Source organism: Neopsephotus bourkii, unplaced genomic scaffold (genome assembly GCF_033783945.1).
Source record: "Neopsephotus bourkii isolate Nb327-2 ecotype Australia unplaced genomic scaffold, CSIRO-AGI_Nbou_v1 NB_1624, whole genome shotgun sequence".
NCBI classification, from domain to species: domain Eukaryota; kingdom Metazoa; phylum Chordata; class Aves; order Psittaciformes; family Psittacidae; genus Neopsephotus; species Neopsephotus bourkii.
The window spans coordinates 9,751,140-9,895,318 of record NW_026902099.1 but is presented as its reverse complement, the minus strand read 5'-3'; the positions used below and the strand labels follow the sequence as shown (position 1 = coordinate 9,895,318).

The following is a 144,179-nucleotide window of genomic DNA, read 5'->3' as shown; positions in this document are numbered from 1 at the left end:
TATGTCAAATGCAATTTTAAAATTGCTCCCCAAAACTAAGCTGGGTTACCAAACACTGCTACTGATGGAAGGCTGTTAAGAAATGTCATTTCCATCTTAAGAAATAACAGTTTATCTGTCAACCAAGGATTTGTGGATAGCTGCAGTCCAGATGAGCAGCCATGCTGATCCCTTTTCATGGCACATGCTATCAGATTTCAGTCTGTATAAACACCAACTGATTTTTCTGAGGCAGAACGTAAGTCCCTTAGGAGCTTTACAGTCAATGACTTAATTTTGCATAAAGAATGTAACAGGTGCAAATAGCTGGCATAAGGAATATCTGAATATTTGTAAAGACAGTTCAATAGTCTTGGAATAGGGCATGAAATGAAATAGTTCATACAAAACAAGTTGTCTGTATCCAAAATAAATATTGGTACACAAAAGAGAAATAAAAGCACTTTCATATTGCCCTCCAGAAATGTCTACCCCATGTCTCTTCAAAGGGCTGGTTCTCATGGTAAAGAAATAAACTGAAGGATTCTTTAGTTCTTACTTCTTCCTACACTGACACCATTTTTCTGATAAATTCTGTGTTGTGTGGGCCTAGGACTGAAACTGGATCCATTCCTGCCATGCAAACCTTGCCATCGTCAGAGAGTACCAGTGCAATCATGGTGAAAGATGCTTCTAGTTCAAGGCTGCTAATCCATGTAGGCACCACAGCTATTGTATAAAAAACCTTGGGCTTGCATTCTAACAGAAATATTAGACCAAGCCATAAAGTCATGCACAAGTTGTACAGGGCAAAAGCAAATTATCAGCTATAAAATATCTCCCAATCAAAATGGTAATCCAGCCTGACCGTAAGTTTGTCTAAGTCAAGTATGGTCTCACATAAATTATTGGGAGAACTTATGCATTTGACACTACGTAAAAGCCTCTCTGAAAATGGTCCTGATTCATAGAAATCTTTGGTCACAGTGCCTTTACCATTCTGTAATGAATTCTGCATGGAGGTTGAAGGTGGAAACTGAGACCACAGCACGTGTCAGCTGTCCACTGGAGGATGCCTCGAAGTTTGTGCCTCCAGGCAGCATGGCATAGCTTTTAGACAAATGGAAAACACAGAGCTCTTTAAGAAGTCATATCCAGGCTCAAAGGATAAGATCAGTCCCCTTGCTACTCCCACACAGCTCTGCAAAGTGCCTGAGGGGGGATGAGGGCTCCCCAGGAGGGCAGATGGAAAGCAAGCCAGAGCCTTGCTCAGAGCTGTGTCGCTGTGTCAGGGCCGTGCCTACTTGACAGACCCCAGTAATTCCTGTTCACCACTGCTCTTCCAGAGCCACATCTGTTGACCAGTCCTGAGCAGGGGTTGAACACCTTCTTGATTGAAAATGCTGCTGCTGCACTGATTAACCTCCATGGTGAAATGCAGTATAATTTAGGATGCAATTTTCTGGCTCCCATGACATCAGAACCCTTCTGCTGCTGTATATAATTATAAAAATGTCCCTCTGACTTCTTGTTGCTGAAAATACACAGGCTATTTTGCTTTTAAAAAAACAACATGTTCTCTCCCTCTTGTTTTTCTATTTTTGGCAGGTTCTACCATGAAAACTGGCAATTACTACAGATGAAAACTGGAGTAAGACTTAAGATTACACCTTTTATCATGGAGCTTTATTAAAGTATCTAGGCTTTAGTTTCCCTCCCAGAATTAATACTGGGTCTCTTTTATTTATATACTTCTCCTAAGCAGAAGATGAAGCACACTAGTTGTTTGTAACTGGTGCTGTCTAAGATCTTACTAGCCTTAACCACAGAGTAAACTATTGCTGCAGAGGGAGATGCACAGCAGCAGAGAGGGAGTAGGCACTGAAATACACCATGCAGGAGCTTGAGTAATGGGCAAAAAATGGGAGTGTAACCCTATGACCATATTTAGTTTCCACATGTGAATCTTGGCGGGCTGAAGCCTACCCCGAATGCCAGTGAAGCCTGAGAAGCTGGAAATCTTTTGCTCTGTGCATACAAGCAGAGTCATGACTCACACAGAAGAGAAACAGTTTTCTTTTGCGAGAGGAACATTTTTCCTTATTGACCAGGGAGACACCCGAAAATAGCTTTGCTTTCTGAGTGATTCTGTCAATTCACAGCAACGCTGTGGAGGTATGAAAACCAAGGAAGCATTTACAACTCCAGGAATTTGCTCATACAAAGTAGCAATCTCTATTTAAAGACAGCCAGCCAAATTCACTATATATATGTCAACTCCTTGAAGACAATGAATTAAACTGAGGGTAACTCAGACTGTCCAATAAATTTCAAATGTCAGACAAAGGAATTAAATGGAGGACCAAATAATATTAATGTAAGATATATAAAATGTCTTGAAATTTAATCTTTTCGAGTTGGAAGCTCAGTGTATAATCTCATTTGCACTGGGCTTAATTTCTGATGCAGTACATTTTCAGCATGAAAAGTGAAGAAGCACTAAACTTCTGTGAAAGATAGAGCTCTCTCGATTGCAGAAGAATGATTTATCTTGGAAAGGAAGAACACTTCCGAGAATCCCAGATTATTAGAGTTTTTTTCCACCAAAGCTGTTGGAATTTTCCAAGTTACTTCAATGGAAACTGAAGTAAGCCAAGGAAAATCCCACCCCATAACGAAGGAGAACATTGTTAGAAGGTATCAGTAATCTGAAAAAGGCAAACTGGACTTATTTTGATGCTTGTTCTATTTTCTTTCCTGATTTGCTCCAGTGACCCTCTTCGTCTAACATTTTTGGCTGACACTGACCTAAACCACCTGAAAATTAGAGCCTTGTCAATCAAAATGAGCTCACTAAGTCACCCATGGGTGTTCACCTTGCTGCCATCTCTCTTTCTCTCTGGTGCAACATTCACACATGACAGCAGCAGCCGGAGCAGCAGTTCAGAGGCAAGGCAAAACCTTCCCCTGAGAATACCCCTTTGTTTTTTCTTTAAATCCATGACAACACACGATACGCAATACTTTATTTTTATGCTGAAGGAGGGGGAATTTCCACTTGGAAAACGCCCTAAGAAAAGAGAGCCGCATTGCAATGCCGAGGCTGCCACCTCCTGGCTGCACCTCCTGCTCATACTACTGCTAAATTGGAGCTCAAAGAGGAAAGTGATCCTGCTTAGACTCGTCGTTTATCAAAACAAGCCGATGTACATCTAGCAGCAGGGCTCTACTGTACTCCCTCGGACTTACAGGGAGGGTTAACAATGCATTTAAAATTAGGCATCAGCCTACGAGATGTCTGCAATAAAAATGCGTCAGTGATTAGAGGCAAGATTCTAAGACCAGAACTCAATTCTAAATATGAGAAATCAAAATAAACAGGCAGTAACATACCAGTTCCAGGAACCAACTTTGTAAAGACATGTCAGTGAAGTTACCTCCACTCACGTCACCTTGTAAAACTGTCGACCAGTGGAAATGTGCCCCTTGTGTTCATACTCATACAACAGTTTCAAAAAGTCACCTGTGTGGAAGGGAAGTGATTGAATTAAAAAAATCCTTGAGGATACCAAAAATGGGTCCAGCCATGCAACCTATTGTTTGACTGAAATCAGTACCAGGCTTTTCACACCAGGAAAGTGCAGTCAGAAAGAGAACAGGGAAGGCAGAAGATCAGACAAGCAGACCTCCCACCTGCTAATCACTGACAGGAGAGGGATCGAGCCAGAGCAAGCTTGAAAAGAGATTATTTTTCTTTTTCTTTTCCTGCATGTCTTCCCTGGAAATTTTGTCTGGATTGAGCTGAGCCAGAGGCTCCAGAGATGACAGGTAGTGCTGTAGTAATGGCAATGCACCAGGTGAACTTGCTTTATTCCTGTGCTGTGCTTACCAACGCAGCACAAAGCAGCCACCCTCATGAATCCCATGGGGTAGATAAAATTCATGCCCCAAGGGAGACGATAGTTTTACCTATAACTGCTATTTTCTTTTTCTTTTGTAAGAATGTGTGACTCTGTAAGGGAATAGGAGTGTTCAGTGAAGCCCAGTCCAGTGCAGCAGAAGCAGCAGCACTGCCAGCCAGCAAGCTTAGGCACTCCAATGTTTGCTTGAGTTTTAGAGGAGTAACAGGAAGGATAATAGTGAGCTTGAGTTGTTGCTGGCTAACATCTGGCTGTTTCATGCTTCTTCCAATATCACAAGGCAGCCCTAGGTCTCAACTCGCCGTCTGGGTCAAAGCAAGCCAGCAGATCCTCTGTTTTCAGAGCCTCACTAGGCATCAGGAGCAGATTGGTGACTCTGGCACAATATCTATTAATAAATAAAAGCATCAGGCTTTGCATTGGAATAGGCCCTTTTCTTTGGCAGATCTCAAAGTAATTTCTAAAGAAGGGCAAACATTATCTCCATTATGGGGGTAGGTTATATGACAAGCTCACAGTTGGGGACTGGGTGAGATCTTGGCTCTACAATAAGCAACAGCTGCTCTCCTTGGTTAAATGCCACACACCAGCAGTCCCAAAAGTTGTCAGGTCCTGGCCAAGCACACAAAGCCCCTTGGCCAGATGGGCAAGAACAAGCACTGGAAAGCTGGTCCCATTACTCAGTCAGTTCTTGAGGTAACTAAAACTTCACAGAAAACTTGGCCAGAATGGCAAGCAAGCAGTGATAGTTTTTAACACAATCTGCCTTTTATTTAGTTTCTCTTGCTTCCCCATACTCAGCTTTGAAGTAGCCCTCACTTTTCCTCAGGCAGGGATCTGCATGGACCTGCTACACGGGATAAATACTTTTTTATTTGAAAATGTCCTGTTAGAGAAAGTTCTGAACATGTTCCCATTTTATAGGTTTCCTACGGGCTTCCAGATACTTCTACAGCTCTTGAAAACATGATGTCCTTGCAGAAAGACTACCTTCAGGGAGCCTGCATCACATGCATGTTTCCTATCTAAGCACCATATATAAACATCATAGCTGATCTTTTAGGTATTGGGTCACATTATATGTTAAATGAAGGACTTGTTGCAGTCATTTCTGACTCTTAGTCAAGATATCAACCCAGCATCTCTCCCAGCTCCCTTTTCAAAACATAAATAAAATGTATTTCTAGTTAATAGTTAATTAAATTACTTTAACACATACACATTAACTTGGCCTTTCAGCTAGTGAGCCAGAGCAATGCAAACTATGGTTTGCAAACCACGGCACAGGGTAATATTCACCCTTACATGAGCCGTCCTGCACATTCGTTGGCAAAACCAAGAAAACCGCTTCCCAGCTCAGGGGTGGTTCAGAAGTTGCACATGCACAACACAATATGTACACACAACGAAAACAGGCTCCTGCGGTTGGATACTGGCATTCACTGCCATCTGACAGCTGCTCGGAACCAGATGGGAAACAGCCATTCCAGTTCTGCTTTAAGCCACATCCCAACACCAGCATCACTCCAGACTCTCAGGCTGGCATCTCAACTGACAGGCAAGTGGCCAAAGGAGCCAAATCCCCCCTCCTGCCACCCCGCCACTGATGCCATCCCTCCAGGAGAGGACTGAGGCATATTTGGTGTGGAGAGAAGCAGGGAGCAATGGGCTTTTAAATGGTGCTCTTGGACAGCTATGACCACATCCACTCTGTATACAGGGAACTTCTGGGACCAGTGTTGACAATCTGGCAGGGACTGAAAGTTGTCGAGTTAGCTCAGACGTGATAAACAGAAAGGGAAAAGAAAAGTAACAAGTCAACACCAAAAGCAGTACTTCCCAACCCGTGAGTCAAGCCTTCTTAGTGAGCCATGACAACATTGAAGATAAGATATAGAAGAAAGAGCAGAGGTACTCCTGAGACTGAAGAACAGAAGAGAGAGAACTCTTAAGTTTATTATGTTTCTTCACTCTTTTTTTCACTCCCAAGTTCAAATCTCAGAGAAAAAAAACATGCTGCTTGGTGGTGAGGAAAACAGTGCTATAGATCTCGAAGGCAGGGACATTGAGGTGTCATGGATCATGGGATGATGGAGGAGTGGAGGAAAACAGTGCATAATGAAAAACAACAGCTATGAGGCATGCCTAAAACAGAGTGGGCGCTACTGCCCTGAAGGTAAAAAAAAAAAAAAAAAAAAGCATTATTTTGAATAATTTCCAAATTTAGAATAGTAGGATCAGCCAAATGCAAAATATTCTAACCAAAGAATAAGAATGGATTCTGTTCCACCCAAAGCCCAGGGAAATCCTCAGAGGAAAAAAAAAAAAAAGAAGAAGAAAAAGAAAAACTATTCTCAGCCCTTAAAAGTAAGCATTGTCACTTTTTTCCATATTTCTCTCAAATTTTGCCATTCTGGTACCCTGAACAGAGACAAACTGTAAGTTAATCATGTATAAAAACTCCCACTGAAGCACAGAGGTTTAAGAGAGAGAAATGTGGGAAAAGTTCACTTTTATGTTTTTTTAATGCGCATCAGCAACTTGGTATTCATCAAAACCCTTGATGTTCTATAAATAAGTGCACTTCTCCTGATCCATCAAGTTACTGAGTGTCTCAAGCATAACAAAGACAAAAAAGTAAAAGCTCACCTCTTTCTCTTTTGTTCAAATTTGAGTGGCCTATTGACCCTTTTGGTGTTCCAGTTCCACTAGATAATAAACACCTTCTAGCTTTGCTTAGTCAAAATCTGTCTGGTTTATGTCTTAATAGCTACAAAAAGTAGCTGCAGCACTGTTGTCCTGCTTGCCCAGTAGTTCCATCACAGTACAAATATTAGCCATTAGACTTGCCCTGTACTAAAAATCAGATGATTTTATCATTTTCAGCATAATCATCATTCACCTGTAGGACCAGATGTAAGCCCATAAATTTAAGGGGGTTGTATTTCATTGGCTTTAGGGTTAGTCTTGTGTCCACAGTTTCTCTGTTGAAGTTTCCCTCCAGGATCTATGCTATTAAATGCCTGTGCTGTTTACAGTTCACATATTCTAGTCCACTCCCTTTAATGCTTTTCATCCAGTGTGGGCCATGTCCAGACTTGAAAAACCTGCTTGCAAGGAAAACTGTGGTCATGAAACATAGAAAAGCTGCTAGGTTCAGTTCAGTTATTTTTGCTTCTCTGAAGTCCCAGGACTCACCTCATCGGATAAAGATGCGAGTAAAGCTCTCCTCCTATGTTAGCAAAGCAAAAGTCAGCAAGCTTCAATGCCTGACTACAAACACCTTTCCCTACATAGCTGTCCTCCCAACTGCTTTAAGCATCTATCATAGGATAGAATGTCTACAGAAGGAGTCTTTAGACCTGTTTTGACTACAAAAAAATGTCAAGATAATGAGCTTGGACTAGTTCAACTTTACAATGGCCAGCAATAGGTGAGATGGATCCCAACCACTGCATCCAGAGATGTTCTTCAGTGGTGCTCTTCAGTGCATTGGGAGCATATCACCCAGTCTGAGTAAACAGTCAGGTGAAGCACCCTTTTTTTCTTTCTTTCATGATTGTGGACAATCATCTCACATTCATTTCTGAAAATGGAAACCTAAAACAAATGTTCTCCACTGGGAAGCAGTGCTGCCTTCCTTACTTAACCTATGATTAAAACATCAGGCTGCTGGGAAGTATTAACATGCACATAAAGACATACTGCATGCAGAAGAACAAACCACAGCATTAGTTCATTTTTGTGCAACATAGACAAGAACATGCTGTACATATATGAACAGATGAATATGTTAACTTGCATGAATGCACACAGACACACACAACTTGTTTTTACAAAGATGAATGACATTTCCCTCAACATGCAACAAATGCAAATTTAACATGCAGCACAAACAGAAACAAGCAATTAATACAAATATCCTGAAGGCATACTCATATCTGAAGAAGACACAAAGATAAATAATAATCTAATCCTTTCAAATGCTAATAAGTTAAAAAACTGTACTCAAACACAGAAAATAGCCAGTGAAATTGTCTGTGCCCCACTGACTGATGTGGCTACAGTTCCGGTCCCAGCAGCTGGAATTAGAAAGTAGAAATCGACAAATGGCACAGGAAAATGCACTCGCTGAAGGTATCACTTTGATGTGTATTAGGCAAAATGAGACATGACAGCCATGCACTGACCGAAAACCTTGGGAGGCTTCTTCTGCCTCAGAAATTGCAAGAACAAGAAGGGCGCTGGAATTGCAGCCCTGGCAGGGTGGAGGCACCAAGCAAGCTTCCTTGGGCCACCACCAGGTCACAGGAGGAGCGGCAGGTATGGAAAAGACTGCTTGGAGCACTCGAACTGTCAGATCCAGGACTAGAGAAATCGGGTACCAGGCACAGAAACAAAACTGAAAAATCATTAGCTGTGATACTGGACCCACAACTTCTGGAGCAGGTGCAGGTTCTGGGCTCCCTGCTGCTGGGGGGAGCTCAGCTCTCACAGCCCTGGCAGAGCAGGGGCAGGCGTGATAAAGTCAGGGATGATTCAATCAGAAAGCAAAGCTGTACACAACACACTCTGCTGCCAATACTTTTCTCTGGAAAATGTGTGCATACTGGGAAGGGCAGGCAGTGGAGCTGCTGCACTCTCTTGAGTAATGCTGTTTACTGTAGTGATAGGACAAGGGGAAATGGGTTAAAACTTAAACAGGGGTAGTTTAGATTGGATATAAGGAGGAAACTCTTTACTGTGAGGATGGTGAGGCACTGGAATAGGTTGCCCAGGGAGGTTGTGAATGCTTCATCCCTGGCAGTGTTCAAGGCCAGGTTGGACGAGGCCTTGGGTGATACGGTTTAGAGCGAGGTGTTCCTGCCCATGGCAGGGGGGTTGGAACTTGATGATCTTAAGGTCCTTTCCAACCCTAACTATTCTATGATTCTATGATTCTATGTTTGCCTTGGAGCAGTACTGCTGCAGGGAACCCAAAGTTGCAGGAAAAGACCATGCTACTCTGAGGAGTGACCACAGGATTTGTGCAAAGTGATTGTATTCAAAAATTAGATGTGGACAAAATGCTGCTAACCAGTGTTACTTCAAGTATTTGAGGGCAGTGAAACACTGGCACAGGTTTCTCAGGGAGATGGTAGATGCCCCATCCCTGGAAATGTTCAAGGTCAGGTTGAACTGGACTCTGAGCAACCTGGTCTGGTTGAAGATGTCCCTGCTTATTGCAGTAGGGACCAGATGACCTTTAAAGGTCCCTTCCAACCCAAACTATTCTACAATTCTATATGGAACACCACCTGGATCCCACAAAATAACCGCGGATGGGATCTCTAAGCACAGAACAAGGAAGACTTAAGGGGATTTATCCAGGAAAAGTGACGGATGCCTGTGGACTGAAAAGCAATGGAGAAGTAATATTTTCCACATCAATAATAAAGAACTTTTACTCCATGCTTTTACCTGACTGGATCAATAAAGGTTACAAATGTTCAGGATAAAGCAATATATTCTAGCCTAAGTTCACTGTTCAAAATGCCAAGAGTTTAGGCAGAGAGCCAGGTTTAATAAAAATGAAATAGAAGCAATGGTTTCACTAAATCATTCTTTTGGATTTCTAGACAACATTATAGAGTGTTAGTGGCTACAGTAAAGAGCACTTCAAGGGCATGATTCATGGCTGTTTTACTCTAGTTGTACACTGACTGAACATTCCTGGACTAAATAAACACCACAGTGAATCAGACATGAAAGCTGTCAAGAGAAAGGAAATACGAAATGCAATGATCTTCATCATTGATCTGATTATTATCGTAGTACACAGATCCAGAAGTTGCGACGAAGGATCTTTGTGTCAGGCACATTGCTACCAGTCATGAGCTTTGATTGCTATTTTTGTTTTCCTTGTCATTGTTCCTTAAGCTCCGAAGTCCTCATGTCATAAGTTTAAATAAAAACTGGTGGCTTGTGTTGATTTTAATTTTTAAAAGGGCTCTCTGTCCCTTATAGGGTTGCTGGAAAAACCTGAATAATAAAGTCTAAAACTTTAAGAAACAAATAAAAAGAAACCATAGTTTTACTGTCACAGTTTTCAAATGCTTCTGATTTTAAGCTACTGTAGTCCTGGAAAGCCTTGATGCATCATTTTGGGAGCCTGGAGCACCCAGTGATCTGGCATGTGTGTGATCAAGATTTAGTATTTTGGAGCTAGGTATCACTTGTTAGACTCCAAAACAGTTAAAGTTAAGGGAGCATGACCCAAATAAAGGTAACAGAGGTCAACGTGGAAAATAACAAGACAAACCAGTAGTGCAGATCTACCTTGATGATTTCAAATCTCACTTTGCTGGATTTATTGCTGAGGCCAATAAGGGCTATGCCCAACTAAAAAAAACAATGAGACCATTAAGGGGAAAACTAAGACAGGGACAACTTTACTTATTTTGTAACTTACTGCTTGTAAATAGATTGTTAAATTGTTAGCACTGCCATTTAGTACATATTTATTGGATTTAGGTAACCCCGATGCCTGGACTTTGGAGCTATTAGTACGAGATAATGGATGGATCTCCTGGCTAACACAGCAGAGAGCTCAGACTGCTAGGGAGAAGACCCCTGTTCTCTTGATAAGAATCACACCAAAGACCATGATGCCCATGTAGAAAGAAATTAAAGAAAACATTTTTCTAATTAAATTGATATCTGTGAGGTACAAAGAGACAGTTTTGAAAGTTGCTTATTGTTAAGTGTAAAACATTTGACAGTTGTCATCAACATTGATTTGTGCTGCAGTCTGCAGCTTGTAACCAGCCCTTCTGCTCATATCATCCTTACCTTCCCAAGGTATAAGTTGTTCTGCAATATTCTGAAGCACTTCAGTGCCAGTTGCAATTTTCAGGATGTGTTCATGCTTAAAGACTTTCCATTGCTGTTGTCTGTAAGAGGTCTGCTTGGGGCACCAGCATCACAGGGCCCTGAAGACTGGATGGAGGCTCTGCAGGCACTTTAAGAACCTTAAAAGACTTGAGCCTAAAAAGATTTGCAAAATGGGTGCCACAAATGGTAAACCTTTTTTATGTTATTCATTTAATCCAGTTACAGAAACAGAGATCTGTTCAGTGCAAAAACTGTACACTCAGCTAACACATTTCTAGATGCATGTAAATCAGCATCAGTATTTGCACCTGAGGCTAGATATCAGTTTTAATGTCTTCTCATGTGTTTTTCATATGAATTTTAAAACCAGTTTTCAGTCCAAAGCTATGCATGTTCAATTCAAGTGAGATCTATTTTGGACTTGCTGGCAGCAAAAAACAACAGTAAGTAGCTCTGCACTGGGTCTTCTCTTGTTAACAAAAGTTAACAAGTTAGTAGTGAGGTTTGAAAGTGTATAGCTTCCAAATCATCAGGTGTGCAAGTACTCTTTTGAACTAAGCAAAAATGGGGGCTTGTGCTACAAAGGTATAATCATCACAGAGGAACTTAAAACAAAACCACAGATGCTGAAGAAGGGAGGAGCAAGCCTGGTAAGCCTTCTCCAGCACATCCAGGTGCACATGCTTGTCCAGAACATGCAGTTTAGATGGCTGCTCACCAGTGCAGCCAACAGCGCATGATACCAGTGGGTGATGCTGGAAGCTGCACAGTTCTGTGTTCTTCCACACAGAAAAATCCATCAGTGTTATTGCTGTTAAGAAGGTGTCTAATAAAAACAAAATTTTGCCTGTAGAAGGTGTCTAATAAAATCTTGCCTGTAGAATTTTAACCCCATACAGAACAGGCCTGTTCCCTTGGCAGTGTGGCTCTGATGTTGGTGGCAGGACTAGCCAGCAAAACTTCCTCCATAAGCTCATGGACTGTCAACACGAAAGCTATTAAAACATAAATAATATCATTTGGTGGCTTCCCGTTTTTGAGAACAAAGAACCCTGCCCTTCTCGAGTATATCAGTAAGAAAGATGTAGCATCTCCTAGCAGTGAGTGCATCAATCAGGTACATTCACAATATGGCTACAATTTTTTGAAGGAGTCCCAAATTCTTGTCTTAATGGCATAAAGGCATTGTTTATGTCCTCTACGGCATGCAGGGAGAATAGCAATGTAAAGACCAGGCTCTGTCAGACACTGGATTTTCTCTACAGTGAGCTTTTTACTTTTGGTCCTTGATCTGCAGAGAAGATAGAAGGTGACAGGAGCAGCTGTCACTTTTGGCTGACAGTGCTTTGCCAGGTCAGTGGCTTCCAGCTCGCAGGGGAGCTCTCAGAGTCTACAAGCGCCGTGGGCAAAGTTGAGGCCCTTCACTGTCTCATTCCATCTCTTCAGTAGGGCAGGGTTCAGCTGCTCTGGTGGAGGTTTTGCTGCATCTGGATCACCATTCGCATAGTTTTAAGGGTACTTCCACCTCCAGGCGTCAGTGGGAACTGTAGACCTCCTGTAGCCAAACGGAGTATGTTTCATCGCAATTGTGCCACAGCTGTGTTACAAGGGTCAACAATGTGATCATAGTTTCTGGGACATGCACACCACATTTTTAACTTCTGCTGAACACAGTTCAGTGTTGTTTTGCTCTTGATACAGTTGGCAGACCTTCAAGAAGTGTTGTGCAAAATGGAAAGCTTGAAAGCAAGAAAAGTTTCTTTCCATGGTCAGGAGGTTTGCAAAGGAGCAACTTGTGTCTGTGTTCTATTAAAAGTCAAAAGTCCAGAATGCCATGCAGATATCTGTGAAAAGCATTATGTACTTTAGAAACAAGAATAAGAGTTTAGAAAGGAAGGACCACTCTGCAAGTTGCTTGACAGCTGTATCGGCAATAGCTCACTAGGGAGAAATGGGTCATTTGATCTTTAATGCTCCACAGTTAGAATCATAGAATCATAGGTTAGGGTTGGAAAGGAACTTAAGGTCATTAAGTTCCAACTTCCTGCCATGGGCAGGGGCACTTCACACTAAACCACGTCACCCAAGGCTCTGTCCAACCCGGCCTTGAACACTGCCAGGGATGGAGCATTCACAACTTCCCTGGGCAACCCATTCCAGTGCCTCAGCATCCTCACAGTAAAGAACTTCTTCCTTATATCCAATCTAAGCTTCCCCTGTTTAAGTCTGAATCCATTACCCTTTGTTCTATCACTACAGTCCCTAACGAATAGTCCCTCCCCAGCATCCTTACATGCCCCCTTCAGATACTGGAAAGCTGCTATGAGGTCTCCATGCAGCCTTCTCTTCTCCAGGCTGAACAGCCCCAACCTTCACAGCCTATCTTCACATGGGAGGTGCTCCAGACCCTTGATCATCCTCATGGCCCTCCTCTGGACTTGTTCCAACAGTTCCATGTTCTTATGTTGAGGACACCAGAACTGCACATAATACTCCAAGTGAGGTCTCACAAGAGCAGATTAGAGGGTAGGATCACCTCCTTCGACCTGCTGCTCACGCTCCTTTTGATGCAGCCCAGGATATGTTTCGGTTTCTGGGCTGCTATTGCACACTGAAGCCGGCTCATGCTCATTTTCTCATCGACCAACACCCCCAAGTCCTTCTCTGCAGGGCTGCTCTGAATCCCTCCTGTGCCCAACCTGTAGCTGTGCATGGGATTGCTTTGACCCAGGCGTAGGACCTTGCACTTGGCATGGTTAAACTTCATGAGGTTGGCATCAGCCCACCTCACAAGCATGTCAAGGTCCCTCTGGATGGCATTCCTTCCCTCCACCGTATCAACCGAACCACACAGCTTGGTGTCATCGGCAAACTTGCTGAGGGTGCACTCAATCCCACTGTCCATGTCAGCGACAAAGATGTTGAACAAGACCGGTCCCAACACCGATCCCTGAGGGACACCACTCATTACTGGTCTCCAGATGCACATTGAGCCATTGACCACAACTCTTTGCGTGCAACCATCCATCCAGTTCTTTATCCACCGAGTGGTCCACCTACCAAATTGATGTCTCTCCAATTTAGAGACAAGGATATCGTGTGGGACAGTGTCGAACGCTTTACACAAGTCCAGGTAGATGACATCAGCTGCTCTACCCCTTTCCACCAGTTCCATAGTCCCATCATAGAAGGCCATCAGATTGGTCAGGCAGGATTTCCCCTTAGTGAAGCTATGCTGGCTGTCACCAAGCACTTTGTTGATTTCCATGTGCCTTAGCATGCCTTCCAGGGGAATCTGCTCCAAGATTTTGCCAGGCACAGAGGTGGGACTGACTGGTCTGTAATTCCCCAGGTCATCCATTTTCCCCTTCTTGAAAATGGGGGTTATATTTCCCATTTTCCAGTCATCGGGAACTTCACCTGACTGCCATGATTTTTCAAATATGATGGGCAATGCCTTAGCAACTTCATTTGCCGTCTCCTTCAGGACTAGCGGATGGATTTCATCAGGTCCCATGACCTTGTGAATGTTCAGGTTCTTAAGATGGTCTTGAACCAGATCATCCCATACAGTGGGCCCGAGGTCTTCATTCTCACATTCAAGTAGAAAGACAGTTAGTAAGATTGTAGATGTCCCTTATGGTCAGTTACCTTCTTCTGGTCATTGTAGTAGAAATTCACAGCCTTCAATCTCTCCAGACAAGAAAAGAAAAAAAGTACATCTAGGCCAGCTGTAGGCACATTTTTAAATTTCCTAGCATTCTGTAGGTCAGTAACAAAGCAAGTGGCCTCTTTAGTACCTCAGTACTTTTCATAAAGCAGCAACATCGGTGTTACCTTCTACCTTCAGAATTCTTGAAAGCTGTTTCAGATCAACAGGTAACTTGTACATTAAGTTAGACTTAATGACTTGTACATTAAGTTAGAAAAACTACAGTGTTTCAGCAGCTCTTCCCATAGGGACACCTGACAAATGTAGTCTTCATTCTGGAGAGTGTAACCTTTTATCAGCTTATTTCCAGTGGATATTAAGTACCTATGTTTTAAACTTCTTTTTGTCTTTCAAGCATGTATACCTTGTGGCTTTATGGTAACGCTGTAAATCTGGGCCTGCTTGATTTCTTAAAGAGACAAGATATGTTTTCCCAAGCAATTAATGAAGGAAACTTCACTGGGCAGTCACAATGTTCTTTCTGCCACATAATATCCTCTGCTTCCTTCGTAATATCATCTCCTTCCTACTGCAAAAACTGATTATGTGGAGCTGAGGAAAATCCACAGTGAAGTGTTTTATATACATACATACAGTAGTCTTGGAGTTATTAAATTAGATGCCTGCATTTGCAGGCTCTTTCCTGGGCACCCTGCCTGGGGGAGAAAGGCTCCTGCTGGAGGACAGTGCAATGCACCGAAGCTGAATTTCCTTCTGAACTGCTAGGTGCATTGCCTGCACCCAACAAAGCCTCCTACAAAAGGTATTTTTAAGAAAGGTGATTTGAGGTCAAATATCCTCACGAATCACCAGTAGGATTCAGTATTGCAATTGCTATTGTATTTTTCCATTGGAAGCAGAGTTTCAGATAAATCAAAATATTCTGCAGCAACTTTTTAATTTCATTGGAAATGTAAATTAAAAAGCTAGCTGCAAATTGATTTCTGCAGTGTGGAAACAATTCACTGTTATCATTTCAGCTTTTCCGTTTCGTGTCACATGCATTCTCAAATGTTTCACTATGATCCATTTACTAAAAATATAGGAATTCATTCCCTTTTCCATCCTGCTTTAGATCTGTCTTTAAAAATGTGTAGGATAGAGAGGAAATCTTTGCATAGATACCTCTCTCCACAGGACACTTCTTCCAGGAAGATTGTGTAAGCAAAGCTAATATCTATTAGGCAGTCCCAGGACACAAAACAGAGAAAAAAGACCCAGATGACAGTATATAATTATATGGTTTATGTATTTCTGAAATCCTGGTTACCATAAATCCACCAACTATGGCTGGACCAGGTTCAAACCTTATCTGAGCATATGCAGTCTGTATGTCATGCCCAGCTCTGGAGAACTGATCATCTTCTTGAAGGCACTAAGCATTACCATCAGTGATCCTTTTAAAGAAAAGTTAAGGATATCCTGGGAAAAAAAACACTTGGAAATGTCTGTCTGTAAGAAGCTTCACCTTTGAAAATGCAGATAGTTCTTTGGAAAACTAATGTAATGTAGCAAATGTTTTAAATCTCCATGCTCCAGACAAAGATAAGCTCTAGCTCCTGTCTGTGTCTGTGCATTATTAGGTAAGCTGGCTTTTCATTGCACTGTGAGGATGTTATTGTGTGTCTCAGCACATCTGCCATGATGCACCCTGACCTCGTAACTTCACTAGAGGCACACTGCTCTCTGGTGTCCCACACTCCCCTGATCCCAGCAGAGCCACCCAGAGATGTTACAGGAGGCCAACGTGGCTTATACAGATGCCTCTGGCCCATTGCAGGAAACACTGGAAATAGGCAATAAGCTTCCAAATTGAGGCTGAAGAGAGGAGAAAATCCAGGCTCTGTTGTTAGGAAAGGTTTATATTGTTGAGGGTGGGGAGGGTGGCTTATAAATGAATGGCTGCTCTCTCAGGAATCATTAAATTATTGTGGAAAGCTGCTGGCAGAGTTGTGTACTGAGACGGATAAAAATCAGAGTCAGAGCTGGGATGTGTTATAAAGAATTTAATTACAAAATCTCTATCAGTGTCAGAAGTTTGATTGGCTTGTCAATGGAAAAATTAATATTATTGCTGTAGAATTAATGCTGTTTTAATTAGATATAACTTTTTACTTACAAATAGTGATGAATTTCTCATTGTAAAGTTGCAACAATTGTTATACTCCACCAAAATATTGTGTTTGAAAGTGAATAATATTATAATAATACCTGGGTTTTACCTTTTATTAGTAGATCTCATTAGTGTGACCCACTGTGAGTAGGGTGATCTTACAAAAGCATTTGAAAGTGTTTATGAAACATCAGTGAGTTCTGTCCACAAACCTTAGGGGAACAAATGGGCTTTTATAACAATTTAACAGTTGCATAAACTAAGGCAGGTGGTTTATGCAAATTATTACAGGTCAACACAGAAAAATAGTAAATCTTGCATCCCAAATGCTCTTGTTCTCAATGACCAGATTCCACACTCTTTCTGTGTATATTTGTTTCATTTAATTACAGTTTAAAAGACTCTTCTAAAAGTCTGCTGCCATAGCTGCAGGCAAGGTAGGATCTGGAAAATAAGCAATAATACCCTGATTAAATATTAATTCATTCAAACAGGGAAAATATGAGGCAGGCATCAAGATGCTGTAAAAAGTCCATCTTCAGAGCCACTGGAGATGGTACATGGGTTTTAAAGCAGAAAGGTGAATTAGCTGTCGAAAAAATGAAACTCCAGTTCCACATCCACCTCCTTATTTCATCCCATATACCTCCTTTTGTTGTTTGTGAAAAAAAACACATCAACATATTAATGGAAAAGAATAGTCTGTCACCCGAGCTTAAATGGGAGTGGGTTAGGGATAATCTGCTGCCCAGTCTATTGCATCTGGAATCTGATAACACATCTGAGCCACAGGCAGTTATCCCATTTCGCTGCTGTGCAGCAATATGGGTAGAAAGACTTTTCAGATTATATTTTTTTTCACTGAATAGGAAGAGGCAGAGTGTGCAGATGCCGATGTATTTATCTAGCTGGAAAAAACCCTCTCCTAGGAGCAGCTCTTCACAGCGCTGTCACTCATGGCAGGGACACCCAGGGGCTGGGGTGGGGGAATTGCACAGGGTCCTCTTCTGAGAGGCATTGATGCTCCTCCTAGTTTTCCTGAGAGTAACCCTGTGCCCAGTGGCTTGTTTAATGGTTTGTAAAACCATCTTGACTGAAGTCTAAAGTCTCTTCTGATCTGTAAATGAAGTTACAGCTTTGAAGCCACTATTTAAGCTGATCTAACAAGCCACATTGCTGTTGGCCGGTTTGTAAATGTGTTGAAGAGCCATGTGTCAAGCAGGAGTGATGACATTTCTGAAAGACCATCACAACATTAGTTATTTAATACCGTACTGAAGTCAAAGACACTTGCCTGTGAGGGGACGTGTTTCTGTGACAGATCCAGAATACCAAATACTGAGTATTGGCTGGGTTATTGACAGTCAAAAGTAAGAATCATTTATGATTTGAGCACGAAAGTAGGCGTCTAGAAAGAAACGATGATATTTTGTGACTATTCACTCATAGATGCTAAGCAAGTGATTAAAAAGATAAATACTGTTCAATTATAGTCTCAGTGGTCATGTTTTCTGGTTATTTTTAAATCTACCTTAGGAGTAAAGATACACACTGTGATTTTAAAACACAGTTCAATTACAACCAAACTGATTAATTTTAATCTCCAAGAAGCTTTAGGCAACTTTTTTGAAAAGATGAAAGAAACATGTAAAATGCCTAGAGGTTTGCAATCACTGCAGTCCTCTGGGAAGCAAGAATCAACATTCACATCCGTGCTGGACAAAACAGACTAATAAATGAAAACCACTGAAAAGGTTCATTTGCTCTTCAAACTGTGTCTGCACTGCAACAAATTGTTTTATTCAGAAGGCATCATGGTCCACTTAGTAGATGGATACCTGCTTAGTTTCTGATCACACTATTAATTTTCTACTCTTTACTGTAGTTCTGCAGAACCATTACAGGCTCCTACAGGGACAGCCAGCTGCATCTGCTTCTGGGGATGCAGGAGCTGCAGCACTGTCTATTACACAGGTTACACAGGCAGATTCCTTACAGCTGACAGGAGTCAGGAAGAAGCAAACCTGACTTGCCCATGCAGACAGATCACCTTTAAGTCTTTAATAAAAGTATCACCTTTGAATCTGAGATTTGGTCACGTGCCAAAGAATTAGCAAACTTGGGAGCTAATGCTGCCATGCAGATGCTTACATTTCACAGTAGGACTGCCAGTTCAGTTATCTGTCCTCATCCAGTTCAAGCTCTTTGAATCAGAGGTAGATCTTGCATGATACAGTCATGTATAACAAAGGAAGCCAGACTGACTGCGTGATAGGTAAACATTTTTTCCTATCAGATGAGCAATCAAAATGAATATTGTAGGAGAGCAGCTTCTAGAAATATCCTGAAGGCATTCTTTTTTTCCTGGGTACATTATAATTACATAATACCTCTGTAAGAAAGACAGTTGTTGTATTAAAATTATCCTGGCAGCTGTAGATTTGCTACAGAGACTTAACTAAGGCAATCAGAAAATAATAGAGCAAGTCACTTTGAAAGCCCACAGACCAATTCAGCTGTGACTTTCATCCCATTGACATCAAAGGAGTCAGTCAGTGAATCGTGTCTGCTCCATCAGTTTCACAGGAGAAGGAGAAGGGAGAGACAAAAGACATAAGGTATCTTGGAAGACATAAAAGTTTGTTTTCAGGATAAAATCAACTAACATGCCTAAATCCCATCAATTTTATGTGAATTCACTCTTCCTCAGCTCTTGTTACTTTTTAAGTAGTACAGCAGTCCCTAATAGGCCTGAAACTCTGAAAATTTTATGCTTGACTTCCACTAACCAAAGAATGCCTTTTGTGCTGCTATGTGGTTAAAAGGTGTGAGGGAAAAGGGCATAGAACGAAATTAACACAGGGAAGCTAGGAAATTAGATACCTCACCAAGCAGTTCAGCTGACACAAGTTTAATAGAGATCATACATGCATAAAGCATATTAGACAAAGCCATAAGGCCCAACAGATCAGTTTATTATAGGTGGAAAATCTTTGATTCTCACGAAGAAAGCAAAGTTGGCACTGATCATACCATAAACCAATGGATTTTAAATCCAAGGTTTGGAGAGAAGGAAGCTTCTCCCCTTCTTGCTCTTTTTAGCATTGAAAAGCCTGGCTGAGGTAGTCCACTGCAATAAAAAGAGGAGGAAAATCCTCAGAGAGAAACTCAGGCAACTCAGAGACCTGTGGCAAAGTGCACAAAAGCATGAGAAAGCCCCACTTGAAACAACCACCCAGGTTCTGACTTAAAAAGAAAGTACATTTATTCTTTTAAAAAATCTAATAGTAAGAAAGAATGAGAAGAGAGACATGAAAACAGATGACATTCAAGAGGCAGTCATGCCAAGTCTCAACAAACTACTATCCAAGCAAGTTAAAAAAGCCTCCCATGCAAGACCTTCTAGTCCAGGTACCTTGAAAATCAGCTTGAAATTGTTTGAAAGCAGTTGTGGCTAAGATAAAAGGCTCAGTATTTTCAGGAGGCAAAGTGCTTATGCTACAGGTTTGTTAAGCAGCAGCAGAATCTCATCACCCAAGTGCAGGTGGGCAGTTCACGTTTCCCACTTTCCACAGTGTTCATCGTTTTGTGTATGTACATCTCAAGTGCAGCCATTTATGATTTCATTAAGTATGTATCTTATAAACCTTCCTCTGGTGTGGCCCAGCTCAGCTCTCTGACACAATTAGCATTATTCCTTAAAAAAAGGAAACCAGCTAATGGTATGCAAGCTCTTTTTATCACAGTTTTCCTACGAGTTTTCGGCTAAATTAATTTATTGGTTAGAACTAGCCTTTTAGTGGACACAATTTCATGTTTTTTCAAAAAGAAGATATATTGTGTTTGATGGCAAAGTTTTGGTAGCAAGGAGGGGTACAAGGATGTTTTCTGTGAGAAGCTGCTGGAAGCTTCCACTGTGTCCAATGGAGCCAAAGCAGCTGGCCACAAGATGGTCCCAGTGCTGGACAAGACTAAGGCGACTAATGATGGTGGTAGCACCTCTGGGATAATGTAGTTAAGAAAGGAGAAAGAATGCTGCACGGCAGCAGTGAAGAGAGGAAGAGAGGATATGTGAGAGAAACAGCTCTGCAGACACCCAGGTCAGTGCAGGTGAAGGTGGAGGACGTGTTCCAAGCACCAGAGCAGAGATTCTCCTGCAGCCAGTGGTGCAGCCCATGGTGAAGCAACTGTGCCCCTGCAGCACATGGAGGTCCATGGTGGAGCAGATCTCCACCTGCAGACCATGGAGGACCCCACACGAGAGCAGGGGGTTGCCTGATGGAGGCTGTGACCCCATGGGAAACCCGCATTGGAGCAGGGTCCTGGCAGGGCCTGTGGCCCTGTGGAGAGAGGAGCCCACACTGGAGCAGGTTTCCTGCAGGACTGGTGACTCCATGGGGAACCCACACTGGAGCAGCCTGTACCTGAAGGGCTGTGACCATGGAAGGGACCCACACTGGAGCAGTTCATAAAAAACTGCAGCCCGTGGGAAGGAGTCATGTTGGAGAAGTCCATGGAGGACTGTCGACTGTGGGAGGGACCCATGTTGGAGCAAGTCGAGTCTGTTTTACCCATGACAGAAACTGGTGAGTGATCTGTCCCCAGACCAGCTGATCAGGGGGAAGATAGTATGGCCTTGATGGGCACCTGGCATCCAGCCAGGGTCAACCCACTGCAGCAGATTACCAGAAATCTATATTAGCTCATTTTTTCTTTTGTATTAAAGCTGATTACCAGAAATCTAAACATCTTTTTTTCCTTTTTCTTTTTTTTTTTTTTTTCTTAAAAACCCAAAGCATTTTAGGATTGTCCCTGTGGTGGTACATGAAAGCTGTAGCTGTCTCCAGTCCCTTCTGTTGCCCAGGTTTCCTTGCTGGACTAGGTATCATATAACGAGTCCTACAGCTGGGAACTCATAGAGCAGGTCAAGGGAGGAGCAGTTTGTTTAAGAAGCCCACACATCTGAAGGCTTTGGAATACAAAGCATGCAGACTACTGCTCCCATGAGACGCTTGAGGTATCAAAACAAAACCATTTTCAATTGAAAACATGAGCTTCATTTTTCATCATAAAGCATAATTTTCATTATGAAAAATAATTTCTGAGCAGCTCCAAAAACAACAGTCCAGTGGCACACACAGTTCAATGGCTTATTAAAACTGAAGTGGGGAATTTGCATGTTATGAAATTGAGGCATGGCCAGGATATTCTCGGAATAAAGAACCAGGGGACTTTCATTAATCATTAAGGGTCATGGATGCCAGTGGTAACACCTTGTCCAAAACCTGTTGCCTTCAAAGTCCTGCCCTCCCTAAGACCCTGAAGGAGGTGATCAGGAAGGATTCAGGGGAAACTTAGCAACTAATAAATGCTTATTTTTGGCATAACTGAGTAAAACCCCTTTCTCTTGCCAACAAACGAATGATTCAACATGTGTGCTGCTTTGTCCATTAAGATAGAACAGTCTTTCCTATATTCGATTGCTGTTATTATTAGACATACTAAACCAACAGACAAGATGCATATTAGCAAGAAAAGCATCTAAGGTTTTCAGCACAAACTGAAACAATTTCCACAAGTGCATGTTTGAAAATGTGAGTGCAGCACAGAAGGCAAAGTACTTTAAGATTACTAAAAAGCTCTTGTTCCATCAACATCAGGCACTGGTGTTGTTTACCACTATGGGATTTCTTGGCAGCTGTGAACTTGTAAAGGCTCTAAGAAAGTAGGCACAACCTTAGGGTCATATTGCAGCATCTTAATGGAGTTTTTCCGGAAAAATATTTGCTGCCCAATGGTTGTGACAGTCAGGACCTTTCTTTCCTCTCGGTGATTTTTCAGCACTCTCACCAACCATGTAAGAGGCAGGATAAAAATGAGTAGCATGGCCCTGAAGAACATCACCAGAAGATGGGTGACAGCGAGCTCCAGCCCCACAGGCTGGCACCTGGAGGGGTGCAAAGGACAGGCGACCAGGTAGGACAGACAGCCACGAAGCAGCCAGAGTGTCTGACTGTAATTGCTACAACAGTCCTGATGTTTCAGCAGCCCTGGGATGCAGAAAGGCTGACAGAGGTACATTAAGGAAGGGTTAAGTAATAAAGACGGTGGCTTGCCAAGAGTAAAAGCCAAATCCAAAAAGGAAAGCCTATAATAGCTAGTCAAATCTATATCATAAATCAAGAAACTGCAGGCAAAATCCCCCATTAAAGGATTATATTTGAAGAGCTGCCTAAAAGAGGAGAATATCTGAGCCTTCCTACATTGCTGTTGACTACAAAATTCCTATTACTTTTTCTAGGCCATTCGAACTTTCAAGACAGACTTTTTACAGGAGTTCTATACTTACAAAAAAAAAAAGAACCAGAATAAATCAAATGAAAAAAGGTGCAATAAGGAAGGTTAGAATGATGAATGGGTCGTTTCTAAGCTGTCTAGTGTTTGCTGCCTAAAATTTTTTAAAGCAGAATTTATAGATAAATATAGCTTTTATAGCTCATAGTACTTAGCTCTGTCTTTGTATATTCGTTCTGCCTTAGACTCTAAAAGATCTGTTGGAATCAGACTCCTTTCCTAAAAACCTTATACCTTCACTGATTTACATTTCCAGTCTTCTTTCAGATAAAATATAGTCCTAAAATACAACACTTTCTTCCCCAGAAGCTACATTTGAAAGAATTATCTGCATACTATTCCCTAAATCCCACTTGTAAATGTTCATCCTTTAGTTTGTCTGCTGATAGATGAGAAAAACATGAAACCCCACACTGTTTATGAATTCATAAACTAGTGTTAGGCTTCTGCTTATGCTGTGAGATCAAGACAGGCTTGCAGACAAGCATGAGGACATGGAACCTCATGTCATGCTCTCCATCTACACAGAGGTGCTTTCCATGCATATCCCTGCTTATTTTCTCATTCAAAGCAACTGTGTTTAGGGCAACACACAAACAAGCTCTGGCCATAGACTAGCCCGAAGAGCCTGACCTCCTCATGCGCGCCTGTTCAGGTCACCCAAGAAGGCACAGGTACCAAGGTGGTGACCAGACCCAAGCTTTCCTCCCAGGTATACACCGGTATACATTCAGGTATTCATCTGAGTCCACAGCAAAACTCTTACCGGCTCATAAACAGCATGGAGGCTGGGCTTGAGCAAGAGTTTGAAACTAAAATAGCAAGTTAGATACGTCAGTGGTGTTTCTTCTACACACAGCTGCAGAAGTTTATTGCACATCACTCATCCATGTCCACAATTATTTCCCCAGGAAAGAGCAGGTCTCTATAAAATTCATTTTATTCGCAAATGTATGCAATCAGTCAGGCACAGTAGAGAAAACTATTACTTGGAAGCAAACCGTGCAGCTTGTATCTGCCTATGACAACAATAAAAATACAACACTTAGGTGAAATTGCTGACTCTCTGGTCTTTTGGTTTTAAAATATGTTATTGATATTGACTTTAGATCTTGCCTGTTCTACTTTAATTTGAGCCGGGCCTCTACAGAAACCTGTTGCCTAGGTAACAAATGCTGTGCACCATAATAAGGCAAATTGCTGTTGAAATAAATAGTAATTATGCCCTGGTTTCAAAAGTATTATCTTTCTCTTTATTTTAAACTATCCTTGGGAAAGCTGTAAGCAAAGGCTTTGTTCACTGGCATCGTCTCATTGCACAGCAGCTGGGGGAAGGGGGAAGCCTCCGCACCCTCCCTCTGCTCCCATGGCAGCACTAAGCCTGTATGTATAGATATTTTCAAATGGTATTTAATACCTCAAGGGTGCATCAATACAAAGTGCAAAATTCCCATCAGGAAAGAGCAGGGGCTGACTTTACTCCTGTTCAGCATCTCTTACAAATGAGCACCATCTCGGAGTGTTTTCCACTCACCCTGCGGAATCCTGCCCTGACCTGGGGCCTTGCATACCTGTTCATATCCATCGGGTGCTGGATTTGTTCAACGTATATGGCTCTTCTAATAGTTTGGTGATTCACAGACAAGTAGGAGCCTGAAGGAGTGAATAACAATGTCATGCCTAACATTCACCCATTTGTACTCATGAAAGTATTTCCACTGGAGAAACAAATGTGAAAGAGAATGTGGATGGCTGCTTTCACTTTTTCCCCTATTCATCAGTTTTTAGCAGAGTATGGTGGTCTCAGTTTTCATAACAGCCACAGTGCAGCTGCCAATGGGTGCCCCAAATCAGCCTTGAGGGAGCACTTGTTCACGTGTGTCCTGGGACTCCAGTCACAGCCCAGCACAGCATGCAGCTGAGCCAAAGTCCCCCACCTTTCTCCATAGTAATCAGGCCCTAGAGCAAGACAAACTATTGCCAAGCAGATATGTGAGGAGTGAACTGCAGTGAGACCACATGAGAAACTGTAACCCCATCACAAGTGGGAGCCATCAGCCAGCACATCTGTGGGAAAGGAGTACACAAACTCCCTGCTTGGTCCTATTGCCCACACTGTGAAAGAAGGATGCTCAAGCTATCATTCCACACAACAGCTCCTCTGCAATCTGCAGACAGGAACTGATGCTACCCATGTTTCTCTCTGCACACAGTAGGGTGCAAGAAGAAACACTCAGCTGTAGGAGATCCCAGTCTGGAAAGAGTGACAGCAAGTCCATCCCTAGATATGCTTTCTATTGACACCAGATTTACTGGGTTGTAATGAGCTAAAACAGCTAAGCTGCAGAGCTCCCAGGCTGGTAAACCTCTGGAGTGGTGGCACTGTCTTTAAAACTTTCTTCATCTTAATGATTTTCTTGTGATTTCCCCAGTGTTTCTACCTCTGTCATGTGTTTTGCTTACTAGAGCTTTCAGTCACTCTGCCTGATAAACTATTATAGATCCCAATTTAATAACATTGATGTGACAGCAGCCAGGGAAGACAATATGAATAAATGTTCAAAATGCCACTTTGCTCAGGAAGATGTCTTCTTTCCTTAAGGAGAAACTAAGTCCTAGGGTGAGGGTGGACTTTGCTTCAGGCAGAAAGCATAAGGCCAGTCCTCCTCTTGGCTTCTCTTCCAGTCTCAGAAGGAGCTGCAGCCCATAGGGACACCCCTGGATAATTACAACCTTGCATTAGGTTTTTCAGGTCAAAGCTCCTTTAAAATGAGACCAGAAGAACATTGTGGGTATCCTTATACACCTATTCTTGGTAAGGTTACACACCGCTTTGGAAATTCAATAGGACTTTTGAAAATAAATGGAGTTGAAGTGGTGGCAGTCATTGTGGTGTAAACTCTGGGATACTGGCCAGGCAATGGCTGCTCAGTCAGGCTTTAAGAACTCCATGCTCGAATAAAAACCCAGCCATGGAAAGTGAATTTTCACCTACTTTGGCTACTTTCTGAGGCTTCCAAAAAATGTGCAGAGCATGTATTCATTGCCCTGTTGAGAAATAATGATATTTTCCAGAGCTATCAGCCCAGCTTATTTAATGAGCCCTGAAAGCATTTAAAAAGTGCGTGTGTGTGCATACATGCATGTATGTACTGGAAGGCAGGAAGGCACTGGGAATCAGAGACACTTTATCAGAAAACATGATCTGTTCTTTACGGAGTTTGACACACACAATCTTATCTAATTATTCAGAACATTTAACATCACCTAACCCCAGATAAAAATCTCTTACCTCCTCCCCTGCCCTCCTTGCTGAAACTTAATACACAGAGACTAATATGGCACAAAACCATCTCATTGAGCTTTAAGATGCAAGACGACAACTCGTGACCTTTGCCATTGACTGCTAGCCAAGTTACATATGTCTCAGAGTCTCAGTGGGCCACCATTTGTTACCGTGCTGACAGTGAAATACAGCTCAGCCCATTGTTCTGCAGCAGTAACCCAGCCCAGGCCACTGGTGACGGGGGGCAGTTTGTAGGGCATTGTGCTGTGGTCCCCCATGGTGTTCCCCCCAGGAGACCCTGTTCTGCTATGCACCCTGGACAATCCATGGAGTTTGGGAGAGGCCACAGATATCCTGGCAACTATGAGAGCTATTTATTGGAACAGCTTTGGAAACCAGGAGTGCCAGCATTGCCAGACCAGAAAAGGTGAATAACCATCATGCTTTCAGAATGATCATTATATCTTGGATGAAAAAATGAAAAAGAAAAAAGCCTTCCTCACCAGTACAGTGTATTTCTGCATTAAGCTGCTATTTGTGATTCCTGTGATCTCCAGACTGGGGGTTGCCAAGTCCTTCCTGTGCACATTTCATTTAGGCAAAGGAAAGAAATTCTGAATCAGACTGTTTACTTGGGTGTAGCTGCTCTCCCACTGTGCTGGCCAAATTTGCCTTGTAGGCTTAGAAGAAAAGCTAAAGGCCAAGAAGCCTGTCAGACAGCTATTCTTTATCATTTGGTGCCCACAGCTGAGCGGGTACAATTATGAGGACACTTTGCATTATGTAAACCAGGCATGCATGCAGTCCAAGCAATCTGACTTACACTGTGTGAGAAAGCTTTTTGACTCCAATCACTGTCTTCACAACGGGGACTGAGCCTCCTACCTGACTCCTGAAGTGCCAAACTAGCTTCCTTCAAACCTCCATTTAACACTAGAAATACCCACAAAGAAAACCCTCCTACCTTTCTACATTTCTGTAGATGGGTATATCAGAAACACCTACTTTTTGGTAACACTGAACTGCTTGAGCACACACGCATCTTTCATTTAAATCCCAGTAGCACTGCTCTATACCTATCACCACAACATTGTGGTCTTTGGCCACCCTTTAAGAACTGACTTTATAACTGGGATTGCATTCAATCCCATCAAAACCATGATGTGATGATAGCCTAATTAATGTTCTGATGAAGTACCTATTTGCACCTATTTAGGATGGCAGAGGTGCTTTCCTGTCAGCAGAAATAAAACTGCAAGAAAGCCATATGCAGCTGGATCAGTGGTCCAGTGACACCCGTATTCTCCCCATAAGTGGCTGCGTCTGACCTTCCAGTGTTATCAACTGGACTGCTGGGACCTAAATAGAGGTACCCTTAGTTCTTCCCATGTGAGGATGCTTCTGATCACATGCATAAAACATTCAGAGGAGGCAAAGACTGGCTTTTTTACAGCCTATGTGAAAGCTCTAACTGCCATTCTTACAATGCTAAATATTTATGCAGAAGCAAATGCACAAGAGAAAATGGACAAACACCTTCGAAATGTGAGATCTGGAATACCATCCCACCAGGAGTGGAAGGATCTGAGTTCTGATCCCCTTCACCTCAGGTGAGTCTGCGGACTGCCAGGCTACCAGACAAAAAAAATAGAAGGAAATCTCTAGATGAGAAATGAGATGGGGGAATGACAGCTCCTAACTTAGCCAATGCTGCCAAGCTTCCAGCCCACAGGGTTGTACCTGGATATGATACCTTGCTGTCTTCTAGCATCCATGGCTGCCAGGTTTATCTCACATGTGATTCTATATTTAAAAATGTACAAGCGCATACGCTATGATAAAAGAATAAAAGCCTTAATTCTAAGTGCAAATATTTGTACTTCTGCTTCTAAGCACTATGGTATTTGAGACTGCTCAAATTAAAGCCCCAAATGTTAATCCGAGGATCTAGTAGCAGCAGTATGAATACAAGCTTTCTTCTTTGTTTTCCCAGTGACCTTAACCATTCTCCCTAGAAACAAAAATTCTTCCCTAGGATGCCTCCATGATTTCTGGCTCATCAAAGGAGCTGTGATAAATCCAGTAGGAACTCTTCTGTCGCATATGAAAAGACTGACTATTTCTCTTTCTTGTGTTTAGCCATATATCATTGCAGAGTAAGGAGGAATGGAGTTTGGTGGGTTTTTTCTATTTTGGGTATTGGTCTTTTATTAGAAAAAAATGCTAATTATTAATTACGCTGGGGTTTGTAATTCATGTTAGTATTTTCAAACTCTAAAAACCAGATTAATTAGATTAGCCTCCCTAAGACAGAATTCAAATAATTTAACAGTAGAGCAGCCATCAGAAGAATATAATAAAAGCTGTGCCATGTCAGATGGGTAAGGCCACCCAGCCCATTACTGTACCTGACAACAAGCTAGCTCAGAGGCCTATGAAAGGGTGCTGAAACAGGGTCAGCACCCAGTAATACCTCCTCAGCCTCCAGCAGTTTGCAGATGCTGAGGTTCAGTTTGTGTATAATAAACCTCGGTGGTTTTTTCTTCCTTGGGTATTTCTGGAGAGAAAAATCATACGTAAGGCTGGAAAATACACTGAGGAAATGAGATAAATATCAGAACTCTGCTAAAGTCAATAGATTTGCATTTGAATAAAGCTGGTAGTAGAGAAAAAGTAAAGGTACATGTTAAAATAGACTAGGCAGAAGAAATTGTCTTGACTGGAATCACCAAGAATATGTCATGTACTGTTTTATTCATCTTCAGGCTGGCTCCCAGCTTCAGAATGCAAACTCCAGACAGTTTTCCTCCATACTGTTGAACATCTGCATTCTTTCATTTTATTTTATTTCAGCACAATTGGGGTGGTTTTATCACATAAACAGCAAGGTCTATAGCAGTACAATTTGTGATTTTATTTCTGTTTGAAATCCAGCTAATACCTCTTAGACATAACGCACATCCTACGTAAAAATAAATAATACTGCTATTCATGTGCATTATAGGTAAAGACTATGGTAGAAAAGTCAAACCATCTCAAAGAATGTAGTCAACTAACTTCTGCCTTCCCTATGCACAGAGCTGCATCAGTGGTGTTAACACTCCTAATCAGGTGTGCTGACCACTTCTGAAGAGTGGGTTTGTTGGTCCCACCATCTCCCAGGACACAGGGAAGCAGTGAGTGTGCATAGTTTGTAACTAAGCCTTGGGTGCATTGCATAAGTTCAGAGGAGCAGACAAGAAACCTGGCAGCCAGGGACAGGATAATCTGGAAGGTGGCCATACAGTGCTGGCTAGGTCTCTGCCAACTCCTGTGCCAGGAGTCTCTGGAGGATTAGCTACAATCCATCTCCTGATGATGATACAATTGATTATTGTCTTTCTTACCTTTTCTCTTGAGAATTATCCAAAGCAGAGTTACGCCAGCAAGAGCAGAGGCTCATGTTATGATGGATATAACACATAAATATGCATTTTTACTGTCACAAGCAAACTGTGCTGTCCTCCTAAAATCCCTTGCATATGCATGTGGTCAAGTTAAAAATCATCCTGAGAAATGAGAATGTTCGAAATCTGAATATCTCGGGGATGCTATAACCCTAGGATACATCTCTACTATACTTACTGTGAATTCTTCCAGTTCTGAAAGATGTTTCCAAGATAGTTTTAGCTTAGTTATGTTGAGTACAGACAACAGCAGAGCTAAGGAAACATGGACTATAACAGGTCAAAATACTTAACGTTCCTGGCAATTTTACAGTTCATAATGAAGCTCATTACAAGAAGGGCAGTTCCTTATTCCTGAGAACACTGATCATTAACTTGTGTTGTGTAAAACATGAGGAAGAGGTTCAGTCCTGGGTATAACCATCCATCAACTGCTGTCTTCTGAAACCATTTCAACAGTCTAAGCCCATTTTCAAGTAAACATGTTCAGACCACAGAAACACTGTCACACCTCGTACCTTCTCACATCTCCCTTGAGCAGTGCCAGAGGGACTATCCTTTTGCTCTGAGAAATAGCTCCTCTTTCTCCCGGTGCAGTTCATTGGTTCAACGGTGTTAGGGAGAATGTGATTAACTTCTTCAGAAAGAAAACTTCATACTTGCCGTGGCATTGCTTCAGGGAGTAAAATTTTAAGCAACCGCTCCCTATTTCAAGGCTATAAACAACTCAAGTCTCTAAACTTCTTAATCTACAACTGCCTGAAATAATACATTTTCACCTCCCGTATTTCTGAAAGTAACAAGAACAGTGTTTCTGTGAAAAGCAAGACAGGATAGCCAGTAGCAGACAAAGTCTTATTCATGAACTCAATTGCATCTTTGCAGCTGAAATGTAATCAGGGTTAGATTATGTACCCATATAAGTGTTTCTCTGGTCTTTACAGTCAAATAAAGCCAGATTAATTAAGTAGCCATCTGGTGAAATCCATTCCCTTCATCAGGGAAAGAAAGTGTATGTATTTATATATCTGTATATGTATATATGTATGTGTGTGTGTATATTTGGAGAACTAAGTATAAGGGTAATTTCAAATAAAGCAACACTGGCATGTTAACATGCTGATGACAATCCCTCTAGTCCCAAGCTGTGTTTTACAGCACACTCTGTGAACCTTTTTATGGAATACCTACCTACAAGTTTCTTGGTGCTATTTCAGAGGAGCTGAAAAAAAAAAAAAAAAAAAAAAACAAAACTGCAAAGAAGAAAGAAAAAAAAGAAAAAAAAAAAAGAGAGAGGTGTTCTTTTACAGGATGTCTTTCCTGTGCTAAAGAGAAGATTGGATTCACTGTCAAGTACAATGGTGGCTCTTTATGCAGGAGCCTTGGAAGAGAAGTCCTGAAGTAGCTCTCTCTGATTGTATAGACCAGCTACAACACATACTGCATAATGTTATTCTGTGTATTTTTCCCTGTGCTTTCTAGAGCACAGGTTAGATAGTATCATGGAAGGTGGCATTTATAAAGGCATAATTATTACCTGGAACTCCTTCCTAAAACAGAACATCAAAATGGTAATATCAGATTTGAGGTGACAGTAATCACTCCTGTTCTCACACTTTAGTATTTATTGCAAGTAATAAAAAATCAACTAATATTTAGGCTAATTTAAAAAATTAGCAGTAATAAGCTCCTGGTATCCATTTTAATAATATTTGCATCATCCTTGAAGAAAACAATACTCTCATGTGGAAAACGGGAAAGTTTACTTGGTAGGCAGTATATTTGCCTCCAGAAAAACAGTTGTTTCTCTATGAAAAGGTAAGTTACAAAAATTGCCAATTCATTCCTCAAAACTTATTTTTTTAAAAGATTCTATTTATCCGAATTTACAAAATTTTGTTTTAAAATTAAATATTACAAGGTATATCAAAGCTGACTTCATAAAACAAATGATGAAATCTTTTTTCTAATGCACTTCCTAAATGATTTCCAACTCTCAGATTTCTCCAAAATACTGTTTAAAGTGCAGTTATCAGGAAAATTTTGTTATCAAAGTCTGTAATAAACTAGTTTTATGGTTGCCTAATCATGTAAGTCCTCCCTGCCTTCATAAAAACCATTGTGCCTCTTCAAATAGTTAATTACAGTTGTAAGATTCAAAATATTATCACAGTTATTACAGCTGGGTTTGCCTTTCACTTTTACCTGCAGTGGTTTATTTATTGTCTCAGTTTTTTTCTTTATTTTTGTTTTTAGGTTATTTTTTTTCATAGGTTCTTTCTGGAATTTATGGTGGTGTCTTGCCTCCAAACACTCTTTTATAGCATCTTTCCACTCTCAAAAGTATTATGGTAGTTTCTTCAGTTTATGTGAAGCGTTGCATTAAGAAGTGCATTTCTATTTTGCAGTGCTGGGAGTTATCCTTGAGACAAGAGCCTATGGAGAACTCAGCCTCATATAGACTCATATAGACTAATTCATCCATTGTCTTGCAGCACAGCCACACAGCCCCAAGCATCCTGCACCAAACCTACTCCTTGACAGGTAAGGTGTGCCCCTAGGGGAAGAGAATGAAGGCAAGGAATTTGAGCCTTCTGAGGATGCTGCTCACTTCATCCAGTCCCTGAACTCAACCAGAGTATGCATCCACATGTCCACCCAGTGAGCTGCTGGGAAGAAAATACCAGTCTGAAAAATGCCAAGAGAAAGCTGAAGTTGCAAGAAAATAGAGCTATATAGAATGTTTAATATCTGCTGTCTGAGAATCATTGCTGACTTATCTTTTAGTTTACATCTTTCTGGGTTATACCTTTTATAAGAGTTTGAGTAATGACCATCTTTCTACTCCTATACTTTGCGCTTCAAGTGAGGAGTGTAGTTACAAGGTGGCTCCAGCTGCCTTAACAATAATGGGACTGGCTAGGTTATATGTCAGGCTTCCCCTTAGGTTTCTCATTTTCTGAAGTAAGCTTGTCCCCTTTAGAAGTGAGTTTGTTTTCCAGTTGAGTATCAGTCACAATGGCTCTCAGGATGGGATTCATCTGGTGTTAATGCTAACTTTCTAAGGAGTCAGCTCTACATTTGTTGTCTGGGCTGCTGAAAAAACTAAAAGTGAAGGCAGAAGTAGGCAGAATGGTCACTCTTCAGATGGCTCCATCTCTCTTTGTAGACTACAGATAGGATTTCACTAGTTTACATTACAAACCAGACTTTTTACACTATCAAAATTAGGTGAGGTGAATCTTAGTTTTCAGCAATTACAAGAGCTTGAGCTTTACGTTTGGAATTCTGAGGTGATGAGCTCTGTGAAAAGAAGCTCATCAATGAAATCTGGGGGCTTATGTCATCTTAACAGCCTTAGTGAGTATCAACAGGAGGCAGATCCAAGCACATGGTTTCTTCTGAGCCCCTGCTCTGTTCAAAGGTGAGGTGTTGACCAGCACCTTTTTTCTTTACTTCAGGTTTTAACCTAAGTGTGCTCTGGGCAATCTTCTCACTATAACTATTTCAGTGGTAATAACAGCAGCATTTTCAGAGGTTAGTAAATGTCTTCACAATAGCCTGTGAAGACACAGCAGTATAAACCAAAGCACTTCTTCAAATTTTCACTCTGAAGTCCACCTACACACACAGACAAAAACTGTTACCCTCCTGTGGAAGTACCTTGAGAGCAAGTAAATTATCCCACTGCAGACTACAGTTAGAATCATTTATTTTTTTTCAACCTGGCATTTTGCAGCAAGGATGCTGACTAACTCTGTTGAAAGCTGATAGTCTGCTAGCACTTTGCCATAATTTCCCTTGAGGGGTAAACAAATTCTCCCCAAACTCACTGATAAAGCACAAGGGCTGGGAATTATGCAGCCAGATAAATGAAATAAACTGTAAAAACTGGGAAGAAAGTTGTGCACATGTGGGTGTGCAGTTTACACCCGGCTTGTATTAATTTGGCTTCTGAGACCTGGGTGATGAACTCTTAGGCTAACTTTGAATGAAAACATACTCCAGAAGAAATATGTATATTCTCAAAATCTGAAACATTACATTATTATGAAGGAAAGTTTATTGGTTTGGAAGAGGTTTTTTCTCATGGGCTTCTGGGACTGACATAAAAGCATGGTGGAAAATAAAAAGGCTTCAAATGCAATGACAAAGATGATATCCAAAAAACCTAAATTGGCTAAGATGTGCCTACCATAGTACTTTTGAGAGTGGAAAGATACTATGAAAGAGTGTTTGGAGGCAAGACGCCACCATAAATTCCAGAAAGAACTAAGAAAAAAATATAACCTAAGAACAAAAATAAAGAATGAAACTGATAAAATAAATAAAACACTGTAGGTAAGAGTGAAAGCTTGGAAAAGTGGCAATAAGAGGAAAATGTAAGAGGCACAAAGAAATTGAAGCATCACAGACAAAAAATATGTAAGGAAAAATATTAATTATTTCTAAAACTATAGGAGAAAAGATCAAACAAAATGACAAGGCAGAGGGGTTAAAACATACAGGAGGAAGTGTTGGAGGTTTTTTTCCCGTGCAGATTTTAGCTTAACAGTAGAACTCACTGGCAGAGGACACTGAAGGCAAGAAGTATACACAAGTACAAAACATGACAGGAAAAATGGATTGAAGAAATGTCCACCAAGAGTAAAGAAACAGAATCTTGAGGAATCAACAGTGAGCTCAGAACGTTCTCCAGACACAGACTGTTGGAAACTGGGCAGGAAAACATATTCCTCTATGTTTTCCTTGTTCATGTGCTTCTTCCCCAGACATATGCTGTGGTGACTGTCAGAAGTGTGATGGGTATTTTGGACTTCTGTCCTAATCCAGTGTAGCAATTTTTATACACTTACGTATTCGGTGTCTCTTTCTGGATCTCTCTTTCATTGCCATGGCTATAAATACTTTCTGAAGTTTGCCAGTGTAGTCACACTTTCAAAGTGTGTTTTGTCAAAGTTGGTGAATTTTCTAGTATTTCCCAGGTCCATTCTTCTCAAGTTATCTATCAGGCCTTTGTCTCCACAAATTCACTAACTTGGTTGTATTGAGTCACTCTGATCTATATTTCTTGATACAAGCTTTTGGATATAATGAGACTTCCTCCTCACATGTGTTCTTTCTTAAACCCTATCAAAACAAAATGAATATTTTTTTGTGAGGGAAACAGGAAAAATATATTTACTGGTATTCTTGCCAATATTAAACAATCAAACTGCAGTAATGAGTAAGCACGTTATGAATAACAAACAAGGCAAAAGTAATGATTAAAATACATAAACAGAAAACTCCTTTCAGCAATTTGAGGACCATATTTGATGCAATGCATTTTTTTAACTAGCCAGCAGAAGTGTGATCATGAGTAAGATGCAAGAGCTAAAACCAAAACAATAAGCCAGTGTTCAGACTTTCAGAAAAAGGAAGTATGAGCAACTTTAAAAGCAAGCGAGAACCGGTAAATAGAGAAAATAATAAATGCAAATAAATCACAGCTGCAGAGGGAATTACAGAAAGTTAAATGTTTGATGATGTGAAATCTAAGTAGTTTAATTCTAAGTGTTAATTATTTCAAGTGCCTTTTGCAGCATGCTGAGTCTAGTGAAACAGTATGAATCACTGTCTAGCCTTAAATATAAACCATAATGGAGTTTATCTTAGTTCCGGTGCCTGTTTTCCCATTTTTCTACTAAAGCAGTCTTCAGGCATTGTTTCTTTAAGAGTTTAAGGTCCTTCCCCTAGCTTCTGCTTTGTCTTTGTACAGCTAAACATCTCTTCTTTCACGAATGTCTTCATAGCTGATTTTAAATACTCAGAAGTACTCTTTTTCATTCCGCTAAAGCAAAGAGCTATCTTGATACAAATATTGATATCACTGTTTTATTACAGCTGCCAATACCTCAGTCTCAGAACAGATTCATGCTGCACATCAAGCTGCAGCAGTGCTTTACAAGAAGCTCTGCTTCAGATACTGGCTGCCACATGTATGGGATTTGGCCATCCTGGTGCTGTTCTCAGTAAACTCAAAAAGCAAGGATAGCACTGAAGTTGCTGTAATATGTGTTTTTTAACTTGTGCCTCCATTCATCAGGCAGTCACTGGTGAGGTCCTGAAGGAATAGCTCAGGAATAAAGAGATTCTGTTGGGTTCTTTTACTTTTTCTTGATTCATCGGTTCCAACAGACTAGAGAACTTGTCAGCCCATGTTGTTTAAATACCAGAAGACCGCAGGGGAAAGTATTCCTCAGATGCACGTACCCCAGACTTTTTCAGAGGTGAACTATGAAATTCAGTTTATATTACAATGAACAATTACTCATGGAGAAGTCTTTTATTAGCAGCCTTCAACAATTTTAGAAGAATTAAATCCCAGGCACAATTTGCGAGAATCATAGAATCATGGAATAGTTAGGGTTGGAAAGGACCTTAAGATCATCAAGTTTCAACCCCCCTGCCATGGGCAGGGACACTTCACACTAAACCATCTCACCCAAGGCTTCGTCCAACCTGGTCTTGAACACTGCCAGGGATGGAGCATTCACAACCTCCCTGGGCAACCTATTCCAGTGCCTCACCGCTACAATCACTCCATCTCAATGCAATATTAGTTTTTATGGATGCTGTAGAGGAAGTAATTGGCAAGTTTAGACCACTACTGCTTTTTAAAACACTGTCTATGTGAGAATATGCCTTCTAACTTTCAAATAGAAAGAAAAGAGTTAGGAACTGAATGTATGGAGTTGCATACATAAAACATAGTAAGATGCTCATTTGTACCATTAAAAGTTTAAATATTTACAAAAATATGGATTTTAGATTCCAAAATTCGGAGGGTAAGAAAAATGCTATTACTTGGCCATGAAGTGTGACATATTTATGCCATTATGTAAATAATGATTGTAAAATATGATCTAGATGTTATCTCAGAATCCACGAGGTGGCAGTGTCACAGTTTTCTTAGTATTGCACCCTGAAACATGAATTTTCTTTTTAAATATCTACATGTCATTGTTACAGTTATCACCTCAGTTTTGACAAATTTTGAAGTATTTGAGACATTTCCCTCATTTCCAAAACCTCACAATTATATTCCTAAGAAAAAGCAGAAACTACTGTGTAAAGGTGAGGAGCTGGCTTCCTGTGAGGCATCTGTCCTGTTCCTGGGTGTTCAGTGCTGGGGTGCCTATGGAGTCTTGTGAAGAATGCTGAATTCAAATGTGATCATATCCTGCACAAAAATCCGAACATCACAACCTGAAATCCACCCGTCCTAAAACCATACTTTCATTTACAGTAGTAAAAATAAAATAAAAATTAATGGCAATTTCTCCCTATTTCATTCTTATTTAGAAAGCCTTGACTTTGTTATTTAGCCAAACTAGTGAATGTTAGGCCCATGTTTGCTTATATCAGATATCTTTATAAAAGGCTCCTTATTTTAAAAGTGGAATATAAAATACGCACCTATATCCCTGAAAATGTAGCTGCATCATATTTCGAAAAACACTGAGAATGCAGAACTACTAAGAATGTCTAAAGGGAGAGATACCCTTGTCCTATTCTAGTCTTCCCCTGGAAACACAACATCCCTATTGCAAATGAAGGAAAAGGTCACACAGCATTCAGCAAGTGGTTTCATTTGAATTCCCTGGCTGCCATTGCCTTTGCACCCACTGTAAGGCAGCTCACAGGCTGTTTTGCTCTGTCCTAAGGGCTGGGGTTGTGGCCATCACCCTGGCTGCTGGCTCTGCGCCACGGTGGAGCAGGGTGGCCCATGCAGAGTTGCTATCACATTGAGAAGATTAATGTGATTGGATAGATTGCATCCATCAGGATCTGTCGGATTCCCAGGAGAATGATTAATTAGTGTAATCTTATTTAAACACAGTATATCAATTCCAATCTTTCCTACATCCAGTGTGAGCTTTCCAGCCTTATTCTAGCAAGCCCTTCACGAAACGCCAGGGATGTGGGGCCAGGAATATACAAACATGCTCAGGTAGCGGGATTTCCTAGTCACCTTTTGGAGCAAGAGCTGCACAGTTGGCTAGCTTAACCTGCCACCTCCTTCCAAAACAACCAGTTAGGCTCCGTGACAGTTACAGTCACCTTGAAAACTCACATCTGTGATTGTACCTCTTCCTTCTCTCCTGACCACTCCTCAGTGTGATCTGCTCCTTCTCTAGCTCTCCACATGGCTCTGCCTCTTAATCCCCTTCTCTGGTCTCTCTCCTGGGGTAATCTTGCCAATATGCAACATCCCAGCTGTGGTCCCAGCTCTTTTGCTATTCTGGACTAAGTTCAGTGAAGGCACCCATGTGGAGGTGATCACTTGCAGCTGTCTGCACGTGAGCTGGGTATGGAAGTGTAATTGATACAGTCAATCAGTTCAGGAAACATCCAGACATCTAAAATGAGTCTCAGCATCCACAAGACACGCTTCACCCTCTAAGTCAGCTTTTCACCTTCTCCAGCAGCTCAAGTCAAACCTGGTTAAGACACAGCTTTCAGCCTTCCTCAAAGCTTTGTCACCCATGTCCTGCCACAAGCCCAGAGCACGCCAGCACCTCAAACCTAACTCCAGATGCTCAGACCTCACCTGTCCCTAAACTGAGGGTTCTGCCTGAGGGACACCTCTGTAGCCTTTCAAACCCATCTGTAGGTATTCAGAGCAGTGGCGCTCAGCTCTATGACTGCGCAAAGTGAATGAGGACAGCAGAACCATCTCCAAATCCCAGCAAAAGGCATGGAGGCTGCTTCCCATCCAGGAAAGAGGCATGCGAGGCTTACACTCAGGCTGATGAAAAAACATCAAGAATTGATTAGGAAATTCTTTACTGGAAACTTGCAAATTTGAAACTGGCAACCTGATCCACATAAAGTAAATGTTGAACAGGCTATCAGAAATGCCAGGATATGAACAGCAGAAGAGAAACAAAGCGGTTCATAAGCAAAAATCTCTGTCATCTCTTCATGTCTATTTAAGAGCTGTCTCCAAAACTATTGTGTCAGAAATATATCAGTCCAAAGGTTTCTCATTAATCATACCCTTAATGAAACTTTCATGAAATTGCTAATTATCACAACTAGTGAAATTATCCCTGTATATTTGCTGCATCTTTAATCTTAAAAAAAAAAAACAAACCAAAACAAAAAAAAAAAACCAAAAACCAAATGACAAAAAAAAAAAGAGACAGAACTCTACAACGAGGTCTAAAGTTACCTTTCATAGTGAGAAAATACATCACCGCTCATTTAGGAGAAATTTAGGAGCTGTGTAAGTGTTGGGGTTTTATGTTTTTATCTTTCTCCCTTGGAACCAAAATGACCTGCTTCAAAATGCCTTGGACAACATTAGAAATAGCAAACTTGGCGAGAATATTTCCATTGAGACTTGATCTAAATTAAATGGTTTTGAAACTTCCATCTCTTACATTTGCCTGAGTGCTTCCTTCATAGCACCCCGGGCAAAAAAGCTGGGCTCTCCTTGTATGACTACCCATTTTTTAACTGAGACCCAGATAGGAAGCATTAGATGTCCTGCATCTTGAATGTAGTGTTTATGAAGAAAAACAGTGATTTGTATCTTAGATGTGCTGAATTACATTTTTCAGGGGTTTTTCTCTGTGCTGCTCTTTAGTATAAAAGGAGACTAGCATGACAAGATTCCTACCTTGAGCATCTCAAAAGGCACACAAAGTGAGCTGAGTCTTGCCCAGGTGCGAGGAGAGGCTGGTGGCAGAGGCAAACCCACTCCAAACACAGAGGCCACCCTACAGTGAGCTGGGTGATGGGGCTGGAGACCTTCCTTTCCGTTCTAGAAAGGAGCAGTGTTTCCTTTCTATCTCCAGCCACACCTCCACCCTAACTGCTCCCCTGACATGTTTGGGTTGAGATTAGGCCTCTTTCCTGATTAATGCCAATAGGATGTGTGCAATGAGACACATTGCAGCCTTTTAGGATAATGTTTACAGTTATTACATCATTATTGTCATTAAAGAACACTAACACATACCAGCAAAATGTTTGCAATACATTTTAGCTCTGAGAAAAGCATTAAAAACTACTTTAAGATGTAAAAGATCTGTCTAAGCTTGCACATTCAGAGGAAATTGAAAGCCCCCAACAAATTGCCACTCTTCCCACATTGCCTTCAGTGTAACTTGTGAGAAATCTGCAGAACTGAACTTTAATTCCTCAGGGGACTGAGAGGATAGGCTGAAGTGACCAGGATGCTTCAAAGTGGCCAGCTGACTTCACAAGCTGACTTGACCACGGCAGCCAAGGTGACCTTCTTCATCTGGTGATCAGGATGCTCAAGGCACATGTTCCAAGTAATTCTGATTTCTTCCCCATTTCTCTAGAAACAGCTGCAGACAAAAATCCATGGTTTTCACAAAAAAACAGATATGTCAGCAGCCGGCTAAGAAAATAAGTTACTAATCCACAGATTAACAACACAACATTGGCAAACTGAATATTTGCAGGATCAGCTTGACAATGCAAGGTCCCAATTTCAAAGTTGTCTTTAATTTTATTTTCACATGAGTCTTACCACCCTGATCTATTCAGGCATCTCAAAAAATATTTCCCTTAGGATTTTTGGACCTTCGGAAAGATATTCTACATTAGACCTACTTTCCTCCCTCTGCTTCTCTAGATATTTCCTTCCTGTTTTACCTTTGAGAAGAAAGTGGTTTTCTCTGTTCCTCAGTTCTTTGTTAGTAAAATGAACCTAATAGGACTTCTCAGTGGTTCAGGGGCAGGATTAAGACAGCATGAGTTTGAGATGTTCTTCAGCATGTTAGCATGGGAGACAGCTATAAGGGAGAAGAGGGTATATGAGAAAGAAGGAAAAAAAAGGTAAAACCTTTCTTGTCTCTTACTTGGGAGTCAAACTTTGGGAGCTAACGTGGGAGTCAATCAGAACTGGATTTGTCCTGATGGTAATTGCAGCTTTTATAGGATCATTTAAATTGTCTGTCAAATGAAAATATTTCTGTATAATGAGCATGCTATTAAAAACACCCCTGCCAAACTGAGGGCAGACACAGTCACCATACCTATGAGGGGACTGGCACAGATGCACAGCTACCACTGAGCCAGGTGAAGAGCAGCACACAATGCCCAAGTATTACCTGGCCCTCTGCAGCAGGCTGGGCAGGTAGGCAGGGCCAGTACTGTGATTTAACTTTAAACAAAGCAGCAGCTTCCAGTTCCTCATATCTGATGTACTCATTATAAGGCTATATCTCCTGAGCTGGATGGGTTTTGTCCTACCAGTCCCCTCTTTCCTGCTGCCCAGTTCTTGGTGGGGTGCTTTTGTTCCTTCTTAGAGATAAAATTAAATCTATGAAAGTGACCGAAACCAGGAGGGTGTTCTTACAAAACCCACATTTTAACTTTGAATTTTGCCTTTGTTAAAAACTCACAGCAGATAGACGAAAGTGAAACATAAAAATACAGTGCTGAAGTAATCACTTTTGGTTTGGCTCAGTATCACCTAGAAACTCCTAGTTTCATTTGATTTGAAAATGTTCCCAAACTCAAAGTTAAACTTTAAACTCGTCTAAGCCTGTGCTGGTATGTTAAATGTGCCTTCTCTCTGGATGTTATGCAGCAGTGTTACTAGGTCCCAAAGGAATACAAAAGGTAAAATCTTAATAATCATACAAGGACATTCTGATTTTTAGGTTTATTTTCTTTAAAAAACATATTGCTAGCAGTATAGATGGATTTTGAAGGGCACAAATATTTCCTGGCTGCACATTATGGGTGTGGTCCTGCCTAATTTAAAATAATGGGATTTTAACATTGACTTTATCCTCCATAGTATTAGACTTATAATCAACACATGTGTCTAATTAAATTATGAAAGTTATTGAAAGGAATAATGGCCTATCAAGATTCTTATGAGCTGGGCCATATCCTAAACCAGCTTTATGAAATACAGCTTTTGGCAAATACCATATACTTACATCACTACAGAATCAACAATGTTATTCTAAAGTGAACTTAAAAATGCAGATTCTTTAATGATAATGAACCAAATCCAGGCCGAACTTACAATAAATTGGCTTGGCCACAGAATACATTTCTTTATCTTTAAAAATGTATCAGAATATATATTGTACATAAAATGCAATACATTCTAAACCACATCTGTGAAATAGCTCATATTTAATGACATTAATTAAAAAGTCACTATGAGTTGTTAGAACTGTGTTCTTCTTCCTGGCCATGTAGAAGACAAATTTGGTACACTGATATGTGCGTAAAGGACCAGGTTTTCCAAATCAACTAATAATTCTGTGTATAAGCCCCAAGAGGTGGTGAAAAGATGATGATGAAACCTAGACACAGTTCTCAAAAACTAAGCATGCAAAGCAAATTCCCACTATAAACTACATCAGTCTGAGGTTTTCCAAAGACCTCCACTTTGGTCGTTGCAGAGAGCTAAGACACAAGCTCCCAAGCCTGCAAGAACTTCTGTATGCAATTGATTTCATGAACAAATGTTCTATGATGCTTTGCCTTTCTTTATACTTGATGCCTGGTCAACAGTATGACAAGGAAATACAAGTGGTATATATAAGTATCTATATATTTTTTTTATGCATTCGCTGGTGTTTTATGGAAGTTTTACAATGATAATTTCTTTTTTTTTTTTTGAAGTGCTTTCCTCTCTCTCACATGTTGAACAAAATAATTCTTCAAGTTAATCTGGTAACAGGCAAAGTGCTATAAATGCAAAAAGTCAGCAGAAAATAAAGGGAATTCTCTTTCCTCTCAGATCTGTCAGTTTCACTCCGAGATAGTGCAGCATAGTTACAGAAGCATTACCTTAGGCAGCAGCATTCTGAGATGCTTTCAGATAAAGCACTTGACTTTGGACTTTGTGATCTTAAAGGTCTTTTCCAACCTAGCTTATTCTATGAAAAAAGAAATCTGAAGGTGACAGTTCTCTTTCAACGTGCAGGAGCTCGTGAGGATAATACTTGTGCAAATGGCACACTGTGGAGCTGCATCGTGGCCTACAGTGATGAGCACAACTGCAGAAACCAGGTTGCAAATGCCCATGGCTCTTGGCACCACCAGACCTAGGTATGTACTTAATTTTAGGTATCTGATTATCCCTAGTGAAGCTTATTCTTTCAGAAGTAGTAATGTTTCCCAGGGCATTCTGCCAACCAGCATCCTAAACAGGCCAAAGTCATCCCTTTGGAAGTCTAAGGTGAAGGTTTTACTGATCTTCATCCCGATTTCTCCAAGGATTGAAAATTCAACTACTTTGTGATCACTTTCCCCAAGACAGCCTCAAACCATCACATCACCCATCAGTCCTTCTCTGCAAACAGCAAATCTAGCCAGGCATCTCAACAACATTAGAAAGGGAGGCAAGGCTAAGGTGAGGAGCAGCACTGCAATTCACACCATCTCCTCCCAGTTCCTCTGCTGCTTTCCCAAGGCTCAGGTCCCACCTCAGTTTAAAGTCATGTTAATCTCAGTTGCTACAAGACACCCTCCTCCTCAGTCTCTGACCTCGTCCTTTTGCAGGCACTAGCACTCATGTTACTGCATAGCAGATGGATTTAAAGAGCTGATCTGTCTGTAAGCTAATCTTTGGTTTTTTGAGTGATTAATTTTTGCTGGGTTCTTGAACTGCATGGATCAGCTTCTCACGCGGTCACTGAGACTTTAGGGCTGGCACAACAGGGACACAGACAGTAGCAATCCAGACTTCAGATGCACTAACACCATCCATATTTTTCTCCATCCTCAAGCAGTCCAGTTAGTTGATGCCTGCACTATCCAGATGTTGGGATCACTCATTTGTGGTGTTCATTTACAAATAGAAAGACAATGAAGGAGAAAAACCCTGTCAAGTTAAACAAAGGACTTCCCTTTGCTCAGTCAATAAACGGAGACAAGAAATCACCTGTGATCCACACTGCAATGAGTGGAAACACCTTTGGTTACTATCCATACTTCCATGCAAACAGAGAACTGGCCAGAGTAGCTTAGTGGTTAGAGATCAGGATTTCTAACTGTGGTCTTCTATTTCTGGCTTTGCAAGGAACTTTTGCAACCTTCAGCCACAGGCTGAAATTTCTTCTGGTGCCATTGTTGACCCTCTCACAAACAAACAGAAAGTACTTATTTAGCTTGCAAAATCTACAGGCTTGGTTAATAAATGACTAGATAATTAGTAAATAGCCATAAAGCATAGTGATGATCGAATCTTCGGAGCCTACAAATATAAGTAGTGATTACGATACTAAGTCTGGTTTCCAGAGAGGCAGAACAACCATCACAAGCATGCTTTCTCCCCAGCCCAATGCCCCCATCAGCACTGTTTGTCCCTTGCCACCATATGCTTTTTGAGCCCAGGAGAGACAGTGAAAGCCAGATGATGTCAGAGTGACTTGACAGGATAAAAGTAGTCAGAGGGAAATGTGCCTCAGGCATAACCCCTTCACTGAGCTGCCCCTGGCATTTGCAGCCAGGCTGCCTTCCAGTAAACATGGGTCTGCAGGAATTACAGTTCCACATTGCCCCAGTAGCCTCTTGCACTGATATTTTACCCTTGGATCACTGGTTTGTAAGGCAGTTGGTTTGGATGGAGTCATCTAACGCTCTTTTCTTTGTGTATCACCTTCCAGGGAGACTCAGACTGAGCTACTAGCAGTCTGTGTTGCAGGGTACTGAGGTAGGAGGGTACCTGTTACCTACTGCTACTGAGCTCAGGTCTAGAGATCTTTGTCTCATGTGTTCTTAAGCATTAAATTAATTCCTTTCCAGAGTCTTGCTCTTTGTGAAATCATTTGCTCATGAGTAAGCCCCGCTAAGGCAGAAGTCTCTGGAGTCTCACAATGACATTTGCATTTTATATCTGCTCCCAAAGGTGTGAATGACTGCAGCAGAGGGCAAAGAGCAAATCCACTGATGGTATCATATAGCTGTGACGCTACTTAGTGTAGTGTGATCCTGCAGAAATGCATAGTGCACCCATGTTTGATTCTGTAGATTTAAAAAAGGTGGTTTGATCAGATTTACAGAAATATTTAAATATCTTCTCATTACTGAAATTAAGTAGAAATCAGCTACCTAGGTCTTTGGACTCCATTTTGCTACCTACAGGTATGATAAATCCTTTTTTAAGCTCTCAAAGCCACAATCAAAAGCATAGGACTGAACAGGGCCCCTCAGTGTGTTGAGAGTGCACTGCTGCCAATGTATGGAAATATAAAGTGTCCTGTGTTTTCATTCCTCATCTTTATATTTGAAAGTTTAACTTAAACACAGCCTTGCAATTCATTTTTCTAACTGTATGTTTGTATCCTTGGACAAGTGATAGTGTTTTCTCATCAGCTCCCTATCTCGAAACACGTCAGGGCTGGGAAGCACGTGCCAATACTCTCTCCAGTGTGTTCCAGTTCTCTTGCTGAATAGATCACCCATCAGACTCTCATTTACACTTTTGAACTGTTTTTTCCAGTGCCGTCAGCTTTCTAAAATGTGCCGCACCGTCATACTTATTCCAGATGCCTTAACAGGTTGCAGAGGAGAAGCTCCATTTGGGCAGGAGAGAAAAGCAAGGGAAAGTGATAAGAAAAACAGGATCAGAAATAAGAAGGTCAGAGTTTCTTTTTCACCAGTTCCTGCACCTTAAAGTTGCTTCAGGCCCCGGAGAAGCTGTTCATGGTGAGGACACATCTTTGGAAGCACAGTGAAGGGACTATCTGAGGATTATCAAAGCCCTGCTGCAGTGTAGTTGTCTCATAAAGCTAACCTAAAATAACATGGCATCAACATGGTCAAAATGGAAAGGAAACATCTGTTTCTCCTTTTTATGTTAGTGACAATCCATTTGTTAGCTTTAGAATAGCACAGGCTGTCCCACTGATAACAGCCCGGGCTCTGGCTGTTCAGCTTGGGCAGGTGCACGGGGAACTGAGGAGCAGACCAAGAACAGATAACATGTGGGGCTGTTCCTAAGAGGATGAACACCTAGTTGAAATCATTTTATTTACCACTTTATTTCAATATTAATAAGGAAGATTCTTCTAAATCTGGTGTAACTGTATGGGTGCACACCGATTAGCTGATCACCATCTGAAGCCCAAGGTGTGCAATCTAATCATAACCATGCTTTTTCCTCTAGGGGATGGCACTGTGTGTGCCGCTTCTCAGTCTTCCTTTTCTAAATACTATTGACTATTGATTGAAGCAAAAGTCATCGAAGCAAATGGACAGATTTCCAGGGACTTCAAAGAAATGAGATCAGATCAGTCAGAACATCTCTATCACTGGTTAGCTTTCTAGCAGTGGAGAGGAGAAGGGACTTGGCTTTATTTTCAGTCAGTATAATTTTTAGCATGTAGCTAACATCAATGAAATTAGGAGGTAATAAGTATAACCCCACTTGTAGCCATCCTACACTTTCCTTTCCTTATTGAAATAGGCTGCCTTGCTGTCTGTTGTCAGAAGATACCATAGAGTAAGAATTTCACAAGTTAAATACATAAAAGGTTACATGCTGCCTCGATCACACATTTGTTTTTGTGGAAAATTGGCATATAGCTAGGTTAGATGTCTTTATTAGTAGTGCCAAAAAGCCCGTAGGAAAGAGGAGACAGATAAACAAATTGTGAAAGTGCTGCTGATGCAGATTAGTGGAAGGCTGGCTAACTGCTTTTTAAAAGCATTTTGTTCTGATGTACAGCTTTGCCTGTACACACATCACAGTGACATCCCAGGCTTAAACCAAATACATACAATACTTTATTTAATTTTCCTTTCAAAATGTATTGATGTGAAGTCTGACATTTTTCCCATGGTTAATCATGAAACCAAGCAGTGTTTCTTGCAGTTCCCCATACTTTACTCATGCAAAACACTCATCAGTTTAAATGGTATGATTAAGGGCAGCAGAGCTGGGGCCAAAAAGGGAGGCATGCAAAGGGATAATAGATGTCTCCAATAACTTCGATTTGAATAGGGAACCTTCCACTTAAAATCTGGTTTAAATCAGGAGCTCCTGAAACTTATTACCACAGAAAAGAGGGGTTCTCTGGTGCAGGCCCCAGTGCTGAGACTTGCAGACCCTCAGCAGCCCCACAAGTGTACATGGCATTGCTTAGTCACAAGGTTTCTCTGCACCACTAAGATGATGACACCATCTGCTTTGCAAACCTAGAGAGGGAGAGATCCCAGCCTGCACCGTTAAGTACCCGAGGGAAGCACATATGGGTGGGAGGTAGTTATGTGATGGTCTGTATGAACTGAGGTCATTCACTCTGGGTTGCACGTCAACCAGCGTTCGGTGCACAGCCAGCGCTGACATCATGACGGGGCAACATGGGCTGAATTTGCTCGCTGCTGCACAACCTGTACTCCGAGGGCTCCAAGGAGAACCCTGGAGGTGCCCAGGTCTTGTTCTCTCAGGGTAAGGCTTCAGCATCAGCCTGGTGCAGACACCTGCCGGGCCCAGCAGCCGAGCGCTCCCGAGTGCAGGGTACAGTCCCCCAAGGTCTCCCAGTGTCTCGTGTAGGAAAAGACAGGCGTCCCTCCTGCCCCCGGGCTGGGGGAGTCTGGCCGGGAAGGATGGGGGGAAGGAGGGACGGAGGGAGGGGAGAGGGAAGGAGGGAGGGAGGGAAGGAAGGAGGCGCCCCCTCCCTCCTTCTCCCCGCCGCGCACCCGGGCTCCTGCGATGTGGTGAGTCACAGGCAGGTCAGGACCGCGCCGGAGGGGCGGAGGGAGCCGAGGGGACCGGCTGATTTACCGCTGGGAGCCGCCACCAGCGCGGCGGAGGCGCCGGAGGGAAGGGCGCTCAGAGCCGCTCCGCAGCCCAGGTGCCGGGCGGGAGGCCCCTGCTCGCCGGGGCGCGCAGCCCCCGCCGACACAGGTAGGGACGGCGCTGCGAGACTGGGATGCTGCGCCCGGGCGGGCGGGCGGAGGGGCCGCGGGGCGGACGGGCGAGGGCAGAGCGACGCGGGGTCGCGGAGGTGCGCCCCGCCCCGCCCAGCCCGCGCTGGGCCGGGTGAATGGGCGAGGAGCTCGGGAGGGAGGGAGCCAGCCCGCCCGCCGGGGTGCAGCGCTCGCCCCTCCGGCCGTGGTGCCGGCGCGCAGCGCGCTCCGCTCCGGTAAGGACCGAGGGGAGGACGCGGGAGCGGTGCGAGCCGGGAGAAGGGGTAGGACGGGAGCGGCCCGGGTGCTGTGTCCTGCCCCGCCCGATAACTTCGCGGGAGCCCCGCGGCCGCCGCTGCGCTCCCCGGGGCAGGCAGGTAGGCAGGCTCCGCGCCAGGCGGGTGCCGCGGGGCAGGTGAGCCGCCGTGCGGGGCTGCCCCTGCCTGGCCGCGCTCTGCCGGATGCCCGCACCGCAGGACGGCCGCGAAGTCGCCGCCGCGGGCAGGGGCAGGACAGGGCGGGCGGAGCACGGCGAGCGCTGCAGGGCTGCTCTCGGCGGCGGCCGCGCTGGTTGAGCGCTCTGCGCTGCGCCCTTTCCTGCGGGAACCTCCGCGGGCGCGGCGGGAGCGCGGAGCGGGGCCGGCGGCAGCAGCAGCGCCCGCGGCTGTTTAGCGGGGCTGTCTGCAAGCGCGGCGTGGAAGTGCCCACTCGTGAACGGTGTCTCCGAGGTGTAGGCTTGCGGTGGCCGGTCCGGCAGCGGCTGTGAGGCTGAGCTCTCGGGGTGAACCCTCAGCGTTCCCTGAGTTGGGGACTTGGACTTTGTGGCTGTATAGCGTTCGCAGCCTTCCTCGCACTCGTACTGCTGTTTGGCCTTTTTTCAAATATTTTTTTCCCATTTTTAAAAGCATAATTTGCTTAAAATGGTAAATAACTTGCGCTATAGAATGGCATTCCACACTGTTTCTATGTCAGCATTAAACTAGGTGGTCTTCGGCTTTATAAATACTCGATGCACTCCTGAGAAATTGGAAGTTTCACACATACATCTTAAAATAGGGCTTAATAATCAAGTGACAGCGATGTTTAACAAACTGTGCATTTGTAACCTGTAGGAGGTTATTCAAGCTGCAACGCATGCTTTTCCCGAAGAACTTATGCCATATGCAGTAGTTCATTTGCTTTCATCCTACAGGTGCTTTTTGCATTGTCCACCCAAAAAAAAACCCAGCATGGTGATTTTTTTCCTCCTTTTTTTTATTTTTTTTGAGATCTGAGAGGTTTGGATTCATAATCAGGCAAGATAAAGTGTCTCGCCTGCTTCTGTAAGAGCTGGTTAAATGTTTACAGATCATACACTGCAAGAGCAAAAAGCCAGCCTTTGGCAGGAGCTGCACACTGAAAACAAAGTAAGTTAGGAGAATGACTGTCTCGCTTGTTCTTTGTGTGCCCTAATCCTTCTTAGCACTGTCGGATTCTTTTTGTGACTGTCTTCTAATGCAAATTGAATCATTTGGAGAAAGGAATATTGTGTAAAACATTCATCTCTATTTACAGAAAAGGGAGTCAGCTTCTTTGCCATTTTGGTGGGGAGGGAATGAATTGTCTTTTTTTTTCCTATAGGGCTTTTTTGTCCGTCCTCTAAAGGATAACCACTGCATGACAGTTCTTTACTGGTAAACTAAATTGCACATGTGGCTGGAGTGTGGTTCGTGGAGGTGCCGTTTGCTCCGGGGAGATGGCAGTGCAGCCTGTAGATGGCCGGGAGCACAGTGAGTCAGGGCAATCCAGCCAGGAAGCCAAAATTCAGCAGAGGTTCAATGAACAGCTCATGAATGCAAAATTGAGTGGCAAACGTTGTCATCCCAGGACTGCCTTTCCCATCCTGATTTTCCTGCATATATCGTTTTCCAGTACCTTAACTGATGACCTGTAACCTCCTCCTGCTGGTCCAATGCAATTGAAGGGGCCAACCCACCTACTCTCATTCTTTTGTGATCTGCAAGGAGCTGCTTTGTGTTTTTCAACTCAGAGGAGAAATTCAAAGGCTGCTGCCTCCCAAATCTGGCTTCCAGGACTTCAGAGACCAACGGGCACAGCTGGCTGCGGTGCAGGAGCAGCAGCCTTGCCTTCACAGCCGCAAAGGGAACCTAATGCCAGCAGCATGCTGCAGTGGGGTAGCCAACTAGCCAGAGCTATGGCAGTGGGAGTCCCAGGCCTCGGGGTGATCTGCTTTGTACCACAATTGCTTGGTGGTGGTGGTGTGTCTAGATTTAATTCACTTCAGGTGGAAAGCAAGGAGAGGTTCTGCATCTCCATGTGTGTTTGCAGATTCTGTGGTGTAAGGGAGATCTTGCTTGGGCTCTCTCAGCACTACAAAAACACACATCATCTCAAGTGAGGAAGTAATAGGGTAGCTGAACAGTGTTCTCCAAAACTACAAGAATGCAAAACCCAGGAGGGAGTTCCAGGATCTGTTTGGTGCAAAAGAGAGAGAATGGGTTGCAGTGTGTGATGTTTCAAACAAACCTTCCTAAGATTTTGGGTGGCAACCACACCTCCGTGGCTGGTTCCTATGAAACCATTGCGTCCACGCTTCTCACTTCCCTGTTGCTGTCTCTCTGGCTGGCCTTTGAGCCAAAGTCACAATTTCATGTTTCACTAGGCTGTTACCCTCAGCAGAGCCATCAACCTGGGAATCTTGTCCACCATGGCCACAGTCTGTGATTTTGCCTCCCACAAGAAGGTTGTAGCTGGTGATTAAACCCGTGCAGCTCACCACTGATAGTCACACTACGTGGTCCTGAGCAGCACACCATCAGCCAGGAGGCAGGACCACGGCTCGTGGAAGACTCTGCAGATGGCACCTCTTTGCCATAGCCAAGCCAGGCAGGTTCTCTTGTTCTCTCCTTGTAAGAATGTTGTGTTTCTCTTGGCAATGGTTCTAACAAATCTGTATATCATACATAGCGATTGATGCAAGCACGTTCGCAGAAGCCATTTTTAAATCAGTTTCCTTACCCAGGGGAAATGTAGCATAGACAGGGCCTTCAGGAAACGAATAATTAGGTGACCTTTTTCCCCCCAGAATATCAGGTCTGTTTTATGTAGAGCTGTTTGAAGTCACACAAATTCTCATTACTCTCCAAATCTCTAACCTTGCCTTGTTTAAGATACCTTTTAGGAAATCAAATCAGTGTTTCAATCTAATTTCCAAAGGCATTCAAACACATGGTATGTGTGCTAACTTGTTTCCTCTAGCATTAACAAATCTAGCAAATTGCCAAGCTATTTGCCTTCAGGAAAACTATGATGTCGTACAAGTAGATAAAGGTGTTTTTTTTTTCCTCCAATTTTAAACATTAGAAAAATAAAGGAGAGGTAAAGTTATCAGACCAAATTGGTCTAGGATATAACTCTTTTGAAGGAAATACTGTTCCCAAGTAGACTGCCAACTTTTTTGATCTGTTCTGAGACCTTTTAGTCGTGCTGTGATCTTTTTCAGCCACTTGATGTGGCTGGATGGTGACTGAGTCCCCTTGGCTCAGATGGACTTTCCTTGAATTAGTTGTGATTGAGTATACCAAATAACAAAGGGGAGAACAGAAGTGGAGATGAAGAATTTGAGGTGTTTATGACCCTCAAATTTTAAGGGGTTTATAACCCTCATATTTTAAGGAGAGGCTGTGTGCAAGCAAGGAACTGGTGAATGCCCTGAACCCTCTCCTCCACCTTTCCCTGTACACCAGTCTCCAGGGAAGCAAATGCCTCAGAGCATTTCATTTTTCAAGCAGGTGTCAATAACAGAATAGTTTCTGTAAGGCTGAGGAGTTTAATAAGCTCTAAATACTTAAACAGAATATGGTTTTTTTTTGCACCCCACAGCTCTACGTCTTTTGTGCTTGTCCCAAGAAAATGAACATGCAACTGGCCTTTTGAATGGAGGCAGCAGAAGGAATCTTGTTTGAATTCATGATAAATTTGGTCACAAATGCATGCAAAAGGAAAATTGCTGAATGCTTTCAGAAGATTTTCATTTTGCTCAAGTGTTCACGCTGTGGCCATCACCATGGTATTTGATAGCTATCCATTTTGTTGTGCGCATTGTAGCTTTAACCTCTCTCAGAAGGGTCACATCGGCATATCTTTATTCCTATAGTCACAGAGAAATAACAATTTCTATGTAAGTTGCTTTCCTCTACCATAGCTCCTTCATTTTGACGTTTATCCAGCTAAATAGTATCAGAATCTTTTTGACATGTGCAGGTATCATTTCTGTGAAGGCTCAGTGACCTAACTTGATAAATTTAAAAACTCAGCAATATAACTAAATATGTGACATTTATTGAAATTCATCCTTTGCCATGGAGATACTTTCTTTCAAAAATATTGAGAATAGTAAGGGATTGCATCTGCAATTTGATTAAATCTACAGTTGTTACCATTTGCCTTCTGAAAATTGATTCCCTCCCCTCCCTGTCCCCCAGCTTGACATGCTTATTGATTAAAAACTCTGCACTGGCCTAAGCCAGCACATATTTGTTAGTGTTTGTGTGCTTCCCATGCAAGTTTGGACAGGCCATGGAAGCCAACTCTATTCCTAAGCTATTGGAAATGGTAAGGTTCCTTAGCAATTGTTTTAAACTATATGATGACACATCTTTGAACCCCATTGTACGAAGGAAAAATACCTTCTGACAGGAGAGAGATTTCCTGTTTATGTGTGTGTTTGCTGGAATTTAGCCTTCCCTTGTGTGTTGGCCGAGTATTTTTACTTTTTTTTGTAATCCAAAATGGCAACATGGCAAGTCACCTTCAGAGTTTATTTTTTGGACAGGATACAGGTCTTTTATTTTCAAAATAGCATGGCTCTGGAGTTGATGATGAGGCAAGCATAGGGGCCTCACAGTTACACTTCTACAGGCAGACTCAGTTAATTGAGGCGGCACAGTTATAAAGATAGCTAGATTTAGGCCATAAGTAATTAACTTTTATTGACAATTTTATACAATGTAAGCTCTCCACTTCCCACACAGGAAGTTTTTGGCTTCAGGCAGATGATCTTTCAGCATAAGGATACAAAATTTGCCAAATGTATGATTTATTTTATAAAATGGTTAGAATCACAGCTTTGGTTGTGCCTTAAGAGAGTCTCATAAAAATCTTTCTGAGCAAAGAGGCCCAACAGGTGGCCTCCAGGCAAAAGCCCAACTGCAGGAGGACTGCATGCAGTACCTGACGGGCCTTCAGCTGTGTAGACACGGGCAGGTGACCAAGGAACAAAGCATGTATAATACCCCTGCCTCTTGCTCTCTGGGGTGCCTAGGTTTGTGACATTATAGCTTGCCTTTGCACCCTACATGCCATAGCTGAACCCCCTTCAGAGGGGAGGGATGGTGTTATGAGACTCAGAAAGGCATGTTGCCTGTAAATGCAGTGAGTCTGGACCACCCTGAATTTAGGCAGTAAAGTTATAGTTATTTATTAAATAGAGTGTTAAGGCTTCTGGTTTGCTTCAAATGATGCTCATTTTAAACAACTGTCTGGGACTGGGAGAAACCTGGACTAATGGACTGATTACGCCAAGCATTTGTTAGGGCTGAGAGCCACATGGCCCTGGTTTGGGATGTCCGCGCCCAGCCCCAGCTGTGCCGCTGCTGCCCCTGCCCACATCTGGCAGAACATTGCCCACAGCTGAATTCCAGTCCCTCTATCACCCACCACAGTGGCTCGGACCTACAACACATGTGGGTCTTAAGCAACTTCTTGCTTTTTATACCTCCTTCTGTGGTTGTGCTACTTGCCTGGTAGGAACTGTGAGCAAGATTGTGGCCTCGTGGTCTTCCCTGGGAGTTCTGCCACTGACTCTCCATGGACGCTGGGTTTAACTCTGCCTTTATGTGTGTTTGCACAGTATTGGCAAAAAGATTTCCTCTCCTTCAGTTTTAATAGGAGATTGAAGCATCTTTTTCCACATGAAATTTTTCTCATTAATATTTTACAAATTGATAATTCCTGCAGGAACTATTTATTTTTGTCGAAATTTTGTGGAAACAGAAGCCCTTTCTGGGCATATCTAAAGAGTAGATGAAAATAATTACCACCTACAGATAGAATTCCAAACTTACTTATTTACCTCTTATTTTGGGATAAAATATTTGTTTCTTTGTTTATTTTTTTTAGTGTGTTTGAGCTGGATGCTGAACCTCACCATTCATTTGCTTTTTTTCCATATTGACACTATTCTAGCTAGCATGGTTTCAGTCTTGGTAGAGGGCTGCTCTGCCATGAGAATGTCTGGAGACATACATGTTATTTTGTCTGTAGCATGAGTAAGAATGCATTTTGGATTATTTGGGCCAAGCTAAATCACTAGAATTTCAGGACCATTAGAGATACTTACTAAGTCACTGTGGTTGGCTTCTCCCCCACTCACACCCTGACCATGGATGATCCTATGAGGATAAAGGTAGAAGGTTTCCAAGTAATCCTAGCTTTTAAGAAAATTCCCAAATCTGTGGGTTGTCCCAAATGCATGACTAGGAAAGAGCATGTTTTGCTCCATAAAATGAAATAACTTCACAAGCTTCACATGTTTTCAGATATATGTTGGGTTAACTGAGGCTTGGATTTCTCTTTAAGTCTTACGCAGCCAAAATTGTATTAGGATTTATGTTATGGAAACTGTATATCCTTTTATCTGTTATTATATATCTCCATATCTGTTATGGGTATTATGATATCATTTTAATGTGTCTTTGTGACATGTTTCTTCTCATCCAGAAATACCAGATTCTCTTAGTTAGGTCTGAGAAAGCAGGATAAAGCAGAGAGGCATCTTTGCTGAAGACAATGGAAGGTGTTGGTAATTGAATTCATGTCAAAAGTTGATTAATTGCTCTTTCCTAATGTTGCTGAAAGTGTTCAATGAATTGCTGGAGTTATAGTCAGTTTTTCTGTCTACTTCTAGAAAGTGGGTACTCATTTTAAATGTTGTATATCACCATCCTGCAAAACCTTTGCTTAAAGTCTAGGTTTATTGCTTTTGCTCTTTGGATTAGAGGCTTATCTTTTTCTGTTAATACTTGGTATTCAATATCATTCTTATAAATGCCCAAAGCTGCAGTAAAAAATAAATAATAAAAAGAAAAATAAAATCACAATATTAATAATGCATTAAAGAGTAGGTAGAAATCAAACAGTATTGGACCCCAGTGAAGCAGTGAGCCAGTGTGGAGCTCCCTGTGAGGTTAGGGACTTATGTAGCAGAGAAAATAATCCAAATTTCACTCTGAAAAATGTGTTTGCCTTCCATTCAAATCAGTGAAAAATGTTGTGCGTGTTTGAAGAAGCAATTTAACCCACAGTAGATGACTAAAAACTTTTATCTTAACTGTTGTTTAACCCTTCTGATAAAGAAAAACTTTGGCATTCACTTTGCTGTTGCCTTCCCATATGTGCTCAAGGCCAGAGTGCTGCATGATAATGAATTTTATCCTTGTTTAAGTTTGCAGTGCTTCCAAATATTAAATGGGGTGTTCCCCCAGCCAGGATGAGGGTGCCTTTAGTTAAACTCAGGGTATCTGGATCACCTTCATTGGAAATTATGCAAGTGTTGAGAACAGGTGCAGGATCCACGGTAGTACTATGGCTTTATTTCTATGCTTTCCTTTGTTTTCCTTATTTCATAGTATTTAGTGTTTATTAAGTATATTGTAATCTGAATCTGAAATTCCCAAATGTCTAGTTTCCCCTGTATTGCAATCACTGGCCTTACATACACATCACCAGAGAACATGGCACAGTGGCAGAATTTCACTATATCATTTTGCCTTCCCAGAGGATTACATAGCAACTTCTCTGGGGTTGTCCTCTCCTGTGGCATTGTACAGATCTTGCCACATTGCCACCTTGGCTCATTAATCAGATTTGCACAATGGGAAATCCTACTGAATATACTCAGCATAGGAACCTTACTATAAGTTTTTGAACTATTCTATGAAATTTAATATTGATTCTGTTCATGCTTCAGAACTACAGTATGTTAAAACCCCATTACATTTTATTTTCCATTAAATCCCATAGAATTCAGTTACTATTCTTTATATCGAATTCCATTGGATTTTTGCCCTTATTATTCCAATCTTATGTATACAAAAGAGATGGATTGCAAGGCACGTCCGTTTGTGAGAAGGGGATGATTCTCTCCCTCTCCTGGTTATGTTCAGACAGATTTGACCAACAACAGTTATCATTTTTCCTGGATAGCTATGGCAGGCTACGTGAGAGGAGGAGCTCTGAATGCACAGCGTGCTTGTAGCTGCTGGGAGAGATGAGAGCCAGGCAGGAGGGTAGGTAAAGTCATCACAGAGCACATGAAATCACAGAAATCATTAATGACCTTCTAATTGCAGAACTGAATCCCATGTTTTTCCTGCAGGGCTAAAAAGGGAAAACACTGTGCAACATCATTATCAGTCAGAAGGACTGTTTACCAGTTCTCTGGAGTTTTCTTTCCTTCTGAAAACGCATTTACGAAAATCAGTATGTGTTTGTTCTTCAGATGTAAGCTGCCATGATAAAATCAGCTGGGGGAGAGCTCAGAGACATCTTTGCTGCTTCCTGAAAATTGCTGTGTGTTTTCTTTTCCTTTGTTTGTTTTCAAATCAAGAGGTGTTCATATAGCATGCTTTGAAAGAACTCCTTTTATGCAAATAATACCGCACTTCTTTTTGTAAACTAAACACAAGCTGGGCCAACCTCTGCCTGCAGATAAGACACAGGGCTTCCAAAGTTCCCCGAACTGCAGCTGGAGTGCTCCCTGCTTATCTCAGGAGTGTATGCACCCGAAATCCCCGTAGGGCACTAAAACAAGGTAACAACCAGTGAATTGTTTTCACAGTACAAAAAGCCTTTCAGGAAGCAGCAAGGAGCAGTAAGAGATGGCTAAAGAATAAGAAAGTACCACTTTCCAATCTGGAAAAGGCAAATTTAAAGATAGGTTATTTACCAAGACCTCCATCACATGCTATTAATAGGGGTAAAAGCCCATCAGTCAAATATTTGACTAGGCATGGTTTATAGGGATTTCAAAGACATATGAAAAGATAATGCCTGTGTCCATTAGCTAGTTACTTGGAAATGCAGCGTAAGTTAATTCAGTCTTTCTTTAAAGAGTAATGATTATCTTCATTAACAATATATAAGATTTTTAAAGATTCACTCTTCTGCACCTATCATCCCTGTTAAGTTATGCCTTCTACATCTCAGTATTTACCCTGTATCATCTATTGCTCATTTTAAATGAGGTAATATTGAGATTCTGTCATGTCAACAGATCTTCTGCCTTTCAGGCTGTTCTAAGCACCCCGTTTTCTAGTCCTTAGTCAGCTCAACTATCGCAGAAATCAATGAGAATATTGTTTGCATGAAGACTGTGGAGTCAAGTCTTGGAAAAGGTGGCAGCTTCACAGTAAAGGAATGTAACTTACACTGACAAACCTTAGGTCCGAGACCAGGCTTCTGTGTGACAGTCCAGTTGCATGAGAGTTTAGATCTTTCTGTCCCACTGTCATCCGCAACAGCTGTATCTTGTTCAAATTTAAATTGCTCAAGTGAGTAATTATCAATGGCACAAGTAGTCCAGTTTTTTGTCTGAACAGGACATAACATGGTGCTAATATTTTAAGGAGGAGCAGGTGTGTAAAAGAATGTGTTGAATTAAGTGGTATCAACTGCTTAACAAAACCTCATGCTCAGAAGCAATTGTAATATAAAGTCATACATTAACTGACGTTTCCAATTTGATCACTGCCATTTTATTTTCCTTTTGGATAAGCAAACCAAGCTTAAAATTATGAGTAAGATCCAGACAGGCTGCTTTGGCATCTAAAATAGGGTTTAGAGTGAGTTCAGGGCATAAGTCCAAGAAAGGGATCCAGAAAGCTAACACTTCCTGGCCATGAAGCTCTCAGGTGCTTATATTAACCGGTGTCTGTGCTTTGTGCTGAATATTCCTTGGATCTCACCTGAGCTTGAGCTCCACAGGAGAAGAAATCACGTGGAGCAGTAAGAGGCCCTTGGTCCTGGCTGGGTTACAGCTCCCAGCTAAGCTCTCTTGCAGTGCCCAGACAGGGTGGAGCCAGCCACCACAGACGGGTCCCTCTGCTGACAGGCAACCTCTAGTCCCATGCTCAATCCTCTCTTTTCCTGCTGGCCTACTCTGCTCTAAGGCATGGGGACCACTTTGCCTGGGAGGATTCACATCCCTGCCTTCCACTTCTTGTCTGCATGTTCGCACCAGGACAGGAGGAGAAAAGCAAGGAACGGCCATCGGAGTGGGATGCTGGATCTCTCATGGCAGGAGGGTGCAAGCGTGGGCTGCCTACACCCCAGGGAGGGCAGGTGGCAGAGAGGGGCAGAGCCAAGCCCTAATCTCAGATTTAGATCTTTAGCCAACCTGTTCTTGTGGGGTGAAGACCACGGTTTCAAATCATCCCTTTTATGGCAAGCACTGTCCTACAGCTCAGCCTTGCTATGTTGTGCCTGTTGTAAACACCAGCACTAAGCCCTTCATATTTTGGAGGTGTTTTGTAAGAGTAAGCTAATTTATCCTCATGTCACCCCTATGAGAACGGTAAATACTGTCTGAAGTTTGGAAACAGGCTCTTTGCTTATCTCACAAACTCCTTGAATCTGGCTCCAGATTTCCAAGGGAGACACTCAGGATCTGAACAGGTCCAAACCCTGGTACCATGCCCTGTACAAACGAGAACCCCTGAGAGCAGCCGGTTGCACATTTAAGTTCCTCTGGTCTCCCCAGCATGAGGGGAGGGGACAGGCTGAAAGGAAGTAAATGAAGCAGCTGAAAAAATATGTTCAGAAGGAAAAAGACAAGGCCCTATTAGCATGTAAAATCTCAGGCTGCTGAGCCATCCCTGAGCACCTTCTTCAAACTGTCGAGCTTTTCAGCACCTCCTGAAGGTCAGCACGATATTTCAGACTAAAAGCTGTGGCTGACAGACCCTCACTGAGGGACATCTGCCAAAAAACGGGAGCTGAGGCTGCTCCAGATCAGCCACTCTGCTGATTGCAGCTGTGACACCGTTGCCTCTGGTGAGAGCCAGGATGTCAGATAGGCTGGTCCCAGGCCATTTCGGGATTTATGAACACCAATACTGTAAAGTCCTTGGAAGCAGATCATGAATCACAGGTTCACAGCCCAGCGGCAGTCATGCCAATGAGCCATCATTAACTCAGTTTCTAAACTGAGTGAAAGTAGGGCATCAGTTAAAGTGCATTGCAATAATGTAAACTTGCAGTGACAAAAGCGAGGTCAGCATTAAAAAGAAAAGGTCATAACCTCCTAACCAAACAGATGGGAAATGAACGCTATCCTTCACGTTGCTCCTCTTTGATTATCAAAAAGCGGCTATGAAGCTAAGTAGACCATCAGGTTACTAACTTTGATATCAGGTAAAGGATGTGTTCTGCTAAGCTAAGGCATAAATACAGACTTGCTTTCATTTGCTGGTTTGCAAACAGAATCTATTAATCTTTATTTGTAGCTGCTCTGAGAGTTTGCACTGCTTTTTTACTTGGGGCAAAGACCACCAAGTTAGTTTGCATAGAGGCAGTTAGTGTTTGGCAGGGTGAGTTATCTCAAACACAGTACTACACGATCACGGTTATACTGCTTGTGGAGCCAGCTGGGGTATGGAAAGGGTGCAGCCTACTTTCTAGCACTAAATGTAATACATGTGGACAAATCACAGTATCAGGCCATCGGGCTGCACCAGGTCACACTCGTTCAGCAGCCTCACGAAAGCTTCTAGATGCAAGGAGGAGGCTTGGGGGCAGCCTAAAGGCGTCTGTGCAGGTACACAAAGGGACCTTTTTCCAGTTTCTCCTTTACCTGGATAAGGCACCCCCAACAGGCTGAGTAAAGGAGAGCTGACAGTCTCACTCCAGCCCTTGGGTGAGCCCTCAGTCAAGGAGCCCAGCTCATGTGTACAGATGTGCTGCTTTCACTGGGGCCCTACACGAAGTTTGACCGTGACATCTCAGCTTCATGAGCAATGTATCAAACAAGGCATCAACAACCTAGTGGAAATCCTTGACCCTAGGTTTTGTCACCAATTTGCCTTGTGGCTCTTGGAGACACATTGACTGAGAAGGGTGAAGTCATGGAACCCCGTGGTATGCTTTATGTGCGCCTGTGGAGCTGAAAAGCCACTGCCTGATGCTGTCCTGCTAGCTCTTTCAGATAAAAGAACAGAGCCAGCACTATTTCTTTTGCTTTATATCCTAGGTGTTTGTACCACACCTGGAAGGAATTCAGGGACTTACTGGGTTTTAGTTGCTGTTATTATTATATTTATTGTATTTACTATGACATCAGAAGAAAACTGGATAATTTGGTATGCATGTAGATCCTTTGGTACAGTTCTTATGTAATTTATCATCACCATCTATTGATGCACAGAACCTGTTATATTAAAAAAAAAAAAAAACAACAAAAACATAAAAGAGATTAATGCTTGTCTATGAAGAGTTATTGTCTCAGGGACTCCTAAGAACCATTATCACCAAATGACAATTAAACTGTAGGAAATGCCCTGCATCAAGATTGTTCATAATTGCTGTTGGAACATTTAGATCAAATCTGTATGCTGTCTTGGTTACTCATGGGTATCTGCCTTTTAATCTTTTTCATTTTATGACCCATGCTATTCCTTTAATTATCACAGTATGGAAAGCTATTAGCTTTACAAGACAGAAAAGGCTTCCAAAATCTGCTCTGCATTTCAATACAAGAATTCAGGTAGATGGATATTATAACCAAAAAGCATAAAGTATAAAATCTAAGTAAGTGCTGAGAGTAGTTAAGGGATTGAGCTAAAACTTGTGCTTGCAGCCAGGTTTGCCAACTTGGCTCTTCACGAAAGGAGGAACTACATTCCAAGGAAATTACACTGTCCCCATTCCGTACAGGCAACCACAAAATGCTCAGATTCATGCAAAAAGTTGATCAACAGGATTGACTCAGAAGTACAAAAAACTTCTTTTTCCTACTGTAAGGTGTACTTGCATCTTTACCTGAGCTTGTGTGACTTCCTCTGTGAACCAGGCCACATGTCTGCATTTGTCTCAACTAGCTAAAGTCAGTAAAGGTCTTTGCATTGCTTATGCATTGAAAATATATTAAGAGATTAATTAGTCTGTCCAAGCAGACAAAAAAATGGGAGGGAATTAGTGAATTGGGTTACTGTATTCACTAACCTGAAGCAGAAGACCGGTGTTACCCTATGTTACTGGTCATGACATGTAAAATAACAAGCACAGCATGTTATTCTACACACACACACACACACACACACACACACAGAGCTCCTTTTCTACTTGGACTGAATAAGATGTTCCCGTATCAGTTGTCAGACTGAATTATTTGCTGCAGGTACCCAGTTTACTGCTAGAACTGGATTTATTTTATTACCAGCGTAGTGATAATGGGCCACAATAGCATCAGAAGTATTTTCTTAATGAATGTCCACAACTGCTGACTTGCATTTCAGATGAATGGAGTAGATCAATAGTGTTGTGTTGTTCAAAGTTCACTTTCTGTTTTCCTGCCACACAATATAATATTTTCACTAAACAGTAGAGTAATAATAATAATAAAGTCCTCCCATCCTTATACATCCAGATGTGAAAAGCTGTCCTCCTGTATTTAAAGATCCAAATCCATCTGGAAATATAAGCATGAAAAAAAAAAAAAAAGAAGGACCTACCTTATTGTGGGTATTTCCTCCCTGTTCTTCAATTATTCTTTGTGTATTTTGAACTTCTTTTTTGGTTCCTGTTCTTTGTCGAATTGATTTCTCAGCCCTTAGAATGAGTACCACTTCCTCACATGAGAAATTTCCCTGAATCACAACAAATGCTATATACCAGCTTTTAAATTAGCCTTTTTGAGCAATCTATAGCTCTTGATCTGATCCACTCATTTGTAATATAGTGGTGTTTGCTGAGGCTCATTATGAAAGAGCCTGTAGCACCACTGTAGCCCATGACAGCAGAAGATGACTAAATAAATCCAGTTGTGCTGCACACCCAAGACATGAGTTAGCTTCAGCGTGTTAAGGTCTGAAGCAAATTTCAAAGAAAACACTCTGTGCTTCATTGCAGTGCAGGACACCTACAGAAAATTAATTCTAAATGAGTATAAGAATAAAATATTCTCCACTGTGAAGGATGGGTTAGTGTTCCTGTGCTTTAATGCCTGGTAAAAATAAGCCTGGCAGACAGTGAAATGCTTCAGTTGGTAGCTGCTGCAAATTTCAACAGTATATTGGACCCTGTAATGGTCCATATATATTAAAGAGTATATTTTATGCAGGGAGAGTTTAGATTCTTTTTTTATGTTTGAATATTGTAAGAAAAGGATTACAGATCATTTGAACATGCTAATGAAAGCAGTTTCTTCTGACACACCACTGCACTGAATATGCAAGGAACTTAGTTAATGGTAGATCCTCCAGAAATTGCCTAGGCTCTGTCCTGCCCTCCAGTTCTTCACCATCAGCCATCTGCACGCACACTTACCTCTCGGAGTACCATAGAAACCTCTCAGTACTTTGACAAATGAATTCATGACCTAAATCACCGCTACTCAGTCCTGTGACTCTGTGCACTGGGAAAATGCATCATGTTAATGTATGTACCATGCTGCAAAAAAATCATATTCCCACCCTAGTCAGCATGAGTACCCTAAACTAGAGTTGAAACTAGTGCTGAAGACAAGGGAACACAGATTTGAACTCAGATTAGCCATTTGAAATCAACTCGTGGATCATTTTTATGTTTGTTGCTCACTTATTCTCTCAAATTTCCTTTTCTCTCTTTTATTTTAACTAAAATTAGCCAATTCAGGCTAGCAGTTCTGGCTTAAGAACATTTTTAATCTGGGGGGGTAGAGAATAAGTGCAATTAGTAATTGAAAAGTCCGATGAAGACACGTCCACTGTGAGCTTAGTGTGTTGAAGCTAATGCCAGTGCTGTGACAGATTTGCAACAACAGATTAAACTGGATGGATGGAGCTGTTACCATCTCGCCTTCTCATTTGCCCTGTTTCATTAAATGATGCTGCTGTCTCCATGGCAGGGCCTCTGATCCACAGGGAATCAGGTCCTGAACTGGCACAGACTTCAGATCAGGGTAGAAAAGCAAGCAACTTTCAGGAGCAGTTATCACTAGGGTTATCCTACATAAATTTGCCAGCACGAATCTGTCAGAACCCAAAGTAGCAAGATGTACTGTCCCACTGGAAAAAATATAAAACTATACTATCAAGTATTTCTTTGAAGAGGGAAAAGGCTACCATTTGCTGACAGTAGTGATTTTGAAATATGAAGTAATATGGCTCTGCTGTTGCCTTTACATGGCCTATCTGAGGACTAAATCTGTTACACAAACACGTTCTATCTGGGATATGCAGGACCCTGTCATTTCCTTTTCTGTAGTAACACAAGGAAAAATGAAATCCCTCAAACTTAAAAATTTGCCTTCATGTCAGTATGTTGTCTTGGCTTGTGCAGATCCATGGAGTGCTTTGTGATCAGAGTCAAATGGGACCTGAGTTGCTGAAATGAGGGCTAGGAAACAAGCATGACTGTGTTTTCTGGCTTCATTGCTATGACAGCTTGAACATTATTCCACAGTAAGACCAGGCCTGACTTGTCAGTACAATGGCAAACAGTGTGAAAGAGAGACACAATGTTCAATATTTACAAATTATCACCCAGGCCATAATTAGGGAGAATGAAACTTGTTGGGAAAAGTTTGCCATTAGGAAGCCATTAATGGTACACAAACACTCAAGACCAAGCCTGGTGGGAAGCATCAGCCATAGGACTTGAGGTTGCCAAGCACAGTAATATGACACATCATTAGTAGCCACTTGCAATGGTTGACCAAAATCCATTTTCTCATCAGTTACACGAGCTACTGTCTGCTGAGGGATGGAAAAATGAGCACATCATGACACAGGCTTTGAAAATATCTCTTACAAAAGGAATAATCCATCCACAGCTATTGCTTGCTGATAGTTATCACAGGCCAAAGCTTGCAAGTCTTCTGTAGACACATGAAAGACACACTGACACACAAGTCAGGGGAAGGTCACAAAAGAATGAACAGCATCCATCATTCAAACCAGCTACAGAAACAAAGAGATTACTTGTTTTCCTTCTGAAAGTGATAGACAGCAGCTAGTTCTTTGACCTGTACTCAAAAAGTGTATTTGTAGCCTAAGTATTTTTGGTTTAATTCATCAGAATTCTAAGTGCTTAAGTTCACTGAAACTACATTTGAGTATGTGCTAAGGAGACCTGGGATTGTTGAATAGAGGTGAGACTGAATTTTTAACTCTCCCGAGTTCTCCTTTACTTCAGGAGGCATTCAGGTAAAGTATGTTTGCAATAACCTGGTATGGAGATTACAAAAAGGCAGCTCTGCAATGGAGGTTGCAGCAGTGAAATAGAGAAAGACCCTGGGGTCAAATGGAGGTAAAAATAGGCACCAAACGTCATGGGAGTCTTACTGAGAAACAGTGGAGTTAAATGGTGTAAGGACTGTGAAAAAACAAATACCTGAAAAAAGGAGTTGCATATTGTACTTTTCACATAACTCCTTTGTTCTCCCAAAGCTATAAATGTCTCACAGTTAGAACACATGCCTTCTGATTTCAGGCACCTAGAGGAAAGATTCAAAGTGTGTTGGAGACACACATTGTGAGGAACCATCTTCCCTAGAGCTGCCTATAAATATGATCCTGAGCTTCCCATAGGTGTAAATCAGCAGATTTCTGTCTGGGAAGATGCTTGAAATGCTTCAAAAGCATACAAAGGAAGACACAATGTTGGAGCTCAAACATGAAAGCAAAGATGACTTGGTTTTCATTTTTTGCTCATATTTTCCTTCCTGAGGTGGTGAAATACAGTACCTATTATTCCTGGCATCCTTTGTGTGAGTCCCGCCCTTGCTCTTGTTGTTAGGCTTTTTGGTTCCAGTATCACTTGCTGAAGGATTCTGAGGAGTTTTCTGTCTCCAGAGCACAGTTTCAAACCAGTACTGTTTCACCAAGTACAGGCAGAGTAGCCTATCTGAGGATACTGGCCTCACATCCCAAGATGTGGTTTGAGGGAAAGAATAAGTCAAGATGGTATTTCTGGCACTAAATGTCTCTGTAGTGCACACTGGCATTTGCTGTTGGACAGCTAGGGATCTTCTTTTTTGGACACTGAAACAATGGGGAGGATTGTAAACTTGAAGACCAGGGGGCATACTGGGTGGAAAATCTGTTTGGGAACACATTAAAGCAGGAGCGTAGCCCACAGTACACTACAGCAGTGTAAGTGTCTGTCAGGTAACCTTGCATCTTCTTTCCTGTGTTGGTCGGTCAGCCTCATCTAACTATTGTCCCACCTACTGTTTTCTCTCTCTGCCGCAGTCCCACCTTTGTTATGTGGGTTTAAACTTGTTGCAGTAAGTGATATGCCTGCCTCCACGTTGTGTCAGAAATGGAGCACTTTTGGAATTCTCTGCTTGATCTAGTATTTGTCAGAACACGTTGGCTCGTCAGAATTGAATCTGCAGGAACACATCAGTTGTAGCAGTTTCTTGGGCAGAAGTGCTGGCTGAAGGAGGCAGACAGTCACATCAGGCTCCCACTCCTCCCACTGCGGGGACCTTCCCTGGCTGGCATTCCCTGGGAAAGTAGGGATGTGAGCCTAGTTGTTCTTGGATCCGGTGTGACTTCTGGGTGTTTCACACAAACTTTGAAAGCTCTGGTTTCATCCCAGTGCGGAGCAGGAAAAGTTCTGTACCAGTAAGAAGTTTCAGAGGATGAGAAAACTGTTTCTTGCCCTGAACAATACGGAAGTCACTGCTCTGTGTACTGGGGCTATTTTCTAATTAGAGCAGTCTCCCAGCTCTTTTTTATTATTGTTTTATTTTCTTTTTCTCTTAAATCCATGTTTGATTTGTTTCCAGGATTCTGTTACCACTAATATCAGAAAATGTTGTTGATTTAAAGGAAGATATGAATTTCTCAGTAGCAGAAGTGTGACTTGTTCTTAGCAGCTAATACTTGCAAATAGCCTGAGTTTCTGATTTTTATCCCCAGCTCTCAATTATTTTTATCAGATAACAGGGAAGAAGAACAATTCTTTGTTTCCAAAGCCTATTATTTTGTGTAATTAATGGGGTAATCCACAGAAAGAGTTCTATGGACACTGAAATAAAATATCACAAGGCAGGAAGGAGAAATATTATATTGATGGACTGTTCTAAGCAATCTTGTGAAAACACTGAATTTACACACAGCTGAAACACCTCTGGTCTGTAGTCATATTTTCATTTTGCTTAGTCTTAATGAAGTAAAAAGTCAGCACATATTCCTTTTATTAGTTTGTCATTTTGAAGGTTGACTATTTTAAATCCTTTCAGTAATCATAAGTATTTTTTTATTAGCTGCAATTGCTTAACTATAGTCAAACTAGAAGTGTTTTGCAAAAGTATGTGATCATATTGCTGTTAGAAAGTATAATTGTTTTCCCCATGGAGCAGCTAAATTTGGCTTAAGAACTGTGTCGTGGCACTAACAGAAAATGTCTGGTGTGACAAGGCATAGTGTGGACAGCGCCGAAATGCTCATAACCACAGTTCATTTAATTGATCTTTGGAGGGGGTGAAATATCACACTAGTCATCTGTCTTTGGTTTTTCAAGCCACATCAAACAATGGTGTGGAGAAGTAAAAAAAAGAAAGAAAAATGCTAGGTTGTTTGATTTCATCAGTTAATGGCTGTAGGTCACTTGATATCCCTTTGTTTACAACACAGTGATACTCCTGTATCTTGTAAAGGTTCACCAGAGTGACTTACTGCTGTGGTACAAGACCTAAAATAAAACTTGTACATGTCAGGCACCACATGATGCATAAAATATTCTAATATATTACAAAACCTTGCCAACACTAGGGAAAACGGCTATTCCAAGAAGTAGAGCTGGCTGAAATAAACCATTCTTTTTTCCAAACCAGGCCCTCATGAAAGACAGTAATTTGGGATCTCAAGGGAGAGAGGGGAGGGTTTCTACCTTTGGTCTGGTGGAAAAAAAAATCTCTTCCTTGGCTAATCAAAAATGTCAGCAGAATAAAGAAGCCCACTTCCAGCTCAAATCTTCACATAATTTCATGTCTTTTCTATTTATCATTTTTGAGCAGCTGCACTAAGAACCAGCTCAGCCCCTTGAGGAACTTGCCAAATGTGCACACCAAAGTGCCACAACTGCTTTGTGTGCAGTTGTGTCCTGAGTGTCTTGAGCAGATTTGCTTTTAGCTACCTGTGCACCATCTTGTTGTAAACCCTATCAGTCATCTGGTGCATTGCCAGTATGGAAGCAGTCATCTGTCTTCTGCTGTTGTACAACTGTTTTGCAAAATTTATTGTAAGAAAATCCTTCTGTGAATTGTTCTAAAAGCAGTGAAATGTGTACCCACAAAAGCCAGTAATTGTAACAGTTTCTAGCACAAGCCTATTAATTACATTAAGCAATATTACAACACTTTTTAAACTGAAATAGTTGTGCTAATACATGCAGCCTAGAAACAGATTTGTGTTGACTGATAAACTGATGGTTTAGTATACAAAATGTAACCACTCCTTTCCTTTAAACATATTTTGACAGATTAAATCTCTGACAATGAAGCCTTTTACTGCATATCCTTCTGGGTTTATTGTATTCCTGTTTGCCTTGCTGCAAAGGAGCCATGGACAATGTAAAGAAGCAGCTAAAAAATCAGAGATGAATTTGACTGTAAATTATGATCTTCCTAACTTCATCGCAGAAACACCGATTCAGAATGTAGTTTTATACAAGCATCATGTTTATATTGGAGCAATCAACAAGATTTATGTGCTAAATGAAACCCTCCAGAACATTTCTGTGTATAAGACTGGGCCCATTTTGGAGAACCCTGACTGCTCACCGTGTGAAGACTGCAGAGATAAAGCCAATCTTTCTAACAGCGTATGGAAGGATAATGTCAACATGGCTCTGCTCTTAGAAACTTATTATGATGATCAGCTCATCAGCTGTGGTAGTATGTCTGGAGGCATCTGCCACCGCCACATCATTCACCCTGACAACCCTGCTGACATTGAAAGTGAGGTGCACTGCATGTATTCTCCTCGGGTGGACGGAGAACCTGAAAATTGTCCTGACTGTGTTGTAAGCACTTTAGGAACCAAAGTTTTGGTGACCGAAAAGGACAGGTTTGTCAACTTCTTTGTTGGAAATACCGTATCTTCCACATTTCAACCTCCCCGTGTGCTACATTCAATATCTGTTAGAAGGCTAAAAGAAACACAGGATGGTTTTGAATTTCTCACAGATCAGTCTTACATAGATATCCTCCCTCAGTTCCGCGACTCATATCCCATAAGGTATGTCCATGCCTTTGAAAACGATCACTTTGTCTATTTTCTGACTGTCCAGAGAGAATCTCTGGACTCCCAGGCTTTTCACACTAGAATTATCCGCTTCTGCACTTTAGACTCAGAGATGCGTTCATACATGGAAATGCCTCTTGAGTGTATTTTTACCGAAAAGCGGAGAAGGAGGTCCATCCGAAAGGAGGTATTCAACATTTTGCAAGCTGCCTATGTAAGCAAGCCGGGGGCAGCCCTAGCCTATGAAATGGGCCTTGGGTTGAATGATGATATTCTCTATGGTGTTTTTGCACAAAGCAAGCCAGACTCCTCCGAACCGACCAACAGATCTGCTGTCTGCGCCGTCTCTGTGCGAACCATCAACGAGTTCTTCAACAAGATTGTCGACAAGCAGAATATGAAATGTCTCCAGCACTTTTATGGGAAAGAGAGCAAATACTGCTTGAACAGGGTAAGTGACAATTAATTTGCTGCATTTGGGGATTCTCCTCATCTCTTTGCCTACTCCATTGCCAAGTACCCATCTCGTCAGTTTCAGGTACAGAATGTAAGCCCCTGATAATTTCAAATTACTTGGCACTGCTCATGATGAATCTCTGCAAGGCTTAGTTCTTTTAAACTGAGTGTGAAAATCACTGAGGTCCACATTATGGAACTAAAAAAGTATTAGTAGAACGGGGCGGGGGGGGAATCCTGGGGGTTTTTTGTTAGTTTGTAAGTAATTGTGTTTCTTGACAGTGTGATGCAGATAAATGGAATATTTAGGCAGTTATTTCTTTTAATATTTCAGAAAAGTATTCAGTAACGTTCATATCCATGTGCACTGAGGAGTCCCTGAAAGTATCACTCATATTTTAAACTATGTTAATGCTGAATCACTGCCCTCCTTAGAAAAAAAATAATGAAAGAGCTTGTTTAGAACATGCCATGAAGAACCAAATTGTAATTCAGTTAGTCATATTTGATACAGAAACAGTCCCACAGAAACCAGCTTTCTTAATGAAAGAAACACCTATGGAATGTGTACCTGAATGAGGATACAGGTGGTCTCAGATGGGAGAGTTGCCTTTCTGTACACCATGTGTTTGAGTGATTGCTGCTCTCCAACCACCTGAAAGATTGTGAGGGAAGGTAGCACAGAAGTTATTTCTTCCCTTCTGGCCAGTGTCTATGCCACTGTCAGCTCTTGTAAGGAAATACAGAATCTGGGAGTTGGGTACTTTTAACATTTATTTTGAAACATGGAACATTAGAGCTTTGAATTGTACCTGCTTATGCAGCAGGGCCTTGTATGTCCTCTCTGGGAAGCTTTCTTTTCTCAAATGCAAGAGAACTGGAGCTCCTAGTTGGCATGCTGCCTTCTACCAGAGGGCAGGGCCAGAGTCGTTATGATGGGGCTCTGCTGAGCCTCACAAGCCAAGAGGAGGCTTGTGTCAGGATGGAGCAACAGTGAAGGTGGATGGGATCTATCATGTCCCATTGTTGGGATGACTGGAGTGAGGGTGAAAACTGCAGATTTTCATCACCCCAATGCCACCAGAGTCCTCCTCAGCACAGCTGCCCAGCATAAGGCATCAGGACAGGATGCTGACACGTGCCCTGGTTGGAGGTGGAAGTGTCTTGCATGATAGAGAAGGACTGCTTGTCACTGCCAGGGGTGAGACAGGGTGGTCTGGGGAGAAGCATCCATTACAGAGCTTCTGTGGTGCCTCCTCAGCAGCGAATGTGCTCAAGGTGGGGTCCAGCCCAGTCTGAGCTTCATCACCACAGGGGGATAACTGCTTATCGCAGGCTCCAGGTGTTCGACACAGATACAGGCATCATCAGAGGATTCTGATACAGCAGCCACAACAGGCATAGCGTCTTATTCCCTTTCTTTGGGGGGAAAGGCAATTTTCAGGTGCTAAAAGCCAGTTAGCAGACATTTAGCACAGTAACTTCTTATCTTTCTTCACTGTTATTGCTGTCCTAATTTTTCATTTTAGGTTTTACCCTCCTTTTAAAAATATTTTTCAGTTCTTTTTAACAATGAATATTGTTTTTCTCTGAAAGTACTTTTTTCTCCTTATTCCTGGGGTATTTTATTTGTGAGTGACTGTCTTTAATGCTCATAGCCTTTAGCTTATCTCATTCTGTACTTGCCTGTACACCCGTTTCATAAGGTGATCTTTTCGTAGCAAAGTATACCATTAAAATATTGACAGAATGATTTGCCACTTTTCACATGCTGGGAAGTACTTTCCTGTTTCAGAAGCTTTTCCAGGGGCTGCTGCTGCTTTGCATATCAGAACTGAATGTCTTATACTGCAGACATGTTTGCTATAGTTGCCCATTTTCAAGAAATGCCATCAGAAACCTGATTGCTGCTACATTAAACTGATGAAGAGGAAAATGTTTCTGTTATTTCTTGTGGTTCCTTTAAATTAAATGGCATAAAGGCAGGCAGAATTTTTGTCAGGATTGTTTGCTTAACACTGAAATATCAAGGCCTTCAAGGTTTGTTGTTCCATTTCCTTTGCTTTATTCCAGAGGACTCATTATGGCTCCAATAAAAAGTGTTCTTTGAGTTTTTTCAGGTTTTAATTGGTTGAAAAGGCTGGCAAGTATTTGCCAAGCATCCTTTATACACCTGTTTTTCTTAGGTGTGTAAAATAGACCTACAAAGTTGGAAGTGAAGAAAGGGAAAGAACAGGCAGAAGGAGGAAAGCACGTTATTTCTTACGCTTGTGTCAGGAATGTCAAATCTGGTCTTCCTTGATTTTGATGGAGATAAAATAATAATAAGAGTCCCAAACCCCTCAACTCTTCTTAGGCCTTTTTTTTTTTTTGTATATTATAAAAACGTGCATGAGGTTATAACCCATTTTTCCCCTTTTGTAAGCCATCTTCAAGTTAAAAGAAAGCTTTTATAAATTGTGAGAGTTTGTCACCGTTTATTTTGGCAAATTTCAAAACTTGCTTTTTTGTAATGTAGCCAAGATGATCTTTCTCTTTGATGTCGAGAGAATGAAACCACAGACCACTGATGCAAGTGAAAGGCACTGACCACTGTGAGATTAAGTCATAGGACAGTGAAAACAGAGCAGCAGTGAATATGGTATACCACTAGCATCAACGTTAAAAAGAAAAATGAGCCTTTAGCAATGTTTGCAAGAGACTGCTATCTGATAATTTACAGTTAGAATTTGATTGATGAAGGCCATTTCATGTTATCAGAAGAGGTCCCACAAGACAATTGTACATAATTTTGTTGATAGTCCATCTTTTTGAGTGGCTGTCCCTCAGGACTATTTAGTCTGGAGCTTCTGAAGGTAGAATTAGGTCAAAATAAACCAGAATAAAACATCCAAAATACTTCCTGAACTCGTGCTTCTCATATTCTAAACATTAAAAAAATAATTATCTCAACTCATCTTGATGTGGTTGACAAAATTGTCTAGTTTTTAGCCTTGTTTCCTAAAGGAATGAAGCTATGTGGTTATGCTACTGCATACCTGTCTTTCTGGCAGTTGACCTGACAGCCACAACAATAAGAAATCTTAAAGATGTGAACCCACGTGTGAATCCAGAGGCAGGTCCAGGATATGCTCAGGCTATGGAAACTGACAAAGTTTAAGGAGCCCCTTTACAAACACTAAAAGGACACACAGGGACCAAATCAGGTATTACTCACATATGGGAAAAGTCTCCATCAGAGCTTAGCTGGACAGCAGAGTCAACCAACCACAAGATGTAAGTCCAGAAACAACTGTGCTTTGATTATTCCAGTGCTTGTGGAAAACTTTACAAAGTGAAAATAAAACATTTCCAGTTCTGTTTAAGTGACATACATGTTAAGTCAAAGCCTGGGCTTACTGAAGTCAGGGATAGGAAAAGAGAATTCGATGGCGCATCTGATTGGTATCAGATGTACCTCAGCAGAGCTGTGACCAGTTAGCACTTCCTAATAATTTCCTTCAGTGAAGAGCTGGCTGTCACTTGAGTGACAGCAAGGAGGAAACAGAACTGGCTTTGAATTAAAAGGAAAAGTTGGAGTAATAGTAACAGGGTTTTATTGCCTGAGTCAGGACAAAGGTAGCTCTGTGGAGGGTTTTGAATCACTGTTCAGGAATCTCCTCACCCACAACTAAGAGAAAACTGAATGTAGGCTTTTAGCAGAGTTTATCTGGTCACAGTCACCATCAGCCCTGTTATGGTACTCCTCAAAACAGAGAAGTTACTTAGAGGGGCAGACAAATGCTGCTTACTTTATTTGAAGACATAGTTCAGTAGTGTGCACCTCTAGTATGGATTAAACATGATTCTCTAAGTGAGGAAATAGGTTCAGTTTAGCCTTGACAATTTCAACTATACATTTCAATTGTCATTAGCTAGTTCATGATTTTACAGGCTTTGTTTAGCCTTGCTGTGTCTCTTATGTGCTAAGCAGTTGGGAGTCCAGTTGTCCTCTGATACCTGACTTCAATCACTATTGATTTCCATGGAAAAGCACCTCTAAAAATGAAATCCAAATTCAGCTCTGTGAAGATCTTGTGGCTTTGTTTCTTCTGCATCTAAGTTCATGTGAAAGCTGAAAGTACTCCATTCACCTTACAGGAAGAGAGAAACAGGCTTTTGCTACCATGTTCCCAACAAATGTCCTCAAGCAAGACCAACTGGTCACAACTCCTGTCAGTTGAAAGGCACAAACAATTGGAAGAACGTGAAATGAAAACAGAAGATCACCAAAACAAAAGATAAAGTGACAGTAAAATAAACACATGGTGATACTTCTTTATTACCATTACACACATGATAGATGAGTAAAATTGGGTTATGCTTATATTGTAATGGAAGAAAATAATTGCTGCCTTCTATCAGGAAACCGCAAAGGCACTTATTGATCTGTCATCCTAAGGGTATGTCTAGGAATATTTAATAAAATAAAGAGAGACAAATAACTCTTTTGAGGCCCTGTAATCGTAACATCCCACACCACTTGGCTTAAAATTTTTTGGCAGGTTTTAAAATAACACCTCATCTCTCTGATTAGGAAGAGTTGATGTGGTTTATTTAGATAATCTCACAGCATTGGAGACGTTTTTCGTATTGTGAGTGGAATGTGCCTGAATATTTTCCGTAAAAGTCAGGTATCAGAATCCATCAGATTGGTTCAGTCATTTATTCCTCTGGAAATGCTGTAGCAAATGGCATACAGCACTCTGCCTGGGCACAAAGCCTGCTCCTGACCATACAGATTTTGTGCAGGCTTCTCTATGGAGTTCTGATGTCTCAGGAGAATATAATCATAGAATTACAGAGTTGGAAAGGACCTTAAGAGCATCTAGTTCCAATCCCTCTGCCATGGGCAGGGACACCTCACACTAGACCAGGTTACTCAAGGCTGCATCCAGCCTGACCTTGAGCACTTCCAGGGATGGAAGATTCACAGCTCTCTTGGGCAGCCTGTTGCAGTGCCTCACGACCCTCATGGTTGAGAGCTTCCTCCTTATATCTAACCTAAATTTCCCTTGTTTAAGTTTGAGCCCACTACTCCTTGTATTATCGCACAGACCCTGAAGAAGGTGGACTGGGCAATGAAAAAGAATAGACGAAGAGGGACTGGGTGATGGGCAGTGTGTACTGACACCCTTTCAAACAGGCTTAAACCATAATAGTAAGCTGACAGGCTGCATCTGTGTTTCTGTTCTGCACTCACTGCCTGCCTGCTGAAAGCCCAGACAGTACCCCAAGGCAACTGCTCTGTATGATGGAGTGCAAGGCAGGGTGTGCTCACCACTCAGCTCCCCACCACCAGTAGGTACATGACCATCTAGGTACCTGGCCATGCAAGACCCCTAACTGGGGTAAATAGCATGGTGTAACATATGGACTTGGTACTGGCCATGTGGACACCATCACAAGGGAGTTACCAAGAAAAAGGCAAGGCAAGAAGAAAGCAGGTCTGGGAGTTTCTTTGGAAAGTATCACACCACCTGGAGTGGTAGGCATCTTTAAAGACTTTTTCGAGCCCCAGGAGCTATGGAGTTTGGGGGCTGACCTCTTGGTCCCCAAGTGCTGCAAAAACTACTTTTTTTTTCTCCGAATGTCCTGTTAGGGGCCATTCTCTTTTTGCCTCCCAGTGCTGCTGCTTGGTGGTTTATCATCTTCTTGATGAAAGCTGGATTTCTCTGTGAAAAGGTAGTATCCGTTAAACTACCATTTTCTGCAAAGGGCACAGCCAGAGTTACTAATAACATTCCATTTCCAGACTTTTTAATCGGATTCTTCCACTTAAGGTAGAGTTCCATATTGGTTATTAGTGCAGAAGAGTGACTCTTCTGCTTTTCTCTGGAATTGCACAGAAATCATTTCAGGCAGAAAGTAATTTTTGTTTTTTTAGCGTGGATATCTGGACATGTGTATTTTATGTCTCAGGTTTATGAAGGCCCTTAAATAACTCTAAAGACTAGAACTGGGCAAAGAATAATTTTATTATCCTATGTAACCTTTCAAAGTTGGAAACCTTTACAGTCCCACAAGATGTCCAAAATGTAGACTAGCAGGTGTGTAACACTAAGGACACTCACTAGAGATGTGTAATACTCAGATCTAAGATACTTTTTCTGGGTTCAAACCAAATTCTGAGGCTCTTTTACCCCAGAGTAAGTTCCTGTCTAATCTGGTCATGGCTATTCTGCAATGGGACTGTCAGCCCCTCCTGAGAGATCTGCCTGGATTTCTTTATAAACAATTTGATGTTCCTGAGAAAGATATGCTGATTCTGCAGTGCACTTCATGCAGATCTAAGTCCTGGACTCATCCCACCTGGCTTTGGTAGGTAGTTGAAACGTCTAAATAAGCAATGAATTCTCCCCTGGTTCTGCTGCCAAATGATGGAGAGACATATAAATCCTGACAAAGCAGACATCTGCCTTTCAGCTCACTCAGCACCAACCTTACCTCAGCAGTTTCTCTACTTACTCTACTTGTTCTGACTCAGGACCACATATTGCCGTCATTATTGCTCACTAAAGCAACAGTAGGTAATTATGGTCCAAGAGAGTGCTGTGTTACTTGAACTTTCTAGGTGGCATGTGGGTTTCTGACCTCAGACAGCTTTTGCATCAGAGCGGAATTACTCCTCATTTCCAAACATACAAGTAAAACCAGAGTCAAATCCCACAGTAAACAAATTAAAAAATGCTGCTAAGGAAAACGATCCATGGCATAAATGGTTCAGAAAGCCAGTGTAGGTCACAAAGAAGTATTACTTGCACAGTCTATGGACTGGGTGAAAACAATGAAATGTTAGAGAGGAATGATCTTGGGGGAAGTGACAGTAAGAGCTTCATTTTCTTCAGGCAGATGTTACCATGCATTTGTACACAGCCTGTGGAAATCAGGGCAAATTGCATGATTTTCTTCTACTTTTTGGACTCCTTTGTATCCTACATATCTCTTGCACCACTGTTTTGGCTAGACATGCAGTTGTTATGCAATGTGGTCTTGAAATAAGAGTCTCCACACTCAGCATCATCTTAGGATAACTGGTCTACTGGGAATTCTCATCAGAGCTTCCATGTAAGGGCTTCTATGAAAAATGCACCTGATGTGCGCTACAAATTTTTATCAACAGAAGCTCCAATGCATTGTTTTATTTCTTCAAAATGTGTAATTAGTCAACACCTCTCCTTTGATAATCTGTATACTGAGTTAAATGCTAAATTAATATAAGGGAAATCAGCAAAATACAAAGATTACTTAGGTCCATTTTATCTGCTGAATCAATAGGATATACTTAGTGCTAATGCACTAACCAAATTATGAGAACTAATGCAGCAGTGTTCAATGACAAAAGCAAATAACTCTTTGAATGATCTTGACAATAGAACGTGTAGTCATCTTAATTTGTATTAACTAATTACATTTAACATGGATGTCTTTTTACCTATTGCCTTAAGTGGAGCACCAGTTCAGTAACCTCCTTTCCTTCTCTTATTTTAGCAGTGAAGTAGATCAAAGCAATGAGTATTAAGAATAAGAGGGATGATACTATGTAAAATACCCCATCCCTGGCCAGTGTTCAAGGCCAGGCTGGAAGGGGCTTTGAGCAACATGATATAGTGGAAGGTTCCCTGCCCATGGCAGGGGGCTTGGGACTGTATGACACTTAAAAAAGTTCCTTCCAACCCAAACTATTCTGTGATTCTACAAAAAATTTACATCAATAGAGTTCTTTAAAAAAATTCTCTTTCTCTAGGGGTCATAAAAATTTGTGTCATCTTTCCATTTGACTTCAGTGGGTTCTAGATCAAGTCCTTGAAATTGAAAGTATAGCATAAAGATAACTAATCCTTCAGTGATTCCCTCTAAATTGTTCCTTATTTTGCAACAAGTCGTATTTTGAAGGGTTGGTTTCCTGTGTAACTCGGACCATTTCCAGGCAGTAGCAACTTACAGTAGTGGCCACTGCATAGTTAGGATTGCCCGATTGTTTCCGTCTTAAAGGACTGTTTCCAGTTGCTTGTTTTCTTTTCACATCTACTTCACAGTTGAGATTTGATAAGTTTATTCTCAGAAAGGGAACATACTTCTGTATTTTATATAAAAAAGCTCTCCTTTGAATTGCTTTCAAATACATGAGGAATATTGGGAAGAGAAGGAAGGAAGAAGAGGGAAACAATTCTTTGTTTAAAACAAAAAGAGGAAAAAGCTCTAAAAGCCTTTTAGAGTAAAGCTTCAGTGCCTCAGCAATTCTTAGAAACAGGAGAAACCAGTACCCTGCCCCAGGCATGTTCAGTTTTCCATGGACACTGGACTGAGTTCACAGCACTTACACCCTTGAGTTGTCTTTCACTGGTCAAGAAGAAGCCAGAAACATGGTCGATCTGCATCTATGGGAAGTGTTTAGCACATAAATTTGTGTCCACTGGCAAAATCAAGCTGTTGCATTTATTATTTGTTTTTTTCCCTTCCTTAGGATTACAAGAAATGCTTGGTAATGATGTCTGGTGCTACTGTGCAGAAATGTGTTTTACAAAGTGCATAGCATTTTGAATACTGTTTTCAAATGCTTTTCTCTTGTGATGTGATTTCTGAGTGATTTCTGTTACATTTCTCAAGAACTTGGAGTTCTTGAGAAGAATAGGGCTTGAAGAAGAAAGAAATTCAGCATACTTAGTACCTATCACTGCCACATTAACATGGAAATTAGCTGTCTTTCTGTGCTGTGAGAGCAGCAAGTGGGCTAAGCACTGCATATCCCCAGAGACTGCTCTAGGCTGGATTCTGTGCAGTCCCTACTGCAAATAGCTGCCTCATCTGTTTGGGATCACTCTTTCTGAGGTCTTACTGCCCCTATCAGTGTGAATAGGTGCAATAGTTTGATACAAAAGACTTGATCTCTTAATTGAGAATATTTGATAAAGAGTGAAATGAATATAAATGCAATGTAACAATGGTGCCAATAAGGAACACTCTTCATGTGCACGTGCTACTGAATGTTACTAGTACTGATGCATGGCCAACCTTATTTTGATACCCACAGTTGCTTCTCTTGGAAATGCAGCAGCAAGTTTTGGGAAATCACACTGCATCTGTAGTGACCCAGGGGGTGAGGAGTCTCCTTGTAGACTTGCAGTTGATCATGTTGGCAAAAGCCAGCATGCTACATCCAAAGAATTTCTGTTTCTCATGTTTCTCATTTCTGGCTGGCTTCTCTTCTGCCTGTTGTACAGTGCTGGAGTTTGTTCACAAGAGATTCTTTTCTGGTCAATTACTTCCAAAAAATAAATGTATCCATATTTTTTTCTATGTGTCATCACTGAATGTGCTCGTAACCATAAAGAATTCAGACATCCTCTGACAGTTGTGTATAGTGAGAACAATAAACGTGACTATGACTTTTTTGAATTGCTAGTAGTAAAATTTCATCCATTTCACAAACTTCCTGTCTTGTAAATTGCAGAAAAAAAATACTCCGTTGTGATAGCATAGTAGACAGCTATTTATATGTTTCTCCTTTTCTCCATTATTCTTTACTCACTCTGGCCAGCTATGGCATGAAACCACATAAGAAAGGAGGAGGGAGATAGTCCCTTTGGCAATGGAAGAGACAGAAGAAGGCAAGAAGTGATCAGAGCACATAAATGTATCAGAAGTCACAAAGTTTGTCCTGCTTATTTTTCTTCTCTCCCATTTTGTCAAAGAGCTGTAAGTACAAGAACCTTAGTGGTCATCTTTAACTGAGTTCACAATTAAAAAGACTGGTATGTGACAGCTGGGAAGATTTACGAGGTTTATGAAATTTAAGGTGCAATTACTTTCAAAGATAATGATAGGTCAAATTTATAACATCCCTCACTTTAATCTGTATAGGCCTAGGAAACAGACAATATAGGTTCTAAATCCAGCCCTCTAACAGACCTCCAACATGATGGTGATCAAGTCACTCATCCTCTTCAGGCAAAACCCTGACTTCATTGAGTCACTGAGGCCAGAATTTCACTTCTTGTATTTCACATGGAGAGAAGCAGTGATCGAATGCACTTCTCACCTGATGAGAAATACTGCAAACTGCCCAGAAAATTAAAATGTATTATGGAACAGCAAAACTGTGTTGGCTAAAAACACACAAGACTATTTAGAGAGGAAAATCTGATAAGATTCTTCTTCATTCCTCACAGTTACTCTTCCTGTTCAGAGTCTGCTGTGCCTGTGAGTTCTTCACCATTATGTGCCGGATTCCAATAGGACACACTGCTGAAAACTGTAGTTCTATTATTTATCTTAATTCAGTGACCTCCACAACAGAAGAGATAAGCAACTCATACACCCTCTCTGGTTTTAATCATCTTGGGAATCAATTTGTTACGTAGAATCTTCTATCCATTCACTCTACAGCAGTTTCTTTGAAAAAAAAATTTAGCATTTGCAGATACCAGGATCCAGCTCATTTAGCAATAGTTCATTTCCTTCTGCTCCATGTTATACATGGAAAGGCTCAAAGGAGAAATGCTGTCAACACCTGTGCGTACCTCCTTCTCTTGAGAGAGACTTCCAGGATCCATAGCAGAAAACAAAAGTTGATACTTACAAATCTGATTCCTGACAGCCAACAATTTAAAAGTGATATATACAAACCAGCAAGAAATAAGACTCCTGCTTATTGCTGCTTTCACTTGAGTTCTTTGTAACTGTAGTAGTTTGCAGTTGACACTAGGAAATTTTACCTACTGTCTTTCACACCATTTTTCCAATTTGTCAGATTAAATTTTAAATTTAATGATGTCCTCCAAATTGTTCACAAGACAGCATGAGATGTTCTGCTATGATTAAGACATTAATTTAAGACATTAAACTTAACATCAGGACATTACACATAATATGTCTTTCTAATTGAGCCTTGCACTTAACTAAGAAGAACAGGTTTTGGCCAGCTCTGGAAGGATGAGCCTGAAGGAGTGTTTCTCCATGTTGCAGTTGCTGCAAATATCAAATTTTTTCTCACAAAAAGTTTATGGTTAAAATCTTGTGTTATTGTTGTTTGTTTTTTTTTCCTCAGAGTCTTGTATTCAGACCAGAGACTAGACTGATTAGTTCTGACACTGACCTAACTGGGTAATTTTTTTGAGATATTCATTAGGGACTTGAAGATTTCCTCCCTGCTTTGCACTTTTGGCTTCAAATGTACAACTCTGTCCAAAATATTATTTTTATACTCACTGAATATGACTTCTAAATAATCAGTTAACTGCCAAACAGTGATAGCTCCTAATAGCCCAGCCCAACGATGCCTATCTAAAAAGACTCTTCAGGTGCATTCATCTTCTGTGCATGGAATCAAGGGTAAATTCCAAAACACCACAACTTCCCCTATGAACAAATAAGATAGCTATCCCCTACCCATCTGAACTCTGAGAGGCAGAGCTTGCCCACACCTCGTTGCATTCCAGTGGCACACCTACACCAGTTTCACTAAGCCCTCACTATGAATCATAGGCACAACTGGCACCTCTCATCCTACAAGAGAAGCAGTATAGCCCAACCCGAGCACTTACCCCCACTCTAATCGACCATTTCAATAGTTGTGTGATTTGTCACTGGAACTTGGCATAATATCCAGAGTGCATCATCTGACATCAGTTATTTTTCCACATTGGCAGCCAAATGGATACTCATGTGTATACTGAGAGGAAAGAAGGGAGGGAGTCAGGCTTCAAAGAGTTAATTTAAAGCAGCTTCTTCGCCGAAGTTGTCTGTGTTATCAATCTTCCTTTAGTTTTCTAAGTAGCCTTTTAATCTCTGCATTTCTACTCAAAGATCAAAGTCTTCCTATTTCTTAAACAGCTAACCTTACATTATGGTTAATCCATGAAGCGCCAGGTTTTGTAAGAGAGCCATATGTGGAACAATCTGCAGGTCTTGGGCAGATACCCAAAATTACGACATCTCTGAGGAAGGCTGAGCTGACTTTGTGGTTGAACTGACTTCGGGGAAGCTAGGAAAGGTGTCAGGGCAAGCAGGAAAATTTAGCCACTTGTTAAAATGGGCTTGAACAGGGTTTCATGTGGCATGTCAGGATGTTTAAATTGTGTCAAGATGACTGCACAGGAGGAAGTACTTTTTTAAGTTTAGCACAGAAACACCTCTCTCCAAAGTCGTTTGCTTACAGAAGAAAAGGATATACAGCAAAGAGCAGAGATCTCAGGTTGGGGGAGGGTAAATTCACAAATCTGCCTTATTTCAAAAAGCATGAAAACTGTACATTTTCTGCACTTGAACTGTTCATACTCATTGTATGAGTAATCTTTGCACAGATGTTTCAGAAATACTTTTAGACTGGGTAGGATATGAGTGCAAAAGAATAAAGCTTTTAGCTTGTTTGCTGACCAGAAAAAGGAAAAGCTAAATTCGTCTGTTGATGATTTAACCCAATCAAATACTGGGTTAAATAATATTTAAAGTGTATTCAGTGTTCCTAGTGAAAAGTGTTAGTCCAAAACACACCATACATTAACAATTAATACCAAAACTAATATAGGAAACCTTTTAGCATGTGGATAACAAACTGTTAAGCCACTGCTGTATCAGATGTAATCTAGAAGCCCTCTTTCTGCATCATTAAGGCACTGTGCAGAGATTTCTGTCGCTCTTGTTTGGTCTTACACAGGGTTTTACCTAAGTGATACAGTAAGCAGACAGCACCTGGAGAAAAGCTGGCAGCGGTGCTGGCTGCAGCTCCTAGAAATTGTAGGAAACTTCACCTGCCAGTGCTATTGCTGTGCACAGTTCAGAAGTGTTGTGATTCGAGAGTAAAGGACTGAGCTATTAGGTTTAGCATTTTGTTAATAGCATTTTCAATGCCTTGGGCTTTTCCTGGAATTCACCAGAGTTAAGCCAGCAAGAAGCTCTTGGTGTATTGCATGCTTTCTCATAGTACTTTGAGGGAAAACCACCTGAACCTAGAAAACAAGAAAATAAAATTTTACTCCTACATGTTATTTTAGGGTATGTTCCAGATCTAATGAATTTCGTGGAAAGACTTTGACTTTCTTTAAAATAAAAATTCAAATTTTTAAAACATGTTTGTAATAACAACAGATCAATTAAAAAAATAGGAAAAACAAAGCTCTTGATTGATTTCAGCAGAGGGAACCACCGTAAGATCCTTTATAATCTCCCTCCATGTTTATTCATAAAGTATGTCACAGTGGGAACATGGTAGATGACTTCCAAATTTAAGCTGGTTAGGGATCCTTCAAGGTGTTCCTGGTTGTTATCTGTACAATCTCATGAAAACAGATGATGTAGTATCAATAGTAATGTAATTATCAGTTAATAGATTACTATTGAATTGTCAGGATATCAGGTTATATTCTTCTCGAGAGATAACTTAAACTGTATTGTGCAAGAATTTTTCCAATGAAAACTAAAAACATGTAATCTCTATTCCCAAACTGAAAGAGAAAAATCCTACAAATGCAGCAACTTTATAGTACACTCAAGACATACAGAGATTGGACAAGTAGTGCACAAGGCATAGATGATCAATACAATAGCCTAAGTAATTATAAGAAGCTGTCTTCCCCATTGTTTCTTTCAAATGTACAATCAGAAGCATATTTTTCCTGGCTTTCTCCCTTTTCTCTTTCTTCATCTTTTTCTCCTCTTTTCTGTTTTATCACTGAAAAAAAAGGTGCTGAAAAGAGAATAGGAGGAGAAGAGTACTGGAAATAGTTATTTTAGTGCAAAAAAAAAAAGGTTAAAAAAATTGCAGCATTTTCAGAGCATCATTTTCCAGGAATCAGTGTTCTAGGCACAGGTGTGTCACTGGGCAGGCTTAGCAGCCAGAGGATTCTGAGACCCTTGGAGAAGCAGTGTTATGTAAGTCACTAAGAGAAAGGATACCTTGATACATGTTCTTCTACACATCTCATCTGGTTAAATAAAGATCCTATGTCTTATAGCCAACAGACAGGATAAAAAGAAAAAAGTTTAAAGAAACATGCCTGTAACTTTAAGAAGCTGTTGCCTTCCTCATGGAACATCATAACTGATGAAGCAATTAAGTTTGAAACATTTAAAAATACTTTTGGTCAAATGCATTTGTGCTAAATGACTTCACTCTGACAAAGATCTATTCCTACTCGTAAAGACAGTACTCATCTGTACTTCATTTTCTAACAGGCCTTTTCAAGAAATGCTTCATACTGCAGAGCACAAGATGATGAATATCGCTTAGAAGTTACGACTCCCTTGCAGAGGGTTGACTTGTTCATGGGCCAGTTCAACAGTGTCCTCTTAACTTCAATATCTGTCTTCACCAAAGGGAACCTTACTGTTGCTAATCTGGGAACTTCAGAGGGCCGCTTCATGCAGGTAAATATGTTACACCTTCACAATAAAAATACATACTAGAGTTCAGCAGGATGGTGGTAAGTGAGGAGCAGTATTAGCCCAGTTTAACAGGGTATTAGAAAATTGAAATTGAAACAGCTTCTGGAATATAAACAAAGTGCCTAATAGAACACTGATTTTAAGTATTTATATGGGCTTTGTGGCTTGAAACATGGTTTTGGAGCAAATTCTACCATGATCTCCACTGAGTCCAGCTGGTTCAGTTCACAGAGCAGTTTTGGTCCATACAAACCAGATTTCTTTCAAAGGAAACTAAACTAAAAGCTCTGTCTTGGATACGCATAAAATACACTACAACCCTAGATGGGGCAGAACAGTGCCTGATTCTTCAAACAGCTTCAGATATACACTTCATATGGTCATTTAGTCTAGAGGATCAAATTAAATCTAGTTCAGTGTAAAATGCTAAGACGGCTTATAATGTAGAAGCAGGAGCCTCAGCATTACTTGCTTCTATGTACTCATCTACTCCTCTGGCACCAAATTAGTTGCTAATGTACCCATAGCCTGTGACTCAGATCTGTAGAATTGAGATTTGTGACTCTTCTACCTACTTTCAAGTTTCTCTAAGTGTGTCTTAGATTTTCAGGCCTCTGCTCATTCCTGTAAGTAGGGTTACCTACTGTCCCCAGTATATGCACCCTTTCTGGACAAAGGGTGTCGTACACCTCCATCTCTATCTCCTGTACAGACAGGACACAGAACCTGCCCCATAATGCAAATCCATAATGCTCCTGCAGGGAAGGAGGTCAAGTGATTTACCGTAAAGGACAGATGAAGAACTGGAGAAAATAATAATTCTTTTTTCCCCTAAAAGATAAGAATTTAATAAAATGTTCAGTGACAACCATGCCAATTTTACCTGAACTTCCCGTTCAGTTATGACTACCATAACTTTAATCTGCAGTTCATCTTCAGTGGAGGAAAGCCAAATGCTCAAATCTACATACTGAACACAGGACCAGCCTATGCTCTGTTCTTAAATATAGATAACTGGCTCATACAGCAAACACAAGCAATTTGTTTAACCTTTATGAAGCCACTTCCTTATCTACAAAATACAGTTAATAACTACTGTCTTACAGCATTTCTTCTCGGCTGTCACAAAACTTTTAGGGAGGTTTGGTGGAGAGCATAAGGCAGCATTATGCATCATTGTTTTTATCTGTAGCATTCTCTAAATTATTCATTCAAATCCTGCACCACACACTTCATTCAGATATTTGCCTAACTCAAGGAACAATTAAAATATTTCCAGAATACATTTCCCATTCCAGGTTCAGTTACAGATCAAAAGAAAGGCTGTTGTGTAAACTGCATACTGCCATTAGCAGAAGTATTCTCATCATTGAAATAGATTAGCTTGAGCTACAGGGGGAAGTCAGCATTGGGCTCATATTGTAATAAGTAGGAGCTCGCTCTTTGAGGGTTTGGTGAAGCCAGCAGGAGAATAAGCATAATGACTACCTTTGATGAGGCTACTTCCAAATAAAAAGGTTAATACTTGTTTTGCCTTTAAATGATCTTGGAAATGCTACAGGTCTATAGCATACAGAAGGCACAGCTTTTTTTCAGAACTCAATGTTCACTTACATTAAATCTTTTCTTTTTTTTTCACTAATAGTTATCTAGGAAATGCTTTCAAACATGTTCATTAACAAATGCCCAACTAAAGCAGATTTGCAGTGTTTCTATGGAAATATAGCTATTAACTGCAATGAGATGGAGATCATTAAGAACTGAGCTATTAAACAACCATTACTGAAGTATAATGGGTTAAAAAAAATCAGGATAATCTAACAGTGACTTAATTTATCAAAAAGATATCCCCAAACACTTCCTCACGTTTTCGGCAAAGAAACGTAATGATGTTCTTTTTTGTTTCATTCACAAATCTGCTGGAGCATATTGCAAAGAAGCCTCAGGTTTTCCCTTTTCACGCACCTCACTTTTGCACAGTCATTTGCACTCATATTTTCAGCTGTTTATACATGCAAATAATACATTTTCCAGTGCAGTCTCCTTGTAACTTGCACCTCTTCAGAGTTAACTATATCTCTTCAGATAGGTGTGCTTTCAGAGAACACTAGCTGCAAAATTCTATCAGGGAACCTGTTTTAAAACTGGTTATACTGTATTAACATCTTGCGAACAATTTTTCATGCCAACTATTTGAAAGCAAATGAAAAAAGTATTCATATATAGGTTTCTAAAATTAGAAAATAAGCCCAGCCCTTCCAGTGAATTCAGTTTATCTTGTATCCTCTTTGAAATACCAAACCTCGCCATATTTAGACAATTTAGCTTGTGACATCAATTTCAGCATTAGCAGTCATCCATGAGATTAGAAGAAATAGTAGTACAGTAGCTCTGTCTCTGACAACTGCACCCTGAAGTGCCCAAATATGAAGCAGCTTGGTGAAAGTAATGAACATTTAATTCACATTTTTGCTGTCTTAATTTAGGGTTTCCTTTAATTGTTATGAAACACTGGGGGGGGGGAGACATTTAAAACATAGTGGTCATGTCACCAAAATTGAACTGAAGCTCTGAGCCGGTGCTGTAGCAGCCAGTGGATGCAGCAGCAAGCTACTGCTACTGGACCTGGAGAAATCTATTTGAAAACGTTTCTCATATTCTTGCTTATACATGATTACCAGCCAACCACTTGATTCTCCTTCTTCTCTTTCCCTTTTCTTGCCATCCTTCCATCTCCTTTTGCATTTCTTCTGTTCATCACTTTCTGCCTTCCTACTGCCCCCTGATCTGTCTCTATTTCCATCTCCATCCGTTTTTCTCTCTTTACCACATGACTATAGCATAGCATTGCTGCAAAAGTCAACAGAAGGTTTAGCATGTAGTTTATGAGAACAGAGGTTTTCTTTCTATAGATGACAGCTACCTGATTCTGGAATTTTGAAGTATTTAGAGACATATTACAGTTAATTATTCCTATCTTTACGAGTATTTCCACTGAAACTTAGGGCATTAGCCATCAAAACTGTGCTAAAGGTCCAGCTCAGACTATAACCTATATTCCACTTATTTTAAAGAAGTAATCTGAGGAGCCAGTAATATTCAGAATGCAAAAGCAGGTATGTTTTTAGTCACCTGTTGTTTTCTTCTTGCACTTTTAGTTCGATTGAATAGAATTATTCACTTAAACAGCTCTGGAAAGCACTAATACTGGAAAGGAAATACAACCTCCTTCACTAAATGTTTGTTTTTTTTCATCCCAAATCTAAAACTAAAATAAAATCAATGTGGATGGTCCAAATACAGAAGATTCATGAGTTCTTTTAAGGAGGATAATTGGGGCCAGGAGGTGAATTCCAAAGCTCTCCTGGAGAGTAATTGCAGCCCATTGACATACTGAGCATATTTTGGCTCCATCAGAAATGTTAAATCTGTATTTGGCCATGGATAGATTGGAGTATGTAGTTTACCAAATATTGTGTAGTTTCTGTTACAAAACAGAGCAGTAATATTTTTTCTAAGACAGCTGACATGCGTGAGACAGAAAAGAAAAATGGTTTTACTTCCTTCCTAAGCTGGAGCCTGACAACAAGCTTGCTCCCCCCCCCCTTTTTTTTCTGTTGAGAAGTTGCAGCTGTTTCAGCCTTTCTTATTGTGCTTGTTTTCAGAGTGTGACTGGGAACACAGACTGAACGTACAGCTGTTGGGTGCAAAGTGAATCAGGTATTTCACAGTGGTTATTTGATTAGAAAACAGCACCCAGTCACACTGTTATAGTTGACGAATCAGATTTTCAGCTGGTGTAGAGCAGCCTTGCTCTGCTCAAGCCAAAGGAGCCGTGCTGTGAATACAACTCACAACTGCAAAAGACACTTTCAGTACCAGGCAGAATTTGGTGAAATTATGGTTTGTAAAATAAAACCCCCCATGATACATTGAGATAAAGTATCTTCTGGTTTTGCTCAGTGCCAGTGTGATTTCCCAACCCCCAACCCCCGTCTGAAGCTTGGTATTATTTCAGAGAGTGACTTTTGAGTTATGAAGAAAAGAGCAAAGTTCTTCAGGAAGGGGAAATCTTTCTGATAGCTCTGGGGAGAGTGGGATATGGGAAAGTTTTGCAGGATTTATTCTGAAAAGCTCACATTTGGTCTGGCCTTAATGAACAAGAGATCGATGCCCTTCACATGTGCAGAAGCTGGTTTTCAGCATAACGCTGTGCCTGGAAGCAGAACACTGCATGTGCTCCCTATGCTTGAAGGTAAAGGCCAAGCAAATGCACTGCTTGTTGGTGCAAGCAGAGCACCTACTTCTCTATCCTCCTCATAGAGAACTTTCCACTCTGCGTTTTACAGCTACTGTGGGCAACCACTCTCTTTGGATGCAATTCTGACAGCAGGGCCATCCCATCCTTTTGACTATACCAGTGAAACTCAGTGCACAGTGGGGCAGCACTAGGCCGCATGTGGAGTGAGGAGTTCCCCCATGTGCCCTCTCATCTTCATGGGTCAGTAGGACAGCCATCAGTTGCTTCTGGAAGTAAGGAAAGGGTTTTCCCATGGGCATACATACTCCGTGAGATGCCGTCAGCCACATTCTGGCGGCAGTCGTGTCCAATCTAGCTGGATATGAGCCAGCTCTGGCTGTGAAGCCAAGTGTTAGCAAAACATGGTAATGCACTGTCATGTCTCAACAGATTCTGGACTGAAAATGGCTTAGGGCACGAGAACCAAAGCATGATGGCACAGACAGGCCTTGCTGGAGTAGAGCATGTCACGCAGCAGGCTACTTGCCCTCCTCAGGGCCTCTCTGCACTTGTTAGACATGAAACAATAGAGAATCATAAGCCTTATTCTAGGAAGCAATTATATTCCTTTTTTTTTTTTTTTTAAGCCAGATTTTTAGCTGAGAAAGGATGTATGGGGTTAGAATAAAGGTTCAAGGAGCAGTTATTCCTTTCTCTGTCAGGGGCTAGGATGGGTAAAGGAGAGGTATGAGGCATGTAAAAGCACACAGTGATTCTTCTCCCAGTACTCTCCTGCTTCTGGCACACAGTGGCCCAGAGGTTCCCTGAGCTGGAAATTGTAGCCATATCTGGCATTTGATAGTTCTTTATGGACTTCTTTTCCATGCATTTTGCTTACTGTTTTTTGAAATTATCGTTTTGACCTCCATGGTCAGCTTTGACAATGTCTTCCATAGTTTCGTCCTGCTTTGAAAGATGAAGAGCTTCCTTAACCTGCTGCCTTATAATTTCATTTGGTGCCTCTGATTCTGTCTGATGAGGAATAGGGACAGGGAGCTCACAGCTCAATGCTTTAGGAAGTTTTCACACACTGAGCTTCAACTTGTTGGCTTCACATTGAAGTAGACAGAACAATTGATAGTCACATTCATTTCCTAGGAACACTTGAAAACAAACACCATCACGACCAACAAACTTTAACACACATCTCATTTCTCTGAAAAGAGAGAAATTAGCATGTGTCATAGCTTCTTTCATAGATTACATGCCAGGGAACGTAATGCATGCAACAAAAATTAGTACAGACAAAAATAATCACATCTTCTTTTTATTTGTAACTGCAGTCAAGGCTTGGAAAGCTTTCACCCAGAATTGAGCAGGAAGAGAGCCAAGCCTTCAGCATTGCTCTCCTCTTGGAAACAGCAAAGTGACAAGTCCTCACCACTCCAGGAATCAAGGCTCAAAGCCATGGTTCCTATCAGCAAAACGTGTTGATACAGAGCAAAGAAGTACAGAGCTTTGCAACTTTCAGCATGGTTGTTCAGATCCAGTTTATATCATAGTGTACTGGGAGCCATTTCTACCTTCAAAATGATCAAACTTCTTTTGATTTAGTTCCTGTCCCACTAGACAAGTGTAGTCATAGCAAAACACACCAGTGCAAGTGGCAAGCAAGTGACATGTTGGAAGCAAGTGCAAGGAGGTTAAGAAATGCGTGAGCGTGGACCTTAAGCCTTACAGAGCCAGCAGGAGGAAGGAGTGGTGGGATGCCCATGGAGTCATTACAAAGGTTGTCCTCAGTGCTCGCTGCTGTCCTTCCTCTGTGGTCCAGCAATTCCCTTGGCTTTTCAATACTGGCAGTCTGACCTATTTAAGGCTAAATGCAAACTGTGCATATGTGCATTTATAGGAATGTTGCAGTCCTTCCCACTTTGTCGTTTTTAAACAAACAGAAAACTGTCAAACTCTTGATAAGTAACATTTCATATCTATAGCTTAACTTTTAAAAGTTTTGTAATAGCAGTTCTTTCTGTGGTAAAGAATGTATCTTGATGCTGCCAGAAAAAAAACCCATCAAATATTGCATAATGCAAAATCCATATCATCACATTAAAATTAACACCTGGTGCCAGATAACTGTTTTGAGAGCACACATGTTTTAATATTCAGTTTGAGTAGTAAAGCTTACACTTTTCAGAGGAGATCCATTATACTCTCCATGGATTAGAATGATATACTGCATTTAGAGAGCTACATATGTGCCCTTTGCAAGGCTATGCTGCATATCCCAGCTCACTGGAGGCATTACACAATAAAGCTAACCCTGAGCCTATCTCTTGCTGGGTAATGGCATACACCTGCCAGACATCCAGGGAAAAAATAACAATATGATACTTAGATGGGATTGATTTTAGAAAGTCTCTCATTTTTGCAGAAGGTATTTCAACATGTAGACAATAACATTTGTAATTCAATCCTGCTGACTAGCAGAACTGAGCACCAGAATGATTTTTAGAAGAAGCTGTTGCATGCTGTTTTTTGACTCAGGTTATTGCAGTCTTAATTTGCTATATTATGCATAAACAAACCTAAAGTCAAGTCTTGTTACTAAACATCAATACTAGATGATGGCAATGAAATAATACTGAAATGAATTATTTTCATACTCATGGAACTAAGTGATCACTGACTTCAAATATAAAGAATATTAATATATTTATTAACTAACTGTTACCTTCACGGAAGTGCTTTGAGCTATGTTGAAAGACCAAATACTTGTTTGGTTTTCTCTCAGAGGGACATTATTATGTTTGCTTTGAGAAGGACGTGGTTGTAGTTACTGGTAATGAATGTAATTCTCAGGAGAGCTATTTGTAAGAACATCAGAAGAGCCACATGGGTTTAAACGAAAGGTCCATCTAGTTCAGTGCTCTGCCTCCAGCAGTGGTGACAAGTGGATGCCCAGTGACCAAGGCAACATATGTAATACCTTCTGCTTCAAGCCTCCAACTACTTTCCATTCTGGGGGTTTCCTGAGCTATTGGGTTTTGTCTGTTTAGGATACGTGTACAGGTTTCCATGTACGTGTGGAGTTTCCCTTTGAATGCATCCCCTTCCCTCTTGCATTCACATCCTTCAGCAAGGAGTCCCCATAGGTCATCACACATTGCTAGGAAGTCTTACTCTTTTGTTTACTTTGAACATGACTCTCACTTTTGCCTTTTGATGGTGTTTAGTACTTTTATTAGATGAGAGTAGATAGTCTCTACCCACATGATTCCGTATGCCTTTTTCATATCATTTCCACACCTACCCTTACTCAGTTGTTCATTATAGCCTTTTCATCATCTTTATTATCTTTGCATCACTTTTGTCATCATCTGAACCTTTTCCCATTTTAACATACTCCTTTTGTCATGGGGCAGCCAGAACTGCACAGAGAATTCATGGTTTAGGCAAGACATGAATTTGTATGACATCAGGATGTTTCCTGATTTGTTTTCTAAACCTTTTCCAATAATTCCTAAGCTTTTCTTTGTTTGGGTTTTATTGGGTTTTTTTTTTTTTTTTTGACAGCTGCTGAGCAGTGAGATGATGTTTTCATGGAACTATCTATCATATACCACTTTAAATTCGTCTTCACTGTATTTTAGCTGCCATCTTATTGCCTTGACATGCTGTCCTGTAAAGTCCTTCTGCCATCCTTCATAGTCTGTTATCATTCTTATCACCTTGAATACCTTCAGATCATCAGAAAAATTTGTCACTGGATGCTCAGTGACATTTCCAACTCATTTATGAATATGTTGAAGAGTTCCTGACACAGATACCTTGCAGAACGCATCTGCTGACTTCTCACTATTGCAAGGCTTGGCCATTTACTGCTAACACCTGCTTGTTCTCTTTTGGTCAGTTATTTAGCTGTGCAAGACCTTCCCTCTCTCCTAGCTGCCTGAGTGCAGGCATGTAGATATCCTTTCTCTGATGCTCTGGAAAATGTTTGATTATTAAATTAATTATTAAAATGTATAGAAACCCCAACACGACCCCCAAAAAAAGAAACAAAACCAAAACTGAACAAGCAGAAAATTAAATCAGGACTTTACAGTCTTTGCAAAGAGAAACACTTCTGTACTACTGAAGCATTTCCATGGTAGAAGTAGCCCGTGTATGATAGTGTGTCCATGGTAGATTAAAGCCACACTGTATGCATACTAGTTCAGTCCCAAGCAATAAAAATCAGAGGTTTATGAAGTCCTAAGTAGCCTCTTCTTCCTGCTGTAGAAGCTGTCTTCAAATTGCTTTTTTTTCTTCAAGATTATGTTGGATTAGGGTAGGATAGAATTTCAAAGACTGGTCTGATGGTGCAAAAAATGGAGTGTTACATAGACCAAAAAGAGCATTTTTGCATCTAGTATCTGTTATGGCAGCACTGCAGGCTGGTAGCAAACAGGAACTTTTATCCATAGTCCCAAATGAGTTAGGAATTGTAATTTGAGCTCCGTGTGTGTCATAAGGTCAGAGTCTTTTTTACTTGATCTTTGAGCAGGTGATTTGACTATCAGCCTCAGTACAATAAAGGTCAGTCAGTGTTTAAAGTACCGAATAATTTTTCCAAGATTGTAGAGATAGGATCCAGATTTTTATGCACTGCTCTGAGGTTGCAATGTAGATATGTTTAAAGGGTTAACACTGTGGCTCAATCAGAAAGAATGCTTGGCAATAAGAGGAAGCCTGGATTAATGATAGAAAAGAATTCTTAGCATTTTATAGCAGTGGGTATTCGAGATGAGACATGGCTAATGATCAACGAAAAAGGTATTTGCAGCTGTGGTGCTACCTCTCCTCATAATGCCAACATTAATCACGTTTTTTCATGCAGCTTTGCAGTCCATTCTATTTTTCATTGTCCTGAATATAAAAACAGAGCTCATGCCCTAATACACTGAGTGAGAGACCATACTTCTGTGTCACCAAAATGATCACACCTTATTGATTTCAAAAAGCTTCACTTTCTGTACTTTGAGACAAGCTTGTAGCAGTCTTTAAAAAAAGCCAGGTTCATTTTGAAGAAAAAGAAAAGCCTCTTGTAACACCAAACTATAAATACCTCTGGGATGTGAAGCACTTATTGCCATGAATTAATTCCTCATATATTTTATTTAAGTCTTGAATTACAACAAAACATCAGCTGTAATTACAGCATCTCTAATTCGTTTTGGAGTTCGCGATTTTGTTGAAAGACCTTGGCAGTATGAAAAGCCAGTGAAATCATGTAAGTCAATGTCCTAGCTGTTCTGATGCTGCCTTCACAGTCAAAAGAAAAGCTTCATTATAGTGAAAAATTAAACATTTGACATACAAGTTATTTCCAGAATGGCTTCAATCTTTTTAAATAATGAACCCCATTCAATCTCAGCAAATGTTGATTATCTAAAGTCCTTAAGCAAACTACACATGATTCAGCTTTTGAAACATGAACATGATCTTCGCTCATGTAAACAATCCTCTGCCTTTGTTGCCTGATGCTATCACATTTGGGTGCGCATCCTTCTGGATCACAGGCACAAGCCTATAAAATCTCACTATCAAATATCCACCCCAATCTGCAGATGCTTTATGCCTCTGTTTAACAGCCATGACTCATCCCATTAAAGTCAACAAAGTTACAGTAGTAAAGTTAAGCGTGTGTTTGCAGGAGTAGGCCCAAATTCTCAGAAGTATTTAGGTAACTCAAGATGCAGAGAGATGACTAGTTGGGGAATTTCATGCTGGTGTGACTAATCTCCCTAAGATCTCCTAAAGTTGAGAGAGAGAGAAGGCTGTTGCAAAGGAGCTTCAGGACAACTAAATTAGGCTCCTATTTTGGAGCATCTTCCAAAGAAGTCTCCAGCTCTCCCTGTCATTTAAGATGTGCTTTGAGCACTCTGTCCTGGACACCTGGCTCCTGCAGAAACCAGCAGGACCCAGACCTCAAGGTGCCCAGCCACATTTTGCAAGGAGCTTGCCTACAGCAACAGCCACCTCACCATCTCTGGGAATCAAGCTCCATGTATTTCTGGCTCTTTAGTGCTGCTCACAGTGGTGACCTGTGCCTGCCATAGGTTTGCATTCTAATGGCCCCACGTGCATCAAGACCAGATACGGTTAACACAAGGTAAACTTTACTTTTCAAACTGAAGGACCAAAGTGAAAACAAATGGAAATACCTTTGACTTTTGAAGGCCTGGAGTTTTAAGATTCTTTTAAATTGACCTTGTAGATAAAATTCTTCTTTCCTCAATGCACAGGGCTAAGTGACCCATCTTCATTTTTTAGGGTTGATTTATAAATACCTGAAATTAAAGACTAGAAAACATGCAATGAGTCCTTCATATTTTAATAGATACAATGTATTTTGAGAATCCTCCAACAGCCATGATTTTGCTGTGTTAAATAAAGTAGATTTTATAGCTCTTTAATCAGATCATGATGGAACATTATGCAAAATATTATGCAATGTAATGTATAGTAATTTATGCAAGCAGAGAAGTGGTAGGAATGCGAGACCACTGAGCAGCATGCGTTTGTGTCACACACTGCCTGCTGACTTTCCCAATTTCTTTGTTGCTTAGATAGTGGTTTCCCGTTCAGAACCCACGGCTCCACATGTCAGCTTTCAGCTTGACTCCCACCCCGTCTCTCCCCAAGTTGTCGTCAAGAATTCATTAGCAGATGATGGCTATACCCTGGTAGTGACTGGGAAAAAGGTGAGTGGTTCATAATCTAACCCTTCTGTGCACTGTGGAAACTTGCCTTCAGAACAGCAACTTTCAGTAAGAGCAACTATTCACGCTGCTGCTTTATGCTCTGCATCCTCCCAGCCGCGCCATTCCCTTGGGAACATTGGAGGGGTAAGTTTCCTCCAGGATTATTCCCCCCAGTTAAACAAACCGATAGCCTAATATCAAGAAATGTTTAAATAATGTAAGAGCTGTGATATAAACCAACAAAAGTCAGGAAATGCAAATTTTAAGGCTGAAACCCTGTCCATAATTCGAGTGCTTGTAAAGAAAGAAACACACAATGGCTTAAGAAAAGAATGGTGCTCACAGTTTCCTGGCTTTTGTTGGTTTGTGTCAGAACATCATAACTTTTGAAGGAGGGGTATGTGTGCAAGAGTTACTTGGGTTTGTTTAAAATGGGGAGTCAGTGTTCATAGTAAGGTTTGAAAATTGCTTTAGCATGTAGTCTGCAAAGGGTTAATAAAAGATGAAGAGCTGTCACAAATACACTATTGTCAGAAGTAGATATGCATTGTAGAATAGGTTTAAAACATCAGCAGATAATGTTACAGATAATCTAAACCATAATCGTAAGCAATAATTTGACTTCTTGAGTTCTATAGGAATTTACAGAAATACATCAGCCATTAGTAAAGGTGGTTATTAATCATTTATTAGAAATGTATGAGATATTTACAAGAGTAATCTTCAAGAAAATGTCCAAAATAAATTCAAGGAATGGACTGAGGTGTGAAGTATGATGTACTTATGTAGTAATTGCTGATTTTAATATTTTGACTAAAAGTAATTGTTATCTATTAAGAATAACTGTTATCATGAATAGCCTTATATCTTAAATAATATACATTTTAATTCCTATTTTAGGTATAATATAGGGGGGTTTATTATAAGTGTTAAAAAACAAGTACATGGGCAGTCACATGCTGGAAATGCGTCACAGACATTAATACAGCCTTGACAAGGTTGAAATTCCCATCATGCCTATTTTTACAAATATATGAACTAAGGCACACTGAGATACACTGTTTTTTCCAAGAACTAATGCAGAACTGGGAGGAGCACACTGCTATTTTCTTTTTCCATCAGCAAAAAATGCTATCTTGCTGTAAACACCAGATGCTGGTAGTAACTGTATATAACAGTAAGATGCCTTTAGGGTTTCTCCCAAGCGAATTTAAAATCATGTCAGTTAAATTACTTATAAGATCCTATAATTACTGAGCTAAAGAGAATTTGAACCGTGGCTTGCACATCTGAAATCTGAGTAGCACCGTGGCGCACTGCATAAAAAGAGACTCTCTCTGCCACTTAGTGTATGTATTTAGAGGATCTGTGCATCATGTCTTTCCATCTACAGGTAACAAAGATCCCACTGAAGGGGCCAGGCTGCCATCACTTCAGGTCCTGCAGTCAGTGCCTGCTGGCACCTCCCTTCATGGAGTGTGGCTGGTGTGGCCAGCAGTGCCTCCGGTCTGCCGCCTGCGCCAGCGGCACCTGGACCCAGGAGACCTGCTTGCCTAAAGTTTATGAGGTAAAACGGGGGACTTCACATATTTATCTTTGAAGGAAGAATGCGGTCTGTGCTCTGAGGACATTTTCTCTGTATTTCTACGCAGTTATGATAAATGAAGTGTCTACTTTCCTTGACTTCCCCTTGGACATAGCATCCATAAAGCCTTTGGCTGGATGGGCATGCTCTTACTGAGTGCGGTGGGCTCAGCTGCTCATGAGAGGAGGGCCAAGAAGATGCTCAGAGGGCTGGAGCACCACTCCTGTGAAGACAGGCAGTGAGAGCTAGAGTTGTTCAGCCTGCAGAAGAGAAGGGTCACAGAGACCTTACAGCAGCTTCCAGTGCCTGAGGGAGCTGATCTATAAGCTGGAGAGGGGCTTTTTATAAGAGCAGGTAGTGATAGGACAAGGGGGAATTGCTTTAAACTGAAAGAGGGTAGTTTTACATTAGATATATGGAAGAAACTCTACTGTGAGGGTGTTAAGTCACTGAACAGGTTGCCATAGAAGTTGTGACTGCCCTACCCCTGGCAGTGTTCAGGGCCAGGCTGAGTGGGGCTTTGAGCAACCTGATCAGCTCTCCCTGCCCATGGCAGGGGGTTTGGAACTGGATAATCTTTAAAGTCCTTTCCAGCCCAAACCATTCTATGATTCTGTGGTGGGCAGGTCTGTCTGAGCATCCTGGCTTGCCACAGGAGCCTTATCCCTGTGAAGCATTTACAGGGGGGAAACAGCAGGGGTCTGAGCCAGCCTGGCAGGGATCTGATTGGAAAGGCCAGTGAAAAAGGAGCACTCTTCCTTTCAGAACCCTCTCAAAGGGAGGAGGCAGAGGCAAGCATTTCCCACCCACAACTGCCACATCATGACCTAACACAGGAGATCTCCAGCCCTGCTGCTCTTCCATCCTGATGCAGCTCCAGTGCTGGAGGAAAGTGTGGTGTAGGGAAAAGTCCCTCTATGCCCTACCTCAGCTCTGTGACAGAGCAGTCAATCAAAGCACCACCCTGGGGGAGATATTTGTTCCTAACTTCCCTCCTTGGCTTCTCAGTCCAATGGGGGGAACCCCCAGCCACTGAGGGGGACGAGCCTGTAGGTGCACCCCTGGGACAGGGGACAGCAGGAGGCTGCTGCCAGCCAGCCAAAGCCCATCGAGGCTGTGCAAGAACACAGCCGCACGGATGAGCTGAGGGCCGTGCTGATGCAATCCTGTTTTAGTTTAGCTACGGTTAATGCAGGATTCATACCGGCCGGCTGTACGTGTAACCGAATCATCCCATGTGAAGTGTGACAGAGCTGTGAAGGTGCAGGCTTGTGGGGCACTTAACAGACCAGAAAACTGAGGGAAAGACAAGCATTAAACTTGCTGGTAGCATTTATACCCATTTGCTTTTGTTAGTTCATTTAACCTACAACATGTAGTTAAAAATAGATTTCCTTTATGGGCATACAGCTTATAAATGGGAAGTTTGATGTGCTAAAATCTCAGAGAGAAAGGGAGAGAAAAGGGTTGGTTTTTTTTAAGAATCATGTATTTCTTCCAACCAGGCAGATGATTTTATGTACAACAACTTTCTAAAGAGCAGGCAGGCACAGCAGCTAATAATCTAGAAACAAACCTAGAAACACATGTGTATGGGTTGTTTTTTTCTTTTCTGTTTTCACCTTTCAGATGTGAAATTTAGGACTAACACAGGCAAGATTCAATGAACAGTGAAACATCATAGAAATCAAACATAAAAGAGATGGAAAGGGGGGGGGGTGTGTGTTTGCCTTGCCTTCTGTTGCCATTTACCTTTGGGCAAAGGAGATGTAAAAAAATTGCTAATGCAGAATGTGAATAGTTTACTTTTCCCTCATACAAGAAGATGTTTCTTTCAAAAGGCCGTATTAGATGAGCAAATAGTCATTTCTGGCCTTAGTTTGAATGAAACTAATTCAAAGGGCTACACTGAGGGTTAGTCCTGATACATTTTTGAAGACTTCTGCAGGCCCAAGCGACTTGCCCATCCTGCACAGCTTGTTTTGTCTGCCCAAGCGCTCAAGCACAAGCAGCATCCCTTAACGTTTTTTTCTTGGCAAAACTTTCCAGCAATGGCTGGATGTTGCTGTGCCTCCTAAAAGATTGCTAAGGCTCTGAACTGCTTATTTTCTGATTTTCAGAGGTGCTGAGCTCATATAGCCCTCTTTAATTTCAATTATGAGTCTGTGCACTCAGCAGTTTTAAGAACCAAGTGCCTGGAACCTATGCGGAGGTGCCTAGATGAAGAGGTGAGTCCCCAGGGCCACCTCTGCATCCCTGTGCAGTTGCTGGGTGGACAAGGACTCATCCAGGGGAGCATGCTTTGGATGTGGGGCAGTGGGTGCTCCCCTTCCCCATGTGGCTCAGCCCTGCCAAGTCCAGTCTGCCCTTGTAATGAATATGCATCTGTGGCACTGATGGATCTTAAAGTGAATCTTGAATTACAGCATGCTCACATTGGTAGAAATTGCTTCTAGAAGGCTTGTAAGGGAAAAAATGCAGCTGAGTACTTAAATCCCTTTGGATTGCTGCTGTTAAAACAGATTTCATGCTCTACTGGACCATGACATTTAACATGATTACTGAAAAAAAAATAAAACAGATTATTCATCATCTTCTGATCTGTCTTTAAACCCATATGTATAAAATATGAGAAACAAGCTTGTTTTGTTCCTAACAAACAGAGGATGACCTGCTTTGCATAGTATCTGAAATTCAGTCTGAACCTCTCCCTAATATTTTGCAGCTTTCAGAAGGAGAGATTGCTTGAGATATGTCATATGATCGCTTTAACCTGAGGGAAACAGAGATCTTCTCCAGGGGTCTGGTCCTGTGGACATTAGCTAGCTAAAGTCTTCAACAAAGTTTTCACAGGTTATTGCACAAGGTAGTGCACAGTGGAAAAAAATAATTGGATTTTCATCTCAGGAGTGATGGCAGAGAAGAAACCCAGTGTCCTCCTGTGGAGACCTTTGTCTCTCTGCCCTACTTTAAGCACTTTCCTTGGAGCCATGGGTGGCGGGGAGCAGCCCTGCACTAAAGGACTCTGCCCAGGCATCGCCCAGCTACTGACAGCACAGCAGGGCTGGCACCGGGACATGGGCTCCCACCCCACACCTTGGCACTGTACCCCCCTCCCATCACCTCTGCCAACAGCAAGGCGTGTTTTGTCAGACTGGGCAAGCAGTGCTAGAGGAGAGGTGGGGGACTCAAGGGAGTCTCCTCGAAGATCACTTGTTGCTGGAACAAATTGCAGGCATCTGCCTGCAGCATTCAGGTCACGCTGAAAGGTGAACGGTATGTAAGAAGAAATAAATTGGTCTCCCTTTTGATTCTTTGTTGTGGTCAAAAATCTGCCATGGTTTGTTTCTGTTTTTAAATTCAGTCAGTTTAGCTGGCTTTCGTCTCAGACATATCGAGAACATCAGGCCTTCTGCTGCCTGTTTAGATTGGAGGTTTTGCTGGAAATTTCACATGTGGCATTGTACATGTTCCTGCCTCTTAATTAAAATGAACGGGCTGATGAAACTTGAATAAATAGATACTTTCTTCCAACAATTTATAAAGTATGTGAGTGGATATTAGCATAATGGCTGTCAACATAAACTAAAGCAAAATACAATGCTTTAATTTTTTCCAAAAGGAAAAAGAAAAGTTAACTTTATTAGCCTTAAAGTCCAGAGAGCAGCAGGGACAAGCAGAATGGCAGGCCTCGCAGCAGGACTTGCTCCATGTTATCAGTGGAGTTTCCTTGCTATGGGGAGCTTTTGTACCCTGAATTTCATAGCATTTATAACTGATTTGGGTTTTGCTTACTTTCTGCTACTTCCTGTGCAATATAAGTGCACAGAAGATGCCTATGTATACCTTGGTTCAAAGTCCAGGAGGTTCTCTATTGGTTCAGTATTCATTCCTGTAAACTCCCAAGAACAAGTCTGGGAAATCTCATTTAACTGTCAGAGGTTTCATTGTACAGAACAAATGGAACAAAAGATATGAATAAAACACTGGGGGTATTTCTGCAGAATGTGCACTTAGAAAACTCTGCTTAGAGGTCTTGCCTCCTAAATTTGCTGGCAGAATGTAGTAAATACATTTACTCTCCCTCAGTTAAGGCACATGGGCTGCTATCACAAGTCTCTTTTGGCAGGTAAGATCACTCCAAACCAGTTTAGTGCCTTTGTTTTTTATTCTGTATGGCTTAATGAAGCCTGATTTTAATGCCCTTATTTTGCTAACTTGTGGATTACATTTCAAACTCTTCAAATACCACACGTCAGTGCATTATTGTACAAAACATCGAGACATCCTGTACCCCCACAGAGCAATTTCAGTTTCTGCTCGGGTTTTGTTACTCCAAAAATAGATAGTGTGCTGAGATATTAGGCAAAGTGGAAAACTGGGATCTGAAGTCAATCCAGATTTTGAAGAAAAAAACCCAAAGAAATAAGGGAAAGTTAAAGTTGGGAATAGCACAGACTCCATGGGGTACTTACTGCTTGCTCTTGGCTGCAGTGCTGTGTCAGGGGGCTGTGCAAGCGTCACTGCCTTTTCATGGGTTTTGTGCAAAAGTACTGTTCCTGCATAGGTTCCCTCTTCTCTGCTTATTGAGAACTGATTCAAAGCTCATTAAAATGGGAGAGATTCCTACTGGCTTCAGTGCATTTTGGATCAGACTCTTTGTCTGGTTTCTAATGGGGGCAGTAAATTTCCCTATATTGAATATATGGTATAATTCTTTTGAAGTATTCTTCAGCTGCCTTTCTATCTACAATAGTTCATTTGTAAGTGTCTTGAAGTATAGCTGCAAGAGAGTTGAAAAGAAATGTGCTGTCTTACTGGATTTCCAGATGAAATAATAGCCAAGTATCTCTCAAACACTTTCCTTTCAGCTTGAAAATTAAGTCGGCTCCTTTGAAAGGCACAGCTGTATTGCATTTTAGGGGAAAAATTAGTATCACTAAAGCATTAAGTTGAAGACATTTAGGCACTATGGCCACAAGTATAAGTTCAGCCTTTCATTCTATGTTGTTTGTCCACTGGTACTTGTATGTTTGCAGAATTAAGCAGTATTGTTAAAAGTCCCTATAAACCCTGAACCAATGTCTTTTTCATTTTATTTTTTCTAATGGCAGTACTGACCAGTACTTTGGCTGAGTTTTGTAAGACTTCTGTAGTGTTCCTACATTTTTCCCACCATTGTTATATTTTACAGGACAATTTACAATATACAAAAAAAAAAAGCATTTCCTTTGTAGATTGTCTCTGTGTTTCTGAGGGGTGGTTTATTTTTACCTCAGCATTAGAGGTGACCAAATGTAAAAGATTTAAGGAAAGAACAGCAGAAGTAACGTTAACTTTATCACAGCCAATGCGATATCGGATTATGGTGTCTTTGAAGCTACTTCACTCTGAACCTGACTTTTATCAAGCTGACAAAAAATGGTCATTTTGGGGCTCTTTTGTGTTCAGCATTCAGCTTCTAAAAAATAAGTACGTTGTATGTTTAACATGCCAAAAATAAGATGTGAAAGACAAGAATGGTAGGATTTAAAAGACTGTTACAATGCACAGCTTGTCCAGTGCCCCTAAACACTATCCTTCAAAGCTTTCTAGTATAGGTTTTGTTATTTATTGCCACTGTCAGGGAAAGCTCATAATGTGACAAATGGAAGGTGAAGAACAATTAAGATGAATGGTAGGACATAGTCTACCAGAAGAAATGCTTTTCTAAAATTATTCCTTTGCACATTCTTTAACTTCATTTGAAGTTCAAGAAAACCTGATTTAACTAACACAATATTTTTTTAACAGATTCTCCCGAGCAGCGCTCCCTTAGAAGGCGGGACAAAACTGACGCTGTGTGGATGGGACTTTGGATTCAGCAAAAACAGTAGATTTGAATTGAAAAATACAGCAGTACACATCGGAGGACAAATTTGTGCCCTGGAAGCAAAATCTAGTAACAAAAACAAGTAAGAAACCTCAAATAAGAATTTCCCTTTATACAGATGTTCTTTATATGGTATGGATTTTCTATATGTATTTTCAATATAAACATTAAGTCTATAAGTGTCATCTCATCCTGAGATTTCAAACAGGAAACAAGCCCTTTTGATTGGTTTGATAAGCTCCCCAGGAAAAAAAGGGCTCGAAATGGAGATCAAATAAATCTAGTTAATGCTGATAGCTCCTACAGCAGCTTTTTCTGGTTTGTCTGCAAAATGCTGTTCAACATCTGTGGGAGCTGGCAAGAATTAAACTATTCAAAGGTTTGAAAAGGGGGCAGGTTCCTTTGGCCAGGATCCCGCTGGGCTCAGTTATGTCACCTCCGTCTTCCTGATCGGTGAAGCTGCTGGAGAGAAATGTGAGAAGATGCAGGTATTTCGTCATCCAGAGGCTTGTGACCCTCAGCTGCACCACTCCTCCTCCTTCTCAGAAAGAAGAAAGAAGTATTTGAGACAGTGGGATAATGGCTTAAATTTAAGACAGAGGTTATGCAGGTTGTGAGATTCAGTGAACATCCTCTCTCAGTTCAAAGGGTGTGACTACTACCAAAGCAGTGTGCAAATCATGGCACAGCTTCTTGATTTTCACATACATAACAGCGAAAAGGTCACCCTGCAGAAGTACCAAGCACTCTCCCATCTGCTGTTCTGAAGTCTTAATGCAAACAATATTATTTAAGCAGACTAGCTTGTGTGTTCAGTTCTGGGCAGCTCACTGCAAGAGAGGTATTGAGGTGCTGGAGCGGGGCCAGAGAAGGGTAAGAAAGCTGGTGAAGGGTCTGGAGAGTAAGTCTTATGAGGAACCGCTGAGGAAACTGAGGTTGTTCAGTCTGGAGAAGAGAAGGCTCAGGTAGGACCTTATCACTCTCTACAACTGGAAGGAGGTTGTAGTGAGGTTGGGGTTGGTCTCTTCTCCCAGGTAACAAGTGATAGGACAAGAGGTAATGGCCTCAAGCTGCACCAGGAAAGGTTTACATTGGATATCAGGAAAAATTTATCTACAGAGAGGGTGCTCAGGCACTGGAGCAGTCTTCCCAGGGAAGTGGTGGAATCACCATCCCTGGAAGTGTTCACACACCATGTAGATGAGGTCCTTAGGAACATGGTTTAGTGGTTGCCTTGGCAGTCCTGGGGTAATGGTTAGACTTGATGATCTTAAAAGTCGTTTCCAACTTAGCTGATTCTGTAATTCTATATGTGAGACTTTGTAGATGTAACGTAATACATTGACACATGCTGCCACAAAAGCTCAAGTTTGATTTTTGGTAATACTACATTTTATACAACAAACTTGTGTATATGATGCATTTTTTTTCTAATCCCGTTGTCTGCCAAAATTTGGCACATAAAGAAAATTCCAAAAACCAAGTCAGCCATTGAATGGGAGGTATTTATTTTCTCTAGCATGCTTCTTTTTATCCAAAATGCATTTGATACACTACAATTATTTTCTCTGGCCAAGTATAAACACCACAGTGTTTGTATTTAGCATTAAAGAAAACAACCACAGTTCTTTCAGCTGTTATTTCTGAAATGTTCCTGACACACATAGATAGATGATTTGTTTGGTATGGATCCTCCATTGTTACGAGTTTAAAGTGGTGCTATTTTAATACAGAAAATCAAGCCAGAAAAAAAGATGTAATCCAATCTTTTTCCTTGTTTTCCAAAGGTTGGAATGCACAGTTCCCGCTGCAAAAAATCCAAGTTTTAATATATCCAGTAGTGTTTCTGTTGGACATGGCAAAACGCTATTCAATACATTTTCATATGTGGTGAGTACTATGATTCAAACTTTGTTGTCAAAATTAGCTTCAATATTAACTGGAAGGAGATTCCTCATGAGTCCAATCCAGTATGGTAATTCTATATTCCTGTTGGCTTTATTATTACTTCATGGGAACGCTAATAAATGTTTTAAGAGTCTTCCTCTTCACATTTTGAAAATAATGTAACACTGTTCTTATTTTTACCCCACCCAGAACCCTGTAATAACAAGTATCTCTCCCACCTATGGCCCCAAATCTGGAGGAACATTGCTTACTGTATCTGGAAAATACCTAAACAGTGGAAAAAACAGAAGGATTTTTGTTGGTGAGAAGCTGTGCACCTTGCAAAGGTAAGGTACTTACTAAAAAGTGATGCCTATGATATTGAAATGGCTTGATTAAAATGTATTGGAGTAAGAAAAAAACAAACATGCATTGCTGTCCTCCCCTTGTGTTTCATAATGGACAAATGATACTGCAATAACCTTCAGTTCTGGATTACATCCTGAATTTAGGGTGTCTGAAAGGTTTCTAGAAGGAACAACAGTTCCCTGGAAGACTTGTTTATTCCGTGAAGCCTTCATTAACCTTATTAAAAGGTTGCATAGAGAAGTAGAAAATCAGTCTAATGGATTAGAAACTGCCCATTTCCCATCATTTTTGTCATCCCAACTTCCATACACTCAGCCCCTCATTTGTATCAGCTCCCAGTGAGTATCCGTTGGGTGTAGGTTACCATTTCCTACTGGTTTGCTCTGTGGAAACCTGACCAGTGTGGGAGTGTGGATCTCATGCAGATGAGCAGTTATTTCTGCACTACTATCAGTGAACAGCCTTCAAAACAGCGTCAGTTTGGGACTTTTCCTGGTGTATGTAAAATTGTTTTGAGGATCAAGCCAGAATTTCTTGTGGATCTGTGCTGGATCCAGTAGAAGCTCAGTCGAGAATCTTTGACATGCTCTGTATGGAAATGACTTCAATCCCAGCTGAATGTAAATGTTAAATACTAAGTACGTATTCTCTCCTATGGGCAGAGAAACATTCTGAATTTGGTAGCTGTTCTACCATGAAGAAAATCCTGCTTAGTCGTGTTTTCAGCTATAGCAAGGTGGCTCTAGAATTGTCACCTCTGTGGCCAAGGGCAGAATCCTGCTCACTGTGTTCCAGGAAGAGGATGTCCAGCAATTCCTCTAAATTTTGGGTCTCTTCTAATGATTATGAAAGTCGTAGTGGTGAAACGTCACACTTGCAGAGAATGTGGGGAAGCAATAGCCTATTAACATCAGACTCAGTCAGGAAAGATAAATTTTATTCTTTGCTGCTAGATGATTTATTGTATGCTCTTGATCAAATCAGCTAAGACTGACTAAATCAAGAAGGGGATTTTGGTATTCAAGTCTGATATTTAATCACTAACAAGATCTATCTTCAGCACTTCTGTTCAATGGCTACTTAATAGTTTAGGATGGCATTTATTGATGTCATCATTTCAGCTGGTTAGCTAATGGATAAATATATAAACCTTTAGGGAATCATTCGTCTGATCCATGTGAGAAGTCTGCTGTGGGGGTGAGATGACATCCAGCTCAGAGGCAGACATCTGCTTTGGTCAGGTGGACTTGTGGGTATCAAACTGTAGTTGGGGTTTATCCAGTTAGCATTGCCAGCACCCCTCTTTCTCACCAGCCCTGGAGAGTTCTACACAGGACTTAGCCAGTTTCTCAGGGCAGGTATTTCTCTACCTAAACTGTCAGCTTTCCACAGTTCTGAGGGCAACAAGATCAAGGGTTTATTTTTCCCTTTAAAATATGATAAAAAGCTTCCAGATACATATGAACAAGCCATTAAACCCTACAGCACATGGTAAACCCCACCTTCCTGGAAAGCTTCCGAAGTGCCAGTAAATGCCCCTTTCTTCTAATTTGGGGGCAATTTGTCACATCCCTGGAGGATGGCCCCACTTGGACGGCTCCTGGAGGGGCCCAAATCAATGAAACCAGGTGATAGAGTTACATTTGCTTCTCCAATCAGTTGTTATCCTTGCTTCTCATATGCTCTGCTCCCTGCAGCCACACTTCATGCACTTCAATATGCTTCACACCTCTGCTGCCCACTCACCCACTGAGATCAGTGTAGGAGGAGGACTTCCAGGGCCAAGCATGAGAGAAACAGGGAAAGGCAAATATCCCAGAGGCCCTGCTGCTGTGCTGAGTTCAGCCAGCTCTTCCTGAATTTTCACCTTCTCCTCCCTTCTTCTTGCCTTCTGCCTACCCCTTGGCAGCGCCCCCAGTCAGCAGGTGCCCCCAAGGCAGGACATGCTGGTTCATCCTCCTCCAGCACCTTTTCTTGAGGTTTTTAACACTGAGTAAACCTTGTGGATTTGAAAGAGAACGACATTATCCCATGGTTACAGCAGAACAAGTCATTCTCCTTAAACCTGGAGTGTGCTGTTGTTTTCCAGGTTGGAAGCTGCTTTACAGGGTGCAGGGGCTGGTGTGTCTGTCACAAGCACTGGGGAAATACCTTCCAGTAGGCAAGGTGTCAGTCAATCCAATTAGGATGAATCCTGAGCGTAAGCAGTGTTGCTGTTTCTCCCTCACACCATGCTTGTTTGTTGCAGTACAATCATCCAGTGGGAGTCTCAGTGACATGTTTTTAGAAGTGGATCCTTAGGAGAGGTTGGGGCTCACTGAAGGCCAGTGCTTTAAACCAAGTACATGTTCTACAATGCTGGCAAGCAGGCCTTTTTCTGTCCTTCCAGTGTATCAGCGAGCACTGTGGAGTGCTACACTCCGGCACAACGAATTCCCCAGGAATATCGTGTGAGGGTAGGAATCGACAAAGCCATTCGAGACGCGAGCGCCCATTTCACATACAGAGAAGACCCTGTTGTTTTAAAAATTCATCCGGCCAAATCTTTTCTTAGGTGAGTAAAAGTTTATTACAGGAATAACAAAAGTAGGGAATGAAAGAAGAATGGCTACGCTGTGCAGCAATCTATTAAAAGAAATTGCATTTTTATCTCTATCTGCCATGCCAATTGCTTCTATTATGGTGCAGTTGCAGAGGGCAGATCATTTCCTTTCAGAGGTGAAGGAGAAGGGAGAAGGGCACCTCTTTTCTTTATGTGATTTAACTCGTAGCTGCTGCCGACTGTACCTGTGATGTCCTGCTGAGATGCATACGATACAGCTAACCGTGTTTCCTGCACTGCGTCTGGACATCACACTGATGAGTGAGGAAAATCATTTAATGTGACAAGTTAGCAGGACTCAGGAGAGCAAAATGATTTTTAAACAGTCTAAATCCAGGCCTACATAAATATTATGAATATATATGTATGGTAGCATATGTGTGTTTTTAAGTGACATATTTATGGTCTCAGTAGCTCTAATCCAAGCCATCTTCCTTTGCCAAAAAAATGTCAGCAGTAAAAAAGACACCTTTTTCAGCACTGCTGAAAGCAGTAAGTTATGTAAGTTAGCAAACGCTAAGCACAAGTATACACCCTCCTTTAAAATGTATGCATTTGTTTTACATCCTGTAACGCCACAATTTTAAAAATGATTTTTCTTTTTCTTGTATTTGATTAGTAGTTATAGCAAGTGTAAAATTTGTCTACTAGAAAAATAATCTTACTGCTAAGAGCCATGTATTTGCATTCACCCCATATATCCCTAATTCTGGCTTTACGCTTACTGCTAAGAGCCATGTATTTGCATTCACCCCATATATCCCTAATTCTGGCTTTATGTTGTCATTTACTCTAAAACATAATTTGTAATTAAGATTATCATAGCAGATGTATCATTATCCTACTCATCTTCTTTTTCCTTTTCCTTTTTTTTTTCAACCTTTCGTAGCGGTGGAAGTACAATCACAGCTCAGGGAATCAACTTGAACTCAGTGTGCTTTCCTCAGATGGTGATTACTGTACCTAAACTGGGAATGAACTTCTCTGTGGTGAGTCAGTCTTGGAGAAGACAGTCTGTTATCTTGTCATCTTTGTGTAGTGAATGGCACAGAATTTGCAGTCAAAAAACCTTGCTTTTTGCCTTGGAACTTCAGGGCTTCCACCGACATGTTGGTGTTTCCTGCACAGACTGTTTCCACTGCATAGGCAAAACTCAGCAACAAATTTGAAATTAAGTTGGCTATAGAACAACTGTTTCCAAGGAGCTTCTTCCAAAGAAATAAAGCTTTCACAGTATCTGATAACAAGATTTTTGTATTGCAGTTTAACAACGTAGATCCAGTGACTAAACACAAACAATACAATACAGGTATGTCGCATTACATGGCAAGTTCAGGTGCTACTGTGATAGGTAGGAAATGTATTTAAATGGTGTCTGTGGATATAGGAGGAAAATGGAACAAGCATCAAAGAAAGAAGTAAAGTAAATACATAAAAGCAAAAGTAGGTATTATTTTGAAGAATTTCTGATTGCCAAATTACCTACTGGAACAAATCTTTCCTAATTTACCAAGTTCAGCCACTGAGTTTTAAGAGGTGCTAAGGCTTTTGCAGTTGGGTACCTCTGCACGAGCAGAACATCAGTCAGGGCCTTCTTTTGCTACCTGCATTGATAATACAGTGTCTAAATCTAAGTGTTCAGATATGACCATGTGATCTACTTCAATTTTTGTAAAGCAACGATGATATTTATTGGCTAGTTGTACTGAAACTGTTTCCTGTAGGCTTTTGCTTACACGTTTGTCTTGTACCTCCAACATTTTCTTATCCTGTAAGGCCTGTTTAGACTAACTGGAGCTAAATTGACTTACACTCTTTATGACATGCTACGTGACTGCTTATATTCCTGGCTTATTTCTAATGATCATCGTGCACTGTTTCCTGTATTGAATTCTAAATATTAGACCTAAGTTTGCTCAAAGCATTTTAAATGGTATGTCTGCAAATTTGCAGTCTTTTATAGCTTCAAGGTCATAATATTCTTCATGATCCTAATTTGTATAATACTGTGAGTGTCAGGACCTGAATTTCAGCTGGATGTAATCGTGGCTTATAACTTAATGGGTTCAGATTTTAATCTGAAAATCGATGCCCCTGCAATGAAACACGATGTTCAATGTTATTGAAAAGACACTTTACCTACAAGTCAGAAAACAAAACATTCCAGTGATACCAACCAAACTCCAAATTTATTAGGTTTTAAGTAATATGGGCATGATTATTTCTAAGTACAGGAGATGTCCAAATAAAAGATCATTGCTGAAATTGGCTCATTGGATTTTGCTTTATATGGATTTGAGCAGATCTTCATTTGAAGTAAAGATCATTCAACTTTTTCTGTTACTCTATGAGACTATGCAATGCTGCTTCTCTTCAGGCCCTGGTTCTGCATACCTTGCTTGTCAAACACTTGGGACATCTCAGAATTTGAAAGTATTGGAAGTTTTAAAGAACTAAATTCACTATGCAAAAGTGACTCGCAGCCCCAGGCAGTGAACACTGTGAAGTTTATTCTCTTCCCCAAATATTCAGGAGCAACCTTTACTTTTAGCAGCGGTTTGCTGCCATCTTGCCTTTTAATCTGCTGTTGAAAAAACAAGTGGACACAGACAGAATTATCTCCCTTATTCCTTTTCTTTTCATACCTTGCAGTGTGCATGATATTTGCAGGCACACAAGAAGAGGCAGGTCGGACCCCCTTTTCTATAGGGGTATCTGTCCCCCACCACTGCTGATCTGTTAAGAATCTGCCCCAGCGTAAAGCAGCTGTACACAAATTCATTCTCCCTGCACAACGTGTGCAATAGCTAATCTGGAGTATTTTATACTTTGACATTGCCAAGCAATATATTTTGCTCTATTGAAATTAAAGGCTTCTGGCACTCAGTGGCTTTCCCTACCTCTGTGACAGCCCAGCTCTGCTTGCCATTTGTTCTGCCATTAGTCTTTGCCTCAAGCTTATTTCTCAAGGAAGGATATTAATTCTTAGGAAAAGGGGAAGATTTATAAGTAGCGAAACAAGATTGCACTGTGTAACTGAGGAAATTGCTGGTGGAGGATGCCTATGGCTGCAGCCTGCCCCATCCTGCACTGGAGATTCTGGGCTCTATGCATGAGCGAGATGCCAAAAAAACAAACTTTCTTCCAGTCCAAACAAGAATCAACAATGATGAGGAACTATTTCCTGCAGGGATCCAGAGCTCTGCAATGCCCAGCTATCCCATTTATAAAGGAGAAAACAGGTGTGGTCCTGAATAGAACCAACCCAGACAAACAGTACAATATAAACCAGATGACCAAGAAGTCCTATAGCTGAGGTTATTTATCTTTTTGTTTCCTTAGCTGGGGAGAGGACAGCTAACTGAGTCAATTTTTTTTAATAGTTATTTAAGCCGTTTTTCTTTTCAGTTTTCTCTCACCAGCCTCTTCCAAGAAGCTGCTTTTGTCAGCATTCAGAAACTCTGGCTCTTGGGAAAAACAAAGACAGCACTGAAACACATCCCAAAGCATCAAAGGAAAGTACAGCTAGGAGGGACCACAAAGACCTAGCCTGGCCCCGCTTCCCTGCGGCAGGAGCAAATGTATGCAGACCACTGCCTGACAGATATTTATTTAGGTTGTTAATAAAGCTCCTTGTGAAAGAAATTTCACAACCTTGCTTAAACAAGCTTTGGAGAGCTGCTTTACCTGCTTACCTAGTGGTTTGGAAAGACTCCTTTCTAATAATTAACCCAAATCCTGGCTGCTAATTAGCTATCTTCTTGTTTAACCCTCAGTGGACACAAACAACAGATTACCAGTCTCTCCTGCTAATTTTTCATATTTGCACTACATTATGATTCAGCCTTTCTCTTCTCCAGTTAAAACAAACCAAACCACTCCAAATTCTCCTGCTAAGTGTTGTTTCCTAGAGCTCTCCTCATTTTTCCCACCACCTCCGAGGCCTTCTCCCATTTGCCTAAAACTGGTGGTGCCCAACTTAAGAGGTCTCACTGTCTCCTGTAAGTTACCTGTCCCTCAGGCTTAATTGTAGCCTAGAGTCACAGTGTGAGTGCAGGGTCACTTTTGTAAGCAGCAGGAGCTGTGGGGGATGCTCTGGATCCCAAAGCCTTAGGGAGCAGAGCCAGCTGATGTGCCCTCGGGCGTTTGTTCTTCTCTGCCTGTTTCCATCCCAGTGGAAGAAATGAGTGGTTCAGCTGGTAAAAGAGCTTTTCTGGAAAAACATACTGTAAGAAATGCAGTTTCACTGAGACTGAAAGGTCTTGGGGGCAATACGCCAGGCCCCTATAGAAGGAACATTTAAGTTGAGCATTTCAGCTTTCATGTTTGAAGTTCAGTATTTCTGAAACTTTTCTTCCATAAGGCAAAAAGGCCTTCTTTCAGCTTTATCATTTTCATTTCTTTTTTTTTTAATTTTCTTAAAATTGTTCAATACTGTGTTCACACTACTTGTGTTTATATTACATTTTATGTTAGCACTATCAAAATAATACATTTTGCCTTCTTCGAATCTGATATTTCAATGAGTGAAAAAAAGGGTTTAGATTTATTGAACCATCTGTTTCAATACTTGCAATGTGTTTATTTTTAATTTCTATATTACAAGTTCTTTTGACTTATGAGTTTTGACTAGGAACAATAAATTTAGGCAGTGCTGCATAAATTCCCAAGAGTTCTAGATAATGTATAAGGATACACAAACCCTCTCACTTCTGCTCACATGTCCAGCTCCTGTGTGAGGTGCACGAGGGAAGAACCAGCTTGTTCCTTCCTTTCACTCTGCATTGTGCTTGTGAACTGCGCAGTTTGGAGTGGTGTTTGATTAGAAGCCTGTTTATGAAATAAGTGTCTTCTAACCTGTGCTATAAGTTGTACTTTTGAATACTTCAGGCCAATATTTTCTCTTTGAAAGCCTGTACTTTGCATTGATTCCTCAATAGTGGATAAGTGGTCATTCAGGGATCCTTTGCTGTAGCATTTGGATATAAATTGGATATAAATTCACACTGCTTAATCTATTCTAACCACAAATATCCCAAGATATGCATGGCTGTAAAATCAGGGAGAAGCAATCTTCTCCCTAAGGTTTATAAACACAATATAAACAACTGACTCTGTAGTTATGCAAGATCATCTCTTTCCACAGACTTTTAATTATTTCTTTACTAAGTAGTTTCTTGAATGATCTTTAGCATTTCTTAATTGCTCCCTGCTAGATGCCATTTCCTGCTGTATTACAGGTGAATTTTAAAACACCCTGAAGTTCCTTCAATATTTACAAGTTCATGAACAAGCCATATGTCTAATACTCATCAAAATGCCTAGAATTCACTTGCGAATGTCTTCCTTCGATTTATTAAATAATGATAGAAGAAATTCTCTGGAAACTGTGGACAGTGAGCTTGTGTTTCCTGAAGATTTTCCTGACTATCTATCCAAAGACAGTCAGGGTTGGGTCCTCTGTCTGTCTTGACTCTGTGGCATAAAGCTGCTGCAGAAACCCAGCAAAGAGTTTCCCTCACAAAGAGGAACAATTGGCCTTTGTCTGTGTGCCAGAACTGCATCTCATGCACATCTCCTGCCAAGGAAAGAGTGCAGCAATTGGTGTCAGGGAAAAGCCTATGCTTTGAAATCACCGGGATGCCAGGGATGTGGTGGTAGCAAGAACATCCAAAGCCCAGGGGGAAATTTAGACTCCTGGTCAGTATCGATCATGTTGTGAGAAGGGCTGGCTTTCAGACCCAGGAGCAAGGGAAGTTTTACTCTACATTCTGGTCCAGTGATCTGACAGACTAGAAGTATCATCTCCCATGCCTTCATCCAAGAAGACAGCTAGAATACAAATGCTACCAATCCATTAGGGCCATTCACTGTACTATCTGAAATGGCAGCAAAAGCCAATGAGTTCTTCAAAAATTGAAGTGCTTGAGTGTCACTGCTCAGTTTCTCACCTACACAGAAAAGCCTTCTGAATGAGCTTTCCTTAAATTGGACCTTAATTCTCACCTCTTTCTATACAGAAAGCATTCTTTGGCAAAAGCCGTTTGGAGAGTCTCAGTCTGTCTTTAACCTCATTTGTCCTTCATTCCTCACTGAACTCCAAAAGTTGACTTTTCGTGAAAGGACAGATTGGCCCTTTTCTGCCGTCTGACTGGGGCCGATCCTGTAATACACATCCAACTCTCTTACCTGGGTCAGCTGCTGGGAGACCTCTGGAGCTCAGATATCCTCCCTCATATTTTCCCTGTTGTTCTGTCAGATGAACAAAAAAAAATGAATTGGGCACCGAGGTTGAGATTCTGTAGGTCAGGTTCGAATTAATTGCTTCAAGGGCCATATTTTAAAAACAAAACGAGAATACATTCCTTTAAGTGATGAGTCATATGCATTGCGCAATAGATTATTATTCCCTTTGGGGTACAGTATTTACTTATGCTTGTGAAGTGCTCCATAATTTTTACGTCTTTTTTTCCTTACTGTCTTCAGGTGTAGATTATAGTCAGAAGAAGAATATAGGCCTAGCTTTTAAAGTGAATGTACTTTAAAGCCTAATTAAATAGAAGTTAAAGGTGCTGGATGATAGGCAGTAGCTTAATTGAGAAGGCAATAGATTGAATTAGGGTTTTTTTCCTATAGATCCTCAATCCAATATTTCTTGAAAACTAAACCGTCATATTCTTCAATTGCTAAAACCAATTTCAAGGTAAAAATGTCATGTCAAATCATGTACCAATAAGGGCATCCCAAATAAGATTTTTCTTGACCTTACCAATCAGTCACATTGCATCCCCTCCAAAGAGTATTATTAGATTTTTATCATTTTCTGAAAGCTTCCACTTCAGAGACCAGCCTGATAAAGTAAAGTATCTGATTCTAATAGATAGCCACAAACAAAGTTATGAATACCACTGCTATTCATTTGAGAGACATCACTACTCTACAGTAGATAAAAAGTCTAATGAGTTTACATTAATCAAATAAATATAATGATTCCTTGGGACATATTTGGTTTTATAACAATATATATTTTAGTAATCCCTTTTTAGAATAGACACAGTATGATATATATCTTTATGAATATTCATGTATCATGGAAAAGTACGGCTTGATCATCCATTATACTAATGATGCATCTTATTATTACCAAAGTGATTCAAATGAATTTCTAGGTCCGTGTGATATAATGAAGCCTGAGATATGGTCAATGGTGTATAACAAGGTATCCAAAAGAGAAAGAACAGTCTAATACTGTAAGCAAATGGAGCGAAAATCTGCCTTGTCATATAGAATCATAGAATAGCTAGGGTTGGAAAGGATCTTAAGAACATCAAGTTCCAACCCCCCTGCCATGGGCAGGGACACCTCACACTAAACCGTATTACCCAAGGCCTCGTCCAACCTGGCCTTGAACACTGCCAGGGATGAAGCATTCACAACCTCCCTGGGCAACCCATTCCAGTGCCTCACCACCCTAACAGGAAAGAATTTCCTCCATATATCCAATCTAAACTTCCCCTGTTTAAGTTTTAACCCATTACCCCTTGTCCTATCACTACAGTCCCTAATGAAGAGTCCACCCCCAGCATCCCTATATGCTCCCTTCAGATACTGGAAGGCTGTTTATCCCAGAGGTTACCTTGTTGTCATGGGGGATGCATGAATATTTCTGAATTTGTGCTAGGAATTAAAATAGGCTGTTTGTTACACGGGTGCAAGTCCCTTTAGCATCACTGAGAGCCACAGCAAGTTACTTAACTGAGTGCCGAGCTCACAGCTCACAGGAAGGTAACCTTTAGTAGTGGAGTTCTAAAACTCTAGTGCTTGGTTTCAGAGCCTTGAAAATGTTTCCCTTGGCAGATTCAAGATTTCACAATATTATGCACAGAAACGTGAATTGCTGTGTTGATAAGAAAAAGTGCTGATTTGTAGACAGCTTTATCCTGCTTTTCACGCTAATGTGGGTATGTAAGTGAAACAACTTGAATGGTTATGTCACTCATTTGAAACAGCAAAATTGCATTAATTTAGCATATTAGAGACAAATTTAAACTAATTTCACAGCTCCTTCAGCAGCATTTTATATTGAGAACCAATTTAATTTGAAAAACCAAACAAAAACCATGTATTTTGGCCTTCTCTGGATGCACAAAGGTATTCGACAGCACTGTTGGTTTTCCAGGAAAATTCCTTGTGGAACAAATGTAAGATTTATGATGATGAGGAGCTGAGCCCCATTCTTACAAGGGCATATGTCAGACACTATTTATATTTTTTTTTTTAAGTATAATTTCTGCTGTCAGGGAACTACTTACAGAAGGTTTATACAATTCGAACAGAAATGCTTCTGTGGAGCTGAAATAACTCTGTTTGTGCCTGAGTCCTTCAACCATATCCACAGTAGGCATGAGGAAAGGGAGGCACAGAGAAGGGAGTACATAGTACAGTCACAAACAAGCCACTCTGCTGTTTGCATGATGCTGCCCAGCACCCACCGTGCTTCCCATCAGTGCTTGTAGATGTGCTGTTGACATTACAATCAAATTAGTTATATAGAAATCTTCACAGTCAAGGCAGGAAGCTGACCCTTCTAGAGCACCGTTAATCTGATTGAAGCTGTTGTCTAAAATGGATCAGATGAATCCCACTCTAGGTGAGCCTCTTTCCCTCAGTTGACTATAAAGGTAGCTTAGACAACTGCAACACAAGTGTCTGGATGCAGGCTTCTTGAATCCCATCTGCAAGAATCCATATTATCCCTGCAAACTACTCAAATTCAGCCTCAGATGAAGATGCCTACAAATCCCCTCTGTCCTTACTTGCAACACAGCAATCCTGTAGGAAGGACCTGGGTATGTCTTGTCTGTCTCACGAGCCCTGTGTCAAGGTGGTAGGGGGTAGAGGCCAGCACCTTAGCCAGACATTTCACACTGGATCACAGCCCCATGGCACAAAAGCTCTGGCAGGACTTGTGGAGTGTGGGGTGCACCAGCAGTTTGCCCCAGGAAGCACCTCCAGAGCAGGCCCTCATGAGGACTAACAGCAGAATGTGGGGCAAGCGTGGCTTCATGCCTGTTGTCAGGCAGCTAGTGCACTGCAGTAAGAGGCAAACATCTCATCCCCACTCATCTGAGATGCAGTGTGAAGCAGTCAACACTCCAGGAGGGACTTGCATGACAGCTGTGTACCTAAGTACTAAATGCCACAAGTCTGGGGCCTTACACATACACTTTGCTGAGCCTTCATGACCCAGCATCCCATGGTGGCTTTGGCTTTAAAGTGCTTTCTCACAGAGTTCATAGTGCCTTTCCAGAATCATAGTGACTTAGTTACACTGTCACTTTGCTTTACTTCTGTTTTCTTCTGTTTCACACGTATTCATTGGCCCTGTATTTACCTTCTCCTCTGGTCCCTTGTTCTTGCTTTAGTAGCAAAAAAGGAAGAGAAATCCGTGTCTCAGTCACTCTGACATAGGCTGGGTAAGCTGAATTATGGCTGCTCAGTACACCAGGCTAGCCTCCTGATGGTTCTTGGCTCTGGAAATCATTTTCCATTAATTATCTGCAAAATATTTACTTTAAAAGTGCTGTGAACAATCAGGCCAGGAAGTTTGTTTACTTGAACATTTCCTCAACAAGAGTGCAAACACCATTGACATGAAGTTTTTATACTTTTCTCCCAGCTCTAAATAAATGCTGTGTACCACTGATCAGGATTTTGCTTTGGTCAAAGAAGAACAAGACCCCTGCTGTTTATTTTCTCAATATATATGTGCATTGTTAAAGAACAGTTATGTTCATCAGTGATTTCCTATGCACGTACATACTGCAATTGCCTCTTTCTTTCTTTCTTTCTTCTAGCCATGTAGCCACCGCTCCAACTCAGAGATAATCTGCTGTACAACTCCTTCACTGAAAGCCTTCAATCTCCAGCCACCCTTTGTAACCAAAGTGTTCTTTATTTTTGATGGTGTCAGCTCTTTGTATTTTGATTTTGATTATGTAAATAATCCTGTATTTAAGCATTTTGAAAAGCCAGTGTTCATCTCAAGAGGCAACCATAACGTTCTGGAAATTAAGGTAAGAAATGTTGAAATAAGTTTTTCAATTATTCAGCAGTATAGCGTGGAACAGACGTTTTGATGAAATAAGGGAAGCTCCAAGGAGGAAAGGGCAGAGAGAGCAGCGTGTTAGTACTGCATTCACTCGAACCCCCAGCTGTCACAGCTTTAAAGATGTAGAGCTGAAAACAAAGATACATACCAGGGTGGTTGTTGGCATCAGGTGGGGTGGGAGAGGGGCCTTTCTTATCCTCATGGGAGGACCATGCTGCCTCAGCTTCTGGTTGCAATGGGCTGCGTCCCCGGTTGAGGATTGAACATGGCCAGTAGGTCAGAACCCAAAGTGTGTGGTCTGCGAGTGAGTACTAGCTCTCTGTCACATGGGTTTGTGTCCTTCCTCATGAATGACATGGAGTTGCCTTTAGAAATTGGCCAGTGGTTTTGGCTCACTAGAGTTGAAGGAAACTATGGCCTGTGCACAGAGTCACTTATGAAGATCAGTCACCATTGTAGCCTAAATATTTACAGATCCATGAAAAATGCAAATTTGATGCTAAGTGCCTCTTAAAAGAGCATTGAGAATAGCCTACATGGCTCTGAGAAATGTCTCTTAAGAATTCGGGGCCCTCACAGGCACAGGCTGCTCTCTAAAACAGTGCTGTGGGGAAAGTTAAATGCATTCTGTGGGAGTCCGATTTCTTCAAATCGATTGATTTTGTGAAAGAGTATAAACACAGGTATTTCTTATCTACAGTGAATGTTTATGAAAATATTATTGTACATGTATTTTATATAGAGTATCTATAATTTATATAGTATATGACCTATAAAAAAATGCTTTATGGAACAGTATCAGTCATAACGCTGGGCTCATCTCTTCATGTAGCTCTTCCATAGTTCTGTAAGCCAAAACTCTTTTCCTCTGTGAGAGTCATGAAATCTTGAAGCTCTGAGGTCTTTACTCTAAGATGGCCCAGGAAATCACAGGGGATTACTTCAGAGCCACTGTGAGCCATCCTCCATTTCAGGCAAATTCTCTGAATATTTATTTGTCTCCACAAAGTTCTTTGCGCAAATTCCAAACAATAATCAGTCTGATTTTTCTTTTTTCCTTATTTTTTTTCTATCTGGAACTCTTGGCCATACAATCACCCCTTCCTTAATGCAGAGCAATCCTCTTGTTCAGTTATAAAGAAATGCTAGAAAGAGTTCTGGTGTGCAGGTCAATGGAGAGCTGGGAATATATAGCTGCAGCATGTCTCAGTGGCTCTGTGCAGTGACAGCAGTGTATTCCAGTATTTTCCAGGTCATGTATATCAACCAGTTGTAAAGAGAACTAATTTGAGACGAATCGTAGAATAACATACATTGGAAGGATCCACTGGAGGTCTTTATAGTTAAACAGCCTTTGCTCAAAACAGGCCTAAGTTAAAAATTAGGTCAGGTTGCTTTTGTGGCCTTGTCTAGATGAGTTTTGAAAATCTCCAGGAGTTGAGATTTTACAGCTTTAAGAAACCCAGCTCCACTAGCCTTGCATGGTGCATCCTGTGTTTCAGCTCCCTTCCTAGCTTAGTGGCCATCTGCTGCGCTTCATCCAGTTTGTCAGTATCTCTGTTCTTCTGTGGGGCTCAAAACTCAGTACAGTTCTCCAGGTGTGGCTTCACAAATGCTGAGCAGAGGAGAACAATCACTTTCAATCTACAAGCTTTGCTATTGCTGAAGTATGTGGTAAGCCTTCATCATTACAATGGCATTCTGCTGCCTTACTTCACCTTGTGGTCCAGTATATCAGTCATTTTCCTAGATGTGGTGTCATCTGAGAGTGCAAAGACAGTGCATCCTGTCCTTTTGTCCAGGTTGTCAATAAGCATTTTAAGTGGTACTGGTATCAGCCATTCATGAATTCCAGTTTTTAGACTTCTAAGATCTGAGCTGATGGCTAGTCAGTTTTTCACTCACCTTGGAGTCCATCCAGTTCATGTCATACAAATTTGTTTTGCCTTGATAGGAGAGATTGTGTTGCAAACCTTTCTAAAATCAAGGTAAACATTGTCCAGTGCTCTCATCTACAGAGCCAGTCATCTCCACATAGAAGGCAATCAGGCTGCTCAGGCGAAACGCACCCTTGGGAAACCTGTGCTGGCCGTTCGCAATCACATGCTTGTCCTTCCTCTGCTTGGAAATGCTTCCATGAGGACTTGCTCCATAGCCTTCCCAGAGACTGAGGGTTAAAAATCAATGGATCTTTTAACTCTCTTTTTCTTTTAGTCATGAACATTTTATTCTCCGAAAGGGAATTCTCTAGTGCCGTGTATTGCTGGGAAGAAGCCATTCAGATGAGAAGGGCTGGCAGAGGGCTGTCCCACTGACAACTGACCAGAGACACAGTTTTGTAGTATTGATGTCACCTGTAGTCATGGTACTCAAGGCAGATGTCAACCTAAACTTAATGCCCTGGTTATATCCCTGCAACCAACTGGATAATAACATTAGTGAAAGCTGGTCTCCTAGAACAAAGCATGAACAAACACCAATTTAACATCTTCATCTAAATAGAATTAGCTATAGGGGGATGCTTCTATCAAAACAGTGAGGCGACTTTCAGAAATTATAATCGGGCCAAAAGATCATTACAAGCCATATTAGCAACACTTTTCCCTTGTCCCATTCCCGCATTCAGAAACACACACACACAAGTTTACATGCCTTATGGTTATATTTTGGGCAGTAATTAAGCAAGCTCAGCATGAAATTAAATGGCAGCTTGCTTCAGTGAACAGTCTGTTCCACCAAACCAAAGTTCTTTTATCTTTTTCTTAATTAGTTTCAGAAGGGCGGAGGGAGCTTTTATCACAAGTTTTTCAATCAAACTAATGTAGTGTGACATATCTGGCTTCCATCAAATGACAGTGGGTACCGATTGAAAGGTTCTGTTTGCTTTCCCCTGATCACCGTAAGATGGTTTTGTAAGAAAACGTTACACACAGGAAAACATTAAGTCTTCCATGTAAAACACTGGGCACTGTGTGCTGCAAATGCCATCCCTTCTTTTCTTCAGTGCCAGCCCTTCTTGTCTTCAGTGCCAGCCCTTTTGTCTTCCACACTACAGAATCTCTCAAGGTCTTATATCATCACTGTCATCCTCTACCAAGTATATGGGTCTTCGAAGTCGCTCAGTGCCCACCATGCTCCAGTCAGAGGGGTCATGGCAGAGTAGCTTGACGCACTTCTCTGCTTCAACGCTGTGAAGACAGCACTTCAGAAGTGCTCCCATCTCCCACCAACATGGGAAGATCTCAGGGCAGAAGTTCTGATGTTTTGCTGTGGTGATGACTGAAGATCTGAGTCTGCTGAAAAGGACAGTCTCTACTTGATGCATCCCACGTAAGCCACTGACCCAGACCTGCAAGCTGGACTGCTGACAGCCCAGTGTGTCCTAGCTGTGAAAAAAAAACCCAAACAAAGAAATAAGGAAAGAAACAGCTTCAGAGCAAGCCGAAGAGGAAGCTCTGCAGCTGTGGTAACTCCTCATTCTCCCCAAGTCAACCCACTCTGCTTAGGAAACACACAAATTCTCCTTACACCAATCTCAAATGGCCACACCTTGCTTTGTCATCCTTTCTACTGCTTGTAGACTTTCACCCAAATTATTCCAGTCTCTCTAAAGTTGTGAGATAGTTGATATACCAGTTTGGTTTGCAACAGCTAAGTCCAGCAATGAGCTTCACCAGTTTGCGATCAAGGACATTGCTCAGGTAGAAGGGAGTAATATGCATTTAAAAATAGGAAATACTGTTTCCCAGTTCTCACAGGAGCCAGTTTCCTCCTTTTCTTAAAATTGCAGGCAAATTCTGTGGTCAGAGCAAAACCACTGCTCAGAGAGTTTTGAAATTCTTAATATATTTATATTATAGTTAATGTATTTGAAACTATGATATATTAATGGTACTATATTGGTAGTGGTAGTAAGTAAAAGCTATTACCTTCATTGTAACTGGCTAAGGACCACCTTAGGAAACATCAATATAATTTTCTTCACCTTTGTGTAAGTATCATCTTTGGTGGAGAAAGAAAAATCTAAGATTTGGTGTAGAAGAAAAAGAGGCCACTTACCCACACTCCCCAGGATAGCATTTACCTGAAGATGACAAACTCATATTCAAGTCTTCTGAGGTACAACATTCAAAGGAATTCAAGTTGCTCACAATCTGCAGCAAGTTTCCATACTAATAACCAATAAGCAGTCAATCACATGCTCCCTGGCCCATTCCCATTGAATATTTACTTAATTAACACCAAACAGAATGGCTTCAAGTAGGCAGAAAACAGAATGCAAAATTGACCTTTTTTTTGACTAGCAATTAAAAGCATTTACCTGAGGTGTGGCTTTGCCAGTCAAAATAGGACATTAAACTGGCTCTCCTACGTGTTCATTAAAATTTTCCCAGGGTTCAGTCAGATTCTGCAGCAAACCTAAAACATATGCCAAAGCAAGCTTTCTTCTGCCCCTCAGAATGGGATTCTTGTTTTCTTTCCTGTGTATGGGGCATCATAGCAGTGTCAGACATGATGCCTTTCTCCCTTCTCATGAAAAATTCTCAGATCCAGCCCTCATAAACAGCCTGTATCAGTGTAATTCCCCATCCTCCCTTTTCCCTTTTAATCATGTTTACTATGCCTGTTGTTTTGTCTTAACCTGGCCTGTATAGGGTGTAGAACATCTTCTTAAATCCTGATGCGCTCTTGAGCACAAAAGATTATAGAGTCATAGAATCATAGAACAGTTAGGATTGGAAAGGACTTCAAAATCACCTAGTTCCAGTCTCCTTGCCGTGGGCAGGGACACCTCGCTCTAAACCATATCACCCAAGGCCTCGTCCAACCTGGCCTTGAACACCACCACGGATGGAGCATTCACGACTTCCCTGGGCAACCCATTCCAGTGCCTCACCACCCTCACAGTAAAGAACTTCTTCCTTATATCCAATCTAAACTTCCCCTGTTTAAGTTTTAACCCATTACCCCTTGTCCTACCAGTCCCCAGTGAAGAGTCCCTCCCCAGAATCCTCATAGGCCTCCTTTAGACACTGGAAGGCTGCTATGAGGTCTCCATGCAGCCTTCTCTTCTCCAGGCTTCACAGCCCCAACTTTCTCATCCTATCTTCATACAGGAGGTGCTCCAGTCCCCTGATCATCCTCGTGGCCCTCCTCTGGACTTGTTCCAACAGATCCATGTCCCTTTTATGGTGAGGACACCAGAACTTCACACAATACTCCAGATGAGGTCTCACAAGAGCAGAGTAGAGGAGTAGGATCACCTGCTTGGACCTGGTGGTCACACTTCTTTTGATGCAGCCCAGGATACGGTTGGCTTTCTGGGTTGTGAGCGCACACTGAAGCCGGCTCATGTTCATTTTCTCATCGACCAACACCCCCAGGTCCTTCTCCGCAGGGCTGCTCTGAATCTCTTCTTTGCCCAACTTGTAGCTGTGATCCTGAACTTGGTCTTTGGACACTACCAGAAGGAATATTTCATCCAAATCTGGGATGTGAAAGCAGGTTTTCTGAGTAGGGAGCGCACTTTTCATGCTGTCATCTTTACCAGGGTTTGTTCCGTTTTGTTCTGTGAGTGTGATTTTAACAGATTTTTGCATTTTTCTGATTATAATTAATTAGCTCTTTTTGAAAGCTTCACTCCTGCTACCATAACCACTTGCAAAGCAAAACGTTTGAGATGCCTTTAGTTTGTGGATAATATAATGCCAGTTTTTTGGGAAACCAAGAGGATTTATAAGTCAGCCATTTACATCTTTTGGAGTCTCTATGGGCTCTGTGAATATTAGTGACAGCAGATTTTATCCACAAATTTTATCATCCCTCTTTGGCCTGTCTGTCAAACTTGTATTTACATGAAAAAACATGATACCTGCATATTGACAGGGCAATGTAAATTTGCATTAGTCTTTTATTCCACAAATGCTTTTCCATAAAAAACATTTTCCAAAGTAATAAAAGGACTTCTCCTTAACTTTTATGTGATGGTTATGTAATATGAAATTTATTTATTTTTTCCAAGGGAAATTATATTGATTCAGAAGCTGTTAAAGGAGAGGTGCTAAAAGTTGGAAATAAAAGCTGCGAAAACCTCCTCCTGCAATCAGAATCCATTCTGTGTACAGTTCCCAGCGATCTCCTGAAATCCAACAGTGAGCTAAATATAGAGGTGAGGCAGCTACACCACACGTGAGATATTAATGCCAATTTTATTGTCATTCTCAATGTCATTATGGATCCTAGAAACTTTATATTCAAGCCTAAACCTGTTTACAGAGATATCTCTATCCCTGTTTGGGGTGTTTGGGATGGAAATACAAATATTATTGACTACTTTAAAGGAATATTATCATTGTTGTTATTACCTGTTTGTATAGAGACATCCTGGACCCTTAGATGAAAAGTAGGACCTAAACTAAGCACAGAAATAAAATGGTAGTTACTAATCCAAACACAAGAAGAAACATATGGGGAAGAACGGGAAGCTGTGATGGAGTAGGTTTACTGTGGAGTTCACAAACTTTTTTCAGCAAAAACTTCTGCTGCAGTCAAGAGGAGCAGACCCTTTCTTAAAGAATTCTTTGTCTGCTTTTTCAGTTTCATTGCAATCGTTTTTGTAAGCTGCAGACACTTAGGACCAGTTTTTGAGTTCCACTGTTGTTCTAAAGGTGGTCTCACTAGAGTTATTCAGAGCGCTACCACAAATTTAAATGGCAGTTTCAACCTTCTGATTCCTAGAATAAGACACAAATCTTACAGTATCTTTGTATTTTTTTAAATATAAAATGAAAGAAAAATCACAGCAGAATGGGATTACCTTTAAATTATGAAATTTGCTGATCATGGACTCCGATTCACTGAAAACAGTGGAGACTTTGCCAGTCGTGTAAGCATGATTAGGATTAAAGTCTATATGAGCAATTTAAAGCAGGGACCATTTATTTTTCCTGTGTCTTTATGGCATTCATCTCAATAGGATAATATTCCATCCTATTGATGGCTGTGAATGGTATTCGTAAGTGCTACTGCAGTCTAAGGAAACAGCAATAACTGATTTGCTTTATTAGTACAGTTAATAGTGTATCTGTTTCCTGGACCTGTAGATTCCTAGTTTCATAAAATACTTGTGCACATGTTGCATTCTGTACCTGTTCATATTTTTACATATGCAGCCAGGACTGGCACTAAATTAAATCAGTTTTATGGTGTGAGATTTCCTTAACCTCTAGAAAAAGATATGTGACATGTATTCTGTGTGTAGAAAAGAACACATCATAAAGGGGTTAAATAAGGTTTCTGCTTGTTTACTGGCAAGGAGCCTCAGAAATTGCAGTCTGCCCAGCAAAGAAGAAAATTTGCTCTTTTGACGGGCAAATCCATCATTACAGTACCCAGAGGAATGAATTCCACAGGAGGAAGAGAAAAGATGGCCAGATGCATTCCAACTGACTGAGCTAGCGCCGTGTGACCTGAAACAGTTTTTCCCTGTTAGCTGCTTGGTGTTTGTTTGGTTGTTGGTTTTTGGTGTTTTTTCTTGTTTGTTTTGTTTTGTTTCTTTAAACTGTCAACAAGCAAGAAGCTGGCAAGGGACAGGCTCACGTGACCTTGGGAACTAAAATGCAGGCACGCTGTCAACAGAGAGTTTGATGTTACAGGGTATTTATGCCAGAAGGACACATACTAAAGACATTTGGGCTGGTTTTCTAAACATACATCTCAGCTCATATATCCATAGGCCTATACATTTCCATGCACCACTTGAGTAAAAATATGAATTTAGCATTTTGAATGAACAAGTACAGCCGGACACCGTTATCCAGGGTGCGTGCGTGTGTGCATGCCGTGTGTGTGGTGTAGCACGTGTATGGCTGTGTCACTACCAGAGCTCTTAAAGACAAGTAATGAATCATCAAAATGTAAATCTGCATTCACATACACCAGTATAACGATTTCTCCACTCCCAGTGTCTTACCGTAGCACAGCATCACAAATTCAAGATTTAATGCATATGGGACATATAATCTCTTGCTTTAGTATTAATAATCTAGTTCTTGTCTTTTGAAATCATTATACTATTATACTATTTTTTCTTTGGGTTTTTTTTCCAGTGGAAGCAAGAAGTTTTGTCAACAGTTATCGGAAAAGTGCTGATCCAGCAAGATCAGAATTTCACAGGACTGATTGCTGGACTAGTTTCAACAGCAGCTTTGATATTTATCGTTTTTGTGATTTTCATCTGGAGAAGGAAGAAGAAACAAATTAAAGGTCCATCATAGTCAATTCCATCAAATAATTCTGTTATTATATCTTAGACTTTAAAAACTGACATCAATTAATGCTTTGCTCAACTGCCATACAATGCCCTGTTGTAACCTGTCAGCAGAGGTTTCACAATCAAGTCCAGTGTTTAATTGCATTTCAGCCCTTGGCTCTTGCCCGTACTGGGTGAAGGGCCCCACACTATGCCTGAAGGAGAAGGATTTGGGAGGAACTCTGAGCTATTAGGAAAACTTAGTAACTTCTCTTCATCTGTCAGCCCTGAGAGAGGGAATGAGTAAATGACACGTGCGGAATCACAAGTACTTCAGCTTCATCTGGTTGCCTTGCAGTCCTCCAGGCTGTGCCTAAGTTGTGCAACACGCAGTGTGCTGCGGCATCCTGGTTCCCTGTTCCCCCAAATCGGGAACTTGGTCAGACTGTGCCTCCTCTCTGGCCCCCCATGTCTGGGTTTCCTTCCAGCAGGAACTGCTGCACTACACAAGGGAGGAAGAGCAGGAGAGCTGGAGACCAGGGTTTGTTCTGACGCACTGTCCCAGTCAGATCATGAAGCAGACACCAGAGGCTTCAAAGCTCTCTTGGAATTTCCAGTCTGGCCAAGAGTGGGGGGTTAACACAAATTACAGCAAACCTTGTGCTGTACAAATAGCTCAATTTCAGGTCCTGCACATACCTGCTTCCGCAATAACCCAACCCTCTTCCCAGCAGAGCAGAACATCTAAGCTTAAATAAATACCTAAGTGAGTATTGACACACAGTAAACATAAGGGTTTTCTAATATTTCGTACTCTTCTCCCTTCAGATCTGGGAAGTGACCTAGTGCGCTATGATGGCAGAGTGCACACCCCTCACCTGGACAGGCTGGTGAGCGCGAGGAGCGTAAGTCCAACCACAGAAATGGTTTCAAGCGAATCTGTAGACTACAGATCAACTTTTCTAGAAGGTACACTGCTATTCCGAATCCTGTGGATGGTGTTTTATACATCTTGCTTTTCACAGTATCACAGTATCACGGTATGTTAGAGATTGGAAGGGACCTCAAAAGATCATCTAGTCCAATCCCCCTGCCGGAGCAGGAACACCTAGATAAGGTTTTCATATGTCTTCAGATGGTAGATATTTTATTCAATGTCTGAATTTCAGTTTCTCATCTGTTTTGTCTGTGTCTGCATTATTCGGGACTTCCATGTGTTCCGGGGCTTGCTATTTGAACTGAGTTTCTCAGGTGCTCCCCAAGATTAAGGTACAAAGGGTTTTTCTCTTACTCAGCTTAGAGGAATAAATAAAATACCATTAGTAAAAACTCACTGTAAGTATGCTTCAAAATTTATTAGGAGCTAGTGGATTTAATGATTTTGTGTTATCATGAGGTCCATCACACCATGCACAAATCCACTCTGAATAAAAGCAATTTAAGGGTAGCAAAGAGTGGCTGTAGGCTCAGTGTGTGTCAGTGACTTCATACAATCATTAGAAAGTTCTGTCAGCAGGGGACATGGAGCTTTGTAGGCTGATATTCTGTGCATGCCTGTCCTATAAAATGGTACTTTGTATGGCACAAAAGTGTCAATTTTAAAAATAAAGCTAAAGGGATGTGAAAACTGCAACAAATTGAGTGGAAGTCCGTGAGTGCTGAGATGCCAGTCTCAGAAAACACACTGTTCATTTTCAGGCCTGTGGGCATGAAGGAAGAATAACCCTGTGCTGAACATATTTTTGTGCCATGTAACACCATTTTGGTATTCTCCATAAGAGCACTCTGCTGCACTGATCATGCCGCTTTAGGCTGAACATATGTCCTTTAGACATATGGAGACCATGTTCTGTGATTACTGTTACAGAGTTTTCAACTAATAGGAGTGACCATATTGTGATATTTGAGATATCATAGATATTTGTTAGCATTGGTATAGACATAGTCTTGTGCTATTTCAGGTGCTGCTGTATACAATTCACTAGAAATCACTCCAAATCCTTATTCTACCTTTGCAATCACCAGTTGTGGAGCTGCCTGAAAGCCAGGCCCATTCCCAACTTCCTTTATGATTCTTTAATTGCTGCTGTCAGCTTACACAGGAAGTTTCTTGATTGAAGTTTCTTCAGTGTGCCACTGGTTAAAAGGGAAAGTGGTTCATGAGACAAAACTATGCAAAGAGACTCGGTAGAAGGTAAACCTGCAGTGGTCTTGGGGCCACTGTGCACTGACAAAGCATAGCAAAGAGAACACCCAAGAAGGAGATGCATTCAGTTAATGTTTCTGTAAGAATGTTTACGTTAATTGCTGTCAAAGAATAAAATGACAGGAACATTAGAAAACATGCAAATGTAAATGCAGCAGCTGTAAAAATTATTTAGCAACCATGGCTAGGGTATTTTACTGTCATTATTAAATAGGTACTTGCCCTTGGTGACGTAAATGTGGCTTTGTAAATATAAGAGTGTGCATTTTTGCTTCTAGATAAAGCAGCAACGAGTTTTTCTCAGCAGCTGGAGTGCTAACAGCCACTATATGAAAATTTCCTAAGTTTTATACATAAATATATAAAATGTGTCTACAACTTTTTGTGATAAAATATCTGATAATTTCTGTTGTTAAATATATTCCCCTTTTTTCCTTTGGAATCTGGGCTGAATTCTGCTCATTGACTCCACTGGAATCCTTCCAGAATGAAATTGGTGTAAATTAAGCTTAGTTCTTGATTCTATTACACAAAATACTAAAAGAAAATCTTTTAAACAAAAGCAATTTAAAACACCTGAACAACATGCTGTTGATAAAAATAATTTTCTCAATAAATTCTCCTTGCTTCCCTCATACATTTTAATTTCTGCTATTTTGAATCAGCTGGCTCATGTTATTTTCATGAGTAGCACCAACTGTATTATCTTCAGCAGTTACAGGATATGAATCACCTCTAGGCATTTCCCTGGTTGAATATTTACCATTGGATAAATATAGCTAGTCACCAGCAGTTTGAAAACCTTCATGACATGTAAAGTTCCCTACCAAATTAGAACATGACAATAGTAAAAACTTTCATGTTCACTACTTCCTCCTGCCATATTGCTGTCATTTTTCCATGTTACTCCCAATTACTAGAAATGCTATAACCTACACTTGGCAAGAAGTGACAAGGCTTCCTTCCATCCACTCAGAAAAGTGGAAGTTTTGCCATTTGCTTTCACAAAAGTAGAGCTGAGAAAGCATAAGTTTCTACTGACACGGTTTTCCTGGAGTTTGGCAGTTCAGCAATGCATATTTTCATTTTCCCTTTGTGACCAAAACTTCCACAAAGCCAAGCCACTTCCAAACTGATAAACTGAAACTTTTCTTACCAATGCAATAAACCTCTTCATTTTCCAAAGAGAAGTCTGAAAGGATTATAATGGGTTTTGTTCATCTTGCAGATCAGTTTCCAAGCATATCTCAGAATGGATCGTGCAGACCCGCCCAGTATCCTCACTCTGACCTCTCCCCAATCCTGTCTAGTGGGGACTCAGATTTAGCCAGTCCACTTCTCCAGACTAATGTCCACATTGACATCAGTGCCTTAAATCCTGACCTGGTCAAAGAAGTGCAGCATGTGGTTATTGGTGCTGACAGCCTGATCGTGCACTTCAGCGAAGTAATAGGAAGAGGTAGGTGCTGCAACTCTGACCTGGCAAACTGCTGTTCTTCTTGCACACCCATTCATTACAAACCCTTATGAATAAGGTGTCTACACTGAGGTTTTTCAAGCTTTTTACTTCTTATAGCACTGCATCCCATACACTGAAGGCGGGGGGGGGGAGGAACCAGGTGGCTGTACTGTGAAGTCAGATGAAGGGTTGTGCATTTCGTCAGTTGGAGAAGACACCAGAGGGAGGGAAGAGGCTGCCAGTTGATGGGGCTCCTTTAAACTGACTCCTTTAAACTCGGACTTGCAGGTTCCCCGTCTGCTGCCTCACTCTCAACCCTTTCAGGGCTAAAGAAAAGCTCAGCCAGGGCTTCTGATCCCTGAGGCTGCAGTTGCAGGAGTGAGGGTGCTGCAGAATATTGCACAAGCCTAAAGCACACACCTAAGCAGCAAGGGATGCTGAGGCAGGGGCACCAATGTCTTAAACTCAGAGCCTGAGAGCTGCAGGACACAACACAGAAAACTGCAGGCACTAGTGCAACCAGTAAATGTCCCCATGGGCCAGGTGATATAAACCCTCTACAGGTTTCCCCCAGCTCTGAGGAATTTGCTGTTTGTTTCCTCCCACAGGAGGCTCTCCATTCCCCCTCATTTCTCTGTCATCCCAGCTGCATTGATGCATAGCTCCTGATTCAGTTCCCCTTAGTTTTGTCCCTGATATAGTGAGTCTCTTATTTTCCTGAGTTTCTCCCATCATTCCTATCCCTCTCTGTAACCAGGTTCCCTCCTTCTTTCATAGCCCAAGCCAGTATTCTGTTAGGAGCATTTGTTAAACTCTGTGCTATCAAGTACCTATTAGCAAGCCAAATAGAAATTGGATTTTCAGTACTTCTGCAGGTCATGCATGAGGGGTTCCTTGTTAAGTATCAGAATACTGATAAAACATTGGCTATAAATTATATTGCTAATGCCTTTTCTGCAGGAAAACAGCCACAAATTAAACAGTCTGTGTGTTTCCCTTCCATGTATTACACTTCATCATCCCCAAAGTAAGGGTGGGCCTTTTTCTTTTCTTTCTTGTTTTAGAAAAGTCCAAGTAATTTCCCATTTTTTAAAGTGCTGAAAAATATCAGGAATGACACCAATATTATTAACCATTTTTAATTCTCCTCCATAACTACAAACGGGCTAAACCCAAATATATTTTAGACACACCCAATCCAAGCTGTAGGATTTGTGCCCAGGCTCCAAACAGTCTGTGGTGTGATGAGATTTTAGTTGCTTTTATAAAACAAACTTTGTATTAATTTTATCCCAAGCCAAAATCAAAGCCAGATGAGCTCTGACCAGCACTTATGGCTGGAAACTAGTAGAATTAATCAGATAGTCTTGTTCTCTGCAGAACTCACACTTGACTAAAACCTGTTTTGCTTTCTACCTGCAAATATTAATATTTTTAAAATATGTTAAGTATTTGTAAAGTATCCTGTAAATAGTACATCTCTGAAGGAAAGCCACCATTATCTGATTTGGATAAAGTAATGCACACGCCTGGATGTCAAAGTTCTCTTTTTCCCAGAGAGGTCCACCTGACTTCTCATAGCAGGTATCCCCATAGTAGGTGTCTTTAAACTGCCCCATTTGCTTGGCAGGAAAGCACAGGATCAGGAAGGATTTCTATGTCCCTGGCAATTTATTTCACTGCTTAGACTGTGAGAAAGAAGGCAAATTTTTTTATCTCATAAATTTTTTTTAGCTCATAATTTTTTAGTGACATTTTACAGTCAGAACTACACCATAGCAGAGACCAAAGACTGCTGCCTAGTGATGTGGTCAGACTGTGATCAGGAAAGCAACTCCCAACCTGTTCATGGCCAGCACACCATGTTTAGTACTCAGTGTTTTCCATGGAACAGTAAGGCCTCAGAGACTGTAAGCTCACAGTGACCGATTTTATGCAGCTTTCTACTGATGATGCATCAATACTGATGATGCTGTACAATCCAGTGCACCACTTAGCATGGGCTTACAGACCACTGGGAACCACCAATCCAGTGTTCAGGTCAGTTCTTAACTGCTTGCTTTTGCCTTCCAGTGCCCTCCTTTGACATGTATCTTACAGGAGAGTACGGTGGGAATGGACTGGCATGGTTTTTGTATGCATAGTCATTACAAGAACATGAAGCAATTGTGGTGCCAGCCTTATCATTACTTATACTCTGCATCTAGGTTAAGAAATGCCAATTATGCTGCAAATAGACTTTTCATTTTATGTAATGATGGTTTTATGTAATGGTAGTTTTATGTGTTAGTTATGAAGTATACATTACAAGTGTTGGGAGCTGGACAGAAACAGAGTGTGATCACTGTCTTAAAGCATAATTGTTACCCAGTGGAAAATACCAGAAAGCTAATTTTACTTATTAAATCTTGCTCATTTTTTTTACATAGGACATTTTGGGTGTGTGTACCATGGGACATTGCTGGATAACGATGGCAGGAAAATTCATTGTGCTGTGAAGTCACTGAACAGTGAGTTGCATGTTTAATAGTGAGACATTATCATAATTCCAAAGGTAACCAGGGTGAACTAATTATTACAGTGAACTGTACTTTCACAAATAAAGATTCTTAGTTGCAGCTGGATCAGATTTATCTCTGAAGCAATTTCAGTATCCTCAGTTTACCACAAGGCATTGGTATATATTTGTACACCAAACAAAATGCCCATATATTTCCTCTAAAAGAAAAGGACACAGGAGAATGAGGGAAAGGCAGTGTCATTTTTTATTCCACTGACTACTGAAGATTTGGTTTTGGGAGTTAAATTGCTAAAGAGTGGGCGAAGCTGCTGGAAAACCAGGAAAATACTATAACATTTATTAAAGGCTTTACTTGAGTGTTGTTATTCAATTCTAAATCATAATAAGAAAAGGACAAACGGAATTAAAATCTCCAACAAAGTGTATTTGGTCACTGTAAGAAAACCAATGTACATAACCTCACTGTAATGCGGATGGTGGGCAGCATGTTTATAGCTTCTCATTATCACTTTGTTGTGCAATGACATGCTGTACAGAAATGAAATGTAGTTTGTTTGGGTTTCTTTTAATTAACTCATTTTATTACTGGATTTCTCAGGGATAACAGACCTGGAAGAAGTAGCTCAGTTTCTGAAAGAAGGAATAATAATGAAAGATTTCACTCATCCCAATGTTCTATCTCTTCTGGGCATCTGTTTGCCCAATGAAGGATCCCCCTTGGTTGTTCTTCCATACATGAAACATGGAGATCTTCGAAACTTCATTAGGAATGAGACTCATGTAAGTACATGGTGAGGTCTACCAAATGGTAATGCGAGCCTAGCCATGCCCTACTCCAGCACCACAGGTTATAAGCTCTGATAATTACATTATGTCCATAACTTGCTGCTTTTACTACACCTTAACCTTTGGCACTTGCTTAGGTTGGCACCAAGCCTGACCACGGCGCTGCCACTCCTTCCCTTCCCCCTCAAATTCCTCTCTAGAATGTTTCCCAGAAATTATCAGCAATAACTATTTCTCATTTCCCATCCATAAGCCCCTTTATAAACAAATGTGTTTATGAAATCTAAGTCAAGGGGCCCAACCATCTGCTGGTTTAAACTGGCGTATCTCTGTTGACTTCAGCCCAGCTGTGCCAGTCATCACCATCTGCTCTTCCAGCTCCTAGGTGAGGGATCTCCATGTCCAGCTAGTGTCACAGTCCTGCTATTATCAATAGTTTTTCTTTTTATCTTAAAGAAAACCGACAATTGTTGCACAAACTACAAATACTGTATTGTCAGAGGTTTTCCCTGCTTCTCTTGAAGGACTGCAGATTTCCCAGATGTGCCTCAATGCTTTCTCTCAAGTATGAGACCACAGGTCATGCCTCAGATAGTGTAAGCCCACTTTATGCTGTAGTATTTTACTCATTTCACAGTGCTAGGACAATAAAAAGCACTCTACAAGCACCAGGGCCCTTTTCAGCCAAAAGTGCCATGATCCTTTCTTAAATACATATAATAATGACCACACTTGAACCAGACTGTTACAGAGAATAAAATTATATGGAGCAATGCCAACAACACAAAAGTCTGTGGGACCTTACTGTTAACAAAACAATTCATGCTGCTGTATACAAGAATTAGAGGTTTATGTTTATACTTCTTTTGATATTTAACGTTTTTAGTAATGTCTCTTACAGACCAGCAGAAAGAATTACCAAACTTAGTGGAAAATCTTCCTCTGGTAGCTGCTAAGGTCTCATTTAACTTTTCCATGGTATTATATGGATGACAGCTTGCACTTATTTTACACCAAATAGGACTCTCTCCTTTCTTGATCATTTCAGGTTGATGAGTGCCGTGTTCATAGTTAGCACCTTCTACTGAGTTACACGCTATTACTACAAGTTCACAAATGTGAGTTTTGTGTATCAGCTGTGACGCTGAGGTTTCAGCATACTGTTCCACTTCCTAGCTCAGGTCATGCTGCTTATGCTACAAACTCCACCCTTTGGGAGCCTGTCAGGCTCTTTGGTTTCTTAAATTTGTTTCCTCACTGGAGGTGAGAATTTGACCTAAATTTACACATTTTCCTACAAGCACCAACCTGTCTTGATCATTCTGGTGGCAAGATAGGTGTGTCAAAACCTGAGAGTCACAGCAAAAAACAGTCTGCTCCTTGGGTTTCTGCATTCATTATATCACAAATGTTTGTGTTTTACAGAACCCAACAGTAAAAGATTTAATTGGATTTGGCCTTCAGGTCGCAAAAGGGATGAAATACCTTGCAAGCAAAAAGTTTGTCCATAGAGATTTGGCAGCAAGAAACTGTATGTAAGTATAAACATCCAGTTCCAGCCACATTATCACACTCTTCTGTGTAAGACAGTGAGATGAAATATATAAAAGTTTTCAGGATTCTGCTTTTTTGGTCAAAACAGGGTGGTTTTTTTATTTTTCTGTAATTACAGTGACGTTTGTCTTGCATACTGATGCTTGCTCAGGGCTCGCTTCTTACGCATAAGCTTTTTTCGAGTGTGGGAAATAAGAAAAGCTGAGGTAAAAGTGTAGCCTCTCAAAATCATTGGTGAGAGAGTTTAAAAGGCATCTCCTAAGGGAAGTTAAACTGTGGTTGTCTCAACTTGCTGTGCTTCCACCCAGCCTCTTCAGAAGCAGCACGTCTCTGCTGCCACACCTAGAAGGAGGGAGAGGAACACAGGAACTTTGTGAGAAAACCAGGAACACAAAGAAAACACCAGTGAGACCTCTTGACAGCAGTCGTTCATAAGTATGGGCCTCCTTCAGCTCAACTACACACACAAATTAACATTAAAAAATCAGAGTGTGCAAAGAATCTTACTAGTGTCTGGGTAGCCAGACAGTTCAGTTCACACACAGACTAAGTGATACAGGAGGCACTGATACTATTATGCTAATTCATACCTATGCTGTGAATTAATGAGGTACAGGATTAAACATTAGTTTATTTTTAGCCCATCATAATCTGGAACTCTATCTGCAGAAAGGTTATTTACCTGTGACATCAGATTTCATACTCTTTTTTCAAAGGGTGCACACTCGTGCAGCTGAACAGCCTCTGAAAAAGAATGTTTTCTTACAGCTGCTGGTTTTTTAAGGGAGGAAAAAAGCCACAAGGAACATGATTTTCAGGTTCCCTAAGAAGAAAGGAATTGGGTTACTGGATAAAAAAGTCCTGGTTCATCTGATCAAAGTCCAAAGAGTGGCAACAGGACATTCCCTCTGGCCTACTGTCTCTTCCTTGGGTGAGGAGGGAACAGCTGTCATGATGTTTCACATGGCCAACTGAATGGCTGCTTTTGTACTTGTGAATGTGTCAGCACTTCAGAGCCTGGAGAGCTGCTGCCATGTGAGCAGAAGATGCGGGGCTGAAGACCCACATTGCCCAGTGGCCACAGTACTGATACCCATCAGAAAGGAAGCCAGGATGCAAACGCAATCCCTGTGGACTCATGACTATTCACTATCTTGGAAGAGGTGCAGGAAGCTGCTGTGGCATTTACTGTCCCCTGTTGACCCATCAAAGTTCCCTCGTACTCCCTTCATTGGTACTGGTTTGGTTATTATGACAGTAAATACAGGAGATGGTTGTGTGCCATTCAGAGGGACTTCAGCAGATCAGAGTTGTCCAGGCAGAAACCTCATAAGTTCAAGAAATGCCATGTAGAGGCTGAGAGAGACAGGATTGTTTAGCCTGGAGAAGGCTCAGGGTGATCTTACCCATGTGTATAAATACATGCTTTAAGCAAGGGAGATGGTGGTGAACAAGATGATCTTCAGAGGTCCCTTCCAACATCACCCTGTGAATGTGTGATTCTGTATAAAAGCCCCAGTCCGGGTGTATGCTGTGGCTAGATCTTCAACTATAATGAAGGATAGGCCTGAGCATGCCAAGACCCATGCTATGACTGTTTTCTGACAATGATAACACCAGGACAGACACCAAGTTTAGGAGGAGCAAAGCTACGGAGATCTTCTGGTATGGCTGAGCTGTAACCCCAGCAGAACTTTCCTTATGCACCATTCTTTCCCAGTACAGACACCAAACACATCCTTAGTTACAGAACTACATTATCATATATGGGCAGTCATGGAGATAACGATGGGTCCTTCCTTATCAAAACTGAGAGTAAATAGGATGGGTGGTGCCTTGTCTTGGAGATAAAGATAAGACGTTTCTAAGGATACAGAAGATAAAAACAGCAGAGGAAGAAATGATGTAGACTCAATCAGGATGTATAGGCTATTAGCAAAAAAAAAATTTATACAAAGTAATTGTCTTAAAAGAATTGTAATTCAAATTATATTATCAAAGCAATATCCGTAATTTCCTGAGTTCATTCACTATGTTAAATGGGTGTCAAATATACTTCACTGCACTTTTTGTTTCAGTTACATTAGTTAATAGATCCAAAGTCACTGTCTCAAAAATGCAAGTCATTATAATCCACCATCACTGTAAATCTTGCCTGCTCAGTTGCAGATAATACTTTTTGTCATTTCTCTAGGTTGGATGAAAAATTCACTGTCAAGGTTGCTGATTTTGGTCTTGCTCGAGATGTCTATGATAAAGAATACTACAGCGTACACAATAAAACAGGTGCTAAACTGCCAGTGAAATGGATGGCTTTAGAAAGTTTACAAACTCAGAAGTTCACAACAAAGTCAGATGTGGTAAAGTACAAACATATTTGTATCACCTATTAATTTCTCTTACATGGCCTGAGGCACCTCTCTAGTATTTAATGAATGGACTAACTCCAAACCAAAATGTATATATGAATATAACTTTAGTTCACATAAGAAACTTTTTCCACATCCCAAAAGGGTATTTGCACCAATCACAAAGCAACAAGTTGTTGACCTGATTATCTGTTACAGCTCAGGAAAGAACCAAGAGTTTAATTCCACTCCAGGGGAAATTAAGGGCATTCCAAGAAGCCAAGTTGGAGCTGAACCCTGCTATAGGAGGGGCTCTGGAAAGCTTGACAGAACAGGTTAACTTTGAGATTCGTGAAATTTAATAGTTCTCAAAAAGACTTTATTTACTTTATAAATACTTACTGACTGCCTACAGCAATCTCAAGTATTACCTGGCTATTTATGAAGAAAAAATTATAAGATGAAGTCATTAGTTGGCTGGATCACTCTGTATTTCAGCCCTCCTTTCAATCCAGGTCCAAATTAGCCTGTGATGCATAGAATTTTCACCACGTATATTCTCTTCAGTATGTATTTACACAGGGTTAGTCAGATCATCAGCTCATGTAAATTGGCAGAGCTCCATTAACCTCAAATGAGGTCTGCCAATTTATACCAGCTAAGTAGCTGGCCTATAGGCTTTTATTTTCTTTCATTTACTTAGCTGAGTTTCTCTGGCTCTACTTTAAGTGGCTCCTCAAGTCCCCACAGCATTTATTAGCCCACTTAAAAGAAAAGCTGAATGCAGTAAAATAACTTTTCAAAGGGAAAATCCATGCATTTGAATGTTTAAATCTGTCAAACCATCTTCTGAAAGTGGAATGTAAAGCCCTCCAACCCTATAACTTACTATTTTTTCCTTTGTTTTCTTAGTGGTCCTTTGGTGTGTTGTTATGGGAACTTATGACACGAGGGGCACCACCTTATCCTGATGTAAATTCTTTTGATATAACTGTTTACTTACTACAAGGAAGAAGGCTGCTGCAACCTGAATACTGCCCCGACCCACTGTAAGTGAACAGCTTGCAAAGCTGAGTCTGACGTCGCAGTAAGCGAGACTGTGGGAGGAAAAAGGGTTTTCTCCTTTTTACATGATTCCATAATTAAACATTTCTTTTATTTGAATGGCAGGTATGAAGTCATGCTGAAGTGCTGGCATCCCAAACCTGAGATGCGTCCAGCATTTTCTGAACTTGTTTCAAAAATATCAACAATCTTCTCCACTTTTATTGGGGAACACTACGTTCATGTCAATGCTACTTATGTCAACGTGAAGTGCGTTGCGCCCTATCCTTCTCTTCTGTCATCGCAAGACAACACAGATATGGATGTTGACACATGACGGGTAGGTCTGAAATAGAGGAAAATCCCTTCTTAGTTATATGAACAAAAAGCAAAACATTTTGTCCACTTGTTTTTACTGCCCAGTCTTTGTGAGAACACTGTTGCACATGTTTATGTTGTTGCCCAAGTTGCACTAGTACAAGAACGTGATATCAGATTGTTTAAGGCCATGGGATTCTATAAACCATCACAGTAGTTTCCAAGTATTTGGACAACTGCATCGATTTACCAAATGGAAGAGTTGTGTGCTACTATCCAGAGTTAGTTCCCACTGGCTCTCATTAATGTGTGCTCAGACTCAAGAACAAAGATTATCATTAATGCCACGAAGGAGAAAGTAAAAATACCAATCAGTGCGGGTGGAAGGATTGTTACTGTGCATGTACTTTAGGATAATGAGCAGTGCAGAAATGGTTTTCACACAAAAGGCTAAGACAAACAATGAGAGTTGCAAGAGTTTAAAATGTGTTTTCCTTCTGCACAGTCCAAACTTTGGATTTTTGCACTACATCCACAAGGTTTCTTAGAACACAGGCAACCAGGAGAGCCAATCTCATGGTTAATGTCCAACAGAAATCAACATCAGAAAATGGTGTGCAGTAAAATAAGTATGCCAGCCTTGCCAGTCCTCTGCAGTAGTTAGACGGTACATAAAATGAAGGGAAAATCATCTAGCTTCCAGTGTCAACTTCATTCCAGCATTCAGCCACTGTTTTGAATCAAAAAGCCTATATCGACAGATCTGTCACTGAAAAATGCAAAGCCTGCATTCTTTGCAATACAGAATTATCTACTCTCTGAGAATAAAAACTTGAAGCCATCCATATTCAGTGCCAGGCTAATCCCTGGGACGCAGTACTACAGGCTGCACTACTCTAGCGAGGAAGAGGAGACAGGCAGGCTGGCAACCTTACGGAACTGCTGTTGGGTGAGTCAGATGGCAGCAGCTGAAGCTCTGCCACCTACCCTTGGGTGGAGCTGCTGCCAGCGGTGAGTAAAGAGTGGAGGCGTTGCAGCCAGCCCTGACTTAGAAAACACTGCCATAGCAGGAATGCTGATAACTTCTTTGTGCCAGCCCAAATGAGCTGAGAATACTGACCAAAAGGTGAAACAGAGCCCCCCCAGCCTCTCCTTGGATCACACAACCCAGCAAATTAGGATACCTGGGTGCATTTCTAAATTATGACCAGAGAAAGGACTTTGATAAGAGATAGTAAATAAAACTTTCATCCATTAGGGAAGAGGGCAAGCATCACATGTCATTTCTGTTCCTGTGGAATTCTGTGCATACTACTGTATAGTTTGTTGAGTATAGGATAGAACTGGGCTTGTTGGTGTAAACACATAAAGTATTCTATTTTTATATTAAAAAAAAAAGTTTATTTTTAATGACATTTACAAAGTTTGGTTAGGCCACAAAATACTGCACTGTGAACATTTCAGAAGATGTATGTCAATATACATGATTCATAAATTGTAGCAACCTTAAGAAAATATTACTGTGTAAATATTAAAAAGGAAAAGAACTGACTGCAAACACACTCCACCCTAAGTATAATGTCTCTGTTGCTGTGAGCCAACTGTGTTAAGCTCTTCAGAAAGAGGTAGTGCAGATACAGAAGTGATATAAGGGAGATACATTGTTCGCGGGAGACAGTGTTACAACTGAAGGATTTATAATGAGGGCAGAGTGTGTAGGCAAACTATGAGCAGATAATATTGTATTGTGTTTCATCATGACTTTCGTTTCAGAAACGAACTTTCGTATCTGCTGAGAGCAATACTAATTGTAGGCTGCTCAAGGACAAAAGGCTTTGCTGCAGGCAAAAAAAATCATCTCTATGGTTGTTAAAACAGCTAAGGAAGTTTATGATACATAGATTTGGGGAAAATACTCCAAACTTGTACATACATGCTTGAGGAACGATGCAATGTGAAATAGAGGACATTTTTACTATTTATAAAGTTAATGTTGTGTCTGGGACACCTGTAAGAATATGTGATTCTGGTAAAGATTTGATGTTAGTAAGTTCATATATCTGCAAAGAGCTGAATGGTACTTATGTTTATAGTTGTTGTTATGACCTAATAAACATGTTATTAAAATTGGAATACTTTATGCTTCGAGTGCTGTAATTACTGCTAACATTTGTCTGCTAAGCTGATAAAAGTCCATATGCTTTTTCTGACTGACATGAGAAGAACGACCTGTAGAACTGTGCATGAGAGAGAAAACAACTCAGAAACATAATATAAAGAGCATACCAATAAATCCAACACATGGTTCATCACCCTCCTACCCATTAACAGATAAGAGGAGGGTGCAGAATATTTGTTGTGAACAGCTATGGCATAGTCTGAATAGAAAGTCTCTTGCTTAACCACGAGCTGCACCCATGCAAAGCCTTAAAATTCTTCATCTTCAAAACTCATCCTAGAGTTGGGGGATGACATCTGGAGCTCAAAATTAAGGCATTGTAAAGAGTACCTGCTTGGCCCACCAAGGATGCTAGCACTTGCTAGCACTTGCTAACTAAATTGTTAGCATCTGAGTCCGTAACCAGTAATCATCCATAGGAAACTTCAAGCACCTGAACCTAATACCCCTCATAGTCATCTGTAAAGTGTTTCATCTCTGCAAGATGCTTTGTTCCTGTGGCACCTGAAGAGAGAAGGCATGGCAGCCCCCAGGGGTCTTGTTTCTTCCAAGGAACAGGAACCAGCCCTGCTCTTCTGCCACACATTTCCTCCCAGCTGCATTAGATGCCTCCCACTGAATCCACAAGTTCACTTCCCTGAAGTGTATTTTGAGTGGATACCCCACAAACACTACAACACACTCTCTCATGTCACTCTTAAACAGACAATGCTACAAGCGCATCCCTCCAGCAGCTTACCTCAGGGGTACATTTTATAATTGACTCACTCAGAAATATTTTAACACAGTCTCAACTGCCTAAAACCAGCATTTATATGACCTTGTAATTTAAATACCAAGCAAACTGATATCAAACCACATTTTCTCCAGACACATTTGCTTCTTAAAATGTATATGCTAAGTTTCAACTCAGTGTACTTCAGGGGGAAAAGGCATTGAAAATAGCAGCTAAGGGTGCAAACATTCTTTTGTTGTATCACAAGCCCAAGCCAGCTAAAAAGTCTGAGGTTTTTATTCTCATTACTTACATCCAATTTATTTTCTGATTACATTTTTAGGATTTTGCTGAAAGTCAGTAAAAAAGCTCCAAGGTTTTATCACAGTTCTCTGTTAATACCAGGGTCTTCAGTCTAAAACAGCAAATGATGGTCTGAATTGAAATACCAGATTTGTAACACATTCCTCTGATTACTCCTCATGATTTCCAAGGGATGCTATCTATTGCATTTTTGAAAGGGTCAACAGAATCACAAGCTTCCCATGCCCAGTTTTTCATCCTAGAAGCTTTGTTTATACCAGGTACACGCTGCAGCAGATCTTCAGCTGACTTCCATTGGCAGCCTTCTCCTCACATGAATATTAACAGGGAACATGGCCCATGCTCAAAACATTGCATAACAGATACCCTACACAAAAGCCAAGAGGTTAAATAGGGCAGGATATTCTCACCCCACAGAAACTTTCCTGTTGATTTGACACGAACTTTTTAGTGCATCATTATCCATTTTGAATAATTTGCATATACTAAGGAAGATTTTTAATACACCCAATATTATTAAATTTTTCTAAAATCAAGGGAAATGGTACACACTACCATTGGGTTGCTAAGGCTTTGCATATTGCAATTTTCTGTCTCTGGTGTCAGATTCAATTATGAAGAATGGACCTACAGGCGCTACGTGAATAGATGAAAGGTACTTGCAATTCCTGTTACAGTGGCAGAAGCAGTACAAGTGAGCAACTGCAAAACGGCATCAAAACAATTTTAAACCTAAACATAAAACTCTCCCTTCAGAAATTTCATTTCTGCAATCCAGCCATAGATAGCAGTGTATCACAGGAGGTCATAGCCGACAAATGAAATACAAATGCTAATGGATTTTTTACTTGCTAAACAAAACATCTACTGAGAAATTCCAATTTCCATTATTTTTAACAAACAGGTCATGAACTGAGTATTCCGAGCATCGAAGAAAGACACAGGAAATCTAAGGATTTTGCCAGACCAATTACTAAAAACATTTACAAGAAATTGTGATCTCACAGGCAGCAGGGAGGGTTCAGAGCAACCGACTACACCAGCCCAGAGGAGATCAGTCTCTCACCCTGGAACTGGAACTGACATTAAACCTGAGCTTGCCTGTTGAAATCCCAATCCACCTGCTAACGCTCTAGGTGTGATCATTTCCAGTGAGGATGCCAAAAGACTTTTTCTGATTGCAGTCAAGCTCTTGTGGCCACTCCACGACCTCCTGGGGGACAGAGAGAAAAGGTTTCTGTTTTGTAAGGAATACTGCTTTCCTGGCTGCTGTTTTATTAACTTTGGTGCTTTCCTTCCCAGAGCCAGCAGCCTCCTCGCAATATACCATGCCCGGGGAAAGACCCTCAGCTGAGGGTAAATCCCTGCCAAAGTCAGTCCTTGGAGAACCTCCTGGCTAAAAAGCAATCAGGTGCAGTCTAGCTGAATCACGCTTAACCAGGAGACTCTGCCATGCAGACCCTGCTGGACTTCTGTTTTTTCAGTTGTTAGCTTATCTGGGGTTACAGGGAAGAGGAGATTTCTCACTGTCACCTCAGCTCTTCCTTCCCAGCTCTGGAGTTGACACAGAAAAGCCTCTAGCAGCACACTGACCCTCTGGTCTGCATCCTTATGAGGCTCCTGAGGTCAAAGGAGCACAGCTGTGGTTAGGGATTCAAGTGAATATAGCCAGAAACTGTAAATCAGGCTTGATAAGATTTTGTTTGCACAATCCAAGGTAAGACACCAAAGAAGAGTGATTTATTTAATCTGGTTTCCATGCGCCATTCTCTTTCAGTAGTAAGTACTTTGCACAGCCTAGTGCCACTAGGAGGTTCATTAGTATCTGATGAACGTCTTCTCACATACATCACGACAATTCAGCATGGAATTTATCCTTGCTCCAGCCTCTGAGGCCCTGTGCATTTCTACAAACACTACATATTAACACTTTCCAGAGTTCTAATTGCCAAGCGTATGTTGATCCCGTCTCTGGTACAAATGACAGCTGAATATCCTCCTTTAGGATGTGAAAAGTGTTATTGCCAAAAACTCTAGGGTGCATGACCAAACATGGACACCTCAGCTGCTGTGAGGTTGGAGCTCACTGGGGCAGTTGGCATGCTTTGCAAGCGCGACAAAACTGAACACCAACGCTAAAAATACAGATTGAGCTTTAATTAGGAAGGCAAAAAGGCCTTCAGACAACAGTGGTACATTCCCTATCTTTTGTGCAGCTCAGAAAAAAGTAAAGGCAGTTTAAGAGAGGCAGCAGCCTGCTGAGGTCATGGTGCAGGATTCATGCAAACACATGCAATGATGTGACAACACACATACCCTGCTCAGCAAGTGGGACGTAGCAAGGAGTGAGTCACAGCCAACTCCAATTATATGCTAACGGTTTTCTCAGAATAGCTCTTTCTTAGAAGAGGTTACAGCTACAGGAAGAACAACCATCTTCAGAAGTCAAAAAGCCTCTCACTGTGTAAATGTTGCATTCTGTAGAGAAATGTAATTATCTGCATATCTTCTTCATTCATTGGCAGTTACTGGAAGCGTATCTATTGAAGTTAGCTTGTCTGTAAAGTTACTGGTCATGACTGTGGCCTATACCTGCCACCTGGTCACAAGAGCCAGAACAGCAGTCAAAGTATTTTCCTCAGAGGTCAACAGTTCAATAGCAGTCAATGCTCCAGCTTTGCTCATGTCCTCTGTACGCCTCCAAGTACCAGATTGTTGCAGCTATCGGCAGAACTTTTGAACAGCAGCTCTGAATCACGTGGGAAGGGGGTAGAAGTTTGTCAGGTCCACAGTCCCCATGAGAGTGGAATCATGTCACTGAAGTGATAAAAACAAACTCACCTCATTGACACGTGTAACCTGGGCTGCTATAGAAAGAGCAGGTAAATAAAGGGCACCTAGGTCAGGACTATTTCTCTTTTGTTTTCTGAATATTAAATTTACTTGAAAATGTCCTGGAAAAATACTTGTACATCCGCAACTACAGCAATAAAATGTATTTGCTACATGTCTTGATATGAACTTATAGCAGCAGGATTTTCTTAACACCACCACATAAATACAAAGTAAGTTATTTTAAAATATGTTTAAGGCTATGTTATATGTCTAGGAGAGTGAATCAGCCAGCTTATTTGGAATTCTATTAGGCATTCTGAGCATCTTGAAATGGGTTTTGTTTCTTCTCAAAACTGAGTTGGTAGGGGGTAGGCCCAGGGAAAACTATTTTGGGTCATTTGGCATAAACTACAGTTCTCAGCAATACTTGAGGGTTCTTCCATCCACCAGAACTGATTTACCAAATACTTTTCCCTTTTTCTTGTCTCTACTGTCTTCACTCTACCAGAAAGCATCACGATATGGATCTCTGTGTCCAATTATCTACCCAATATTATTTTCTGCAGACAATACTCAATAGGAAGATAATGTTTGGATTGTGATGTTCAATATAAACAAATCCTTATTGCTGCGCCAAACAAATCATTATCAACGTGGCATTTTTCCCTTGCACCCCCTTCCAGTACTTACCACAACCACATTAAAATTTATGTAGTCCTGTATTTTACTGCATAAACCCTTGAATGGTGTTAAAATAGTAACTTCATTGCAGGGAAATTGGTGTCCATGAAGGTTAACGGTCCATACTGAAAGCCAATAACAAATGTCCTTCCTTAATGAAATGCTTGGTTTAGATCACATTTGTCATACTGTACTTATGCACTGCTCTGCCAAGCAGATATTATAAAACAGACTCATTCATGAAGTACAACACACAGGAGCAACACTCTGGAATTTTTAACCTGCATTCAAACTAAGAAGGTCTCATTTCAGTGAAAACTAAAAACAAAACCAAAAGCAAACTTTCTTTACCACCTGAATAAGACTACAGAAACCTTGTCCATCATTCATACCTTCAGCCACAATCAGGAAATTACAGACTGCAGTGAGATCAAAGGACTGTACTTCTCGAGGTACCCAACACTATTTTCTACCAGTTTAATACCACTCCTCCCCACCCCCTTATGTAGTTATATAGTACCCCTAACAGCTAGGTCAAAATTTATGAGGAGCATTTCTGAAAG

The 144,179-nt window shown here is 41.1% G+C and overlaps 1 protein-coding gene across 7 annotated transcripts; it reads left to right on the top strand.

Annotated features, from left to right (window-relative positions):
• Positions 1-47,388: 47,388 nt before the first annotated feature.
• On the top strand, positions 47,389-143,230 carry MET (MET proto-oncogene, receptor tyrosine kinase). Of its 7 annotated transcripts, XM_061373031.1 has the most exons (24): positions 47,683-47,826; positions 48,859-48,996; positions 55,856-55,938; positions 67,337-68,551; positions 82,771-82,962; positions 93,835-93,969; positions 95,363-95,536; positions 101,348-101,508; positions 103,214-103,316; positions 103,524-103,660; positions 106,072-106,236; positions 107,174-107,273; positions 116,142-116,360; positions 122,418-122,564; positions 124,504-124,660; positions 125,475-125,615; positions 128,081-128,311; positions 130,741-130,821; positions 131,431-131,612; positions 133,044-133,153; positions 135,367-135,532; positions 136,433-136,569; positions 136,691-136,904; positions 141,005-143,230. In XM_061373031.1, the coding sequence occupies exons 4-23, from the start codon at positions 67,352-67,354 to the stop codon at positions 136,899-136,901; spliced, it is 4,149 nt and encodes a 1,382-aa protein (XP_061229015.1). In that variant the 5' UTR covers positions 47,683-47,826; positions 48,859-48,996; positions 55,856-55,938; positions 67,337-67,351; the 3' UTR covers positions 136,902-136,904; positions 141,005-143,230. The 7 variants fall into 7 exon arrangements, with proteins under 7 accessions (XP_061229016.1, XP_061229014.1, XP_061229015.1 ...); XM_061373032.1 differs by lacking the exons at positions 47,683-47,826; positions 141,005-143,230 and adding an exon at positions 47,389-47,588 and having other exon boundaries at positions 48,938-48,996; positions 136,691-139,010; XM_061373030.1 differs by lacking the exons at positions 47,683-47,826; positions 141,005-143,230 and adding an exon at positions 47,389-47,588 and having other exon boundaries at positions 136,691-139,010.
• Positions 143,231-144,179: the final 949 nt, after the last annotated feature.

Coding starts and splice junctions, on each gene's coding strand:
- MET (XM_061373031.1), top strand. CDS start 67,352: ATGAAGCCTTTTACTGCATATCCTTCTGGGTTTATTGTATTCCTGTTT. Junction 103,661..106,071: donor AAGCTGTGCACCTTGCAAAG/GTAAGGTACTTA, acceptor CTGTCCTTCCAG/TGTATCAGCGAGCACTGTGG. Junction 124,661..125,474: donor GAAGAAGAAACAAATTAAAG/GTCCATCATAGT, acceptor TTCTCCCTTCAG/ATCTGGGAAGTGACCTAGTG.